Below are 144,179 nucleotides of genomic sequence, written 5' to 3'. Positions count from 1 at the left end.
CTGGACCAGAGGCAGCATGGATTCATCAGGGGAAGATCCTGTCAGACAAATCTGATTGACTTTTTCGACTGGGTAACTAGGGAGTTGGATCAAAGAAGAGTGCTCGACGTCATCTACTTGGATTTCAGCAAGGCTTTTGATACGGTCCCACACAGGAGGCTGGTGAATAAAATTAGAAGCTTAGGAGTGCGTGCCAAGGTGGTGGCCTGGATTGCAAACTGGTTGATGGACAGAAGACAATGTGTGATGATAAATGGAAATTACTCTGAAGAGAGACTGGTATTAAGCGGAGTGCCACAAGGATTGGTGTTGGGACCGGTCCTGTTCAATATCTATGTGAGCGACATAGCGGACGGCATAGAAGGTAAGGTTTGTCTGTTTGCGGATGACACTAAGATCTGCAACAGAGTGGACACGCCGGAAGGAGTGGAGAGAATGAGATGGGATTTAAAGAAGTTGGAAGACTGGTTGAAGATATGGCAGCTGAGATTCAATGCCAAGAAGTGCAGTGTCATGCATATGGGATGTGGAAATCCGGAAGAACTGTATTCGATGGGGGTGAAGGGCTGATGTGCAAGGAGCAGGAGAGAGACCTTGGGGTGATAGTGTCTAACGATCTGAAGTCGGCAAAACAATGTGACAAGGTGATAGCTAAAGCCAGAAGAATGCTGAGCTGCATAGAGAGAGGAATATCGAGTAAGAAAAGGGAAGTAATTATCCCCTTGTACAGGTCCTTGGTGAGGCCTCACCTGGAGTAGTGTGTTCAGTTCTGGAGACCGTATCTCCGAAGAGAGAGAGACAGGATGGAGGCGGTCCAGAGAAGGCTGACCAAAAAGGTGGATAGTTTTCATCGAATGACTTATGAGGAGAATTGAAGAATCTAAATATGTACACCCTGGAGGAAAGGAGGAGCAGAGGTGATATGATACAGACTTTCAGATATTTGAAAGGTTTTAATGATCCAAAGATAACGACAAACCTTTTCCGTTGGAACAAAATCAGCAGAACCAGGGGTCACGATTTAAAACTCCAGGGAGGAAGACTCAGAACCAATGTCAGGAAGTATTTCTTCACGGAGAGGGTGGTGGATGCCTGCAATGACCTTCCGGAGGAAGTGGTAAGACCAAAACTGTAAAGGACTTCAAAGGGGCATGGGATAAACACTGTGGATCCATAAAGTCTAGAGGATGTGAATGAAGAGTGGGTGGCTCACGGGAACAATGGCTACTACCTGGTGATAATACCCTTATTCAATAAACATACACACGGTTAATACGACTCCAACATTGCTCTAAGCTTCAGCGGCAATGAGGAAATGTGGAAAAAAGGATTTGCATTCACAAAAAAGCGGGGAGTAGCTTGCTTGTTACAGTGGTTACTACCCCAAACCAAATAAGCCTGATACTTCACTTTCAATGCATATAAAGCATAGGTCTCTGTTTCAATGGCAAGAGAGAAAGACTGACACTGCACTTTCAAAGCATATCCAGCATAGCTCTCTGCTTCAACGGCAGGGGAGAAAGTCTGACACTTCACGCATATCCAGCATAGCTCTCTGCTTCAACGGCAGGGGAGCAAGACTGATACTTCACTTTCATTGCATAGCCAGCATGGCTCTCTGCTTCAACGGCAGGGGGGAATGAAGAAATGTGGATCTATATTCAGGCAACAGCCAACAAGGACCGAATTACATAGTCTGGATAAACAGAAACACATGGGTGTAGCTTGCTTATTGCGGTGGTTAATACCCCTAACTAATTAAGCTTAGATGCAGTTCTAACATTGCTCTCTACATTAATGGTGGGGGTGGAAGGGAAATAGAATAAAAAAGGTTACTAAGAGCCAAGAGTAACAGATAAGTATGAGAGGAAAAAGAAAAGTGTGAAAGCTTGCTGGGCAGACTGGATGGGCCGTTTGGTCTTCTTCTGCCATAATTTCTATGTTTCTATGTTTCTATCCTATGGATAATTCAGTGGCATTAATTACAGCGTTTCAAATGCCCGCATACTCAAGTAAAGTGCATTTGCATGTGTAAAATTTTTATTTATTTATGTATTTATTTATTTTAAAACTTTTCTATACCGTCGTTTAGTAGTATACCATCACAACGGTTTACAGATAGGCACATAAATAAGTCTGGTTAGGATTATAAATTAGCTAGTAGGTGCCAATAAAGTTTCGGTTACATGATTCAAATAACATACGCTATTTGGATTGTGGATTGGAAGTTCCATTTATATGAATAATAGGATATCCATATGAGAATACTGTACTCTTAAATTAATCTTTAGGTATGAGAAAAAATAATAAAGGAGGGATAACTGCTATTTGTTGACTTTTAACAGTGTGCTGGAGTTCTCTTTCTTGTCCGCTAGAATTCCTTACTCTCCACTCTCATTGTGAAAAGCTTTTTTGAAGAGCCATGTTTTTAAGCTTTTTTTAAAGAGTTTTAGATCTTTCATTAGTCTTTTTTCGAGTGGTAGTGTGTTCCATAATATTGGACCGGGTAGGGATAGTGCTCTCTCTCTTACTTGCGTCAGTTTTGCTGTCTTTACAGAGGCATGTAAATGCATTTTAAAATCATGCTTATTGGGCACATATACAAAAAAGAACAGCAGATTACTGGGTTCATGGCTATGGTGAAAAATGAAAAGCAACAGATGAAAGACATTATGGGGAAACCTGCTTTCACTTCAAATCCAAGGACAAGGGAAACATTTTTGTGTAGTGTTTCAAAAGTAGAGTCTGTCCCCTTCTGTGCCTGTCGTCCATGCTGTGTCTGCCCTACTGTCAGGGCGATGCCTGCCGTGAGGTTCTGAACAGTGCAGTTGCAGTCCTGGTTACCTTAGATTTATAATTGTGGAAACAGCTAAGCAGTAATGGGGAGATAGTATTCAAAATAAACATCTTATAAATAAAATTCATTGAAAAGCAGGACAAGAAAATGCTCATATTCATTTTGTTTTAAACATTCAAATGATCATATTAACAAGGAACCTGTAGATTTGCAACACTTTTTATTGCTGATTATTGCTTTTTATTGCTGATTAAATGGATATTAGTATTATTTATTTATTTATTTTTAGTGTGCTCTGATCAACGCTTTCCTCCTTACAGTCCCAGGAATGCAAACCTCTGCAACTGAGAATGTAAAGGAAAGAAAGTCTTGTACGGAAATGAGAAGGCAAAGAAGTCTTCCCCTACTGGGGTTGGTCTGTATCTATATCATAGGTCATTGTATAAGAGGATGTCTGAGGGAATAATTGCACAATTTTTTTTTCTGTTGACTTAATTTGATAAGCCGCCAACTTGTGGACTTAACGCAAGTAAGGTCAATCAATCTGCAGTATTTTTTTCAATGTTTTAATTTTATGACGTTGAATTGTTCCTTAACATGCACATTTATGGAGAGAAATGAACAATAAAGAGGTCACTTTGGTACTTACTTTGAATGAAGTCTTGAAATTTCCAGGATTTGAATATTAAAGAATATAAAATTTGACTATTCAGTCTCTGGCTTCATAAACCTGGAAGAAGAAGGATTTGATGTGCGGGTACTGAATGGGTGGGAAGTCGTCTTGCAAAGAGTGAATCCTCTGCCACAGCCTTACCTCTGCCACGCCGCTCTCTTTGAACCCATGGTTTCAGCCAGAGACTGATGATCTCCTGCTCTTTTTTCAAGGGAACTCAGATGACTACCTCGTCTGTCCTGGTTTTATAGGGGTTTATATTTCTAGCAGGCTGGCAGTACCCAGAGAGACCACCCAGCAAGGCTTTAATCATTAGAGAATCTTAAAAGTTTGGAAGAAGTTCTATGCCCGATGGGATTAATTAATTCTGTAATTATACGCATAGGTTTCTATAGAATGTATTTTTGGTTGGTTGTTTCCATTACAATTCTTTCTGACAACAGGGAATACAATGGTTGATGATAAATTATTAGTTTGCTCTAACACAACGCTGGCATGGGACTTAGGGCTACACAAGGTTTTCAAAGGAAAATAAGGACATAAAGGAGATATCAAGAACACGATTTCTTAGCATTATATTAATAAAGAATGCAATTTAAATGCCATCTAAGCAGGATCATGACAAGATTTCTAGTTTTTCATGTGCTATGTATGTGTCCAGCAATACTGGTGACTGTAAAGATTTGTAGGGTGTGTTGGTATGAAAGAGTAACTTTGTGAGAGATTGTGCTTGAAGGGTACAAGAAAAAAAGTGAGGGTTCAAAATTTAGAACGTAACTGTAAAATGAGCGTGTGTCCATATGTGCACATATGTGAGCATGAGCCACATACGCATTAATTTTATATTATCCTCCAAGTGCACACATATTATATAAAATATGCCTAGCGGGCATAGGTGTGCTCCTAATTTGAAGCTTGTACATAAGGAACAGTTATTAACATATTTTCCTTATCAGCTTTTACTCGCTCAATTGAGCACATTTTATAACATGAGCACGTGAAGGAAATGACCAATTTTACCAGTTAGTCCACCTGTTTGCCCAGTCTGCTCCCCTGGTTCTTATACCTGAACTCCCCCCAGTTTACCCAGACTCCTCATGCAGCCAGTATTTCGCTATAAAGAGTTGTAATCAAAATTACGCCTGATAAATAGCAGAAGTAAATATGAGCAGTTAACAACTATACGCATGCTGAGTTTGGAGCGCTACTTGTGTGCATAAATATCGGCTACACCCCTAATTTGACCCTTTTTTTTCAAGCAAAGTTATTCGCTCACCAGTACTTGTGGGTGTATATGTGGGGTTTATAAAATAGCACCAGCATGGATAAAAGTTATTTACAAGCACATCTGATACTTTGTGCGTGCGCACATCTCTTAAAATTCACCTTTCAGATTTCAATAGTGAATATTTTGTTCAATGTATTTTGGCAGAAGGGTGCAGGTGTTTTCTTTAGAACAAAAATACGTGTGCACGAATGTGACCAAGGACCTTTGCCCAGTTCTTCTGGTGGACTTTTCAGGCCCATGTTTATGTTCATCCAAATTATTGGTAGAGAATTTATTGCTCCCTTCTCACAGAAAATTCATACCTTGGGGAAAAGATTAAATATTTGAAAATGTTTAACAATGCTGACTTTTCATAGGATTATTGCAGGGATAGGTGCAGAGAGGGCGATTGACGTTGCTTTAGCTTGCAGCTAACGTTTTCTATTTGAAAAATGCGTACTGGTGCACTTTGGTGCGTGTCCGTCATCGAGAACCCAGAAACACGGAGATTTTATGACTTGCATGCTCGCTCGGGCATAGAACTTCTTCCAAACTTTTAAGATTCTCTTAATGATTAAAGCCTTGCTGGGTGGTCTCTCTGGGTACTGCCAGCCTGCTGGAATATAAAACCAGGATGGAGGAGGTCATCAACTGAGTTCCCCTGAAAAAGGAGCAGGAGATTCTCAACCTGTGGCTGAATCCCATGGGTTCAAAGAGAACGGCGTGGCAGAGGTAAGGCTGCGGCAGAGGATTCACTCTTTGCAAGCCGCCTTCCTCACCCATTCAATACCTGCACATCAAATCCTTCTTCTTCCTGGTTTATGAAGCCAAAGACTGATTAGTCAAATTTTGTATTCTTTAATAACCAAACCCTGGAAATTTCAAGACTTCATTCACAGTAAGTACCAAAGTGTCCCCTTTATTGTCCTTTTCTCTCCATAAATGTCCATACTTATGCTCCCAATTTTAAGTAAGTGTTTGCCTAGCCATTTAAATCATGACTCTACCGCATAAGTCAGGGTATTTTACATCGGCAAGAGTCCACACCATTTCCAGTTTCACCAGTTCATGCAGTTAAGCGCTAGGTCCTCCAAACCCGCCCTAATTTGATAGTCTGCGCTCCACCCACTTACTCCAGATCCAAGCAGAAATGGTTAATTTATTTTTATTTTTAAGTTATGTCTCCTCCATAGCAGGAGTAAATTTACGGGACAAGGGACCTGGGTGCGCACCCTGGCAAGTAACTATTTATGCACACATCTCTTGGCCTCGCCCCAAAACTCTCATGCTGTGCTCAGACCATGCCCCTTTTTAAATCAAAATGAGATGTTGGTGCTGCGGGGAATACACGAGAATCTAGGTGGCGTTTAAAATTCAGTGGGTGATTGTGAGGCTGACTTGAGCTCACATCTCCCAGTTATTATGCACACCAGGCTTTTAAAATTCACCTTTATGCAATAGGAAGGTGCAGTCATTTCATATTATTTTAAATGAAATTCATGAAAAACAAACACAATTTTGTTTATTTTTCATTTTCGTTTGTTTTTATTTTGCCATCTTACACAAAAGCCCCTAAGCTTTCTTCCTGAAATTCTCTTAGGCCTCCAAAGAGCCATCCCTCTTCTTACCTTCAAGAAAAATGCCAGGAGAGAAGTGGGAGAAATCCATGGTTACTTTTGTCCAACCAGGGCAGTATTTAAGAATGGCACTAGGTGTCCTTAGGCTGCCACCTTTTTGAAATGGGGGTTGAGAAAATGTAAGCAGTTTTTCTAAATGTGAAGTAGAGGAATGGAAGTAGAAGAGCATCCAAAATGAGAGTTAGTGGTGAAGAAATATGTGTGTGAGTGTGTGTGTGTGTGTGTGTGAGTCTGTAGGTGCATGAGTGTGTGTGTGTATGTGCATGTGAGTGTGTGTTTATGTGCATGTGCGCATATGTCTGTGTATGTGTGATTATGCGAGTGTGTGTGTGTGTAGAGGACAGGCCTGGGGGGGGGGGGGGGATGTGGGTGGATAAGGAGACGTAGGATAGCTCAGTGTTGCATCTGTTGGTGCTAGTTGGCTGTACCCCGTTTGCCTCAGCTTGTTCACGGTTCCTCCCGCTTCCTTGGGGAAAATGGCTACCGCCGCATCTACTAGCCGACCTCTCCAGCGTCCCTGGAACAGCTATGGCGCCGCCTCCTGCCATGATCCTCCCAAGGGCCTACTAGGGTGCACACGCGCATGCCACACCCGCTTCCAGGTTCATGATACTTTTTTATTTTAAATCTATTTTCCACCTAACCAGCTATATTCCTTCAATATAACTATTATGTTTAAGGTTAATTGGTCACACAAGGCCAGACCTACTCTTAGGAACTTCTTTAGATAGCCAACTAAGGGCCTGATTTTGTAAGATTTTTTTCCCATTCTGTATCTATAAGAAAAATGTTTAGTAAATGTGACCCATAATTAGGTCCAAATAGCTGAGTTAGCCGGGTATTTAGATAACTCAACTTCACTTCAGAATGCTCAGTTTCCTATCCAGGTGAATTTTAGCTGGGTAAGTACCAGGGTCATACAAAACCTTCTATTCTATCAGATTTGTGGATTATCCAGCTAAATAGTTTTGAATATATGTTTATGATCGGTCACAATATTATTATTTTCTTGTGACACTTTGCACTATTTTATATTTTTATTTTTAACAGTTTTGAGCTGCTTCTAAGGCTGGAATATAGTAGTGACTAACTAAATATATAATTACATACTTTTAAGCAAGCTGGGAGTAGGAGTCCCAGGGAGATTCTTTCAGGTGTAGCATTGTACGCGAACTATAAAACATTTACCCAACCACTACAAGAAGGACTTTCAAAGTGAGCTGATGCACATAAATTCACTTTTTAAATTGTCAGTAAAATCTATATGTACAATGTACACACATTTTAGCACAATGCAGACAATTGTAAAAATTTACCCTAACATAGAGGAACCAAAAAAAAAAAAAGAACTGGATTTTAGAAACAGGTTTATATTTGCTGCTGCCTGCATGGTACCTTAAAACATTTACAATGAAAACAGCTACTAATGATCATACAACATGACATTTTTGAATACTGAAGTGTAAAAAAGTAAAAAGATAGTTACAAACATTGATCAGTAGCAGAGCTGCGTGAAGAGAGGAAGGATGGAAAGTTGGAACTTTAGCAGAGATGAGCACTAATTTGAATTGAATGTATAAAATGATTCATTTCAAATGAACTAAAATTGAGGGTGGGAGGGAACATTTTTGGCAGATAGTGTGCACTGTATGCCAAAAAATGAATTATAATGAAATACTGTATAAACTAAAACCCATAAAAACAAAAGGTAAAAAAAAGCCAACCTATAACATCAAGGAAAAACAAATGAACCAAACCCAAAATGTTTGACTGTATGCATCCATATAGTTCTTGAATAGGTAAATGTTATAGGTAGATATAAATTAGAGGGCATGACAAGAAAATAGACACATTCTATAGATAGGAACTTTAAATAATAAACAGACATTTTTTTATAATCTGTATAATAAATGTCTTATGACTTTTTTCACTGCATCCCTGAACTGCTTATTCCGAAAACTATAGATTACAGGATTCAGCAAAGGAGTCACAGCAGTGTAGATTATAGCCACAGCCTTATCTGTGTACAATTGGTGCTTCCCTGTGGGCCTGACGTACATGTACATAGCACCTCCAAGGAACATGAGCACCACAGTGAGATGTGAGGCACAAGTGGAAAAGGCTTTGAGACGCCCAGATGAGGAAGGAATTCTTATTGTGGCTTTTATAATGAAAAGATAAGAGATACAAGTAAAGGAGAAGGAAATGAGAATCATTATTGAGGTGACTACAGAACTGGTCACTTCTGTCAAAAAGTCCCTCACACAAGAAAGTTCCAGCAGTGGGCCTGTATCACATAGCAAATGATCAATCTCATTTCCACAGAAGGGAAGGCGTGACACTAATATTACAGGTACAAACGTCCAGAGGAAGCCAGTGACCCAGCAGAAAGTGGCAAGGTGACAGCATATTCTGCCGCTCATCAACAAATTATAGTGGAGGGGATGGCAGATGGCTAGATATCGATCATAACCCATGATGGTTAGAATAAAACCCTCAGTGGAGCCCAAAGAGAAGAAGAAAAAATACTGCAGGAAGCAGCCAATGAAGGAGATGTAGTTCCTTTGTGATAGAAAGCCAGACAGCATTTTCGGCACAGTAGCAGTTGTGTACCAGATTTCAGCAAAAGACAAGTTGCCCAGGAGAATGTACATGGGCCTGTGAAGGGAAGTGTTGGACCTCACCAGCAGGATGATTGTTAAATTCCCCACCAAAGAAAGAGTGTAGACCAGTAAGAAAAGTGGAAATAGAACAGCTTGTGCACCCTCATCGATGGATATTCCACGGAGAATAAAGAATTTCACTTCTGTATGGTTTCCTTCCCACATCAATCCAATATTTAACCTGAAAGCAGAAAAAAATAATAGATGGGAAGTTTGTACACTAATCCAACTGGGTACCTATTCTTACTTGATCATAATTTATTACAATGACATATTCTTGATATTCTATTGTTATTCCTTTTCTGGAATGAACAAGTATTTATAATATATAAAAGTGAAAACATGGGAATGTGAATCCTACAATGATAAGTTCACATGCACAAGGTCACACAGAGAGACCATGGAAGAAGAAGCAGGATTTGAACTGAATCTCATGGAAGTAAAGAGGGTTAATTTTTAAACTCAATGTGATTCTTGCTGGGACTTTATAATCATGAGTTTGCAAGAGATTTTTCAAAGAACCACCCCCCCTCCATAAAGTTTCTGTTGCACTTCCCGGCTACATTGGCTCTGCGGCCAGGCCCGCTCACCTGTCGCGACCATCTACTACCTCCTCCCTGACTCCCAGCTCCGCTCGCCACAGCTCCGACGAGTAACCCCGGACACTCCGCGGCCTACTCCCTCTCAGCTCTACTCGCGCCAGGGCTCGGCATCCGCCTCAGCATCGGCCCAGTCCCCTGGCACGTACGCGCGGAACTCTCGCTCATTTAAAGACCCTAGCCCGGGAAAACCCCGGGCGGTGCCCGATCCTGACGTCGCATAGACTTGATATTTATATACCAACCCATCCCCTAGATCGGGGCCTTGGCAATCGGGTCATACACTCTGGTCTTTCTAGTTTGTTTTCCTGAGTTCCAGTGTCTTGCTCCTGTTTCTCCTGTTCCAGTCTCTCTGTTCCAGCGTTTCCCATTCCAGAGTCTCCTTTGTCTCCAGTTCCAGCGTCTCTTGTGTCTCCCATTCCAGCATCTCCTGTGTCTCCAGTTCCATCGTCTCCTGCTCCTTCGTCTCTCCATCCCTGGTAGTACCCTTTGGACTGATCTCATGATTCTGACCTTTACCTGTTCCTGACTAGTCCTTGATTGCTGCCTGACCTGACTTTCGCCTGGAACTTCGACTACTCTTGCCTGCAGCCTGGAACCTGACCTCCTGCCTGACCTGATTAACCCCGGATTGACCTCTGTTACCGACCCTGCCTGCTCTAGCATCCTGCATTAAGACTCAGGACTTACTTCGCGCTATACACTCAAACACTCTATTCTGGTCTCCTGCGACCTCTGGACTTCCTTGTCTGAACACCGACCGCGCACCCTTGTTCATGGCAGGCACTACCTTGAACTTTCTCTTCAGGAGATCCTGCGCGACCCACCTAAGACCAGGCGGCCCGGGTAACCAAGGGCTCAACCTGAGGGAACCCCGGTTTGCTATTGGCGATGCTCCAGCTAGCCTCTGTCTCCTCCTGTGCTCCGCCTCCTGGTGGCAGGCACTCTCCGGGTCTGACCAGAGGGCCGTACCAATCCTGCACCAGGAAAAGGGTCCACTCCCAGCGCAACAGTTTCCCCATGAAAATTTTTGCGCACAAGGGTTTTTTGCTCTTGTTTCTACCAAGCAATTATGATAAAGTGGTTGAGGAGATTTCAAAATGTATACTTTATAATCCTCGCCCTCGGCAAGGACCCTTTTTGTCCTGGTAAACATATGCACATTTTTCATGGCAAATATACCTTTGTCTAGAGAGAGGATAGGTAAACATATTTTACCCGCATAAAAGATTTTTGAAAATTGCCTCCAGGAAGAGTTTACCAAGGTCAGAGTTGCATTATGCTTATCCCATAAATCATTAGTATATAAGCAAAGGAAGACTCACACTAACGTCACATGTACTTTCCTCACTGATGACCTAAGGATGGTGTCATTTTCTCAAAATTCAGTTCTAAGTGTTATGTTATGAGTAAAGTCAATAGTGGACCCTTGGGCCGGCTGAGGTGGACAGCGTCCACAGGAGTTAATAAGCCGGGAGGCGGCACTCAGCTGGAGCGGACTGATGGCGTCTTCACCCTGGAAACCCAAGACCCCCCCAGGAGGAGCCCGTAGGGGTCCGAGTCGCTGGGACTTAGGAGAATCGTGAATGAGTCCAAGGTCTGTGGCTGGCTGAAGACAAAGGAGAATTGTGAAGAAGACCAAGGTTCGAGGCTGGCAGAAGACAAAGGAGAATCGTGAAGAAGACCAAGGTTCGTGGCTGGCTGAAGACAAAGGAGAATCGTGAAGAAGACCAAGGTTCGTGGCTGGCTGAAAACAAGGAGAATCAGGAACCGGAGCTGGAGTCAGGATATGTAGACAGCAAGTAGAGCCCAGAGCTGGAGCCAAGGCACAGCAGGACCAAACAGAACCTGACCTGGAAGCAAGGCACGGCTGGGACAAGCTGGAACCGGAGCTGGAAGCAAGGCACGGCTGGAACAAGCAGGAACCAGGGCTGGAAGCAAGGCACGGCTGGAACAAGCTGGAACCGGAGCTGGAAGCAAGGCACGGCTGGAACAAGCAGGAACCAGGGCTGGAAGCAAGGCACGGCTGGAACAAGCAGGAACCAAGGCTGAAAGCAACGCTGGGAAGCAACTAAGCACACAGTAGAGTGACCTCGTTGCAAAGGCAAAGCAAGGAAGTCAGACGCTGGTTTAAATAGCCGGCCAGCGTCTGACGTCAGGAACGGGCGGTTCAGCACTTCCGGGTGCTGGACCTTTAAGAGCCCCCTGCTCGCGCGCGCGCGTTGCCTGGCAGTGGGAGGAGTCTGAGTCGTCCCTCAGCAGCGTCTCCACGTGGAGAGAGACGCTGCCATACGGCCCTGCAGGCCCCAGGAGCAACGGAACGCGGCGAGACCGGGAGAGGCAGCAGAAAGGTAAGGACCCGGTCGCTAGCCTAGCGACCGGGACCGCAACAGTACCCCCCCTTTTACGCCCCCTCTTCAGAGGACTAGGCCTGTCAGGATGGTCCAGATGATATTGCTGTAGGAGAGTCTTGTCCAAGATGTTGCGGGCAGGCTCCCACGTATTGTCTTCGTCTCCACAACCTTCCCAGGCCAGCAAATACTCCCAACGTCTGTTGGCGAAACGAGCATCCAGGACCTCTCGTACCTGAAACGTAGGATCCCCATCCGTGGTGGTAGAAGCGTCGTCCAGAGGCCTGGGGTGGAATCTGGAAAGAATTACTGGTTTTAAGAGAGAGACGTGAAAGACATCATGAATGTGTAAAGTGGTTGGGAGTCGTAGACGGTAAGAGACCAACCCTACTCTTTCTGCTACGCGGAAGGGACCACAGAACTTGGGAGAGAGTTTCTTGGAAGGTTGCCTCAAATGAATGTTCTTTGTACTAAGCCACACTCGATCGCCTGGGAGGAAGGTGAATGCAGGTTTTCGGTGTCGATCATAGTAGCGTTTAGCAGTGCGTGCGACCTTCTGAAGACGGTGTTGAGTTGAGGACCACAATTTACTCAATTGGTTCGCGGACAATTGAGCAGCGGGTGAGGAGGTTGGTACAGGTAGAGGTAACGGTGGTTTGAGCTGTTTACCGTACACAATTTGAAAAGGGGATTTCCCCGTCGCCGTATGTATCTGATTATTATAGGCGAATTCAGCCCAAGGCAAAAGCTCCACCCAATTATCTTGTTTGTGGTTAATGAACGCTCGTAGGAACAACTTTAAAGAACGATTCATGCGTTCAGTTTGCCCATTACTTTGCGGGTGAAAAGCGGAAGAGAAACTCAACTGGATCTTAAATTTTTTGCATAAGGCTTTCCAATACCTGGCTGTGAATTGAGGACCTCTGTCTGAAACAATGTCCTGAGGCAGACCATGAATACGGAATACATGGTGTGTGAACAGAGAAGCCAGTTCAGTGGCGGAAGGTAATTTGGGTAAAGGCACAAAGTGAGCCATTTTAGAGAAGCGGTCCACCGTGACCCATACCACAGTCTTGCCTTGCGAAGGCGGGAGTTCCACCATAAAGTCAGTGGCAATATGTGTCCAGGGTTCCGTGGGTATAGGTAACGGTTGTAGTAACCCTCTCGGGGGGCCATTAAGCGGTTTCTGCAGAGCGCAAGTGGGGCAAGAACTCACGTAAAGGGAAACATCACGTCGAAGACCTGGCCACCAATAGAAACGATTTATAAGATCCAAAGTTCTTAGTCTACCAGCGTGCCCCCCGGTCAAGGAGTCGTGGCCCCAAGACAGGACTTCCCTCCGAAGCCTTTTAGGAACCGTAGTCTTACTTGAGGAACAAATGGAAGTAGTAGTTAGTTGAACACAGGCAGGATCCAGGATGGTTCGTGGAGAGTCGTCCTCTTCCTCTGGCTGACAGGTACGAGATAGAGCATCGGCTCGAACGTTCTTTTCCGCTGGTCGAAACTTGAGGATGAAATTGAAACGACTGAAGAAGAGTGACCATCTTGCTTGCCGCGAGTTTAGTCGTTGAGCTCGGGCCAAGTACAATAAATTTTTGTGGTCAGTGTACACTGTCACCGGATGATTAGCCCCCTCCAGCCATTGCCTCCACTCCTCGAAGGCTAACTTAATGGCTAGGAGTTCCTTGTCTCCGATGCCATAGTTACATTCAGCAGGCGAAAACTTTTTAGAGAAGTAAGAACATGGCATCAATTTGCCCGAAGTATCGTGTTGACTGAGCACCGCTCCAACAGCCAGATTCGAGGCATCGACCTCCAAGATGAAGGGTCGTTGTGGATCTGGGTGTCGTAGGCAGGAAGCGGCTAGGAATGCTTGTTTTAAGTCTTCAAAGGCAGCCGAGGCGGTAGTGGACCAATCGTGAGCGTTAACCCCTTTGCGAGTAAGCGCCGTGAGAGGAGCTACCTTCTGGGAGTAATGTGGTATAAAATGCCTGTAAAAATTGGCGAATCCAAGGAATCGCTGTAGCGCCTTCAGGCCAGACGGGCGAGGCCAATTGACAATGGCCGCCACCTTCTCTGGGTCCATCTGGAAACCGGACGAGGAAACAATATATCCCAAGAACGGAAGCGACTCGCGCTCAAACTGACATTTTTCAAATTTAGCGTATAGATGATTGTCCCTTAGAGCCTGTAAGACTTGTTTGACGTGTTGGCGATGGGAAGAAAGATCTTGGGAATAGATCAGGACGTCATCAAGGTACACTATGACGAAGGAATGAAACATCTCCCGGAGTACCTCATTCATCAGATTCTGGAAGACAGCAGGGGCATTACATAAGCCGAAAGGCATTACTAAGTATTCGTAATGTCCATCTCGCGTGTTGAACGCTGTCTTCCACTCGTCACCGGGACGAATACGAACCAAATTGTATGCTCCACGTAAATCCAATTTTGTAAAGATCTTGGCCCCCTGAAGTCTATCGAGCAGTTCTGGGATCAGAGGCAAGGGATAGCGATCTTTCTTAGTGATGGAGTTCAGACCTCGATAGTCTATGCACGGCCGGAGGGAGCCATCTTTTTTGGACACAAAAAAGAATCCTGCTCCTGCAGGGGAGTGCGAAGGACGAATGAACCCTTTGGCAAGATTCTCCGTAATGTAGTCTGACATTGCATGGGTTTCTGGCAGAGAAAGAGGGTATACCCTACCCCGCGGAGGAGTGGAACCAGGTAGTAAATCAATGGCACAGTCGAAGGGCCGATGGCATGGAAGCAGTTCAGCCTTTTGTTTGGAGAACACGTCAGCGTAATTCTGGTACGGCAAAGGAAGGTCCAGGGCAGAGTGAGAGAGTAATATCTCCGGTCTAGGAACGGGATCCAGGCAATTCTGGAAACAGGAAGGACTCCATTGCGCAATTTGGAGAGAGTCCCAATGGATCACCGGAGCATGTTGTTGCAACCAAGGGAGTCCCAGGACCACAGGGTGCACCGATTTATCAAGTAGCAAAAAGGAGATTGTCTCAGTGTGAAGCACTCCCGTCCGTAAAGTGAGAGGCATCGTAGTTTCAGAAATGGATCCAGGTAGAGGGGTTCCCTGGATAGAGGTAACCCGTAATGGAGGTATCCGGCGCTTAGTAGGTAGTCCTAATTGGTGTACCAGTTCTCTCCAGATAAAGTTCCCTCCGGCTCCGGAATCAATGAAAGCTAGAGTCTGAAAGGAGCCACCTGGATACTCCAACGTTATAGGAACTGTACATTGAGGAGTAGCATTAACATAGCCTAGGGGAACCTCCTCATCTCTCCCTAGACTTGAGCTTTTCCCGGTCTCGCAGGACACTGACCCAGGAAATGACCCTTAGTGCCGCAGTATAAGCACAGGCCTTGAGTGCAGCGACGTGTCTTCTCCTCCTCGGTTAGGGGCGCCCGACCAAGCTGCATAGGTTCCTCAGAGGGGCTGTGGGAGGCTGATGATGTCTTGTGAGATAAAGTCAGAGACCTGGAGAAGGAGGGTGCCAAAGAGACAGGCCGACGAGGAACTCGACCCTCCTTAGCTCGTTGCTGCAATCGCCGGTCAATCCTCCCGGCCAAGTCTATCACCCCGTTCAGAGTGAAGGGCAGGTCGCGAGCCATCAGCTCGTCCTTGATACGGCCTGCAAGGCCTTCCAAGAAAATACCCCGCAAACAGTCATCCTGCCAGCCGAGTTCCATCGCCAGAGTACGAAATTCAATAGCGTACTCCGCCAGAGAACGGGATCCTTGTTGTAGCTGTAGAATTTCAGTGGTAGCGGTGGTAGCACGAGCTGGCTCGTCAAAAGTCTGTTTGAAGTGAGTCACGAAATCCTGTAAATTGTGCAGCATGGCGTCCTGTTTCTCCCACATGGGAGAGGCCCATAGCATAGCTCTCCCATCGAGCAGAGACAAAATATATGCTACCTTGACGGCATCAGACGGGAACTGCCCTGGTAGCAAAGTGAAGCGGATGAAACACTGATTCAAAAACGCCCTGCACGATCTGGCATCCCCGGAGTATCGAGTAGGCGCTGGAAGCTGAGTCTGCGCGGGAGCTAGAACCGCCGGTGGAGGCGGGGGTTGTGCCACCGGAGGAGGATTGGCGTCCAAGCGACTGGCTAGGCGATCCACCGTAGCAGCCAAGACCTCCAGACATTGCTGTTGCTGCTGGATTCTTTGGGCCATGCCAGGGATGGCCTGCATAGGAGCGGAGTCCGCCGAGTCCATGGCCTTTGCAAACTGTTATGTTATGAGTAAAGTCAATAGTGGACCCTTGGGCCGGCTGAGGTGGACAGCGTCCACAGGAGTTAATAAGCCGGGAGGCGGCACTCAGCTGGAGCGGACTGATGGCGTCTTCACCCTGGAAACCCAAGACCCCCCCAGGAGGAGCCCGTAGGGGTCCGAGTCGCTGGGACTTAGGAGAATCGTGAATGAGTCCAAGGTCTGTGGCTGGCTGAAGACAAAGGAGAATTGTGAAGAAGACCAAGGTTCGAGGCTGGCAGAAGACAAAGGAGAATCGTGAAGAAGACCAAGGTTCGTGGCTGGTTGAAGACAAAGGAGAATCGTGAAGAAGACCAAGGTTCGTGGCTGGCTGAAGACAAAGGAGAATCGTGAAGAAGACCAAGGTTCGTGGCTGGCTGAAGACAAGGAGAATCAGGAACCGGAGCTGGAGTCAGGATATGTAGACAGCAAGTAGAGCCCAGAGCTGGAGCCAAGGCACAGCAGGACCAAACAGAACCTGACCTGGAAGCAAGGCACGGCTGGGACAAGCTGGAACCGGAGCTGGAAGCAAGGCACGGCTGGAACAAGCAGGAACCAGGGCTGGAAGCAAGGCACGGCTGGAACAAGCTGGAACCGGAGCTGGAAGCAAGGCACGGCTGGAACAAGCAGGAACCAGGGCTGGAAGCAAGGCACGGCTGGAACAAGCAGGAACCAAGGCTGAAAGCAACGCTGGGAAGCAACTAAGCACACAGTAGAGTGACCTCGTTGCAAAGGCAAAGCAAGGAAGTCAGACGCTGGTTTAAATAGCCGGCCAGCGTCTGACGTCAGGAACGGGGCGGTTCAGCACTTCCGGGTGCTGGACCTTTAAGAGCCCCCTGCTCGCGCGCGCGCATTGCCTGGCAGTGGGAGGAGTCTGAGTCGTCCCTCGGCAGCGTCTCCACGTGGAGAGAGACGCTGCCATGCGGCCCTGCAGGCCCCAGGAGCAACGGAACGCGGCGAGACCGGGAGAGGCAGCAGAAAGGTAAGGACCCGGTCGCTAGCCTAGCGACCGGGACCGCAACACTAAGTGATAAATTCCCCAGCAATGTTGCGAGGTATTTTACTTCAAACAAAATCACTTTAGAACATTAAAATGTTTTATGGTACCTCTGTCTCCATTTTAACCCTATATATTATACAGATGATTGCTGATAGCTTTGATGCAGCAGTAATAACATGCAAATTGATCCAATCAGAGTCTTTCCTCCGACTGAGCTTCTATACTTTCCAGTCTCATTACCTAAGGAAATATTGGATGTTCCATGAAAAATAATGACATTTCCAGGCGAAAATTCTAGAAGTCACTATAAAGAACTGTGAATATGCACATCAATCATGATTTTGAAACAGCAGCACCAAGGTGTCAAAACCTATGTTTTGTTTTGTTTTTAGCTAGACATTTTAACGACAGATTGAATTAAAGTTGTGGATATGGATTTTGGTGAAACTTGTATCAGAGCACATGGTGAAGGATTGATATTCCTGCAAACCATTCGCATTGCTTGAAAATCTCCCCAGCACAGTACACATCCAGCACGCACTGCTACAGAGCAGATCTTCATCAATGTTCCTTGCAGTTGCCACTCTCATGCATGTTAACCAGGAATACTGTATAGGTGGACAGCTGCATTTATTTATTTAGACATTTTATAGACTGTCATTCCATATCACGATCACAACAGTTTACAAAAATAACATTCATATTAGCTCCTTATCAGAAGCCCCATACAGGTGTCCCCATGATATACTTAAACAGGAATTACTGCACTCACAGCTGGAGAATGTTTATTTATCAGAAGCTCATGCAGTCATCACACTGAAACCCATAAAGCATCAATACAGTTTAGGCAGCTAAACAGTTGATCATCATATTGATACATGTAAGGCATAGAAACAGCATTGAAAACTGATGATCAGATCTAAAGCATTATCCTGTGCAGGCATCACACTTATACTTTTAACAGGTGGATTTTCAAAGGATTACATATGTAAAAGTAACATGTTATCACAGCAATTTTAAAAAGCTATTTACTCACGCAAAGTGCACGTGCATGAATATATCCTATGGACAATTTGGTGGCATAAATTACAGCAAGTTTCAAATGCCCACTTACTCAAGTGCCCACTTACTCATTTGCAATTGTAAAATCCAATTCTAGGCATGCAAATGCATTTTAAAACCATGCCCATTGTGCACATATACAAAAAAGAACAGCAGTTTACTGGGTTCACGGCTATGGTGAAAAATGAAAAGCAACAGATGAAAGACATTATGGGGAAACCTGCTTTCACATCAGATCCAAGGACAAAGGAAACATTTTTTTGTAGTGTTTCAAAAGTAGAGTCTGTCCCCTTCTGTGCCTGTCGTCCGTGCTGTGTCTGCCCTGCTGTCAGTGCGATGCCTGCCGTGAGATTCTGAACAGTGCAGTGGCAGTCCTAGGTTACCTTAGATTTATAATTGTGGAAACAGCTCAGGAGTAATGGGGAGATAGTATTCAAAATAAACATCTTATAAATAAAATTCATTGAAAAGCAGGACAAGAAAATGCTCATATTCATTTTGTTTTAAACATTCAAATGATCATGTTAACAAGGAACCTGTAGATTTACAACACTTTTTATTGCTGATTACATGGATTCTTTTATTTTATTATTATTATTATTATTATTATTTAGCACACTATGATTAACACTTTCCTCCTTACAGTCCCAGGAATGCAAACCTCTGCATCTGAGAATGTAAAGGAAAGAAAGTCTTGTAGGGAAATGAGAAGTCAAAGAAGTCTTCCCCTACCTGGGTTGGTCTCTATCTATATCATAGGTCATTGTTGAATTGTTCCTTAACATGGACATTTATGGAGAGAAATGAACAATAAAGGGGTCACTTTGGTACTTACTGTGAATGAAATCTTGAAATTTCCAGGATTTGGTTATTAAAGATTACAAAATTTGACTATTCAGTCTCTGGCTTCATAAACCAGGAAGAAGAAGGATTTGATGTGCAGGTATTGAATGGGTGGGAAGGCGGCTTGCAAAATCTGAATCCTCTATCACAGCCTTACCTCTACCACGCCACTCTCTTTGAACCCATGGTTTCAGCCACAGGTTGAGAATCTCCTGCTCTTTTTTCAGGGGAACTCAGATGATGACCTCCTCCATCCTGGTTTTATAGAGGTTTATATTTCTAGCAGGCTGGCAGTACCCGGAGAGACCACCCAGCAAGGCTTTAATCATTAGAGAATCTTAAAAGTTTGGAAGAAATTCTATGCCCGATGGGATTAATTAATTCTGTAATTATATGCATAGGTTTCTATAGAATGTATGTTTGGGTGGTTCTTTCCATTACAATTCTTTCTGACAACAGGGAATACAATGATTGATGATAAATTATAAGTTTGCTCTAACCCAATACTGGCATGGGACTTAGGGCTACACAAGGTTTTCAAAGGAAAATAAAGACATATAGGAGATATCAAGAACAACATTTCTTAGCATTATATTAATAAAGAATGCAATTTAAATGCCATCTAAGCAGGATCATATCAAGATTTGTAGTTTTTCATGTGCTATGTATGTGTCCAGCAATACTTGTGACTGTAAAGATTCGTAGGGTGTGTTGGTATGAAAGAGTAACTTTGTGAGAGATTGTGCTTGAAGGGTACAAGAAAAAAAGTGAGGATTCAAAATTTAGAACGTGGGCCAAGATGGCAGCATGAGCAGTCGCGAGGAAAGCTGTCCTGTTTGTTCTCGCCTTATTTGAGATACCTGCAAAAAGAAAGGGCAAACTGTGGGGTTTTCCCCTCGAACCTGCCGTGCCTGATGTCCAAAAGCGGATTACTGACTTCACGACTGCAATGGTGGTTAAAACGGGGGATGAACTCCCCGCTTCAGTGCTTGGAGAGGGAGCTCCAACACTGCAAGGGGAAATCACTCTCAGTCCCCCCGGATTGCCAACCTCCACTGGAGCCCACTACCTGGGTGAACCTCCAGCACGAAGCGCACAATGATGACATCATCCACCCGACGGGGAGGGGGACGCCGAGATGGAGCAGAACGCTGCCCTCGAGACTTTCCTTCAGCTTGCTGGGAGCAGCAGCTTTGACGGGGTTGGAAGACCTGGAGCCTTCTTTGTCTCCTGTGGATCTGACTGAGGAAGGAAAGAGGATAATCGAGGTTCAGACTGTGGAGAGCCCAAGGTCATTGTTTGATCGGGAAAGGGATGAGTTTCAAATCCCCCCTAAACCAGCTATATTGACTTTGGATCAATTATGGGACCTGATGGCCAGCATTGGTCAGTTTGTTAAACATTCTGAGAGCAAATACAAGGAAGTTGAAGCAGAAGTACAGTCCTTGAGTCTTAAGGTGGATGGACAATTTAAAGAATTTGGAAAAAGGCTGTCCGAAGTGGAGCAAAATACAGCACAAGCCCAGTTGGTCAATATTAAATTGTTTAAAGATATTGGATACCAGTCAAAGGGACTGGAATCTTTGGAAAATTTTACTATACATCTGAACTTTAGATTCGTAAACTTTCCACATGCTTTGGGGGAAGATACCGAAAGCACATTAAAGAAGATTTTCCTCGAAAATTTAAAAATTGAAGAATCCAAGTTGCCTATAGTATATAAAGCCTATTTCCTGACCAAATTTGATAGGAAAATCAGAGGGAATCAATTGGGAGTGTTAGATAACCTCACACAGTTTATAGAGAGTTCTGCAATAGAGATACTGGACAGGGGAACACTTTTGGTTTCCTTTGTAGTAGAAAGAGATATCAGTAATGTGATGAAGGCTTATTTTCAAAATTCAACAGAAAATTTCTATGGCCAATTGGTTAAGATTTTTCCAGATTTTGCCAGGCCCACCCAGTTAAAAAGAAAGGAATTTATTAATTTAAGATCATAAGTAGTAGCTTTAGGCTACTCATTTTTATTAAGATACCCTTGTAGGTGTCTTATTCAAGGTAAAGGGGAAAGCTTTGCATTTACAGCAGTAGAACAACTGAAATCTTTCTTGAATGCAAGGAATGTGGTTACTGTTTCAGGACAGGTTTCCCTAGGAAATCATTAAAGTAAAATACCACCATAATCGGTAAGCCAGTTATTCTTTTGGTGAGTTGTTGTTGTTGTTTTTTTTTGTTTTTTTTTCATTCTTTATTTATAAATTTTCCATAATACATCATAGAAATTAAACAAGTCATTACATGGTTTACAAAGTGTATAATCACCAAGGATATAACTTATAACTAAGAAAAACTTCAATTATGTAAATTCAAGTAGCACTATGCTGTAGGGATGTGAATCGTGTCCTCGATCGTCTTAACGATCGATTTCGGCTGGGAGGGGGAGGGAATCGTATTGTTGCCGTTTGGGGGGGTAAAATATCGTGAAAAATCGTTAAAAATCGAAAAATCGAAAAACCGGCACATTAAAACCCCCTAAAACCCACCCCCGACCCTTTAAATTAAATCCCCCACCCTCCCGAACCCCCCCCCAAATAACTTAAATAACCTGCGGGTCCAGCGGCGGTCCGGAATGGCAGCGGTCCGGAACGGGCTCCTGCTCTGAATCTTGTCGTCTTCAGCCGGCGCCATTTTCCAAAATGGCGCCGAAAAATGGCGGCGGCCATAGACGAAAAAGATTGGACGGCAGGAGGTCCTTCCGGACCCCCGCTGGACTTTTGGCAAGTCTCGTGGGGGTCAGGAGGCCCCCCACAAGCTGGCCAAAAGTTCCTGGAGGTCCAGCGGGGGTCAGGGAGCGATTTCCCGCCGCGAATCGTTTTCGTACGGAAAATGGCGCCGGCAGGAGATCGACTGCAGGAGGTCGTTCAGCGAGGCGCCGGAACCCTCGCTGAACGACCTCCTGCAGTCGATCTCCTGCCGGCGCCATTTTCCGTACGAAAACGATTCGCGGCGGGAAATCGCTCCCTGACCCCCGCTGGACCTCCAGGAACTTTTGGCCAGCTTGTGGGGGGCCTCCTGACCCCCACGAGACTTGCCAAAAGTCCAGCGGGGGTCCGGAAGGACCTCCTGCCGTCCAATCTTTTTCGTCTATGGCCGCCGCCATTTTTCGGCGCCATTTTGGAAAATGGCGCCGGCTGAAGACGACAAGATTCAGAGCAGGAGCCCGTTCTGGACCGCTGCCGTTCCGGACCGCCGCTGGACCCGCAGGTTATTTAAGTTATTTGGGGGGGGGTTCGGGAGGGTGGGGGATTTAATTTAAAGGGTCGGGGGTGGGTTTTAGGGGGTTTTAGTGTGCCGGCTCATGATTCTAACGATTTATAACGATAAATCGTTAGAATCTGTATTGTATTGTGTTCCATAACGGTTTAAGACGATATTAAAATTATCGGACGATAATTTTAATCGTCCTAAAACGATTCACATCCCTACTATGCTGTATTTCCAGGAATTAATAAACATTTTTTAGACAAATATTGAGCTGTACAGAGTCAAAGACATGGGAGAGTAATTTTTAAGGAAAACTTAAATTTAAAGAATAAACATTGCATAACTCACAATTGAATTTCCTTATTTCTTCCCTAATCGTTTGGATCCATAGGGGATGATATAGTTGGTAATTGTACCTCCAGAAATTTTTGAAACTGATCTATTTGAAAAAAGGTAAAATTTTGATCTCCTCTCTTTATCTGACATTTACATGGATATCGAAGAAGAAATGAAAAACCTAAGGATAGGACTTTCTGCCTCATTGCAAGGAATTCCTTTCTCCTTAATCTAGTTATGGATGCTAAATCAGGAAAAAATTTCAATGGTTGGCCATAAAACTGTACTGGAAGTTTCTGAAAATATCTACGCATCACTTTATTAACATCTAATTGTGTTATAAACGATACCACTAAGGTGTTTCTATTCATAACATCATTAGTAGAATCTTCTAGAAAACTAGTTAAGTTTGCAGGAACATTTTGAGGCATAGCACCTTTCCTTTCCAAAACATAACAGGTATTTATAGATGGAAAATCAGTGTCATTAAACATTAAAACTTCTTTCAGAAGTCTTTTTAGAGTTACAAAAGGAATTTCACCTGCTATTGTGGGAAAATTTAGTATTCTGATGTTTAAATGTCTAATCCTGTTTTCAATTATCTCTAATCGTTTTGAACAATATAGTTGATCTTTTGCTACTAATGCACTTATTTTCTGACAAGACTTTATGGCTTTATCATTTTCTTTTACCTTTGTTCCTATAGCTGTAATTACTTGCTGTGTATTATTTATCTGGAGTTGGAAATTTGAGGATACGTTGTCTATCTTTGTTTCAAGTCTATTTATGGAGGCGCTTAAACCTGATACAACATCCCAAATGGATTCCAAAGTTACCTTCTCTGGTCTAATAGCTCCAACTGATAGTTGATTTAAATGATCTGGAGTTCTCTGTACCTCCTCCTGCTCAGTTTCCTGAGCAGGTGGTTCTCCGGAACCTATGGGTGCTGTTACTATCTCTACAGAGAATTTCTCTCCAGATACAGACTCAGAAAGTGCACCAACTGATCTACACTCTCCTCCACCTTCCTGTGGGGATTGTTGGATCAGTTTCCCTCCTGAGCCTCGTTGTGCTGGTGGTAAACAAGCATTAGGGCTCAAAGAAGCCTCTTCCAGGGAGGGAACCCGTACCTCTCCACCAGTTCCTCCAATGGAATCACTGGCTGCTTCCTCTTCCAATTGTGTAAGAAAACGGTCTATATCCAGTTGGGTTAATGCGGGTAAGGGTTCCATAGGAAAAACCCTTATTTTCCCCTTTCGTTTGGGTGGCATACTTAAAGGAAATATCTTTTAACTGTAATATTCCGGATCCTTAATGTTATGCTGTTTTAAACTCTGATCCAGAGAGCAATAACTACTGGGAAATAGTTGCACATATAATTATTTTAGGATAAAGATAAGTTTACTTTAATTTCCTGCCACTCCTCGCTGCTCTGAGCGAAGCCGAGCAAAGCCGCGCGCGCCGGCGGCGGTGCGCCGCAGGGGAGCGTGCTCTTAACGCTCCTCTGGCCCCTCCCTCCGACGTCGGGTATGGCGCTCAGGTCTCACCAGGCAGGAAACAATCCAATCAATGGCAACAAAGTTCTTTCAGGGTAAAACGCTGAATTTCTCTGGGTGCTCTGGAGCTCACCGTAGGAGAGCCTGCTCTTAACGCTCCTCTGGCCCCTCCCTCCGACGTCGGGTACGGCGCTCAGGTCTCACCAGGCAGGAAACAATCCAATCAATGGCAACAAAGTTCTTTCAGGGTAAAACGCTGAATTTCTCTGGGTGCTCTGGAGCTCACCGTAGGAGAGCCTGCTCTTAACGCTCCTCTGGCCCCTCCCTCCGACGTCGGGTACGGCGCTCAGGTCTCACCAGGCAGGAAACAATCCAATCAATGGCAACAAAGTTCTTTCAGGGTAAAACGCTGAATTTCTCTGGGTGCTCTGGAGCTCACCGTAGGAGAGCCTGCTCTTAACGCTCCTCTGGCCCCTCCCTCCGACGTCGGGTACGGCGCTCAGGTCTCACCAGGCAGGAAACAATCCAATCAATGGCAACAAAGTTCTTTCAGGGTAAAACGCTGAATTTCTCTGGGTGCTCTGGAGCTCACCGTAGGAGAGCCTGCTCTTAACGCTCCTCTGGCCCCTCCCTCCGACGTCGGGTACGGCGCTCAGGTCTCACCAGGCAGGAAACAATCCAATCAATGGCAACAAAGTTCTTTCAGGGTAAAACGCTGAATTTCTCTGGATGCTCTCTTGGTGAGTTGTTGTTATTATACTCCCATTTAATATTATGCCCTTTTTTTTCTTTATTTCTTCATTGAAAAGCATAAATATTGATTAGCCTATGTGATTATTTATAAAGATGCAATATTTCATATGTTTTTTCTCTTTCCCGTAAAGTATGATTTCTGAATACTTTTTGAAAAAAATTAATAAATTGTGAATTATAAAAAAAAATATGAACATTACTATAAAATGAGCATGTGTCCATAAATGCACATATGTAAGCATGAGCTCACATACGCATAAATTTTATATTGTCCTCCAAGTGCAAACACATTATATAAAATATGCCTAGCGCGTATAGGTTTGCTTCTAATTTGAAGCCTATACATGAGGAAAGGTTATTAACATATTTTCCTTAGGAGTTGTCAGCTTTTACTCACACAAATGAGCACATTTTATAACATGCACACATGAAGGAAATTACCAGTTTTACCAGTTAGTCCACCTATTTGCCCAGTCTGCCCCTCTGGTTCTTAAGCCTGAACTCCCCCCAGTTTACCCAGACTCCTCATGCAGTCAGTATTTCATTATAAAGAATTTTATTCAAAATAACATATGCTAAATAGCAGAAGTAAATATGCGCAGCTAACAACTAGGGGCCGGATTTTAAATGCCCTGCGCGCATAAATCCGGCCAGATTTACGCGCACAGGGCACTCGCGCGCCGGCACGCCTAATTTGCATAGGCCGCCGGCGTGCGCTCAACCCCGGGACATGCGTAAGTCCTGGTGCTTTGTAAAAGGGGCGGGGAGGGGGCATGTCCGGGGGCATGTCCAGGGGTCAGGGGGCGGTTCAGGGCGGGACCGGGGGCGTGGTGCCGGCCTGGGGGCATGGTCGAGGCCTCCGGGCCAGCCCCTGGGTTGGGTGATGGCGCGCAGCAGGCGTAAATTTGCCAAGAAAGGTAGGGGGGGTTTAGATAGGGCCAGGGGGGTGGGTTAGGTAGGGGAAGGGAGGGGAAGGTGCGGGGGGGTGGAAAGAAAGTTCCCTCCGAGGCCGCTCCGATTTTGGAGCGGCCTCGGAGGGAACAGGCAGCGCGCGCCGGGCTCGGCGCGCACAAGTTGCACAAATGTGCACCCCCTTGCATGCGCCGACCCTGGATTTTATAAGATACGCGCGGCTACGGAGCTGTGTCTTATAAGATACGGCTACGCGCATAGGGGCGGATTTTAAAAGGAGCGCGAATAGCCTACTTTTGTTTGCGCTCCAGGCGCAAACAAAAGTACGCTGGATTTTAGTAGATACGCGCGGAGCCGCGTGTATCCACTAAAATCCTGGATCGGCGCGCGCAAGGCTATGGATTTTGTATAGCCGGTGCGCGCCGAGCCGCGCAGCCTACCCCCGTTCCCTCCGAGGCCGCTCCGAAATCGAAGCGGCCTCGGAGGGAACTTTCCTTTGCCCTCCCCTCACCTTCCCCTCCCTTCCCCTACCTAACCCACCCGCCCGGCCCTGTCTAAACCCCCCCTTACCTTTGTCGGGGGATTTACGCCTCCCGGAGGGAGGCGTAAATCCCCGCGCGTCAGCGGGCCTCCTGCGCGCCGGGACGTGACCTGGGGGCGGGTCCGGAGGGAGCGGCCACGCCCCCGGGCCACCCCGGGCTGTAGCCACGCCCCCGGGCCCGCCCCCGGAACGCTCCCGACACGCCCCGAAAACGCCGCGCGGTTCGGGCCCGCCCCCGACACGCCCCCGACATGCCCCCTCCGAACACCCCGGGACTTACGCGAGTCCCGGGGCTCTGCGCGCGCCAGTAGGCCTATGTAAAATAGGCTTACCGGCGCGCAGGGCCCTGCTCGCGTAAATCCGCCCAGTTTTGGGCGGATTTACGCGAGCAGGGCTCTGAAAATCCGCCCCATATCTTATAAAATCCAGCGTACTTTTATAAAATCTACCCGTATATGCATACTGAGTTTGGAGCGCTACTTGTGTTCATAAGTATCGGCCACACCCCTAATTTGACCCTTTTTTTAAGCAAAGTTCTTCTCTCACTAATACTTGTGTGTGTTTATGTGGGGTTTATAAAATAGCACCAGCATAGATAAAAGTTATTTGCACGCACATCTGATACTTTGTGTGCGTGCACATCTCTTTTATAATTCACCTTTTAGATTTCAATAATGAATATTTTGTTCAATGTATTTTGGCAGAAGGGTGCAGGTGTTTTTCTTTAGGAAAAAAATACGTGTGCATGAATGTAACTAAGGATCTTTCCCAGTTTGTCTATGTAGACTTTTCAGACCACAGGCCCATGCTTTTTTATGTTCGTGCAAATTATTGGTAGAGAATTGTTTCTCCCTTCTCACAGAAAATTCATACCTTGGGGAAAAGATTAAATATTTGAAAATGTTTTTCATAGGATTATTGCAAGGATAGGTGCAGAGAGGGGGACTGGCCCTGCTTTTAGCTTGCAACTCACTTTTTCTATTTGAAAAATGCGCGTGGGTGCACTTTGGAGAGTGTGCGTCAGCAAGCACCCAGAAACACTGCAATTTTATAACTTGCATGCACGCTCGGGCACAGAGCTCCTTCCAAACTTTTAAGATTTTCTAATGATTAAAGCCTTGCTGGGTGGTCTCTCTGGGTACTGCCAGCCTGCTAGCAATATAAACCTCTATAAAACCAGGATTTAGGAGGCCATCATCTGAGTTCCCCTGAAAAAGGAGCCTGTGGCTGAAACCATGGATTCAAAGAGAGCGGCGTGGCAGAGGTAAGGCTGTGGACCCAAAAAACAGAAAGGAAGGCGGTCTAACAAAGCCATGAGGGATGTGAAAAAAGAGATAGATTCAGAGGTCCTTGTTACTTGTTTATTAATAAATCAGTTGCCCAGTTTATTAATAAATCAGTTGCCCAGTAGATGCTCAACTCTAGGTCCGAGTTTCACCTATATGAGGGCTGCTTCAGGAGCTGTTCAAGCATAACATTTATTAATTAACAAGATGCACGTTGAGTATCCAGTGCCTTCCAGCAGAAAACAGGTGTCATGAGATGTGGAGGTAGGAGCTCCTTTGAATAGAAGTTGTCTGCATCAGGTTCTAATCATTCATTTCTGTCTCCCAAAAGCTCCACAAGGCTCTCAGCCAAATCCCTGCATCATCATGCCCATACTTATAATCTCTAAAAGGCCCAGATGCCAATGGAGATCTGGTTGCCAGAACATAGGTTTCTCCTGAGAACTTGTCTTGAATAGACCCTGAAGCAGCTCTCATATGGGTGAAATTCAGACTTAGTCGGGCATCTACCAGGCAACTGATTTAAAAATAAACAAGAGGTAAGGCTGTGGCAGATGATCCAGATTTTGCAAAATGCCTTCCCACCATTCAGTATCTGCATGACAAATCCTTCTTCCTGGTTTATGAAACCAAAGAGTGAATAATCAAATTCTTTATTCTTTAATAACCAAATGCTGGAAATTTCAAGACTTCATTCACAGTAAGTACCAAAGTGACCCCTTTATTGTTCTTTTCTCTCCGTAAATGTCCATGTTAAGGAGCAATGTTATAAAATACCCTGAGCACGCATAATTATGCACCCAGTTTTAAGTGAGTGTGTGCCATGTAAAATCATGATTCTACCGCATAAGTCAGGTTATTTTACATCGGCAAGAGTCCACGTCATTTCCAGTTTCACCAGTTCATGCAGTTAAGTGCTAGGTCCTCCAAACCCACCCTAATTTGATAATCTGTGCTCCACCCACTTACCCCAGATCCAAGCAGAAATGGTTAATTTATTTTTATTTTTAAGTTATGCCTCCTCCATAGCAGGAGTAAAGTTACGGGGCAAGGGACCTGGGTGCGCACCCTGGCAAGTAACTATTTATGCACACATCTCTTGGCCTCGCCCCAAAACTCTCATGCTGTGCTCAGACCATGCCCCTTTTTAAATCAAAATGAGATGTTGGTGCTGCGGGGAATACACGAGAATCTAGGTGGCGTTTAAAATTCAGTGGGCGATTGTGAGGCCGACTTGAGCTCACATCTCCCAATTTTGGTGCATGCCAGGCTTTTAAAATTCACCTTTATGCGTTAGGAATGTGCTTTCATTTCATATTATTTTAAATGAAATGAATGAAAAACAAACACAATTTTGTTTATTTTTCATTTTGGTTTGTTTTTATTTTGCTTTCTTTCATTCCCTGATATTCTCTTAAGCCCCAAAGACCCATCCCTCTTCTTATCTTCAAGAAAAAAGGCCAGAGAGAAGTGGGAATAATCCATAGTTACTTCTGTGCAACCAGGGCAGTATTTAAGAATGGCACTGGGTGACCTTAGGCCGCCAACTTTTGGAATGGGGGTTGGGAAAATTTAACCAGTTTTTGTAAATGTGAAGTAGAAGAGCATCCAAAATGAAAGTTAGTGGTGAAGAAATATGTGTGTGTGTGTGCATGTGTGTGAGAGTGTGTGTATGTGTGTGCGTGTATGTGTGTGTGTGTGTGCATGTGTGTGAGAGTGTGTGTATGTGTGTGCGTGTATGTGTGTGTGTGTGTGTGTGTGTGTGTGCGTGTATGTGTGTGAGAGTGTGTAGAGGATAGACCTGGGTGGGATATGGGTGGATAAGGGGAAGTAGGATTGCTCAGTTGGTGTAATGGAGGAATAACTGCTTTGGGATGGTGACAGTAGAAATTTGGGGGATGAGTTTACCATAGATGTGGCTTCCCCATTAAGTAAGATGCCTAGAACAGATTTGACTGGCCTATTGAATTTTATTAGGTTCACTGAATCAAAGGTCCATAGGATTGCTAGTTGATTAGGATTTATCCATTCTGGCTTGATTTTGTTTTTGGAAGGCAGGAATGAGCAGGACCGCTAAACAAGCAATGCACCTGATGGCTGGATTTGTAGGCTCTGGGTCATAGCAAGAAATGACTCTGCCCACAGGGAGGAGCCTTGTGGGGACTTGCCACGATAGGCTGACTCCCAGTGGTAATACACACAGAGGAAAGGAAGATTTTATTATACTGCAATGTAGAAGACTGCCCGAGGAGCGGGCCGTGAGCCTCCATTCAGAGGAGGGTATGTCCAGCTGTAATGTCTGTCCATATACCACAGCTCTCACAAGTTGCTCTCACAAGTTGAAATGGAAGCTAGATCTGGTTGTGGTCCGCAGAGCAGGGTAAGCCGAGATTCCACACAGATGATAGACCAGAGAGGTAGATCTGGTAGTGGTCCGCAGAGCGGGCCACACCAAGAATCCACCTGATAGATGGTGAGAGAACTAGAGACACAAGATGGATAGCAATGGTACTCAGTCTAATGTAGAGAAGGTAGTGGAAGCGAGAGTCCTCCCTGGAGCGGAGAACCGGAATGCAGCAAGGCCCCCGAGCAGAGGGTACCTAAGGCATTCGAGCCGGAACTGAGGCAACCCTGAAGGGTGAAGGCAGAGAGTGTAGCAAGACCCTCGAAGAGCGAGTACCTAGGATGTCCGAGGCAGGAACTCAGGAACAATGAGTCTGTACTGAAGCAAAATCAGCAGGAAGGAATCCTTGCTAACTCATGGAAAGGAAAGTGAAGAGAGGTTATATACACACTGGTGGTTGACGTCATGCGGAGGGGACGCCCCCGAGGTTGCCGCCATGAAGTGCATAAAGGAAGGGCGGGTGCGCTCGTATCCTAGGTAATCTCTGGCCCAAAATGGTGAATGCAATTGCCCACGCTGTCCCGGGGATGCCAGGGAAGTTGGTGTTCAGAAGCGGAGGCAGCCATCTTACCAAGAGTCGGTGGAACTGACAGAAGAGAGGTGAGCAACAGAGGGTGCAGCAGTCTGTGACCTATGGGCGCAACACCTGTATCAGCAGTCAGATGTACACTCATTTCTTGGATGATGGACTTTATTTACCTTCATGAATGAGTAAACTATTATTTTAAACCCTGTCCTGGTCCTAATTATTGCTGCATCTCACCTCATGGGAAGCACTAACAGTTACACTTCAAAGGTATACACTGGTGACCTTTTTCATTGTCTGGGCCACAAGCGAGAGCTTCCTCCCCAAAAAAGGAATCCCTCCAGGATTTGAGAGTCAGCACAGGATATGAAATGATAGCTGGAGCAGCCCCAAATATATGTTTGTTATGTACCCTGAAGAGAGTTACTGTTTTGAACCTGCCCGCGACGACCATGGGCAGGCCCCCTCCCTGCAGAGGCCAGATGGGCCGCTGGCACTGCTTCTTCCACAGCAGTCTGTGCTGCTGCTCTGAGCTGCTCCCCGGCCACCTTCTGCCCCATCGCAGCTGGGACCGCCGCTGTCGCTCCTGCTCTGCCCGGCTGATCTTCTTCACGGCGGGAGACACTTCTGCAGCTGCCGGGGTGCTCGAGCAGCAGAGAGGCCATCTCTGCCGCTGCCTGCTCTCGATCTTCTTTCTTCACGGCTGCAGCTGCTTCTGCAGCCTGCCTTACTCCTCTTCGGACCTTCCACGTGGCAGGGACACCACCAATGACCCTGCTCTCTCCTGGATTTCCCTAGGTGTGGGCATGCACCTCTCCTCAACATTTAAAGGGCCAGCGGCGGGAAAAAGTCATGCCAGCCTTGAAGATGATGTCATCAGCCAGCCTTGCTTCAGCCTTATAAAAGGGGCCCTTTGCTAGTCCATCTTTGCCTTCGCAAGGAGTTTATTTATTTATTTATTTATTTAGGTGTTTTGTATACCGTCATTCGGTTTCACCATCATTACGGTTTACATACGTCTGTTTACATAGATATGTGATTACTTACAGAGGTTGTTTGTACAATATTTACATCTAAATGTTCATAATGGGGTAGATTTTAAAAAAGTGCGCCTTCGCGTACTTTTGTTGGCGCATCAGGCGCCAACAAAAGTACGCTGGATTTTAGTAGATACGCGCGTAGCCGTGCGTATCCGCTAAAATCCTGGATCGGCGTGCGCAAGGCTGCCGATTTCGTGTAGCCGGCGCGCGCCGAGCCGCGCAGCCTACCTCCGTTCCCTCCGAGGCCGCTCCGAAATCGGAGCGGCCTCGGAGGGAATTCTCTTTCGCCCTCCCCTCCCCTTCCCCTCCTTTCCTCTACCTAACCCACCCCCCCGGCCCTGTCTAAACCCCCCCCCCCCCTACCTTTGTCGGGGGATTTACGCCTCCCGGAGGGAGAAGTAAATCCCCGCGCGCCAGCGGGCCGCTAGCGCGCCAAGACGCAAACCGGGGGCGGTTCCGGAGGGCGCGGCCACGCCCCCGGACCGCCCCGGGCCGATACCACGCCCCCGGGCCCGCCTCCGAAACTCCGCGCCCCCGCCCCCAAAACGCTGCGCCGATCGGCCCCCGCCCCCGACACGCCCCCGACACGCCCCCGACACGCCCCCCTCGAAAAACCCCAGGACTTACGCGAGTCCCGGGGCTCTGCGCGCGCCGGCAGGCCTATGGAACATAGGCGCACCGGCTCGCAAGGCCCTGCTCGCGTAAATCCGGGTGGATTTACGCGAGCAGGGCTTTTAAAATCCGCCCCAATTCATTTTGATAACAACTTATTACATATACCTAAGTCAAGAATCCATTGATGTGTTACTATCTGCAGGAGGGTTTCTTACATGCTGTTTTTTACTTGATTGTTGATTTTCATTTTTATTGCATTGTGTTGCGCTTTAGTGTTGTGAGCTGATTGAGTGATTCTGCATATGTTCTTGTGAATAGCCAGGTTTTTAATTCTTTTTTGAAAATTTTAATGCTTGGTTGTGTTCTTAATCTAGTTGGTAGTGAATTCCATAGTTTTGGGCTGGCGATGGATATGGCTCTCTCACTTGTTGTTTTTAGTCGCATGGTTCTTGCATAAGGGATTTTTAGAAGGCCTTTGTTCTTAGATCGTAAGTTTCATTTTAAATTATGCATTACAATGTTTTTGCTTAACCAGTTGCTTTGTTGTCCTATGATTATTTTATGCAGTGTTGTCATTACTTTGTATATTATTCAGTATTTTACAGGAAGCCAGTGTAAAGAGATTAGTATTGAAGTGATGTGCTCGTGCTTTTTTGCTCCAGTCAGAATTCTGGCAGCTGCGTTCTACAAAATTTGAAATGGTCGTATAGTGGAGATTGGTAGACCAAGAAGAAGGGTGTTGCAGTAGTCTAGGTTAGAGAAAATGAGTAGTTGTAGAACTGATCTGAAATGATCTTGTGCAAGGAAAGGTTTAAGACGTCTGCGTGTCAGTAATTTGTGGTATCCTTCTTTAATCCTGTTGGTTATTTGTGATTTGAATGAAAGTTCCTTGTCAATGATGATACCTAGGTTTCTTGTGTGGATGACTGATGTTATTACAGTTATTACAGTTAGACACTGCTGGATGTTCCTGTCCTTCACTCCAGGAATCTTCGCTGTTCCATCGCTTCTTCAAGGTCCTGTGTTCCTTGTTTTTCGTGGGAGTTCCTTGTCTTGTCCTGATGCCCATGATCCAGTCCAGATGTTCATCTTCTGTTCCTGATATCCATGGTCAGTCTTGATGTCTGTATTCCAGTTCCTGATGTCCATGTTCCAGTTCCAGAAATCCGTCTTCTATTCCTGATGTCCGTGATCCCGTCCAGATGTCCTGAGCCCCAGGTTCCTCGGTGCCACCCTTCCTGGTATGCCATGTCTTGGTCCGCAACCAGCCCCATGGGTGGGCTGAGTAGGGCGCCTCATGGTACAAGGCCTTCCTCACCGCCATAGTGCAAGCCTCCAGGACACTTCCGCCTGAAACCTTATCCCTGGTCTACGGAGTTCCTTGCACCTGTTCCATCCATGTTTTAGTCTCTGCATGTACCTGTGCTGTTCCAGCATGGTCCGCGACCAGCCACTGATGGCTGTGTATGGCAAGTCCCGATGCAGGCCTCTATAGCTTCTGGGACATTTTTCACTCCCTTGTTCCATGATCTCGTCTGGAGTCTGCTTCAAGTACAGTGTGGTCTGTGACAAGCCCCATGGGTAGGCTGTATAGGGTGTGCTGCGAGGCAGTGCTCACCCAGTACTTTGCCTGACTCCTGAACCCCTGCTTGAACCTCTAAATGATCCAAATACCTTGAATCCTTGTCAAGTCTTCAGAGCATCCATGAATCCTCGCCTAAGTCTTCGTCCAAATTATCTACATCTTTGCCTGATTCTTCGTCTAAGTTTCCTCGCCTGAGTCTTCGGCCATGTATTCACATCTTCGCCTGAGTCTTCATCTGAGTTTTCGTTCCTGTCCTCAGCCTCCATCTGGCATCATGTATTCATCGTTCCCAGGCGGGTCCGAAAGGGCTGTCGAGTAGTCGGAGGACCACTCTCGAGATCAGCATTGTGTTGCTGGATCTCATCGGTGCGTGCAGGTCCAGTGGAGGCCGAGCCCAGCCTTGTTCCTGCTCCGGATCCCATCATTGTCTTCAGTCCTGCCTTGCTCCTGTCCAGCCCATGCATGGGCATGCCTCACCTGTCTCGGCACATCTTCAGAGTTCCTCTGGGGTCGAGCCATGGTCCAAGGACACACAATCCCTTGGAAAGTGGAACTGCTCTCCTAGCGCTTCCTAACAGTTACAACTTCCTAAAAAGGGGGTTACACCAGTTTTCCCAGTTAGCTTACCAGTTTAATCAGTCATTCTCCATTGAGATTTTCTGGTTTTTCAGCTTGAATTTTCACCAATTCACTGAGATCTCACACCCAGTGAGTACTACACAATAAATAAATTTAATATTACTTACACAAGATAGTTAGCAGGTATAGAAATACACAAATGAATTGGAAATTGCACACATTTAAATGTCCTTTAAAATAGCAACTTACAAGTATAGCTGTCAGACCTCCTCGGAAACACACCTTGGCAGCCTCTTTTTTACCCGCATATATGTACATGCAAAAGTAAAACAACATGCACTTTTTTACTTTTATAAAATATGAAATATGTGAAGAGAGGCTACTTACAATTGTTTGTGCTAATTTTTGTGCAAGTAATATTTTGAAACTTAAACTTTTAAGTCAGCAAGCACTTCTCTTCCCTGACTATGCTGGCATGGCTGCTACACCTTTTCATTTTTTTGGCTGAATCAGCCTGGCTGCTAGTGCCAATTCTGAATCAGCAAGATGACTTTTGCATCTTTACCTCCATTGGGTATGTTTGGTGTCTGTCTCAGCAGCTACTGCCACTCTTCCTTCACTGGGTCAGCATGGCCACTCCCAGTACTGTGCTCTCAGGCTGGGGAAGGGACAAGGCTAAGTATAGGAGAAATAGCAGAAGGAAGTAGAACTGGAAGATAGAAATGGTGATAGATTAGAAGGTGGAAGCTGGGGTGATGGAGAGAAGATATAGAGGAATCAGGCTGCGGATTGGGGAGAAAGCACTTAGATCCTGGGGAAGAAGAGGATGAAGCGGTGAGGACAAATAAGAGAAGATAGTAGAAGTTGAAGGTTGAGAGAAGAAGCAACACTAGGAGGGAGAGAGAGGTTGTTGGACGGGAAAGGGTATGATAGGATAGGCAACAAAGAAGCAGACAGCAGAAAAGAACAGGGAAGAAAAAGAAATATAAAATTGGGGAGGCTGAAATGGGGAAGAAAATAATGAATAGATAAGAATAGAATTGAATCAGGCACACACACAGGAAAGGTTTAAAAACAATTTAATGTTTTAATGGAAAATATTTCAGCACTTTAAACAATTCAAACTGTATATAAAGAATGCAAATATAACCTTCAAATGCTGCAGAGGTTTGTGAGCCTTGCCACCAGCTCTACCAGGACAGCAGGGGTCCATGATTAAGGTTTGTAGTGTTAATGTGCAGAGTGAGCAGAAAAGAATGTCCATAATTTAGGCTGCTTGGAGCAGACGTAACATTGTGCATGGACAACTCTGTGCATAACCGGCCAATGAATTAATGATTTTCAAAATGGACTTATGCACATGTTCATTTTTTTTTTTTAATCCTCTGTAATGTCTCCTTGCACAATGTAAGGTGGGCAATTTACACGCAGACTTTACTGCTATACAGGGAGTAGTACAATTACTCTCATACAGAAGAACAAAAAAGGAAGTGAATTCAAAAAAACAGTAAAGTTTATATTTCAGCTGTCTAGAGAGAAACTTAAATCCTTCACGACAAAAAATAGTAATTATACCGCATGCAATTTATGAGAAGAGAAAGCTAAGGAAATAAAGTTATAAATATTGATAGAAATAAGAGCTACTAAAGATGTTAAAATGGGAGGATGGAAAGATGCAATTAAAGTTCTTGAATAGGAAGATGCTATAGGAAGACATGAAGTTGGGAGCATGAAAAGAAAAATAGGTCCTCTATAGACACAATCAAATTGTAGACAGTGAACTAGAAAATCCTTATATTCTGGGAGGTGAATATTCAAAGTTGGCCATTTAAGTAACGGTATATTAAGTGGCATGGTTATGTTGCTGAATATACACATTTATATTCATATTTATTCGCATAAGTTTACCTATTCTATGACAGGTCTAACTTAGCTGGCTAATTTATGCAACTAAGAACAAATATCAATACTTAGCCACATAAGTTATGCATCTTAGTCACTCTGCCCAATGCCCACCTACAACTTATGTGGTTAAAATGTAAGGGCCCGATTCATGAATGCTTTTCTTCCATTCTGTGTCTATCAGAAAAAAGCTTAGTGAATCAAGCCCTAATAGAGGTAAGTGATTTATGCAGCTAAGTGGTGCCATTGAACATAGGCACATATTCAGCGAGCTGCTACTTAGCCAGATAAGTCCCACGTATTCGTCTAAATAGCCGTGACCTCTTTGAAATTAAAGTTTCAAGACTTTTTTCACTGCCTCTATAAACTCTTTATTCCGTAAGCTGTAGATTACTGGATTCAGCAAAGGAGTCACAGAAGTATAGAGTACAGCCACTGCCTTATCCACATTCAATGGATGCTTCCCTGAGGGCCTGATGTACATATACATAGCAACTCCAAAGTACATGATCACCACAGTGAGATGGGAGGCACAGGTGGAAAAGGCTTTATAACGCCCAGGTGAAGAAGGGATTCTTATTATGGTCTGAATAATGAAAATGTAAGAGATGCAGATCAAGGAGAAGGTAATGAGGAGCCCTACTGCAGGGATTATAGAGATGGTTACTTCAGTCACAAAGTCCCTTAAGCAAGAAAGTTCTAATAGAGGTCCTGAATCACACAGGAAGTGATCAATTTTATTATCCCCACAGAAGGGTAACTGCACTATTACATTTATAGGCACCAAATTCAAGAGGAACCCATTGATCCAGCAGGATGCAGCAAGGCAGAAGCATACCCTGCTGCTCATTAACACATGGTAGCGGAGGGGGTGGCAGATGGCGAGATATCGATCATAACCCATGACGGTGATAAGGAAACACTCAGTTGAACCCAAGGAGAAGAAAAAATAATACTGCAAGAAGCAGCCAGCAAAGGAAATACAGTTATTTTGAGACAGAAAGCCAGACAGCATTTTCGGAATAATGCTAGTTGTATACCATATTTCAGCAAAAGACAAGTTGCCCAGGAAGATGTACATGGGCTTGTGAAGAGACGTGTTGAACCAAACCAACATGATGATCATTACGTTCCCAACTAAAGTAAGAGTGTAGATCAGTAAGAACAGCGTAAATAGAACAGCGTGTGCATCCCCATTGATGGAGAGAGTATGGAGAATAAATTCTTTTATTTTTGTCTGGTTTACTTCCCGCATCAGTCCAAAATGTAACCTGAAAGGAGAAAGAACAGATAAAGCACAAGAAAGGGAAGTTTTTTTGCTAATTCAATTAATAGTTTATTCCAAAGACTGTTTCCTGATATTCTGTTAAAGACTGTTTCCTGATATTCTGTTTTTAATATTTTTATTCCTTTTCTGGAAAGAACAAACATTTATTATTGATAAATTATAGCAAGGAAAAATGGTAACATTTCTATAGAAGAATCAGGATCAGAACTGTTCTACATGGATGTGAAGTATGGTAAATTTCACACTCTGTGTGGTCCTTCCTGGAACTTTGTACTTATGGGCCTGCAAGCGATAATTTTATGCAAAGTCTTAAATGATTGATGATATTCCTTACTGTCTTAACACATCTCCGAGAGTCTGCAGACCAAGTTGAAGTTTGACATCTGCTGGTTGCAGTCTTTTATACGTGCTATCAACAAAGGCAGTGAATCTTGCAGAGCATCAAGAATCAATTATTGCTAGAGATGTGCATTTGCTTTTCCCAAATTAGATGATTTCAACAAAATCGACTAATTTGGCATGGTTCAGGGACGACGAAAACACATAGTTCGTGTTAGCATGCACTAACATTTTAAAGTTAGTGCACACTAACTACGTTAGCTCACTCTAACGGGAGTTAGCATGCACTAACTCCCGTCAGGGCACGCTAAGATGAAAATCGGGAGCCCACAAAAAAAAAAAAAAAAGAACCCAAACCGTGGGAAAAACAAAATTTCCCGTGGAGGCTCGAAAATGAAGCCCAAACCGAAAAAACCCCCCAATGCTCATCTCTAATTATTGCAATAGTTGGACCCATTCTATGGGAATGCTTTGCCTGAGGACTTAAGAAAAAAGCAAGGTTTATTATCTTTCAGAAAGGAACTAAATTGTTTGGGAAGTGTTTGGGACCTAGCTACTAATCCAATTCAATCTAATGACTACGTGCAATAAAAAGTATTTTATTCTATTAGTTTTAGGTCTCCCTGCATAAGGTTTTCTGAGTATTCTTTTAATTATAATTATGTATGATTTTAGCTATAAATCACCAATATCATTGGATTATTGCAGCATATAAATGCAAATAAATAAATAAATATGTGAAAAATGCCCCTTATTTCCCTAGAGAAAGTTTTGCCACGTGGGTTCTGTACAACTGTTTCTACAAAGTACGCAGCGATAAAGTAGGCATAGAGATTTGCAAAAGAGATCTCTGCGTGTAGTTTACTATCCCCCCCTTCTGACCTTGTTCTTTTTTGCTGCTGGTAAACAAATGCACATTTTTCTCAGCAAACATAACATTTCCTCACAGAGAAAGATGAGAAACTTTGAAACACACTTTCTAAGTGCTTAATCTCTGTCCTGTTTACTTGTATAACATTTTTTAAAATTTGCCTCCAAGAAGGCTTTACCAAGATCATTCAGAACAGCGCTATCCTCACATCTTATATCATTTCCTGACCCAGAAGCTATGTTTATGGCAGCATCTTTCTGTCAAAATTCAGTTTTAAGTGATACATTTCCCTACAATATTAAATTATAACATTTTATGTGACATAGAATCCCTTTAGACCATTAAGGTGTTCTATACTGTCTCTTTTATAGTTTTAACCCTAATTATGGACTCTTGTTTATGGCTGTGATACAATAGTAATAACATGCAAATCAATCAAATCAGATTCTTTTCTCCTGCTGAGCTTCTGCACCTTCCATCCTCATTACATAAGAAAATGCTGAATGTTCCATGAAAAATACAGGAATTTACATGGGAAAATTCTAGAAATCATCATGAAAGAGTTGTACATACAGATATAAATAGAGATTAAGCAAAAGTAGCTATCAGGTGGCCAGTCCTAATTGGTTTCTATCAAGAGCTTTTAAGCACAGATACAATTAAAGTTGTGGATATGGATTTTGGTGAAACTTGCATCAGAGCACTTGATGAAGGACCAATGTTTCAGCAAACTGCCCACCTTGTTTGAAAATCACCCCAGGACAGCATGGACAGCTGTAGAATAGCTCTTCAGCATAAGCCCAATGCAGTTGTCTCCATGGTACACTTAAAACAGAAATTTCAGCATTTGAAGCTGGAGAATATTTCTTTACCAGAAACTCATGTAGTCCTCAAATTGTTACATATAAAGGAAGGAATACAACATGGACAGCTGACAAATAGATCTTCATCAGAACCCCGTGTAGGCATCATACTAATATACAGCAGCAGATGAATGAGCTCATGGCTATGCTGAAAAATACAAAGCAAAGGATCTAAGACAGGGTTAGATTTATCTTATGGGGAATCCAGCTGTCACTGAAACTCCATGGGTTGTTTAAAGAAGGTTAAAAATCCTGGATAAAATTTGAAATCCCGTGCTTCCACGAAGCAATGCACTAAGCAAACTTATCTGAGCTTTGAGATGTGTTGCAAAATCTAAAAAATAAATGAGGGAATAATTTTTATGTGTAGTGATTCAAAAGTAGAGAGTATCCTCCCTTTGTGCGTGCTCTCCATAGTTTGTCTGCTTTTCTGTCAGCTGATGACTGCTTTGGGGTTCTGAATAGTACAGCACCACCTATGGTTTTCTTACATTTATAAATGTGGAAGCAGCAGAGCAATGGTGAGGAGACATCTTTCTGTAAATACAGTGTTTTATAAAAATTAGAATACAGTTAAATCCTTTCATTTCAATTGCCAAATGCATCCTCTAAAGAGGGAAACTGCTGGCCCTGTAGATTTACAACACTTTTTATATCTGATTTTATTGTTTTTCTTCTTTCTTTTTTTGTTAAAATGCTATGATCTACGCTTTCCCCCTTATTGAGGGGAATGCTGAACTCCACATCTAGAAACTATAAAGTAAAGAAAGTTTTGTAGATAGATGAGAGGTTAAAGATGACTTTCCCATTTGATTTGGTCACTGATTATCTACTCCAGAGGTTATTGTATTTGGGGGTCTAAGGGGATCTCTGAGGTAATAATTGCACAATAAGAACATAAGAACATAAGAACATAAGAAATTGCCATGCTGGGTCAGAACAAGGGTCCATCAAGCCCAGCATCCTGTTTCCAACAGAGGCCAAACCAGGCCAGAAGAACCTGACAATTACCCAAACACTAAGAAGATCTAAATTAAGTCCCCCTCTTGTTGATTCCAGGGCAAGCTGCACCATGAAACAGTCATTTACGCATCTAAAACTTTTACCTCCCTTCTATGAGCTGATAATACATTCACCCAATCAATATTGGGGTAACTGAAATCCTACTCACACAAGGGAGTCAGCGGTTAACCACAACACATAATCAAATAACCAAAAATGTGGAACCCAAAAAACAGCACCCCGATCAATAGCCCACGAAGGTGCCAGCAAGCCCCGACGCCATGCGCCACCCTCAAGCAGACACCAACTGGTCCCATCCATCATCCACCCCCATCATCACCCTATTGACTTAACTTGATACCCCTACCAATTTGTATACCATTTGCCCGTTCTAGATGGCATACACCCCAAGGTTCTGAGATAACTCATACATGAAATTTCAGTCCTATTACAAGTAATTTGTAACCTATCATTGAAATTGTTGATTGTACCTGAAAACCTAGAAGGTGACCAATGTAACCCTAATATTTAAAAAGGGCTCCAGGGGAGATAGGGAAACTATAGATCAGTGAGCTTGACTTCGGTGCCGGGAAAAATCATGGAAACTGTTATAAAGAATAAAATCACAGAATATTTAGATAGACATGGTTTAATGGGACACAAACAGGACATCTTTTTTCACAAATCTGCCTCATTTTTTTAGAAGGGGAAATTAATAAACATGTGGATAAAGGTGAACCAGTAGATGTAGGGTACTTGGATTTTTCAGATTTTCAGTGTTTGACAAAGTCCTCCATAAGTGGTTTCTAAGAAGTCAAGGGAAAAGAGATAATGTCCTTTTGTGGATTACAAACTGGTTAAAAGACCAGGAAACAGAGAACAGGATTAAATGGTCAATTTTTTCAGTGAATTGAGGTAAACAGTGGAGTGCCTCAGGGATCTGTACTTGGACCGAAGCTTTATAATATATTTATAAATGATCTGGAAAAGGAAATGACAAATGAGGTGATGAAATTTACAGAAGGTACAAAATTATTCAGAGTAGTTAAATAACAAGAAGATAGTATTAAATTGCAGGAGGACCTTGCAAGCTGGAAGATTGGGCATCCAAATGGCAGAAGAAATTTAATGTGGAAAAGTGCAAGGTGATGTATTAAGGGAAAAATAACTCATGCTATAGTTGCATGATGTTAGATTCATGCTAGGAGTTACCACCCAGAAAAAAGATCTAGGCATCATAAAGGAGAATATATTAAATTGTTGGCTCAGTGTGCTGTGATGGTCAAAAAAGTAGAATATTAGGAATTAATTGAAAGGGAATGGTTAATAAAACATAGAATGTCATAATAACACTATCACTTCATGGTGAGACCACAGCTTGAATACTGTACGCAGTTCTGGTCACTGCATATCAAAAAAGATATAGCTGCACTAGAGAAGTAACAGAGAAAGGCGACACAAATAAAAAAGGGGATGGAACGGATGCCCTATGAGAAAAGGCTAAAGAGGTTACAGCTGTTCAGCTTGGAGAAGAGAAGGATGATGGGTGATATGTTAGAGGTCTATAAAATCATGAGAGGACTAGAATGGATAAATGTGAATCAGTTGTTTATACTTTCAGATAATACAAATACTAGGGGGCAATCCATGAGGTTAGCAATTAGGATATTAAAAACAAAATCGAACAAAATTGTTTTTCACTCAGCACCGAGCTTTGGAATTCATTGCCAGAGGATGTGATTAAGGCATTTAGTGGAGCTGGGTTGAAAAAAGGCTTGGATAATTTCCTAGAGAAGGAGTCCATCAGCTGCTGTTAGTCAAGATGATTTAGGAAACAGCCAATATTTATTACCGGCTTTAGTAGCATGGGATCTCTTTAATGTTTGGTACTTGTCACCTGGATTACCATTGTTGGAAACAGGATGCTGACCCAGTATGGAAATTTCTTACGTTCTTATGTTCTTGATAGAAGTAAGGTTGATCATTTTACAGTATTTTGGCATTTTGTTTTGGTACCATTGAATAGTTCCTTACCTTGGTAATTTTTTAGGAAAGAAAAGAATAAAAATGAGTCACTGTGCTACTTACGGTGAATGAGGTTTCAAACTCTTCAGGATTTCATTCTTGAAGAAAAATTTGATAATTCAATATTTGGCTTCATAAACCAGGCAGACGAATGATTTACTGTGCAGGTTAGGAACATGTGAGAAGTGAAGAGTGAATCCTTTGCCACAGCTTTACCTCTGCCACTCCAGTCTCTTTCAGTCCATGGTTTCAGCCAGAGGCTGAGAATCTCCCGCTATTTTTTAGAAGAACTGAATCGATGAATGTCTCCCTCATTCCATTTTTATATAGGCTTTTATTTGTAGCAGGCTGGCAGGCCCAGAGAGACCAAACAGGATGGTTTTAACCACTGGAGAATATCAAAAGTTTGCTAGAAGCTCTGTGCCTGGTGGATATAATTATTCTATCATTACCCACATAAATTATGTTTGGGTTCTTTCTATTAAAGTGTTTCTGACAACAGGGAATACAGTGGTTAAAGATAAATAATTAGTTTGTGTTAACACCAGGATGGCCTGGGATCTGGTCCTGCAGATGCTTTCCAAATAAATTAAAGAAATAGAGGAGATATCAGTTACACCAGTTTTTATTATTTTTATTAAGCAATAGGAGTCACAGATTACCATGTGCCATGTATGTGTCCAGCAGTACAGGTGATTGCAAAATGTTGTAGGGAGCATTAGCATGAAAGACTAAATCTGAGAGAGCTTGAGTTGGAAAGGCTCATGACAAGAAGTCAGGATACAAAATGTATGTTTGGACAATGAATATTTTGTTCAATCTATTTTGGCTCAAGGGTGCATCCCCCCCCCCCCCCCCCCCCCCCCCCCCCACACACACACACATAATAAAATATATGCATGAATGTCCCCCAAAGACTTTTCTCCAACTCTTCAGATGATAGGAGTGCATGACTTTATGTTCATGGAATTGTTTTACCCTTTGAGTTGTCACAGAGAATTCTCCCCTTGGGAACATGTTTAACTGAGCTGCCTTTTCACAGGATTATTGCAAGGCCCAAGTGGGGAGAGAGGAGTTGGCCTCTCTTTTAGCTTTGCCACTCACTTCTCTTCATGTACACATTAGGAATGTGCAGTCAGGTCATGTTATATTTCTAAACAAAATTGTGTTTATTATTCATTGTATGTTTTGCATTTATGGGCCCACCCAGCTCCTATTTTCAATATAATCTTGTGCCTTATTGTTAGAGTAGCGGTCTACAAACCAGGAAAACGAGGGCTCAAATCCCACTGCCTCTCCTTGTGATCTTGGGTAAGTCACTTTACGCTCCGTTGCCTTGGGTATAAACAGGGACAGTAACTTTCAAATCAGTGCATGGTCGCACATTTGTATGCATACACCGGCTCGTGTCCAGGGGCATGGCCATTCTATAACATATACATGCATAGGTGTGCATGTTAAAATAGCCTGGCTGGTCACACATGTGGACGCAATCTCACTTCTACCTCTGAAATCTGTGGATTTTAAAAGGGGAAAGCACCTACACCATCCTCAGTTTTAACAGTTCATTCTCCACCCCCTCCACCCTTCATTCCACCCAGTTAGTACCAATCCTTAAAACCCCACAGATATGCCTGGTTTTCATTAACTTTTAACTTATATGGCATCTATATTAGAAGGAAAGTTACAATCAGAGGATCCCAGCATGTACCTGTATGCATAAGTATTTATGAGGTAAATTCAAGTTAATGCCCATGCACTACCTAGACTACGCTCATACCCATGTCCCTTTTTTGGAACTTTTCATGTGTGCGTGCAGTGACAAATACACACATATCCAGGCAGCTTTTAAAATCCGCTCAGCATGCCCCAGCACAGTTTGGGCACATAGCTCCTATTTTCGGCACGTGCTGGGCTTTTAAAATTCACCTTAAAATTATTTATTTTGTTTTATTTTTGTGAATATTTTATTGTACTCCCCATACTAAGGAGGAGCCGGCAATAAATGTTTTTAAATAAAATAAATAAATATATTACTTTATGCAAATATACACTGTAATTGTTGCAGAATTATGTGAGCCTTGCCACGAACTCTACCACCAAGCTGCTCAGGGTAACGGGTTGCCATAATTAAAATTCATAGAGTAGCCAACGAAGCCATGAAGGATGTGGAACACACCATTTCATGTAATGAGATTCTCCATGTCGCTATCTTCACAATGAGTATTCTGCAGCAGAGCTGCAGAAATAGAAAAATGCAGAAATAGAGAAAAATGACCCATATTTCTTTTTACCAAAAATCCTGAAATCAGAATATAACTATTCACAGGTCCATTTTGTCTCCGGGAGTAAACTCTTAAAGTGGCAGAGTGACTTGACCAAGAAAATCTGACATGAAACCAAAACTTCCTCTCTTATGTAGTTTTATTGCAAAATGTATATCTCTAACAGTAAAACCTAAAATTCACTTTGCTCTCCCCATCCTACATAGGCAGCTTTTTATATACTTTTTATTTATCAATACACACATACATAGCCAATCAATACATTTTAATTTGATTACCCATTTCCTTGCATCATATTCTCATGGCTTCATCACCTCATAGAGCCAATCATGGATTGGGTTTATTCCTTCATCCAAATATATAATGATTAGTAATTAGTATGATGTAAGCTATAATGCATTCCTTTTCTCCATTTTAAATCTTATCCACCATTTAAGATCCAAGGACAAGATGTCCTTTTGTCCTTGATCTTAGATGGAGCATCATGTAGTGTTTTTCTCTCTTTCAAGTGGAAAACATGTTTATCTCCTATGAAATGGGGAACATTAGCCGTTTCATTTATGATTTCATCCCAGGTTCGGCCTTAAAATAATTCTTCAGACAGTTATTACTTAATCAATCATTTCTTAAACAGATCATTAGACAAATGCAAAAACAAATTGCTTAGCTCTGCTTTCTGTTTCACAGCATTACTTTTTACAGTACTGGCCTAGTAACGAAGATCCTAACCCACCCAGAGGGTCTTTTCTATTCTAATTCCACAGAGCCAAAGCAGCAAACATTGGTGAGGCAGTCAAATTTCTTAACTCTTCCCCGGTGCAAAGAGGCAAGATTGACCTGGATTTACTACAATCTGAGGGCTGGAGAAAGATAGGTTGGATGGATTAGGTTGGATGGATTAGATGGATCATTGAAAATATAGATACTGCAGTGCACCAAAATATAGATAGATGGATATGTATATACAGGTCTGTGTATGTACTGTATATGATAAAAATAGATGGACTTATGCTCTCAATAGGCATACATCAGACTCCCCAGCAGATCTCCTGCACTCGGGCCGTCAGCTGCCAGTAATCAAAATGGTGCCGATTGCCTTTGCCCTTACTTTGTCACAGGGGCTAATGGTGCCATTGGTCAGTCCCTGTCACATGGTAGGAGCACAAGATGGCGCTGGCCATCCATTGCTCCTACCATGTGACAGGGGCTGACCAATGGCACTGGTAGCCCCTGTGACATAGAAGGTCAAAGGCTATCGGTGCCATTTTGAATACCGGCAGCTAAGGGTGTGAGTGCTAGAGATGAGCTTCATTTTTTACTACTGGGCTGTTTTTTGAGTCGGACACTTCGGTGGTAAAGTTTGGTTTTCCTCGGTTAGTTTTTAAAAAACTAAATGAGGAAAACCAAAACAGGCCCAAAAAACAACGCGGGAAAACGAAGCTAAAAAAAAACCCCACCCCAAGCATTAAAACGTACTATAAAACATTAAATACAACCCCCCCCCCCCCACCACCACCATCCCGATCCCTCCAAGACTTACCAACATCCCTGGTGGTCCAGCGGGGTCCCGCGACTGATTTATCCCTCCATGCCCGGCGTGCCTGCCTTGCTCAAAATGGCGCCGATAGCCTCTGACCTATGTCACAGGGGCTACCGGCACCATTGGTCAGCCCCTGTCACATGCACGGATGGCCGGGGTGGGTTTTAGGGTTGTTTTGGTGTGCTGGTTTACCCGCCCTCCCCCGATAAAACGATTTTTTAACCAAAAAAACCATGACGATCAGATTCCTCCCCCCCTCAGCCAAAATCGATCGTTAAGACGATCGATCACACGATACACATCCCTAATGCCTCATACAAAGTGGAAGGCAAAGTTAAAGCCAGCCGTAAGTACCCCGACTACAGAGCAGGGACAGAGGACTGTGACTGATTGGATGAACTCCCCGCAGATGACGCCTGTTGAGGGGGTCGCTATAGGGGCAGAAATGGAGCAAGATCTGTCCCTATTGGCTGATAATATCTCTTTGAGTCCAGGAGCACTTGGCATTCCACTACCTCCTGGTAAGGAAGGGGTTATACCCCTTAGCCTTCCAGAAAACTCCCAGGACAAGTTAGGAAATTTGGAAGAAATCAGTGGAATAATACAGGGAAAGGAAGTATTGGACAAAATAACTTTGCCTCCAGCAATTATAGTACAAGAAGATGAAGGGAATAACCTAGCGACATCCTTAAGTGCCCCTAAGGAGACTATGAAAAAAACAAAAGGAAAAAATATTCAAGAAATAATAGTAAGGACTACATCTATAACGATGGATACTTTGTGGAATGTTTTGACAAAACTGGACTCTTCTATTAAAAACTTAACTAAAGCAGTAAATGAAACAAATAGAAAGTTAAAAATAATTCAGAAGCTTTGATTATTCAGCAAAAACAAATTAATATGGTTGAACAGCGCCTATTGCAGGTGGAAAAAATACAAGTTCAACAAATCAAAGCAGAAGATGAAATACAAAGGAAGATTGAAAATGAGAATTATTCACGTGTTTTAAATTTGAGAATTATTAATTTTCCTTTTATTCTTAAAACAATGCCTATAGAATTGTTCAGAATGTATGTCATAAAAATCTTGAATATTCCAGAACAAAGTATGCCTACAATTGTTAGAGCATTTTATATAAGTAATACAGTTAAGATGAAAGAACAGGCTCAAACTGTGAAGGATAATAAGGTAGGGGAAAATCATAGAATTAATGTTGAATGTTCAATAGATTTGTCAGATTTTTTAGAAAAATCACAAGATGAGATAGTGGTTGAAAAAACAGGTACTATGCTAGTAACATTTGCATTTATTTCTTATAGAGACATCATTTTAAAATATATTTTTTTCCGAAATAGGTTAATAACCTTTTATGGGAATAAAATTTGGATATATAGATAATATATATATATATATAAATAACTAACAGTGATGAGAAAGACAGAAAGAAAGAAAAAAAGGTGAAAGAATCCATCTGGAACTAAGAGGGGAGGGGCAGTTGTGATCCTTGATTGGGAGACCCGCCCCCCCCTCTGATGTCACTGAGGACTGTGACGGACATTAAACGGCGCCAGAACACCGGGTGCCTACGCACAGGGATGCCACACACCATCACCAGCGGGCTCCCTGAAATAACTAACAGTGATGAGAAAGACAGAAAGAAAGAAAAAAAGGTGAAAGAATCCATCTGGAACTGAGAGGGGAGGGGCAGTTGTGATCCTTGATTGGGAGACCCGCCCCCCCCCCCTCTGATGTCACTGAGGACTGTGACGGACATTAAACGGCGCCAGAACACCAGGCGTCGCGCGCTGAAGGGGCACTCCCCTTTGTGCATCCCTTCGTGCATCCCGTAGTGTTAGCCATTCCCCATGTTCTTTTATATCCCTTGTTAACAATCCCCATATTTAAATGTTTAATGTATTTGACAAAGGTAACGCATAAGTTCCTGAAAATTTTGTTTAAATGTAAACCGATGTGATATGTAAAATCGAACACCGGTATATAAAAGTAAATAAATAAATAAATAAATAAATAAATATCCGGATCTAGTTAAAATTACACAGACTAGGAGGAAGAAATTCCTTGAGTTAAGGCCAAAAGTAATTGAAAGGGGAGGTTAATTTATTCTCCGGTATCCTTATAAGTGTGAAATTAAATTAAATGGGCAAAACTATCAAGTCACTGAGCCAGAACATCTTAGAACACTTCTGGGAGATTGAAGGAATGTTAGAATAGAGTAGATAAGGGGAAGAACCTACTTTTCTTATTTTATGTTTTTCAAAAAAATGCTCATAAATTTTGATGCTTCTCTAAGTTTACTTCAAATACAGATGGATGTAAAGGAGGATAATTTACTTCTATAAGTATTCCCTATTTTCTTTCTTTTTGGATAATGCATTTATCTGTAATTTCTATATTGCAAGTTATTCTTGTATTATATGTTAAAATTATAAATAAAGAATTAAAAAAAATAAAGGTCCATTCAGTCTGCCCAGCAAGCTTCTTATGATAATATCTTGTGCCATGCAGCTTACCCCCATGGTTCTTTTAAGGGTAGTCTGTTTTGTTAAACCCATGCCTTATGATAAGGATAGTAATATTTATAATCAAATCCAATGCATAATTAAACTGGAATTCATTGCCAGAATATGTGTTAAAAGCAGTTAGTTTAGCTGGGTTTAAAAAAGGGCTAGAAAAGTTTCTGGAAGTAAAATCCATTATTGAGGTGGACTCAGGGAAATCCACTGCTTATCCCAGGGATAAGCAGCATGAAATGTGTCCAATGTCTTGGATCCTGCCAAATACTTTTGACCTTGATTGGCCACTGTTAGAAACAGGATACTGGACTTGATGGACTTTTGATCTGACCTGTAGGGCAAATCTTATATTCTTATAATGAGGAGAAGCCCACTTCTTAGCCATTCCAGTCACCCCAAGATTCCAGAACTGTGGTCCCTAAAACTAGGTCCTACCATCCTACTTACAGCATTGTTATCCATGAAAAGTGACAGTCTAATGCACTGGACTGGGCTCGTGACATTGGGTGGCTAGATATACATAGCTAGTTGATTCAGGATTAGGATTCCAAACTCTCTCTCACCCTGACAAAGGAAAAGGTGTCAGACATCTTCTGGTTGTGATTCTACTAGACATCAAACAGGGAGAAGTGGCATACCAACTCTCACAGGGCTGCTGACAAGCTCTGTGGGTCTCCTGACTGTTTTTGTCAAGGGCCTTGAGGATGAAGGCATGCTATCTGCTTCTTGGTCTCTATTCGCTTATCCAACCTGTAGAAAAGCATGAGCCATGATCATCTCCCAAATGATTTGAATGTGTGACCTGATGTAAGTCCCCCATTTCAAATACTCAGCTATGTCCCAGAGGGTGTGCTTCTTCTTCTTCTACAGGTCTTGATCCCTGAACACAGACTGGCAACTCGAAAGATCGAGAACTTCCCCCTCAAGCTGTTCAATCCCAGCATCGTGCCTCCTGCTCACGCCTCTGGCTTACTCTTGAGACAGAACTTTCCATGTCCCACCACTGACTCAATGAGAAGACGTCTGCCTTAAAGCCATGCCAATTATTCTAAAATTCCTGAACTGACATCACGAAGCCTAGGTCCTCCAGTATGGCATTATTAAAGTGCCAATAGGTTGCTCATAACTCTGCTGACTCCCTACTGTCATGGTCACAGCATTATGATCCATGAATGGTGCCAGTCTAATGGCACTAGACTGGGCTTGAGAAATTAGTTTATATCTAGCCATAAGTTTTATAACAGTTTCAAGCTCCTCCAGTGACTTGAGAATAACATCAATAAAGGATGGTTTTTAGCATAGGCACACTAAATGTAAACAGCTGTAGGGTTGAGCTCCGGAGGGTCCAGGTACTCAACTTCCTGAGAAGGGAAAGGTATGCTGTGAACTTTCTCCAAGAGACCCACTCTACTTTCACAGATGAGGTCAACTGGCTTCTGGAGTGATGTGGCAGTGTCTTCTTCAACCACCTCACTGCTAATCTTGTACACCAGTGATGCTGTTTGAAGAGACTTTTCAGCCTGAGATGCTCTATGAGGAGTCCGCCAGGAAGACAGCTGCAAATCAAGGTCGAGCTGAAGTGCAGAAAAAATAATTTACTTAACATGTACACTATGAGTGCAGGGCCCAGTAGGCAGCAGTTCTTCAACTGGATGTCTACCTATCTTGATAGCTTGGAGGTCAATGAGGCTATGGTGCTCGGGGGTAAATTTTAACTGCATCCTCGAGGCCATAACCAGAAACCTCCAGGAGCCAAATCAGAGCTCATCAGCTGTCAGTCAATTTGGGATTGGGACACCACACTCTCACCCTGACAAAGGTGAAGGTGTCAGACATCTCAGAGTGGTATTCTCACCAGATGTCAACCCGGGAGATGCAGCAGACCAACTCCCTCAGGGCAACTGATGAGCCATGTAACTTGACCTGCTATGGAGGAGGTGTAACTTAAAAAAATAAAAGAAATTATCCATTTCTTACAGGGTTTGGGGTAACTGGAAGGAGTGTAGACTATCAAACCAGTGAGGTTTGCAGGACCTAGCTCTTAACTGGGTGAACTGGTGGACAAATTGGTGAAAGTGGAAATCACGTGGTCACGCACCCAATATAAAATACCCTGATTTATGTGATCAAATCGCCTTTTACGTGTTTAGGCACTCAGTCACTTATAATTGGGCATATATGTGAGCATGCTCAGGGTATTTTAGAACATGCGTGTATAAGTGTATGCAACTTATAATATCGGCATGTATCTGGGCAGTCACAGACTCAGACACTGGTTGGAAAGAGAAGTATGTTGCAAGCTAAACGCAGGGCCAATCCCCTCTCCCCATCTACCCCTGCAATAACTTTTCAAATATTTAATCTTTTCCCCAAGGTATGAATTTTCTGTGAAGGGGGAGCAACAAATTCTCCACCGATATTTTTCATGAACATAAAGAAATATGGGCCTGTTGTCTGAAAAGTGCACAAGAAGGAGTGGGAAAAAGTCCTTGGTCAAATTCATGCACATCTATTTTTTTTCTGAAGAAAACACCTGAACCCTTCTGCCAAAATACATTGAACAAACTATTCACTATTGAAATCTAAAAGGTGAATTTTAAAATAGATGTGAATGCACAAAGTAGCAGATGTGCGTGCTAATAATGTTTATTCACATTAGTGCTATTTTATAAAGCCTGCTCTTACACACACAAGAATCGGTGAGCGAATAACTTTGTTTGAAAAAAAAAAGGGCCAGATTAGGGGAGGGCAACAGTAACAGTTTTATAACTTGCAAGCTGAATGCGTGTATGGCTGTTATCTGCGCATATTTACTAGAGATGTGGTTCGTTTATCACCAGAATTAGAAAAACCACAACGAACTTTCCTAATTCCTTGTGGTTTCGGAGACCCCGAAACCCGAAAAGAATTTTCCCCGAAAATTTCGTTTTCGGGTTTGCATGGGGAAAGTGACACTTTTTTTTTTTTAATTAAAAACCACCCCAAACATTTAAATAAACTATAATACAACACCCCCCCCCCCCCGATCCCGATCCCTCCCCAAGACTTACTAAGTACATCCCTGGTGGTCCAGCGCGGTCCCCGGGTTCCATTTGCCCTCCGTGCCCGTGGTAATTCAAGCCGTGCTGTTTAAAATGGTGCCGAATAGCCTCTGAACTACCATGTCACAGGGGCTACCGGCGCCATTGGTCAGCCCCTGTCACATGGCCATCAGCGCAATCTTGTGCTCCTGTCATGTGACTGGAGCTGACCAATGGCGCCGGTAGCCCCTGTAACATAGTATGGGCAAAGGCTATCGGCGCCATTTTGATTACTGGCAGCCGACAACGAAATCGCTTTCGGACCCCCACTGGACCCCCAGGGATTATTGGCAAGCCTTGGGGGGGTCAGGAGAGGGCTCTTGACCCCCCCAAGGCTTGCCAATAATCCCTGGGGGTCCAGTGGGGGTCCGAAAGCGATTTCATTGTCGGCTGCCAGTAATCAAAATGGCGCCGATAGCCTTTGCCCATACTATGTCACAGAGGCTTTCGGCGCCATTGGTCAGCTCCAGTCACATGACAGGAGCACAAGATGGCGCTGATGGCCATGTGACAGGGGCTGACCAATGGCGCCGGTAGCCCCTGTGACATGGTAGTTCAGAGGCTATTCGGCACAATTTTAAACAGCACGGCTTGAATTACCACGGGCACGGAGGGCAAATGGAACCCGGGGACCGTGCTGGACCACTAGGGATGTACTTAGTAAGTCTTGGGGAAGGATCGGGATGGGGGGGTAATTTGTATTTATGAAAAAACGGATTTTAAATGCTTGGGGTGGGTTTTTTTTAAGCTTTCCTTTGCCGTTTCGTTTTTTGGCCCGGTTTCCGGTTTCCTCGTTCCGTTTTTCAAAAAACGAAACGAGAAAACCCGAAATTTACCACGAGGTATCCGAGTCAAAAAACAACCCGGCAGAAAAAACCGAACCACATCTCTAATATTTACTAGGGATGTGCATTCGTTTGCAACGAAATAGGAAATAGAGACGATATTTCCTATTTCATTGTGTTTCGGGGTGGCAACGAAACAATAAGAAAACCCAAGAAATTTCATGAGGTTTTCTTATCGTATTTTGGGAGGTGAGAAAGGGTACATTAAAAAAAAAAAAAAAAAACAATCCACCCCAAACCTTCAAATTTAATTAATTGCAAAGATGGTGCCGGCCGTCCATTGCTCCTACCATGTGACAGGGGCCGACCAATGGCACCGGTAGCCCCTGTAACATAGTAAGGGCAGATGCTATCGGTGCCATTTTGAATACCGGCAGCCAACAGCCCAAGTGCAGGAGATTGCTCCAGGACCCCGCTGGACCACCAGGGACTTTTGTCAAGTCTTGGGGAGGGGGGCAGGAGAGCGGGGTTTATTCGTTAGTGATACGTTGTATTCGTGGGGGTTTGCCATATGTTTCGTGACCCCCACGAATACAACGAATACGGCATACACTTTGCGGATTGCCAATACGTTGCAAACGAATGCACACTCCTACCAGGTTATGCTTTATCAGTCTGTTTGCATTTGCCCATGAGGAAGGGAGTGATCCTTCTGAAACATTGCAATGCTGGGTTGATTAAGAAGGTTATTTTGTAAAATCTGGGACATTTCATCATACACACATTAATACTTTCTTTTGAAAATTTATGTTTGACACGTGTCACTTATCCTGGTGCAAAAATTAGCATGCAGAAAAGTTTATTTTATTAACACAAAATTGGTCAAAAAATATCTTTATATTGTATTTGCAGATCAAAAATTCTTAAAAAATAAGCAAAAGGTATAGATATATCTATGTTCAAGTCATGAATAACTGATGAGCACATTTTATTACATGTGTGCATGAAGGAAATTACCAATTTTACCAGTTAGCCCATCACTTGAAGTTAATTAAATTTAAATGATTGGGATGAAACCAATGAATGGATCGGGGCCCCCGAGAACAGATGCATTGGATTTGGGTCCTAACGAATACAAATACCGAATGGGACAAATCCGTCCCTGCTGCACATCCCTATAACCGATATATGTCATGGAGAAATGAATGAGATTCCAAGCAGCAGTACTATAATTTAAAAAAACGCTGCAAGTGCACGAGAAGTATTCTTTTAATTTCAGAGAAATCTAAATGCTGCCAGCAGAGCAGAAGCATACCTATGTCCAAATCATGAATGACAAAGTTGAGCTTATAAAGCATTGCATCCCTTAGTGTGCTTATACCTGTGCTTTATGATGGTCATTCATGTTCTTTGATATATATGAGCCTTTGATACACATCTATATTTTCAAAGTGAGATCATTATTGGAGTTTGTGTAATTCTTACACTTTGGGGTTTTACAGTGTTGAGTAAAATTAGAAACATGCATGCGCGCTAGGCATATTTTATATAATGTGTGCACACTTGTGGGGAGAGTATAAAATTAATGCATATGTGAGCTTATACTCACATACGTGTACATATGGGCACAATGCTCATTTTAAAGTTACCATCTAAATTTTGAATCCTTTTTGTCTTGTACCTTTGAAAAACAAACTTTCACAAAGTTACTCTTTCATAGCAACATATCCCACAAATCTTTACAGTCACCAATATTGCTGGCCACATACATAGAACATGAAAATCTACAAATCTTGTTATGATCCTGCTTAGATGGGATGTGTGAATTATGTTACTTATTAATATAATGAGAAGAAATGATTATATTGATATCTACTCTATCTCTTCATTTTTTTTAAATCCTTCTGCAGTCCTAAGTCCCATGCCAGCATTCTGTTTAAGCAAACTAATAATTTATGATCAACCACTGTATTCCCTGATGTCGGAAACAATTGTAATGGAAAGAGCCACCCAAACATACATTCTATAGAAACCTGTGCATGTAATTGCAGAATAACTAATTACCTCTACAAGGCACTGAAATTCCTCCAAGTTTTAAGATTCTTCCATGATTAAAGCCTTGATGTTTGGGCTCTCTGGGTACTGCCAGCCTGATAAAAAAAAAAATCTCTATAAAATCAGGAGGAAGGAGGCCATCATCATCTGTGTTCCCCTAATAAAGGAGCAGGAGATTCTCAACCTGTGGCTGAAACCAGGGACTCAAGAGAGCGGCGTTGGAGAGGTAAAGCTGCAGCAGAGGATTTACTCATTGCAAGCTGACTTCCCACCCATTCCAAACCTGCACATCAAATCCTTCTTCTGTCTGGTTTTGAAAACAAAGATTGAGCAATCAAATTCTTCATTCTTTATCAAATTCTGGAGGTTTTAAGACTTCATTCACAGTAAGTCACACAGTTACCCTTTACTATTATTTTTTCCCCATAAATGTACATATATGGATCAATTCAATGGCATCAAATCAAAACATTGAAAGAAATACTGCAAAATGAGTGACCTTACTTGCATTAAAATCTACAAATTGGCGGGATATCAAGTTAAATCAACTAAAAAAACATTGCCCAATTATTCCCTCAGACACCCTCTTATACAATGATCTGCAATGTAGACAGAGAAAAACCCAGGTGGGGGAAGCTATTTTTGCCTTCTCATCTCTCTACAAGTCTTTCTTTCCTTTACATTCCGAGATGGAGATGTTTGCATTCCCGGGACTGTAAGGAGTGAAAGCGTTGATCAGAGCGTGCTACAAAAAAATGTAAAAAATGAAATAAAATAATCCATTAAATTAGCAATAAAAAGTGTTATAAATCTACAGGCTCCTTATTAAGATGATCATTTGGATATTAAAAAAATACAAGAGCATTTTCTTGTCCTGCTTTTCAGTGAATTTTTTTATACCCTGTTTATTTTGAATACTATCTCCCCATTACTGCTGAGCTGCTTCCACAATTATAAATCTAAGGTAACCGGGACTGCCACTGCACTGTTCAGAACCTCACGGCAGGCATTGCACTGACAGCAGGGCAGACACAGCACGGACAACAGGCACAGAAGGGGACAGACTCTACTTTTGAAACACTACGCAAAAATGTTTCCCTTCTCCTTGGATTTGAAGTGAAAGCAGGTTTCCCCATAATGTCAATTTTACCATGTCTTGAATCTGTTGCCTTATGTTTTTCACCATAGCTGTTATCCCAGTGATCTAATGCATACTGGACCAGATTTAAAAATGCATTTACATGCCTAATATTGGGTTCTGCACATGTAAATGCACTTTACTTGAGTAAGTAGTCATTTGAAAGTTGTTACAATATATACCATTCAATTGTCCACAGGATTTATTCATGCAGGTTCACTTTGTGGGAATAAATGGCTTTTTAAAATTGCTATGATAGCATGTTACTCCTTTGAAAATTCAACTTTCAATATATGTATGATGAAGATCTGATCATCAGATTTCCATGATGTACTCATGCCTTACTAGGGATGTGCATTCGTTTGCAATGTATTGGCAATCCACAACGTATTCGTCCCTATCCATTCTATTCATGGGTTCAAGAAATGGATTGTGATCCCCCACGAATACAAACATATCATACGTTTCATTCTTTTGGCTCACAGTGATTTGATTTCTTAGCGGCCATTTGAGATAGGAGAAGGCCATGGGGAGAGTATCCATAGCAAAAACCAGCCTTTTCCTGTGAGTCATAAGTGACCTCACTGCCCTGTCACAGAGTGGTCAGACAGGTTGGCAAGGAGACCAGAATGCAACCTATCAGAGCTAAACATTTCTCTAATGTGGCCAATCGCTACTCTCACTCAGTGCTCTGCGGTGCTATTCCTGATGACGCAGCACTATGTATACAGTAAGCACGTGGCGTGCCACACACTTTCTTGGCAGGGGTGGTGTGGGGAGGTGGCTGAACATCTCAAATCTGTATTCAATTGCTAGCTACTGTGACAGAATTTTCCATTGGAAAAGATATTTGTTCGATTTGGCTGCAGTGCTGCCGCTAGCTAGCCATACTATTTTTTGACCGCACTTTGTTTTATTGGTCTGGTACAGCAGTGCTCTTTTAAGCCAAGAAGGCAAGGCACTGCCTGCTCGTGGGGATCTGTGGGCAGTTTTCCAGACACACCTATATTGGTACAGCAGTGCTCTTTTAAGCCAAGGAGGCACAGCCTCTTGGGGGTCTGTAGGCAGTTTTCCAGACTCAACTATAGGTACAGCAGTGCTCTTTTAAGCCAAATCTCTAGTAGGCCTCTTTTGTAGTTACCAGTTTGTTGTGTGCACACACATTACATTAGTGCACATCAAGGCACTGTGCCAGTGGGCAGGCAGTTTAGCAGACTCACCTATATTGGAATAACGGTGGTCTGTGAAGCCAAATTCCCAGTGGGCCTCTTTTGGAAATAATTCTTCTAATTGAAATCCCTAGTAGGAAGTGACATTAAATCCATAATGTCAGGGAAAGCGAGATGTGATTGGGTGATTGGTACTGGGAGAGGAGTCACCTCAAAAGAGAGTGCCAGTCCCCCTTTAAAGTTAAAAAGGGACCTGTTCCAATCTAAAATCTCTGGAGGGCCATGCAGTTCCATCTGTAAAAAAATGAAATCTAAAGATGATGCATCACCACCACCTGTTTCTGACCCTGTAGTTTTGGAGGTGAGGGAAGTGGAGGCTGAGTCATGCCAGACAAAATGGCGACACCCAAAAGCAGCAGTGCGACAGCAGTCTCGACTTAGCATTGACAATGTAGTGCAGGCACTGTTTGCTTCTGATTCCGATGAAGAATCATCTTGTGTGGGATTCTCATCAGAAATGGAAGAAGTAATAGCTGACGAGGTTAAGGAGGATGCGTTAGTCCTGTCTTAGTCTCCACTTCAGTGCTGCAGGGGGGAGATGAAACTGATGATGTCAAGGAGGAAGAGCAGTCAGTGTAGTCACAGAGTGTGACTGATGCCCCTGGCATTGCTTCTCAGGGTGCACCCACTACTTCAGCTCCAGTGCCAGCATCCACCCCGAAGGGATCATGAAATACATCTGCGATCTGGAGTCACTTTAAAGTGACGGAGGACCTGCGTTTTGCTCGGTGTAATTACTGTGGCAGAGCTATTAGCAGAGGCAAGCAAATGGGATATTAGGGATGTGAATCGTGTCCTCGATCGTCTTAACGATCGATTTTGGCTGGGAGGGGGAGGGAATCGTATTGTTGCCGTTTGGGGGGGTAAAATATCGTGAAAAATCGTGAAAAATCGTGAAAAATCTAAAAATCTAAAAATCGCAAAACCGGCACATTAAAACCCCCTAAAACCCACCCCCGACCCTTTAAATTAAATCCCCCACCCTCCCGAACCCCCCCCAAATGAGTTAAATAACCTGCGGGTCCAGCGGCGGTCCGGAACGGCAGCGGTCCGGAACGGGCTCCTGCTCCTGAATCTTGTTGTCTTCAGCCGGCGCCATTTTCCAAAATGGCGCTGAAAAATGGCGGCGGCCATAGACGAACACGATTGGACGGCAGGAGGTCCTTCCGGACCCCCGCTGGACTTTTGGCAAGTCTCGTGGGGGTCAGGAGGCCCCCCACAAGCTGGCCAAAAGTTCCTGGAGGTCCAGCGGGGGTCAGGGAGCGATTTCCCGCCGCGAATCGTTTTCGTACGGAAAATGGCGCCGGCAGGAGATCGACTGCAGGAGGTCGTTCAGCGAGGGTTCCGGCGCCTCGCTGAACAACCTCCTGCAGTCGATCTCCTGCCGGCGCCATTTTCCGTACGAAAACGATTTGCGGCGGGAAATCGCTCCCTGACCCCCGCTGGACCTCCAGGAACTTTTGGCCAGCTTGTGGGGGGCCTCCTGACCCCCCCGAGACTTGCCAAAAGTCCAGCGGGGGTCCGGAAGGACCTCCTGCCGTCCAATCGTGTTCGTCTATGGCCGCCGCCATTTTTCGGCGCCATTTTGGAAAATGGCGCCGGCTGAAGACAACAAGATTCAGGAGCAGGAGCCCGTTCCGGACCGCTGCCGTTCCGGACCGCCGCTGGACCCGCAGGTTATTTAAGTCATTTGGGGGGGGGTTCGGGAGGGTGGGGGATTTAATTTAAAGGGTCGGGGGTGGGTTTTAGGGGGTTTTAGTGTGCCGGCTCACGATTCTAACGATTTATAACGATAAATCGTTAGAATCTCTATTGTATTGTGTTCCATAACGGTTTAAGACGATATTAAAATTATCGGACGATAATTTTAATCGTCCTAAAACGATTCACATCCCTATGGGATATCTATCTAATTTTGGCATGACACATCATATGAAGAGGCAACACCCAACAACAGTACTGCCATCTGGTGATGGTAGCAGTACCAGTTAGGGGACCCCTTTTTCCAGGCAGCATAAAGTAGTTGAAAAGGAGCAGAGTCACCTCACGCCCTCAGCCCCTTCTAGCAGTCAGGTGGCAGTCCAGCAACCCCCTGACATGTGGCACAAGCGACAACCCACCATGGAGAAATGGGATGGAGTGTGGTAACACTATCCCGGGGTAGGAGGCAGGCAGCCTCAAAAGTTGTAACCAGGAGCATTGGGGAAATGATTGCCCTTGTTGACCAGCCCTTGCAGATAGTAGAGAATGTGGGTTTCAAGCATTTTCTGAAGGTTGTACTTCCAAATTACAAAGTCCCCTCCAGAACCACATTTAGCATCCCCAGCCTGTACAAGCAGTGTCACAGTCACATCCAAGCGCTTCTAGCTAAGGCAGAGGGGAGGAGTGCATTTCACCTGTGATATCTGGACTGCCATGAATGCCGCACACTCTTACCTCTCCCTGACAGCACACTGGTGGAACCTGGCTGAGACAGGGGCAGGCAGCAGCTCTATTAGTGAACAAGTATCAGTGTGAAGGTGGGCTTTACTGCACACCCACCTGACGGACCAGGCCCATACTGCCACCAATATTCTAGCATGCATCAGACAGATGCTGGAGGGCTGGAAACTACACCAGCGAGACAGGAATTCTAAGGCAGGGTTCTTTGCTACAGATAATGGTGCAAACATGGTAAAGGCTAGGGATGTGCAGAAGGTATGGATTCGTATTCATTGGGACCCAAATCCATTGCATCCATTCTCGGGGGAACCCGATCCATTCATTAGTTACATATTTATTTTATTTATTTATTTTATATACCGTTATTCGGTAGAGCCATCATAACGGTTTACAAATCTGCAATTATCATCCAACATATGCAATTATCTTACAATCAAATGGAGTTTACATAGTAGTTGGGAACAGTAGGGTTTTGTGAACAATCAACATATTTTCTTAGTCGTTGAATAACAGAATATTGCGGAGAACATTTTCAAAGAACTTAACGGATCAAGGGAGTGAGCAGAGAGGGGTAGAAAAGGAGGGTACATCAGGAGAGCATGAAGGAGGAGGATTATGCTTGCGAGTTCTGTTGAGCGCTGGGATGATCAGATGTCAGATAGTTAGAATAGAGTTTGCGGAATAAAAATGTTTTTAGGTCTTTTTTAAATGTTTTTTGGATGTGCTGGGTCCTCAGTTCTATGGGTAGAATGTTCCAAGTTTTGGGGGAAGCAATGGAAAATGTTCTTTCTCCCGTAGTTGAAAGATGAGCGTCTCTTAAGGTGGGGATGTTTAGGAATCCTGTGTTGTTGGAGCGTAGGTTTCTTTGTGGGTTTTGGGGGGTAATGTTTAAGCCTTTTAGTCCATGAAGATCATCATTTAAGATTTTATGAATGATGGTCATAGATTTGTAGGTAATTCGTGCAGAAATAGGAAGCCAGTGAAGAGAGGTTAAAATGGGTGTAATGTGTTCGTTTCTTTTTTTTCCGGTAAGGATTCTGGCAGCTGAGTTCTGCAGTATTTGGAGTGGTTTGAGGGATGATGAAGGGATTCCAATAAGTAATGAGTTGCAGTAATCGAAGGTGGAGAAAATAAGCAGTTGGAGGACGGTTCTGAAGTCAGAAGGGTTGAGAAATGGCTTTATGTGTCTTAGGGTTAGTAGCTTGTGGTATCCTTCTTTCGTTTTATTTACAATGTGGGGTTTGAAAGAGAGTTCAGCATCGATGGTAACTCCAAGGTTCCTGGTATGGGTGGTAGGGATTATAGTTGTCATTTGTTTATCTAGGATTGTCAGGGGTGGCGGAGTTAGATTGGGTTTTTTATCCATGAGTATGATTTCAGTTTTGTCAAAGTTGATTATGAGTTTCAGGGAGTTTAGTAAGTGCTTGATTGAGATAAGTAGATCTGATGTTTTTTTGTATGCGTCTTCAATTGAGTTTTGAATGGGAATTAGAAGCTGAATGTCATCAGCGTAGAGGAAATGTGAGATTCCATGATCTTTTAGTAGTTGGCAGATGGGTAGGAGGTAAATGTTGAAGAGGGTAGCGGATAAGGCTGAACCTTATGGAACTCCAGTTTTGAGGTCAATCATTTTTGATGATATGTATTTGTTTCCCAAAAGAACCCTCATCCCAACCCTATAAATTTAATTAACTACAACCCCCCACCCTCCTGACTCCCCTCCCCCCCAAGATGGATCCGGCCGTCCATTGCTCCTACCATGTGACAGGGGCCGACCAATTGCACCGGAACCCCTTGTGACATAGTAAGTGCAAAGGCTATCGGTGCCATTTTGAATACTGGCAGCCAATAGCCTGAGTGCAGGAGATCACTCCAGGACCCCAGCTGGACCACCAGGGACTTTTGGAAAGTCTTGGGGGGTTAGGAGGGTGGGGGTTTATTTGTTAGTGATACGTTGTATTCGTGGGGATTCACCATACGTTTTGTGACCCCCCCCCCCAAATACAACAAATATGGCATATACATTTCGGATTGCCAATACATTGCAACAAATGCACACCCCTAGTAAAGGCAATAACTGACGGGTGCTTTCAGAACATCCAGTCCGTATGCACACACTCTGCACCTGGTAGTGAAGTCAGATCTGGGGTTGGAGTCCAAGCACGAAAAGAATGAATACCTGCAGGACTTTATACACAAGTGCAGGGACATAGCAGGGCACTTCCACAGAAATGTGAAGGCGGGGCAGGTTCTCCGACAAAAGCAGACTGATTTGGACATGCCTCACAAGCGTCTCATTCAAGACATTGCCACCTGGTGGAATTCCACCTTTATGATGCTGGAGAGGTTACTGGAGCTGCAGATACCCCTTTATAAACTTTCTGGTTCAATGGACATAGGTGTGCAGAATCCCCTAGGGCATCATGACTGGTTAGTCATGAGTCAGCTGGTAATAATCCTGCAGCCCTTAAAGGATGTCACGGAGGAGCTGAGTTCCAGAAGTGCCACCTTGGCTGACATCATCCCTATAGTTTATTGCCTGGATGAAAATTTGGAGGGGTTTAAACAGGAAGAGGGAATGACAGCTGAGGTGCTGCATTGTCTGAAAGTTTTGCAGCAGCAGATGAAAGAGAGATTAAGGCCTTTAACAGAACAGAACACATACATGCTTGCCACAGTCTGTGATCCCTATATGAGAGGGAAACTTGCCCTACAGTCCAATTGTCTCTCATTTGTGAAGGACCTGCTGTTAGCAAAAGTCAGTGATCAGGAGCGCCATAAGCAGAGACAGATTAGGCTTGAGGCAGAGGTGGAAACAGCGGCGGGCACTTCAGAGAGTTATGCTAACCCAAGCATGAACAGCACTCTGTCAGCAACAGCTAGTAACTCCTCCTCCTCCACTTCAGTACACCAAAGGCATGTTGCCCATAAAGATTCATCTTTTGTGCTACAGGCTAGAGAGAAAGCAGCTGGCATGAGTGACTCTCAGCCTACCCAAGCAAAGGAGACACCAGCACAGTTGTCAGTGACATGGTATCTCTCAGAGCCTACAGAGAACATGCAGACAGATCTGCTGGCATCTTGGGCACACAAGTCCACTGTCTGGCCACACCTAGCCAATGTGGATCAGCGATATCTGTCATGTCCACCAACCAGTATGCTCAGTGAACATATATTTTTAATGACAGGGGATATCATGAGCCCTGACTGCTCAAGGCTGGCACCAGCCTTTGCTTGGGTTTACAAATTTTCCCTGTGAATGGCAAGATGAATAAAACGCTGTGCCTGTCCGTCTACTTTCAAGGTTGTATGTCCCTACAAGGGCATGACCTCAAACGCTGTGCCTGTCCGTCCACTGTCTAGGCCGTACGTCCCTACAAGGGCTTGACCTCAAATGCTGTGCCTGTCCGTCCACTGTCCAGGCTGTATGTCCCTACAAGGGCCTGACCTGAAATGCTGTGCCTGTCTGAGTTTAGTTCTGGTATTTCTAATTTACCCAAGAGAACTCTTGCCTAACAAATCTGCTTCATTTTTTGAAATGGGTTAATAAACATGTGGATAAAGGTGAACTGCTAGATGTAGTGTATTTGGATTTTCAGAAGGCATTTGACAAAGTCCCTCATGAGAGGCTTCTACGAAAACTAAAAGGTCATGGGATAGGAGGCGATGTCCTTTCGTGGAATACAAACTGGTTAAAAGACAGGAAATAGAGAGTAGGATTAAATGGTCAGTTTTTTCATTGGAAGAGGGTAAACAGTGGAGTGCCTCAGGGATCTGTACTTGGACTGGCGCTTTTCAATATATATATAAATGATCTGGAAAGGAATACGATGAGTGAGGTTATCAAATTTGAGGATGATACAAAATTATTCAGAGTAGTTAAATCACAAGCAGAATGTGATACATTACAGGAGGACTTTGCAAGACTGGAAGACTGGGCATCCAAATGGCAGATGAAATTTAATGTGGACAAATGCAAGGTGTTACATATAGGGAAAGATAACCCTTGCTGTAGTTACACGATGTTAGGTTCCATATTAGGGGTAACCACCCAAGAAAAAGATGTAGGCATCATAGTGGATAATACTTTAAAATCGTCGGCTCAGTGTGCTGCAGCAGTCAAAAAAGCAAACAGAATGTTAGGAATGATTAGGAAGGGAATGGTTAATAGAACGGAAAATGTCATAATGCCTCTATATCGCTCCATGGTGAGACCGCACCTTGAATACTGTGTACAATTCTGGTCGCCACATCTCAAAAAAAGATATATTTGTGATGGAGAAAGTACAGAGAAGGACAACCAATATGATAAAGGGGATGGAACAGCTCCCCTATGAGAAAAGGCTGAAGAGGTTAGGGCTGTTCAGCTTGGAGAACAGACAGCTGAGGGGGGATATGATGAGGTCTTTAAGATCATGAGAGGTCTTGAATGAATAGATGTGACTCAGTTATTTACCCTTTCGAATAATAGAAGGACTAGGGGGCATTCCATGAAGTTAGCAAGTAGTACATTTAAGACTAATCAGAGAAAATTCTTTTTCACTCAATGCACAATAAAGCTCTGGAATTTGTTGCCAGAGGATGTGGTTAGTGCAGTTAGTGTAGCTGGGTTCAAAAAAGGTTTGGATAAGTTCTTGGAGGAGAAGTCCATTAATGGCTATTAATCAAGTTTACTTAGGGAATAGCCACTGCTATTAATTGCATCAGTAGCATGGGATCTTCTTAGTGTCTGGGTAATTGCCAGGTTCTTGTGGCTTGGTTTGGCCTCTGTTGGAAACAGGATGCTGGGCTTTATGGACCATTGGTCTGACCCACCATGGCAATTTCTTATGTTCTTATGTTCTTATAGCTTCATGTATTTGTGCATCACTTCTTTCCAGAATATTCTTTTCCTGTTTTTCAACATTTGGAATGGAAGAACATAAAAAGCTGACTTCAGATGTTTGGAGCTTGCATATTTCATATGGTCAATAGTTCTCCTTACCTTCATAATATGGGCCATGTTCCTAAAATCTTTCTTAGGTGCCAATAGTAATGTTTCTAGTACTGTAGAAAACTGGTGGTTGTTGTACTCTAGTTCATCATCTGTCTTCCCATAGTTTACAGAGGCACTGTATAAACAACAAAGTCAACATAGGTTGATATTGTAGCTTTGGACTTAAGTAGCGGTTTTCTTATTTTTGAGAGCTCTTCATGTAACTTTGTCATCAGCTGAAGTGCATAAGTACATTTATAGCTTCTGGGTATTCACAAAAAATCTCCAGCTCAGTTCTTGCTTCACAAATGGCAGTCTCTATTGCTCTAAAAGCATCCTCTGTTGAATTATCTTTCAGAAATGAAAAAGATGGCATTTTCTTCTGGCAGTGAACCGGTTCAAGAAGAAGTTACAGATCACACCACATCATACCTGCACAAGGGAAGTCCTTTAATGCTGTGCCTGTCCATCTAGGCCTTATGTCCCTACGTGGGCTTGACCTCTATCCTTGAATGCTGTGCCTGTGTGTCTAGGATTTATGTGCCTATGTGGGCTTGACCTCTATCCTCGAATGCTGTGCCTGTCTGTCCAGACTTTATGTACCTATATGGGCTTGACCTCTATCCTCGAATGCTGTGCCTGTCTGTCCAGACTTTATGTACCTATATGGGCTTGACCTCTATCCTCGAATGCTGTGCCTGTCCATCCAGACTTTATATCCCTACGTGGGCTTGACCTCTAATGCTGTGCCTGTCCATCCAGGCTTTATGTCTCTACAAGGGTTTGACCTCTAATGCTGTGCCTGTCCGTCCAGGCCTTATGTCCCTCTGTGGGCTTGACCTCTATCCTTGATTGCTGTGCCTGACTATCCAGACCTTATGTCCCTATGTGGGCTTGATCTCTAATGCTTTGCCTGTCCATCCATACTTTACAAGGGTTTGACCTCAAATGCTGTGCTTGTCCATCCAGGCCTTATATCCCTATGTGGGCTTGACCTCTATCCTCAAATGCTGTGCCTGTCTGTCCAGGAGTTTTGTACCTAAAAGTTTGACCTCTAATGCTGTGCCTGTCTGTCCAGTCCTTATGTCCCAACGTGGGCTTGACCTCTATCCTTGAATGTTGTGCCTGTCCATCCAGGCCTTATGTCCCTACGTAGGCTTGACCTCAAATGCTGTTCCTGTCCATCGAGGATTTATGTCCCTACGTGGGCTTGACATCTATCCTTGAATGCTGTGCCTGTCTATCCAGGCTTTATGTCTTAACCTCTTATGCTGTGCCTGTCCGTCCAGGATTTACATATCTACAAGGGTTTCACCTTGTCCGTCCAGGCCATATGTCCCTATGTGGGCTAGACCTCTATCCTTGATTGCTGTGCCTGTCTATCCAGGTCATGTCCCTACGTGGGCTTGACCTTTAATGCTGTGCCTTACTGTCAAGGCTTTATGTCTCTACAAGGGTTTGACCTTGAGTGCTGTGCCTGTCCATCCAGGCCTTATGTCCCTACGTGGGCTTGACCTCTAATGCTTTGCCTGTCTATCCAGGCTTTACATCTCTACAAGGATTTGACCTCAAATACTGTGTCTGTCCAACCAGGATTTATGTCCCTACATGGGTTTGACCTCTATCCTCGAATGCTGTGCCTGTCTGTCCAGGCCTTATGTCCCTACTTGGGCTTGACCTCTATTCTCAAATGCTGTTCCTGTCCGTCTAGGCCTTATGTCCCTACGTGGACTTGACCTCTAATGCTGTGTCTGGGCATCCAGATTTTACGTCTCTACAAGGGTTTGACCTCGAATGCTGTGCCAGTTTGTCCAGGCCTTATGTCCCTACGTGGGCTTGAGTCCTATCCTCGAATGCTGTGCCTGTCCATCCAGGATTTATGTCCCTAAAAGGGTTTCACCTCTAATGATGTGCCTGTATGTCCAGGCCTTATGTCCCTACATAGGCTTGACCTCTATCCTCGAAAGTTGTGCCTTTCTATCCAGGCCTTATGTCCCTATGTGGGCTTAACCTCGAATGCTGTTCCTGTCCATCCAGGATTTACATCTCTACAAAGGTTTGACGTTGAATGCTGTGCCTGTCCAAACAGGCCTTATATCCCTACGTAGGCTTGACCTCTATCCTCGAATGCTGTGCCTGTCCATCCAGGCCTTATGTCGCTACGTGGGCTTGACCTCTATCTTTGAATGCTGTACCTGTCCACCCACGCCTTATGTTCCACCGTGGGCTTGACCTCGAATGCTGTGCCTGTCCATCCCGGCTTTACGTATCTACAAGGGTTTGACCTCTAATGCTGTGCCTGTTCATCCAGGCTTTATGTCCCTACGTGGGCTTGACCTCTATCCTAGAATGCTGTGCCTGTCCATCCAGGCTTTGTGTCTCTACAAGGGTTTGACCTCTAATGCTGTGCCTGTCCGTCCAGGATTTATGTACCTACGTGGGCTTGACTTTTATCCTCAAATGCTGTGCCTATCCATCCAGGCCTTATGTCCCTATGTGGGCTTGACCTCGAATGCTGTGCCTGTCTATCCAGGATTTACATCTCTACAAGGGTTTGACCTCTAATGCTGTGTCTGTCCAGCCAGGCTTTATGTCCCTATGTAGGCTTGGCCTCTATTCTTGAATGCTGTGCCTGTCCATCCAGGATTTATGTCCCTAAAAAGGTTTGACCTCTAATGCTGTGCCTGTCCACCCAGGCTTTACATCTCTACAAGGGTTTGACCTCGTATGCTGTGCCTATCCATCCAGGTCTTATGTCCCTAAGTGGACTTGACCTCTATCCTTGAATGCTGGGCCTGTCCATCCAGGCTTTTTTGTCCCTAAAAGGGCTTGACCTCGAATGCTGTGCCTGTCCATCCAGGCCTTACGTCCCTAAAAGGGCTTGACCTCTAACAATGTGCCTGACCATCATGGAGCCCTTTCCTGCTCAAAGGAAAGGGATCTCTCCCCGGGGTATCCGACCAGCCTATCTCTTAGTACCCATTGACCCATGTTGAACCAGACCACTGTTCACATGGAAACCTCCTTTATGTCAACTCGCCACATGTTGAAGGCTCATTCTCCACTCTAGTGGCGAATCCATTCTAGGTAGTCCTTTCCTGTACAAAGGAAAGGGAACTCTCTCCGGGGCCAGCCTGTCTTGCCTCTATTAAAACCACAGGGACCTGACTACCTCAACTCTGCCAGCCTGCCTTGCCCCTATCAAAACCACAGGGACAAGACTACTTCCACTCTGCCAGCCTTTCTTGCACCTATCAGCTTTCTGCCACTCTGCCTTGCTGCCATACACCAGTCGAGTCACTCCTCTCCTTGTGGTGTTCTTGCCACTATCATGGTTCCTCAGTGTGTTGGTGCTAGTCTATCTGCTTGCCATGGTGTGTTTTTTGACACTGTTGCTGCAGCTTTGTGCCTCTGTTAAAGCACTCTTGCCACTCCTGATACCCCTTTGCCCCTTTAAAGTGCCTTAGGCTATTCATGCTACTTTGGTGCCACGTTGCCACAGTCTAAGTACCTTGGGGCTCTTTTCTCGTTCTGATGATAGCTCCCCAGAAGTTTCATCAGAATTGATAAGAAAACTCCAATTCTGCAGCCAAAAATAGGCTGCAAATACTTCCCCCATTGAGTTTAATGGGAAATCGGAAAACGAATAAAATGTATCAACGAATAGGGTTTTCCCCCTATGAAACGATTGCAATGGATACGGGTCCCGGTGAAATGAATACCAAATAGCAATGGATTTTTTCCTTTTGCACATCCCTAGAATCCTATACCTTCCATCCCTGATGGAAATGAAATATCGCCTACCGAAGGTACAAAAGAAAGATAAATTATAGTTAGTGCTCTATTAAGAAACTATAAACCAACATTACTGGTCTCACTAGGGGATGCAATTATTAACTTTTGGGTGGAAGGTACACTATATGTTTTGGTGAATTGTGAGCCATTGCATCATCCTGTCAGTTTTGGAACACTGAACTGGTAATCATTTGATAACTATTCCCCAGAAAAACAAATTTGGTATGCAGTGTTACAAAATCTGAAGTTAGGCATGTCTATACACCAAATGTTTTCTCTCTCATTCCTTTAAAGTAGCTGATTTGAGATTTCCAAATGATTTGCAGCCCTGCTGACTGCAGTGATTCCACATCCTTAGCGGTCATCCAACAAGGCAATATCTGTACTCTATGAAGGAGGGCACACCTGCCAAAAAGTGATAAAGGCAATTTACCATGTTTTAAACTGGTCTCTAATCTGATCTATAATATTGATGATATTTAATTGCTATAATTTAGCTAGTTCATGTGGAATTTGTAACCCTAGATATTTTAAATGAGATGCCCAGTTTAATTTTTTTAATAACAATATCAATTTCACATACAGATATGGATACATTAAGAAGATCAATATGTGCATTGTCTAGCTTAGGTGATTTCAGCCCAGCAAGGAAGTTTACATGGTAGAGACATCATCCCTGCCGTGACCCAAATATAATGCAGTGTAATACTCAATAAAAACTTTACGTATGTCACTTGTTTTCCTGTACTCCATTTTGGTTTAGTGCTTTTTATTAATCAAACTAAAAACATACTAGCCTTGTTGCCATATTGAAAAACTGATTGTGGAGGATGTTTGTTATTAACACTTGAAAGCTTGTCATCCTATTAAAGCTCCATCAGTTCCTGCAAACCAGGCATAAGAATGAGACTTGGAAATGGATAAAAGAGTTATGTTAGGACAGCACAAAATAAACAAACAGTTGCATATGGAAATTTCAAGTCCCTTCCCCAAAAATCTTACAGTATAATTGATGGTAGAAGTGAGAGAAGATTCACATAGAAGGGGGGATGCAAAGCTGAGGAGGGGCAGTGTGTGACAGTGTGTGACAGATGCAAAGAGGGAGCAGGGGTAATGTGGCAGGGGAGGGAGCAGGGGTAATGTGGCAGGGGAGGGAGAATCTCAATGAGGAAAGAGAGAGAAGTAGATCTAAAGGTGAGGGACAGAGAGGGAGAAGACAAGCACTACATTGTGCTCTATGCACAGGAGACTGTGGAGGCTGAGACAGAGGCTGGGACAGTGGAGTGCAGGGCTATTGACTCAGAGAGAGATTGGGAGACAATGGACAGACTCAAGAATGGAGGAGGCAGAGCCAAGTCTTTGGACCTGGAAATACTTTCAAGCAGTGGTGTCCAAGGCTTGTAAGCATTGCTGTGCAAGAGACAGAGATCCACTTATAGGCGGTTCCCCTTATTGAAGATGAAGGTGCCCCAAAACCTATGTATGTTCAGTGCTGTTTAGCTGCATAAATGGGACTTATGCAGCTAAGTATTGGCCACTGAATCTATATTCAACAGCCATCACTTAACCATATACGTCCCTTATATGGCTAAAAGATACATGCCCAAGAAGTAGGAGTGTATTGGTTGGATTTGTGGTGGTGCGAGTTAGCTGTATAACTTATGCGGCTAACCACCAATATTCTGACTTAACTACATAAGTATCCGTTTAAGTTTAGATGCCCTATAGAGTAGGGTATAATTCTACCCTATAGAATAGGGTAGAATTATCTGGCTAGCATGTATATATATATATGTCTTTATTCAGTGGCTTCACCATGCTGATGAATACATCGTAACTTGGCCGGATACATTCTATCCGGATAAGTTACTTACATGGCCAACTTTGAAAATCTACCCAGAAGATATCTAGGGAATGGGTAAGTTATTTTTAAGTCTTGGCTTATTCAGAAAGGATCAGATTGATTCTGATATTGGAGAAGCATAAGCAGTGTTTTGTTAATATTCATAAGATAGAATTAGACACACTTTTCTGCAGCCAACTGTCAGCCTTTCTGTGTGTTTGAATTATTATTTAGAATTCACAGTTTTGTTTTTTAATGTTATTCCTGTGATTCCTGGGGTACTGATTATTTTGCTTGAAAGTTGCATTGTGCACTGTACTGGAATGTAGCATCTCTAAAGAGAATACCTGAATAACACATATGCAGAGTCTGCACCTTTATTAGGCTTTACAATAGTTGCCCTCTCTTCCCACATCTGGCAGCTGAGAAAGATTTCTCTCTCCTTCTCCAGGACATTCCACCTCTTTTTATGCATTTTCAATCACACCTCAGCCAGCGATGTCCTCTCTAGGTCATGGGTGTGAGGCAGATCCATTAATCAGATAAATCCTTTCACCTTATACAGCACCTAACAAACAGACCGATACAGTACAGTGCACTTTTCTGTGCACCCTCCGACTTAATATCATGGCAATATTAAGTCGGAGGCCCCAAAAGTAAAAAAAAAAGTAAAAAGTAAAAAAAAAAATTAAAAATCGGCCCGCGGCCCGCAGGTCGGAAGATAGATGCTCAATTATGCCGGCGTCTGTTTTCTGAACCCATGGCTGTCAGCGGGTTTGAGAACTGACGCTGGCAAAATTGAGAGTCGGCTGTCAAACCCGCTGACAGCCGCTGCTCCTGTCAAAAAGGAGGCGCTAGGGACACGCTATGGACACGCTAGGGATGCGCTAGTGTCCCTAGTGTCTCCTTTAACCGTGGGCCCTAATTTGCATAGGCCTCCCTCCTGAATCACGCGCCCAGGAGAGTGGTCTGTGCGTGCGCCGGGAGAGTGGGCACTCACCAGCTCTCCCGTGCGTTTTTCTGAATCGGCCTGAAAATGGGCCAATTCTGTAAAGTGTACTTGGCTGTGCTCAGTCTTCAACACACATTTGGATGTGTGTTTTTGAGGGGCATCTATTACCTCTTATACTGTAAGGGGTTTAGCGCCTCAAAAACGTGCAGCCAAGCCCCCTGAAAACAAATAGCTCTCATCACATGCAAATGCATGTTCATGAGGCTATGAGTTAGTCACCGAGCATTCTGTAAGTATAATGTGTGGACAATCTGCACATTTTACAGTCATAAATTAATGCCTGCCCAACGACAGGTGTTAATTTATGAGCAGCCAAACAAAGTGTACAAAAAAGCAGAAAATACACTCAATTTTAATTGTGTCCATTTTCCTAACAGATCACCGTTAGCTGGTTCGGAAAATAGATGCTCGTAAAATTGATCGTTGAATTCCTGAACCCGGTGACCGAGCCACGTCTCCTGGGCCAAGGAGGTGCTAGGGGTGCACAATCGCCCCTAGTGCCTCCTTTTAGTGCGACTCCTCATTTAAATATAGGATTGCGCATCCAGGAAAGGTGGCTGGGCGTGCATCGGGAGAGCGGGCGCTCAACATGGAGTGCCCGTTCTCCCATGATCTTTTCTGTATCGGGCTTCCCCATTCCTGAGAAATCTTTTACCATATCTGCCACACCTTCAACTTCATGCTATAAGTCCTTCTAGTTCATCAGACTTATTTCAGTGTTTTCCATTTGCATAAAGAATTTAATGGAATGTGTTCTCATGCAATTCATTGGCTGTGCTCCTCCCTGCTGTTGTCTTAATTTCCAATTCCTGTTTTTGGATAAAACATATATGTCTCCTCCATCCATTGCCATAGCAGTCATTCCTCAGTCAATGGCTTTTAAAACCGATTCCTCCAAACTTGCACTGCTGGTTCATTCTAATGTTCCTTCCTCTGTCCTTTCTCAGGGGAGTATAAAGAATGTCTTCCCAAGATCCTTGTTATCCATGTAAGAAATGAGGAAAACCCCAAATATCGGCAGTGTGACGAAGGCTGAACTTCATGGACTGATGTCGCCTTTTAACTCAGGTAACTGTGTGTCCCATGCAGCATCTCATAGCTTCCTCCTTGTGAGCATCCAAGGAGCTTATTTCTAATGATGCCACTTTATCCAGTAATTTCCCTTGTTTATTACAGAATACATAGAAGAAGAAAATCTCACCACACTGACAGAATTCATCATTCTGGGATTTCCTGAATTCCCAGATCTACAAGTTCCCCTTTTCCTTCTGTTCTTACTGATTTACCTGATCATCCTGATGGGGAACCTCACTATTATAGCCCTGACATGCCTGGACCCTCGTCTGCACACCCCCATGTACTTTTTCCTCTGTAACTTGTCCTTCCTTGATATCTCTTCGACCTCAGTCACACTACCCAAACTGCTGGATATCTTCTTAAGGAAGAATCACCAAATTTCTGCAGTTAGATGTTTTGCACAGGTGTATTTTTTCATGGTTTCAATATGTGTAGAATTTTTTCTGCTTACGGTCATGGCTTACGACCGCTATGTCGCAATATGTCACCCTCTGCGCTATGCTGTGATAATAATGACTCAGAGACTCTGTTTGCTGATGGTTTCAGCCTTATGGCTTTTTGGGATTCTGATTAGCATTACATACATTGCCTTCCTACTGCATTTCTCTTATTGTGGTTCCCATGAAATTAACCATTTCTTCTGTGATATCTCAGCATTGCTAAAACTCTCCTGCACCAGCACCTCAGGCATTGAATTAGTAACTTACATTTTTGGAGGTCTTATAGAATTGCCCAGCATTATCTCAACCTTTGTGTCTTATGTCTACATCATCTCCACCATCCTAAGGATCCGTTCCACGGAGGGGAGACGCAAAGCCTTCTCCACCTGCTCCTCCCACCTCACAGTTGTTATTCTGTTCTATGGGACTATGCTCTGTTCATATATGAGACCAACATCCACACAATCCCTCACTCAAAACAAACTCTCTGCTGTATTGTTTAATGCTTTAATCCCTATGTTCAACCCCATTATTTATAGCCTAAAAAACCAAGAGGTAAAAAAAGCCCTGAGAAATCTTGCTACTAGGATATTAATTTTTAGAGATTGGAAGAACATTTTCTCCAACCGTGGCTGCAAAACCTTATGGCAGACAAAGAGATAATGTGAAATGCACCTTGCATATAAAGGACATCTCCTTTTTAAGTGAGTGACTGTAGTTCCTTATTTAATCCCCTGACAGGGTATATAAAATAATGCACTCAGTCATCCTTTCCATGTGTCACGTCCTCAATCTATCAATCTCTAACAGTGCATTCAAACCTGCTGTGATCATATCTCTTTTTAAAAACCCTCAGAGGTCTCTTCCTGTCCTGCCAACTATTGTCCATTCTCTTTGTGTTACTCACTGTAGAGTCGGCCTATTGCTGTGTTTCCTCATGGGACCCCTCCCCATGGGAGGAGTCATCAATAGGGATGTGAATCGTGTGATCGATCATCTTAACGATCAATTTTGGCTGAGGGGGGGGGGGAAATCTGATCGTCATTGTTTTTTTGGTTAAAAAATTGTTTTATCGGGGGAGGGGGAGGGCGGGAAAACCGGCACACTAAAACAACCCTAAAACCCATCCCGACCCTTTAAAACAAATGCCCTACCCTCCCAAACCCCCCAAAATGTTTTAAATTACCTGGGGTCCAGTGGGAGGGGGGGTCCCGGTGCGATCTCCCGCTCTCTGGCCACGGCTGCGTTAAGAGAAATGGCGCCGGTGGCCCTTTGCCCTTATCATATGACAGGGCAAAGGTAGCGCCGGCGCCATTTTGGTTCCTGGCATCCGACGTCACGAGCGCAGGAGATCGCTCCCGGACCCCCGCTGGACCCCCAGGGACTTTTGGCCAGCTTGGGGGGCCTCCTGACCCCCACAAGACTTGCCAAAAGTCCAGCGGGGGTCCGGGAGCGACCTCCTGCATGTGGGCCGTATTGCCAATATTCAAAATGGCGCTGGCGTTACCTTTGCCCTGTCACATGGTAAGGGCAAAGGGCCACCGGCGCCATTTCTTTTAAAGCAGCCGTGGTCCGAGAGTGGGAGATCGCGCCGGGACCCCCCCACTGGACCCCAGGTAATTTAAAACATTTTGGGTGGGTTCAGGAGGGTGGAGGATTTGTTTTAAAGGGTCGGGGTGGGTTTTAGGGTTGTTTTGGTGTGCCAGTTTTCCCGCCCTCCCCCCTCCCCTGATTTACGATTTTTTGACGATAAATCGGGGGACTTGCTATTGTATTGCGGCTCTAACGATTTTTGACGATTTAAAATATATCTGACGATTGTTTAAAATCGTCAAAAAACGATTCACATCCCTATGAGGCATTAATATTTAATGGCAAAAAAGAGCTACAAACAGGGGTGGCTGAAGTTTCCCTACTTTTTTTCCAATAATGCTTCCCTAATAAAGGATAAAGAGAGTTCCAGGTAAATAAAACTTTTATTGCCTACCTGAAATTGAAAGCAAAATATAGTTCAAATATCCCCACAATCACAAATGGTCCCAGATGGACCCAGTCGGAGTAATTAGTGCATTTTTATGTGCAACTATTTGATTTTTTTATTTACTTTTAGTTGTTTACTTTATTTTATTTGATTAGGTAACCCGCTTTGATTAATTATGTAATTGCTAAAACGGTATAGAAATAATTTAAATAAATAAATATCTCCCCTCAGCTGTCTCTTCTCCAAAGTGAAGATCCCCAACATCTTTTGCCTTTCCTCAAAGGAAAATTGTTCTAAATCCTTTATCATTTTGGACGCCCTTCTCTGATCCTTTCCAAATTCCACTATGTCTTTTTTGAGAAGTGGTGACCAGAACTGCACTCATTACTTTAGTGGCTGGATGTCGGGAAGGTCCTGTGCCAGGAATATGCCACTGATAAGAACAAGAGACGCGATGCTGGGATCAAGCATCTATATGCTCAGGGACCAAGATCTATATACATTAAGAAGAAGTGCAAGAATTGGAATCGGGGGGGGGGGGGGGGTGTGTGTGCTTACATCAGGTCACATATCCTAATCCTTCAGAAAATGGATCATGGCTCACACTTTTTCAATGGGTTGAAAAGAAGAAGGGGCCAAAAGGTAGGGGATTGCACGACCGGGGTGGGGGCGTGACGCGGGGGGGAGGGGGGCGCAAGGGTCGCCTAGGGCACACAGTACCCTTGCAGCAGCCCTGGGTACAAACAGGGACAGTAACTTTCAAATCAGTGCATGGTCGCACATTTGCATGCATACATCAGCTCGTGCCCAGGGGCATGGCCATTCTATAACATATGCACTCCTATGTGTGCATGTTAAAATAGCCTGGCTGTTCACACATTTGCAAGCAATCCCACTTCTACCTCAGAAATCGGCAGATTTTAAAAGGGGCAAGCGCCTATGCCATCCTCAGTTTGACCAGTTCATCCCCAGTTCACCCAGTTAAGAGAGAGATGAGAGATCCTCCACACCCCCCCCCCCACACCCCAGTTTGATAGCCTTCATTCCACCCAGTTAGTACCAATCCTTTAAACCTCACAGATATGCCTGGTTTTCATTAAATGTTAACTTATATGGCATCTATAGCAGAAGGAAACTTACACATAAGAGGGTACCGGCATGTACCTGTACGCATAAGTATTTACGCGGTAAATTCAAGTTAAAATCTAGGAATGCCCATGCACTGCCTAGACTATGCTCATGCCCACGTCCCTTTTTTGGAACTTTTCATGTGTGCGTGCAGTGACAAGTACGCACATATCCAGGCGGCTTTTAATATCCGCTCAGCATACCCCAGCTCAGCTCGTGCACGTACCTCCCATTTTCAGCACGTGCTGGGCTTTTAAAATTCACCTTAAAATTATGTATTTAGTTTTATTTTTGTGAATATTTTATTGTACTCCCCATACTATGGAGGAACAGGCAATAAATGCTTTTAAATAAAATAAATATATTACTTTATGCAAATATACACTGGAATTGTTGCAGAATTATGTGACCCTTCCCACAAACTCTACCACCAAGCTGCTGCAGGGTAACGGGTTGCCATAATTCAAATTCATAGAGTAGCCAATGAAGCCGTGAAGGATGTGGAACACACCATTTCATGTAATGAGATTCTCCATGTCGCTATCTTCACGACAAGTGTTCTGCAGCACAGCTGCAGAAATAGAAAACTGCAGAAATAGAGAAAAATAACCCATATTTCTTTTTTCCAAAAATCCTGACATCAGAATATAACTATTCACAGGTCCATTTTGTCTCCGGGAGCAAACTCTTACAGTGGCAGAGTGACTTGACCAAGAAAATCTGACATGAAACCAAAACTTCCTCTCTTATGTAGTTTTATTGCAAAAAGTATATCTCTAACAGTAAAACCTAAAATTCACTTTGCTCTCCCCATCCTACATAGGCAGCTTTTTTATACTTTTTGTTTTTTCATTACACACATACATAGCCAATCAATACATTTTAATTTGATTACCCATTTCATTGCATCATATTCTCATGGCATCATCACCTCATAGAGCCAATCATGGATTGGGTTTATTCCTTCATCCAAATATATACTGATTAGTAATTAGTATGATGTAAGCTATAATGCAATCCTTTTCTCCATCTTATATCTTAACCACCGTTTAAGATCCAAGGATAAGATGTCCTTTTGTCCTTGATCTTAGATGGAGCATCATGTAGTGTTTTTCTCTCTTTCAAGTAGAAAACATGTTTATCTCCTATGACAATGGCCATAAATCCTCCGAATGAGCTACTGGAGAGGGTACTAATCCCACTGCTGGAAGCTTTCTCCTCCGTTTCAGAGGGACCCATGTCTAACGCCTTCAGCTTCCACACCTAGGGAAACCATGAGTCCCTAGCAACTAATTATACTTTCTAAGGGTAGTGAAGGACCAATTAAAATGCAGCTGAAGATATAGCAACAATGAAAACACTGACTGGACTCATAGTAGCAGCCTACTGTGATCACTGCTGAAGAAAGGCATTGGCACATGCACTGGACGATTAGGCTTGCAAGGGAGAGATAGTGATATTTGTATTCCTTTGTGTGGAAGGCAGTGAGACAGGGCATCCAGGTTCATTATACTTTTTATTTAAAATCTATTTTCCACTTAACCAGCTATTTTCCTTCAATATAACCATTAAGTTTCAGGTTAATTGGTCACACAAGGCCAGACCTACTCTTAGGAACTTCTTTAGATAGCCAACTAAGGGTCTGATTTTGTAAGGGTTTTCTCCCATTCTGTATCTATAAGAAAAATGTTTAGTAAATGTGGCCCTTAATTAGGTCCAAATAGCTGAGTTAGCCAGGTATTTAGATAACTCAACTTCACTTCGGAATGCTCAGTTTCCTATCCAGGTGAATTTTAGTTGGGTAAGTACCAGGGTCATACAAAATCTACTATTCAATCAGATAATTTGTGGATTATTTTTAAGCAAGCTGGGAGTAGGCGTTTCAGGGAGATTCTTTCACCATTGCACGCGGACTATAAACATTTACCCAACCACTAAAAGAAGGACTTTCAAAGTGAGCTGATGCTCATAAATTCACTTTGAAAATTCTCAGTAAAATCTACATGTACAATGTACACACACGTTAGCACAATGCAGAGGATTGTAAAAAGTTACCCTCACATAGAGGAACAAAAAAAAAAGACCTGAATTTTAGAAAAGGTTTATATTTGCAGCTGCCTGCACGGTTCCTTAAAACATTTACAATGAAAACAGGTACTAATGATCATACAACATGAAAGTTTTGAACACCGAAGTGTAAAAAAGAAAAAAGATAGTTACAAACATTGATCAGTAGCAGAACTACGTGAGGAAAGGAGGATGGGAAGTTGGAACCTTAGAAGGGATGAACATTAATTTGAAATGAATGTGTAAAATGTGAAGAAGGAGCCCATTTCTGGTTCATTTCAAATGAATCAAAATTGAGAGGGGGAAAAACAGTTTTGGCAGAAAGTGTGCACTATATGCCAAAAAATGAATTAAAATTAAATGCTGTATAAACTAAAACCCATAAAAACAAAAGGTGAAAAAAAAAACCCTTTAACATCAAGGAAAAACAAATGAACCAAACACAAAATGTTTGGCTGTAAGAATCCATATAGTTCTTCAAAAGATAAATGTTATAGGTAGATATAAATTAGAGGGCATGACAAGTAAATAGACACATTCTATAAATAGGTACTTTAATTATAAACATAAAGAGGTAGATTTTAAAAACATACGTGCGCGAGTACTTTTGTTCGCGCACCAGGTGCGAACAAAAGTATGCTGGATTTTATAAGATACGCGCGTAGCCGCGTGTATCTTATAAAATCCAGGGTCGGCGCGCGCAAGGGGGTGCACATTTGTGCAACTTGCATGCGCCGAGCCCTGTGTGCGCTGCCCGTTCCCTCTGAGGCCGCTCCGAAATTGGAGCGCCCTCGGAGGGAACTTCTTTCTACCCCCCCGCACCTTCCCTTCCCTTCCCCTAACTAACCCACCCCACGGACTTATCTAGACCCCCCCTACCTTTATCGGAGAAGTTACTACTGCCTCCGGGCAGTAGAAACTTAAGCGTGCCGGCGCGGCAGGCCCCGACACAGGCCGACATGCCCCCAATCCCTGACTGCGCCCCTGGCCACGCCCCCGACCACCCCTTTTTGCAAGTCCCGGGACTTACGCACGTCCCGGGGCTTGCGCACACTGCGGAGCCTATGCAAAATAGGCTCGGAGTGTGCAGGGGGGTTTGTGGTAGGTTTTCTGGGGCTATGCGCGTATCTTACGCGCATACTCCTTTGAAAATCTACCCCAGATGTTTTATATTTTGTATAATAAACGTCTGATGACTTTTTTCACTGCATCCATGAACTGCTTATTCCGAAAACTGTAGATTACAGGATTCAGCAAAGGAGTCACAGCAGTGTAGATTAGAGCCACTGCCTTATCTGTGTACAATGGGTGCTCCCCTGTGGGCCTGACGTACATGTACATAGCACCTCCAAGGAACATGAGCACCACAGTGAGATGTGAGGCACAAGTGGAAAAGGCTTTGAGACGCCCAGATGAGGAAGGGATTCTTACTGTGGTTTTTATAATGAAAAGATAAGAGATACATGTGAAGCACAACGAAATGAGAATCACCACTGATGTGACTACGGAACTGGTCACTTCTGTCAAAAAGTCCCTCACACAAGAAAGTTCCAGCAGTGGGCCCGTATCACATAGCAAATGATCAATCTCATTGCCACAGAAGGGAAGGCGTGACACTAAAATTACAGGTACAAACGTCCAGAGGAAGCCAGTGACCCAGCAAAAAGTGGCAAGGCGGCAGCATATTCTGCCGCTCATCAACAAATTATAGCGGAGGGGATGGCAGATGGCTAGATATCGATCATAACCCATGATGGTTAGAATAAAACCCTCAGTGGAGCCCAAAAAGAAGAAAAAAAAATACTGCAGGAAGCAGCCAATGAAGGAGATGTAGTTCCTTTGTGATAGAAAGCCAGACAGCATTTTCGGCACAGTAGCAGTTGTGTACCAGATTTCAGCAAAAGATAAGTTGCCCAGGAGAATGTACATGGGCTTGTGAAGGGAAGTGTTGGACCTCACCAGCAGGATGATTGTTAAATTCCCCACCAAAGTAAGAGTGTAGACCAGTAAGAAAAGTGGAAATAGAACAGCCTGTGTACCCTCACCGATGGATATTCCATGGAGAATAAAGTATTTCACTTCTGTGTGGTTTCCTTCCCACATCAACCCAATATTTAACCTGAAAGCAGAAAAAAATGATAGGTGGGAAGTTTGTACTCTAATCCAACTGGGTACCTATTCTTACTTGATCATAATTTATTCCAGTGACATATTCTTGATATTCTATTGTTATTTCTTTTCTGGAATGAGCAAGAATATATTATCTATAAAAGTGAAAGCATGGAAATGTGAATTCCAAGATGATAAAGTCACATGCATACGGTCAAACAGAGAGTCCATGGAAGAAGAAGCAGGATTTGAACTGAATCACATGGTACTAAAGGGGGTTAATTTTCCAACTCTATGCGGTTCTTGCCGGGACTTTATAATCTTGGGCTTGCAAAGACATTTTTCAAATAAACACCCCCCTCTATAATGTTTTCTTGTGAAAATTCTTGGCACAAGGGTTCCTTGCTATGGCTTCTGCAAAGCACATGTCGTTTCCCTTTTTGTCCTGATAAACATATGCACATTCTTCATGGCAAACACCTTTACTTGCATAAACTGTTTTTGAGAATTGCTTCCAAGAATACTTTTTCACGGTGACATTGAGTCATGCCGTGCTCATCCCATATATCATTAGTTTAAAGAAAAGACTCGCACTAATGCCACACATACTTTCCTCACTGATGACCCACGACCTAAGGACGGTGTCCCTTTGTCAAAATTCAGTTTTAAGTGATAAATTCCCCAACATTATTGTGAGCTAATATTTTACTTGAAACAAAATAACTTTAGAACAGTAAAACATTTTTAAGCTGCCTTTCCCCATTGTATCCCTATTTTAACCTTATGCCTATTTCCAGCTTTGATACAGCAGTATTAACATGCAAATTGATCCAATCAGATTCTTTCCTCCTACTGAGCTTCTATACTTTCCAACGTCATTACCTAAGAAAATATTGGATGTCCCATGAAAAATACTGTAATTTTCAGGGGAAAATTCTAGAAGTCACTACAAAAGAGATGTGAATAACTGAATATGGACATCAGCCATGATTTAGAAATAGCAGTTCTAAGGTATCCAAAAATATGTTTATTAATCAATGTTTTAATGACAGATTGAAGTTCTGGATAGGGATTTTGGAGAAATTTGCATCATAGCACATGACAAAGGATATCCCTGCAAATCAATCACATTGCTTGAAAATCACCTCAAAAGAGCACAAATATAGCACAGACAGCTGCAGAACAGATCTTCATCAATGTTCCTTGCAGTTGCTACCCTGATTCCTGTAAAGCAGGAATACTGCAAGGTTGGACATCTGTAGAACAGCTCTTCATCAGAAGCCCCATATAGGTGTCACCATGATATACAGTACATAAAGCAGGAATTACAGCACTCACAGCTAAAGAATGTTTCTTAAACAAGAAGCTGATGTAGTCATCACTCTGATACACATAAAGCTTGAATACAGAATGGGCAGCTAAAACGTTGATCATCAAAGCCCCATGCAAGTATCATACTGATACATGTAAGGCATGAGTACAACATGGAAAATGATGATCAGATCTTCATCATACATATATTAAAAGTTGAATTTTCAAAGGAGTAACATGCTATCATAGCAATTTTAAAAAGCCATTTATTCCAACAAAGCGCATGTGCATGAATAAATCCTATGGACAATTCAATGGTATATATTGTAACAACTTTCAAATGACCACTTACTTAAATAAAGTGCATTTACATGTGCAGAACCCATTATTAGGCATGCAAATGTATTTTTAAATCTGGTCCATTATGCACATATGCAATAAAGAGCATCAGATCACTGGGATAACAGCTATGGTGAAAAACAAAAGGCAACAGATTCAATACATGGTAAAATTGATATTATGGGGAATCCTGCTTTCGCTTCAGATCCAAGGGACAAAAGAAACATTTTTGTGTAGTGTTTCAAAAGTAGAGTCTGTCCCTTTCTGTGCCTGTTGTCCGTGCTGTGTCTGCCCTGCTGTCAGTGCGATGCCTGCCGAGAGGTTCTGAACAGTGCAGCGGCAGTTCTGGTTACCTTAGATTTATAATTGTGGAAGCAGCTCAGCAGTAATGGGGGGGGTAGCATTCAAAATAAACAGGGTATTAAAAAATGAATTGAAAATCAGGACAAGAAAATGCTCTTGTATATTTTTTAACATCCAAATCATCTTAATAAGGAGCCTGTAGATTTATAACACTTTTTATTGCTGATTTAATGGATTATTTTATTTCTTTTTTACATTTTTTTGGAGCATGCTCTGGTTCAACGCTTTCCTCCTTACAAACCTCTCCATCTGGGAACTGTAAAGGAAAGAAAGACTTGCAGAGAGTCTTCCTCTCCTGGTTTGGTCTCTGTCTACATTGTGTAAGAGGGTGTCTGAGGGAATTTTATTGCAAGTGTAGATTTTATTGAAAGTAAGGTCACTCATTTTGCAGTATTTCTTTAAATTTTTTGATTTGATGCCATTGAATTGTTCCTTAACATGGACATTTATGGGGAAAAAAAGAATAATAAAGGGGAACTACACTACTTACTGTGAATGAAGTCTTGAAATCTCCAGGATTTGATTGTAAGAATGAAGAATTTGATTGCTCAATATTTGGTTTCATAAACCAGACAGAAGAAGGATTTGATGTGCAGGTTTGGAATGGGTGGGAAGTCAGCTTGCAAAGAGTAAATCCTCTGCTGCAGCCTTACCTCTGCCACGTCGCTCTCTTTGAGTCCCTGGTTTCAGCCACACTCTAAGAATATCCTGCTCCTTTTTTAGGGGAACACAGGTGATGATGGCCTCCTTCCTCCTGATTTTATAGAGATTTTTATTTTTAGCAAGCTGGCAGTACCCAGAGAGACAAAAGATCTAGGCTTTAATCATGGAAGAATCTTAAAACTTGGAGGAATTTCAGTGCCTTGTAGAGGTAATTAGTTATTCTGCAATTACATGCACAGGTTTCTATAGAATGTATGTTTGGGTGGTTCTTTCCATTACAATTGTTTCCGACATCAGGGAATACAGTGGTTGATGATAAATTATTAGTTTGCTTTAACAGAATGCTGGCATGGGACTTAGGGATGCACAAGGGTTTAAAAATATAAAGAGATAGAGTAGATATCAATATAACCATTTATTCTTATTATATTATTTATTTATTTATTTATTTATTTATTTACTTATTTATTGTTTTTTATATACCGCCGCTCATCAGAGATATCATGTCGGTGTACAGAGAACAGGAACATACGCCGGGGCATTATACATTTAACATAAAGATAATATATGAAGTCTTATACATAAAACAAGTAAACATAATTAATGCACTATATATCAATTAAACACAACCTATAAAGGTGAAGAATTAAACATAACTTAAATGAAAAATATAGGGAGCCTAGGAACACTAAAAATATAATTTGAAAAGGAGAAGTGAAAAAAAATGGAGTTGTAACTTAGAGATGGCAAATGGAGGAAGTGAAGATGATACCACATAGTAGTGGTTAAATAAAGGTGTCTTAAAGGTACAGGGTAGTTATAAGGAGCAAGACAGAATTGGTGCCTAAAGAAGAGGTATTAGGTGAAAAGAAGTAGGGTAGATGTAGGGTGTAGAAACACATATAGGTATCATGTATAGGCTTGAGTGAATAACCATGTCTTGAGTTTTTGCTTGAATATCTTAGGAGACAACTCAAGACATAGTTCTGTGGGCATAGTGTTCCATAACATGGGGCCAGATAAGGAAAAAGCTCGGGCTTTGGTAGATGCATGGTTAAATAGTTTGGGCGAGGGGGTCTGTAAGGTGGTGAGGTATGGATTTCTAGTTGGTCTGTTAGATGTCTGAAATTGTAATGAGTTATTAAACCATTTCATTTCGGGATTGTGGAGGGCTTTATGAATGAGTGATAGTGTCTTGTATTGTATGCGAGATTGAATAGGGAGCCAATGTAACCCTTTCAAAACAGGGGTAATATGTTCCTTTGAGGTAGTATTGGTAAGGATACGAGCTGCAGTATTTTGCAGGATTTGTAGAGGGCGGATGGAATTTTTGGGTAGGCCTAATAGAAGTGAATTACAATAGTCAATTTTGGAAAATATCATAGCTTGTAGAACTGTGCGGAAATCAGAAAGGTGAAGTAAAGGTTTCAGTTTTTTTGAGTGTATGTATCTTGAAAAAACACTCTTTGAATATTGCGTTAATAAATTTTTTGAGTGTCATTTGATCGTCAAGTATGACTCCTAGGTCTCGGACTTGGTGGGAGAATTGCATGTGTGGAAAAGTTATGAATGTTGTAGGAGAGATATGTAGGGGTGTAGGAGAAGATTCATCATGAGTTCCATTTTTGTAGAATTAAGGGCAAGTTGTAAGGTATTTAAGAAGTTGTTGATTAAAGCGAGAGTGGTATCCCAAATTTCAAGGGCTTTAGGTATTGAGTCAGATATCGGAATGAGGATTTGTACATCATCAGCGTACAAAAAGTATGGAAGCTTAAGGTTGGAGAGGAGATGGCAGAGAGGTAATAGATAAATGTTAAATAGAGTAGATGATAGTGAGGAGCCTTGAGGGACTCCTTGCATCAGGGGAATTTCCTTAGATACGTGGTTGCCAATTTTGACTTTGTAATTTCGGTTGGAAAGGTAAGAGCTAAACCAATTGTGGGCAGTACCAGTTATTCCGATCTCGCGAAGTCGTTGGAGGAGTATCTGGTGGCTAACGGTATCAAATGCAGCTGAAATATCCAGGATTGCTAAAAGATGATTGTCCTTTATCTAGGCTTTTGATAAGGTAATCAGAAAGTGATAGGTGGAGGGTTTCTGTGCTATGTAATTTGCGAAAGCCATATAGGGAAAGAGAGAGGATCTGGTGTTCATCTAAATAGTCACTGTTGGCGATTAATGTTTTTTTCTAGGATTTTAGCAATAAATGGGAGATTAGAGATTGAGCGGTAATTGGCGAGGTCTAATGGGTCAAGCTTAGGTTTTTTTAGGGTAGGTTTAAGGATAGCATGTTTCAATGGGTTGGGAACATGTCCAGAATCAATGGATGCATTAATAATGTTAGAGATAGGACTGGCTATTAGATCAGGGACAGTGAGGAGGAGTTTTGTGGGGATAGTATCAGAGGGGTGGGAAGAGGGTCTGGCTTTTTTGAGTAGGGATTCAATTTCAGTTGCTGTGGTGCGTTCAAACACTGAGATTTGTGGCAGAGTTGTTTGTATGCCAAGGGTAACTGATTTGTATGCCAAGGGTAACTGATTTGTATGACAAGGGTAACTGATATTAATAAGTAACATAATTCACACATCCCATCTAAGCAGGATCATAACAAGATTTGTAGGTTTTCATGTTCTATGTATGTGGCCAGCAATATTGGTGACTGTAAAGATTTGTGGGGGTATGTTGCTTTAAAAGAGTAACTTTGTGAAAGTTTGTTTTTCAAAGGTGCAAGACAAAAATGATTCAACATTTAGACGGTAACTTTAAAATGAGCATTGTGCCCATATGTACATGTATGTGAGCATAAGCTCACATATGCATTAATTTGATATTGCCCCCACAAGTGTGCACACATTATATAAAATATGCCTAGCGTGTGCATGTTTCTAATTTTACTCAACACTGTAAAACCCCAAAGTGTAAGAATTACACAAACACCAATAATGATCTCACTTTGAAAATATAGATGTGTCACCAAAGACTCATATATATCAAAGAACATGAATGACCATCATAAAGCATAGGTATAAGCACACTAAGGGATGCAATGCTTTATAACCTCAACTTTGTGCTGGAAGTTTTAATTATCAGTCATTCATGCTTGTTATAAGGAAGTTCCTGCCTGCACTTCCTTGCCTTGGCAATCGAGTCGGCTTATGCTAGATTGTCTCCGTGATTGTACTTGTTCCTGTCTTGTTCCAAGTCTCATTCCAGGATCCTTCTGTTCCAGTTCTGTTCCTGCCTGGTTCCTGCTTCCTAGTTCCAGCGTCCTCCTATTTCTGTTCTTCTGTTCATCTTCCCAGGTAGTATCTCCGGACTGTCTCTCTGGTACTGACCTTGGTTTGCTACATGACCTGCCTGCCTGCTGCCTGCTTCCTAACTCCAGTCTGCTACTCGACCTGCCTGCCTGCTGCCTGCCTCCTGACACACGTCTGCTACTCGAACTGCCTGCTTCCTGACTCCAGCCTGCTACTCGACTCATCTGTCTGCTGCCTGCCTCCTGACCCCAGCCTGATACTTGAGTCGTCTGTCTGCTGCCTGCCATCTGACCTCAGCTCACCTGTGACCTTGTCTGACCTCTGGTACCTGACCTCTGCTTTGTTGATCATTCCTCGGACTGACTCCTGGACTCTGACCTTTGCCTGCTTGACCTCGTCTCCAGATTCTGGCTCTGTTCTTAGCCTTGTCATCACCTACACTCTTCTGATCCTCCTTGTTCCACATGACCTCCAGTCTCGATCCTGACCGTGCTCCCCTTCTGTCTGTGGGCACGCCAGACTTCCACTTTCCCAGGAGACCCTGTGAGGCCCACATAAGTCCAAGCGGCCCGGGTCCCGACGGGCCACTCCCAGGGGGACCTCGGGCTTCCAGTGGTGAAGCTCTTGCTAGCCTCTGTCTCCTTCCGTGCTCTGCCCCCTAGGGGCAGTTGCCTCCTGGTCCCTACCAGGAGGCATATCTCCACTGCCATAGGACAAGGGTCCACCCCCGAGCACAACAGGTTGCCAAGGCCATGGATTCGGCAGAGTCTCCCGCCTGCAGGGCCCTACCAGGTTTGGCCACCACATCATCAAGCTTTGGAAATGCTGGTCTCTTCGATGGAAGAACTTTGTTCCCAGCTACAAGATACAGCTTGTGGCCAATCCTGTGGGCCTCTCGGGCACCATGCTTCCCAAAACATCTTTGGCCCTTCTTGCACCTCCTCGATATAATGGGGACCCACGCTCCTGTTGTGGGTTCCTTAATCAGTGCTTTAGGCAGTTTGCACTGCAACCCTCGCTATTTTTGAAAAAAATCACTAAGGTGACCTTCATTCTGTCTCGTTTGGAAGGCCCTTGTGTGGGCCTCTCCTTTATGGGAACGTTCAGATCCCATTCTTTCTAAGTTAACTGACTTCATCGCTCTTTTTAAGTAGACCTTCGGAGACTCAGGCCACCAGGCGGTTGCCAGCCATAGTTTACTCCACCTCTGTCAAGGGGCAAGAACCCACTTCGAGTATATAGTGGAGTTTCGAACTCTAGCCACAGAGCTTGGGTGGCAAGAAGATTGTCTGCAAGCCATCTTCCTAGATGGACTCTCATGTCCTCTGAAAAATGAGCTCTCTGTCCGTGAGACCCCCACATCTCTAGAGGACCTGATTTCCCTGGCCGGGAGGATTGATCATCGTCTCCGGCAAAGACGCCTAGAAGTAAAGGCTGCACTCTCTCCTATAGCATGCCCCACAAGAGCCTCCAATCCTCCGGTGAAGAATTCTGCACCACCAACTTCCTCCGTGGTGGAACCTAATGAGATGAATTGTGGGCATTTGTCTCTAACCAAACAGCTATGTCAGTGGAAGGAAGGTCTTTGCCTTTACTTTGGCACTTCTGGACATCGTCTGCAGTCCTACCTGGTGCAACCGGGAAACTGCAACGCTTGAGCCCGGCGGGGGTCCTGAGCTTGGGCGCAACTGTTACTGGCCCTCAACTTTTGCTTCCTGTCTCCCTGGGCGTCAAGGCCCACACCTTCACTACCACTGCTCTTGTTGATACCGGAGCTAGTGGCAGCTTCATTATGGACGACATTGTCAAGCTCTTGAACATTCCTCTCAAGCCATTGGAGGTGAGTCTCCACATTGTCTTCATTCAGGGGATCATCTTCCAGGACTTATTACTCATTGGACAGTGGCTGTTGGTCTTACCATGGGTACCCTCCACGAGGAAGAGATGTCTTTCTACAACATGAAGCGATCAACACAGCCGATTATCCTGGGTCTGCCTTGGCTCCAGGCTCATGAACCCCAGTTCAACTGGCAAACTCTGCAATTGGTACAATGGGGCTCCAAATGCCAGAAGACTTGTTTGCATTCCATATCTCCAGTAGTTCCTGTTCTGAAGTCTGTTACTTTACCTGGTTTGCCTCTGCAGTATTCTGACTTCAATGATGTCTTCTTGAAGCAGAAAGCAGATACCTTGCCTCCGCTATGCAAGTTCAACTGTCCTCTTGAACTCCTGCCGGGCAATATGCCTCCCAAAAGCAGAACTTATCCGTTGCCTCAACCTGAGACCCAGGCTATGTCGGAATATATTTAGGAGAACCTAGAGAAAGGTTTCATCCATCCGTCTGACTCCCCTGCTGGTGCAGGGTTCTTCTTCGTCAAGAAGAAGGATGACTGTCTACGTCAATGTATTGATTACAGAGGGCTCAATGCCATAACCCACAAAGATCGATACCCGTTGCCCCTCATTAGTGAACTGTTCGATCGCCTTGAAGGGGCATGGATCTTCTCAAAGCTACCCTGGAGGTTCTGGATTTAATCTTTCTACCTAAGAGCATAAATTTGGCTTCCAGAACCGCTCTCCCACATTTTCCTATGTCGTTGGTGCCTGCATGTACCAGGACAGCCAGCTCCTCCCCAGCACTGTCTAAAATCCTATCTAGGTGACGCATGAGGTCTGCCACCTTCGCACCAGGTAGGCATGTTACCAGGCGATCCTCACGCCCACCAGCCACCCAGCTATCTACATTCCTAATAATCAAATCACCAACTATGACGGCCGACCTAACCCTTCCCTCCTGGGTAGTAGGCCTTGGGGAGATGTCCTCGGCACGAAAGGACAGTGCATCATCTGGAGAGCAGGTCCTTGCTACAGAATCCTTTCCTGCTACAACAGGTTGATGCTCTCCAATCATGAGACCTTCTTCCTCCAAGGCAGCACCAGGGCTGCCAGTCTGAAGTTGGGACTTGGCTACTATGTCCCTGAAGGTCTCATCTATACACCTCTCTGCCTCAGCTCCTCCAGGTCTGCCACTCTAGCCTCCAAAGATCGGATTTGTTCTCTGAGAGCCAGGAGCTCTTTGCATCGCATGCACATGTACAACTTCTTACCGGTGGGTAAAAAATCATACATGTGACACTCGATGCAAAAGACTGGGAATCCCCCCTCTTGCTGCTGGACTGCTGCCTTCATCTCAATTTTGATCAGTTCCTAGTTAAGTTTTAGGTTGCTATGGGAGTAGGAATGTGTCTAATTAACGTCCTTTAAATGTATTAGTGAATTCACTATATGTCTGATAGTGGCCTACAGGGTCTGATCAAACTCTCAATAAAGTTTTTGTTGTTGTTGTTGTTGTTTTTTTTTTTTGTGAAAGTGGCACCTGCCTATAAACTAAAGGATGAGCTAGGGGTGGGTGGGCAAGCAGTGGGAGGGTTGGGAAATACAGTCAGTTATGATTAACAAAGAATGGTACCTATTCAAATCAAACACACAACCTTAACACTTCCTTTGTAATATATAATGTGCTTCTAAGGTAAATTAGTGCAAAACAATCCCTTTGGAGATTTACACTTTAGTTAGTTTTCCTGAGTGACTCACTGCTGTTCTGATTAACAAAGAATGGTACCTATTCAAATTAAACACACAACCTTAACACTTAGTTAGTCAGCCAGAGTGACTCACTCTCTCTTGATTAACAAATGTTGGTACCTATTCAAACCGTATCACACTACCTCAACACCTTTCCAAGGTGAGTAACTGAACTGAACTTTTCAACCTTTTTACTTAGGTATACACTGCTCCTAGCTTATTTCTAGCTTCTGGCTACTCTTTTTTTTTAGGGGGGTGTTGAGATTTTTTTTAAATATAAGCACTCAGTTCTCCTTACTAGCTACCTTACAGACTTTTAAAAATAAACACACTACCTACTGCTTACTACCTGCCTTCAGATTTTTAAAAATAAACACACTACCTACTGCTTACTAGCTGCCTTACATACTTTTCAACATAAACGCACTACCTTCTGCTTACTAACTGCCTTATTGACTGACTATTTAAAAATACAAACAGTCTAACTTGTTTATTCACTGCCTTAATGATTATTAAAAGCATAAACACACAAACACACTAAAGAATATTCCCAAATAGTTAACTTTGCCCCAATACTTTTAAAGAAGACAATGTCCCAAGCAAAAACTTACTGATTTCCTTCAGCCACCAGCAAGGTGATCCTCTCCTCTCAGTGCTCCCACTGGAATGTGAGTTACTGAGCTCTTCCCTTGCAATTCATCATGTGCTTCTAAGTTAAATTAGTGCAAAACAATTCCTTTGGAGATTTACACTTCAGTTAGTTTTTCTGAGTGACTCGCAGCTGTTCCCATTAACAAAGAATGGTACCTATTCAAATCAAACACACAACCTTAACACTTCCCTTGTAATATATAATGTGCTTCTAAGGTAAATTAGTGCAAAACAATCCCTTTGGAGATTTACACTTCAGTTAGTTTTCCTGAGTGACTCACTGCTGTTCTGATTAACAAAGAATGGTACCTATTCAAATCAAACACACAACCTTAACACTTAGTCAGCCAGAGTGACTCACTGCTCTTTTGATTAACAAATGTTGGTACCTATTCAAACCAAATCACACTACCTCAACACCTTTCCAAGGTGAGTAACTGAACTGAACTTTTCAACCTTTTTACTTAGGTATACACTGCCCCTAGCTTATTTCTAGCTGCTGGCTACTTTTTTTTTTTTTTTTGGGGGGGGGGGGGCGGGGGTTGTGATTTTTTTTAATACAAACACTCAGTTCTGCTTACTAGCTGCCTTACAGACTTTTAAAAATAAACACACTACCTACTGCTTACTAGTTGCCTTATTGACTGACTATTTAAAAATACAGTCTAACTTGTTTATTCACTGCCTTAATGATTATTAAAAGCACAAACACACAAACACACTAAAGAATATTCCCAAATAGTTAACTTTGCCCCAATACTTTTAAAAAAGACAATGTCCAAAGCAAAAACGTACTGATTCATTTCAGCCACCAGCAAGGTGATCCTCTCCTCTCAGTGCTCCCACTGGAATGTCTCCCACTGGAAAGGGGCCAACAGCCAGGTATGGACACCCAAAGCACTTGTCGCCTTCCAGACTATCAAGGAAGTGTTCTGCTCCGGTCCCTGCTTGCAGCACCTGGACCCCACACATCCCTTCGTCGTGGAGGTTGACGCCTCAGCAATTGGTGCAGGAGTCATCCCTAGCCAGTTTTCCCCCAAGGGTAAACTGATTCCCTGCTCTTTCTATTCATACAAGTTTTCCCCCACAGAACAGTGTTACAGCGTTGGTGACCATGAACTCCTCGCAGTTAAGTTGGCACTCCAAGAGTAAGGCCTGGACTGACAGGCAAAGCAGTCGAGGTCAAACACTTGTAGGAACACAAGGCCTGGATGAACAGGCACAGCAATCAAGGTCAAACACTTGTAGGAACACAAGGCCTGGACTGACAGGCAAAGCAGTCGAGGTCAAACACTTGTAGGAACACAAGGCCTGGATGAACAGGCACAGCAATCGAGGTCAAACACTTGTAGGAACACAAGGCCTGGACTGACAGGCAAAGCAGTCGAGGTCAAACACTTGTAGAAGCACAAGGCCTGGATGAGCAGGCACAGCAATCGAGGTCAAACACTTGTAGGAACACAAGGCCTGGATGAACAGGCACAACAATCGAGGTCAAACACTTGTAGGAGCACAAGGCCCGGACTGACAGGCAAAGCAGTCGAGGTCAAACACTTGTAGGAACACAAGGCCTGGATGAACAGGCACAGCAATCGAGGTCAAACACTTGTAGGAACACAAGGCCTGGACAGTTTACGGTCAGGCACAGCGTTTCATGTCAGGTACATGTGCCGCAGTGCTTATATTATCTGGAGCATAGGAGGCAATTGGAGCTGCTCCAAGGCTTTGAATTGCTTTTATTCATCTTGCCATTCACAGGGAACATTTGGAAACCCAAGCAAAGGCAGGTTTACTTTCAAAAACACTAGCATTTCCATCAACTCTGGTGCCAGCCTTGAGCGGTGAGGGCTCATGATATCCCCTGTCATTGAAAAGACACATTCACTGGGCACACTGGTTGGTGGACATGACAGATATCACTGAGCCACTTTGGCTAGGTGTGGCCAGACAGTGGACTTGTGTGCCCAATATGCCAGTGGATCTGTCTGCATTTTCTCTATCGGCTCTGAGAGATACCGTGTCACTGACAGCTGTGCTGCTGTCTCCTGTGCTTGGGCGGGCTTAGAGTCACTCAATCCATCTGCTTTCTCTCTCGCCCGTTGCACAACTGATGAATCTTTATGGGCAACATGCCTTGGGCATTCTGACGTGGAGGAGGAAGTACTATCTGTCGCTGACACAGTGCTGCTCCTGCTTGGGCTAGCAGCACAACTCTCTGACGTGCCTGCTGTTTCCACTTCTGCTTCAAGCCTAATCTGTCTCCGCCTATGGCGCTCCTGTTCACGGACCTTTGCTAGCAGCAGCTCCTTCACAAATGACAGACAATTGGACTGGAGGGCGAGTTTACCTTTCACACGGGGATCACAGACAGAGGCGAGCATGTATGTGCGGTCGTCTGTTAAAGGCCTTAATCTGTCTTTCACTTGCTGCTGCAAAACGTCCAGACACTGCAGCACCTCAGCAGTCATTCCCTCTTCCTGTTTAAAGGCCTCCAAATGTTCATCCAGGAAATTAACTGTAGGGATGATGGAACTCAGCTCGTCCGTGACATCCTTGAAGGGCTGCAGGATTTTTACCAGCTGACTCATGACTAACTAATCATGATGCCCTAGGGGATTCTGCACACCTATATCCATTGTACCAGAAAGTTCATGAAGGGGTGTCTGCATCTCCAGTAACCTCTCCAGCATCATAAAGGTGGAATTCCACTGAGTGGCAATGTCTTGAATGAGACACTTGTGAGGCATATCCAAATCAGTCTGCTTTTGTCGGAGAACCTGCCCCGCCTTGACACTTCTGTGGAAGTGTGCTGCTATGTTCCTGCAGTTCTGTATTAACCTATAAAGGTATTCATTCTCTTTGTCATTGGACTCCAAGCCCAGAGATGACTTCACTACCAGGTGCAGAGTGTGTGCAAAACATCGGATGTTCTTAAACCGCCCATCGGTTATTGCTTTAACCATGTTTGCACCATTGTCTGTGACAAAGAACCCTGCCTGCGTTTTCCTGTCTCGCTGGTGTAGTTGACAGCCCTCCAGCATCTGTCTGATGCATGCTAAAATATTGGCTGCGGTATGGGCCTGGTCCGTCAGGTGGGTGTGCAGTAAAGCCCACCTCCACCCTGATACTTCTTCAGTAATAGAGCTGCTGGCTGCCCCTGCCTCAGCCATGTCCCACCAGTGTGCTGTCAGAGAGAGAAGAGTGTGCAGCATTCATGGTGGTCCAGATATCGCAGGTGAAATGCACTCTTCCGTCTGCCTTAGCTAGCAGTGCTTGCATGCGACTGCGACACAGCTTGTACAGGCTGGGGATGACCTTTCTACTAAATGTGGTTCTGCATGGGATTTTGTAATTTGGAAGTACGACCTTCAAAAAACGCTTGAAACCCACATTCTGCACTAGCTGCAAGGGCTGGTCATCAAGGGCAATCATTTCCCAAATGGTCCTGGTTACAACTTTTGAGGCTCCCTGCCTCCTACCCCGGGATAGCATTACTGCACTCCACCCCATTTCCTCCATGGTGGATTGTCACTTCTGCCACATGTCAGGGGGTTGCTGGTCTGCAGCCTGACTGCAAGAAGGGGATGAGGGCGTGGGCTGACTCTGCTGCTTTCCTACCACTGCACACTGGTTGGAAGGGTCCCCCGACTGGAACTGACACCATCCCCAGATGGCAGTAATCTTGTTGGGTGGTGCCTCTTCATATGATGGTTCATGCCAAAGTTAGATGTCCCATTTGCTTGCCTCTGCTAATATCCCTGGCAGAGTAATTACACTGAGCATAACGCGGGTCTTCCGTCACTTTAAAGTGTTTCCAGATCGGAGATGTCTTTCGTGATCCTCTCCTCTCTAACACCTTGGGGGTGGATGTTGGCACTGGAGTTGAGGTAGTGGGTGCACCCTGAGAAGCAATGCCAGAGGGGGCATCAGTCACCCTCTGTGCCTGTACTGACTGCTCCTCCTCCTCCTCGTTATCACTGTCATCTCTCCCCTGCTGCACATTTCTGGAGGCTAACTGATTCTACCGAAGATTCGTCAGCTATTACTTCTTCCATTTCTGATGAGAATCCCACACAAGAAGATTCTTCATCTGAATCAGAAGCAAACAGTGACTGCGCTACCTTATCAACGCTAAGTGTTAGTCGAGACTTCTGTCCCCCTGCTGCTTTTGGGTGTCTACATTTTGTCTGGCATGACTCTGCCTCCCCTTCCCTCACCTCCAAAACTACAGGGCCAGAAACAAGTGGTGGCGATGGCGATGTATCATGGTCAGATTTCATTTTTTTTGGCATTGAACTGCCATCCCCTACAAAGAGTTTAGATTGTGACAGTTGCCTTTTTAGCTGTACTGGTGGTGTTGCACTAGTGTCTTTTGAGGTGCCTCCTCTGCCAGTCCCAATCACTCAATTACATCTCTCTTTCCCTGACATTATGGATTAAATGTGACTGAGTAGTAACACTGCCCACTGTCACGGTGCCTGGCTGTGCACTAATGTGTGTGACATGCACACAGAAGCTGCTTGCTTGCAAGCACAAAAGAGACAGTCTCCCTGGGCACTTGCCTGCACAGACCCACCCAATAGTTAGGATCAGTCGGGGTGGGTTTTAGCGTTGTTTTGGTGTGCCGGTTTTCCCGCCCTCCCCAGATAAAATGATTTTTTAACCTAAAAAACTAAGACGATCAGATTCCCCCCCCCGTCAGCCAAAATAGATCGTTAAGACGATCGATCACATGATTCACATCCCTACTGCCTAGACCAGCGGTTCTCAACCGGTTCGTCGCGACACACTAGTGTGTCGCCAAGCACCAGCAGGTGTGTCGCGTGGCTCCCGGTCCCTCCCGCTGCTCCTCCTTCCCTGCTGCCGTTGCCGCCGGGCTATCAGCACGTTCAAGCCCAGCGGGAACGGCAGCGGTGCAAAAAAAAAAAAAGCTGTGGCATCCGCGGCTGGCCTTTCTTCTTCCCGCGCCTGCATCCCCCCCCCCCCCGGACCCGGAACAGGAAGTGGTGCGCGGGAAGAAGAAAGGCCGTGCTGCAAGAGAACCCACGCCTCGCGCGCCATCACGGCACACATGGGGAAGCGCTGCTGCGGCCGTATGGCCAACCGGTCTTCCTGTTCGGGGGGGGTGGGGGAGCGGAAGCGCCGCGTGCAGCTTCTGCTTCCTCCCCCCAATGCAGGAAGATCAGCTGCCACCCGTTCTCCTGCTATCTTCGGGCGTTGGGCCGTATGGTCCGTCGATCTTCCTGCTTGGGGTGGGGGAGCGGAAGCGTCGTGCACAGCTTCCGCTTTCTCCCCCAAAGCAGGAAGATCAGCTGCCTCTCCTGCTGCCACCGGCCTCCTGCTATCTTCGGGCGTCGGGCCGTATGGTCCGCCGATCTTCCTGCTTGGGGGGGGGGGAGGAAGCGGACGTTGTGCGCTGCGCTCCCCCCCCCCCCCCCCCGACAGGAAGTTCGGACGCCCGAAGATAGCAGGAGTCCGGTGGCAGCAGGAGAGGCAGCTGATCTTCCTGCTCTGGGGGAGAAAGCGGAAGGGAAAGGAGAGAGCAGCATGAGCCTCCCGCGATCGATGGAATTCTTCCTTCTTGTCTTGCGGGGGCTGGAGGAGCAGCTACCGTTTGTGCTGGGGGGGGGGGAGAGGAAGTGAGTGACAGAAAGAGAGAGAAGCAGCCAGCCAGCCTGTGTGTAAGTGAGAGAATGTGTGTGATTGAGAGCCTGTGTGTAAGTGAGAGAATGTATTTGATCGAGAGTATGTGTGTGATTGAGAGAAACTGGTCAGAGAGCTGATGTATGTGTATATGTGAGAGACAATGAAAGTGACTGCTCAAGGAGATGACTGATGTGTATGTGAGAGTGTGAGACAGTCAGGGATGTGTGTGTGTGAGAGAGAGAGAGAGAGAGAGATAAAGCATGGAAGTGAGAAATCTGGGTATGTGAGAAAGCATGGGAGTAAGAAGCCTGGTGTTGTGGGGGTGTATGTGAAAGAAAGCATGGGAGTGAGAAGCCTGATTATGTGAGAGAGAGCATGGGAGTGGGAAGCCTGTGTGTGTGCATGTATATGAGAGAGACTGGTTGGTAAGGTGACAGTGTGACTGGTGTGTATGTGAATGTGAGAGAGAGAATGTGATTCAGGGAATGAGAAGCCTGTGCACGTGGAGAGCGAGCATGGAAATGAGAGAGAGACTGTGTGTGTGTGTGTGTGTGTAACAGAGAAAGTGATTATGGGAATGAGAAGCCTGTGCATGTGAAGAGAGTGAGCATGGGAGTGAGAACCTGGGTGTGTGTGAGACACAGCATGGGAGGGAGAAGCCTGTGTATCTGAAAGAGAACATGAGAGTGGGAAGCCTATGTGTGTGTGTATATGCATGAGAGAGATCAGGTGACTGGTGTGTGTTTGCGTGTATGTGAGAGAGAGAAAGAAAGTGATTATGGGAATAAGAAGCCTGTACATGTGAAGAGTGAGCATGGGAGTGAGAAAGCTGGGAGTGTGTGAGATACAGCATGGGAGTGAGAAGCCTGTATATCTGAAAGAGAACATGGAAGTGGGAAGCCTGTGTGTGTGTGTGTGTATGCATGAGAGAGATCAGGTGACCGGTGTGTGTGAGAGAGAGAGAGAGAGAGAAAGTGATTATGGGAATGAGAAGCCTGTGCAGGTGAAGAGTGGGCATGGGAGTGAGAAACCTGTGTGTGTGTGAGACACAGCATGGGAGTGAGAAGCCTGTATATCTGAAAGAGAACATGAGAGTGGGAAGCCTATGTGTGTGTGTGTATATGCATGAGAGAGATCAGGTGACTGGTGTGTGTTTGCGTGTATGTGAGAGAGAGAAAAAGTGATTATGGGAATAAGAAGCCTGTACATGTGAAGAGTGAGCATGGGAGTGAGAAAGCTGGGAGTGTGTGAGATACAGCATGGGAGTGAGAAGCCTGTATATCTGAAAGAGAACATGGGAGTGGGAAGCCTGTGTGTGTATGCATGAGAGAGATCAGGTGACTGGTGTATGTGTATGTGGGAGAGAAAGAAAGTGATTATGGGAATGAGAAGCCTGTGCATGTGGAGAGAACAAGCATGGGAGTGAGAGACTGGTGAGTGTATGTGAGAAAGAGAAAGTGATTATGAGAGTGAGAAGCCCATATATGTAAGTGGAACACGGGAGTGGGAAGCCTGTGTGTGTGTGTATGGCATGAGAGAAACTGTTCAGGAAGGTGACTGGTGTGTTTGTCAAAGACTGGGAGATGATTGGTGTGTGAGAGACAGAAACTGGTCATGGGGGCATGACTGGTATGGTGTGTGTGTGTGTGTGAGAGACATGGGCCCTAAGGAAGAGGACCATGAGTATAGAGCTTAGCCACTACTGCTGCTTCTGGTGTGTGCTACAGCCTGCATGGAAGAGGAGTAGGAAAGCTGCTGGAGGGGGTAAGTAAAGGTGGCTTTTTAAGTTTATTTTTCTTGATTGACTGCTATTTTAATTATTTAATATTATGTGATGTGTCTGCTTTTTTTGAAATATTTTATTGGTGTTTGGATAATTTTTAATAGTTTTTATGAGTTTTTAATTGTTGGATGTTATTCTGTTCATAGTTGTTGTGAAACATTTATTCTGCTTATTAGTATAGTTTTACAATTATTTCTGTGTGGGGATCTATAGCTGCTTGCTAGTTCTGTTTTCCTAATAAGAGGTGTATTGGTTTTTAGGGCCTGATTTAATATTTGTAGTGTTGCCTTTTCATAGATAGGGTTGCTCCTGTTTGAGTGTATTCCATAATACAGGTGTAACTGTGTGTGGATTAGTTTATGTGCATTACTACAGATCCTGGGAGTATGTTAGGTCGGTTCTGTGTTTGTTACAGAGATATTTTACTAGCATGTAAGTGTTTTATCAGTCTTATTTGTTGCGTTTTCTCAAGAGGACATGCATTGGTGGTAAACTGCTGTCTTTTCATAAGTAGGGCTATTGAGCCTGAAAGTAGAAGGAGTTTGAGTTGCTGTTACTGAGATGACACCAGAACCAGAATATCTTTTTTGTAGAGTGAGTTGAACGGGGAATGTCATAATTCTGCTTTACATCCATTATTGTGGATCAGGGGGGTTCCCGTGGATGCAAACTGTACATTTACATCTAGCCCTGTGACGATCATGGGTCAGTGTGTCACGCATGTGAGAACCATCTGTCAGGTGTGTCCCGACAGAAAAAAGGTTGAGAACCACTGGCCTAGACTACGCTCATACCCATGTCCCTTTTTAGAAACTTTTCATGTGTGCATGCAGTGACAAATACGCACATATCCAGACAGCTTTTAAAATCCGCTCAGCTTGCCCCAGCACAGTTTGGGCACGTAGCTACTATTTTCGGCACGTCCTGGGCTTTTAAAATTCACCTTAAAATTATTTCTTTTGTTTTATTTTTGTAAATGTTTTATTGCACTCCCCATACTAAGGAGGAGCAGGCAATAAATGCTTTTAAATAAAATAAATAAATATATTACTTTATGCAAATATACCCTGGAATTGTTGCAGAATTGTGACCCTTGCCACGAACTCTACCACCAAGCTGCTGTAAGGTAACAGGTTGCCATTATTAAAATTCATAGAGTAGCCAACGAGGCCGCGAAGCATGTGGAACACAGTATTTCATGTTAATGAGATTCTCCATGTCTCTACCTTCACAATGAGTATTCTGCAACACAGCTGCAGAAATAGAAAAAGGCAGAAATAGAGAAAATGTCCCATATTTCTTTTTTCCAAAAATCCCGATATCAGAATATTTATTTATTTATTTGATGAGTTTTATATACCGTTATTCGGTTGAGCCATCATATATAACTATAATGTATATATAATATAACTATTCACAGGTCCACTTTGTCTCTGGGAGCAAATTCTTAAAGTGGCAGAGTGACTTGACTAAGAAAATCTGACATGAAACCAAAACTTCCTCTCTTATGTAGTTCTATTGTTACGCTCGCCGCCCATGGCAACCCCGCGTTGTGGCCCTCGTACCTAGCTGCGCAGCCTGCAGCACCCAGCTCTTCCTCACGGGCGGCAGTGGGCCGCTGGTCACGAACTCGGGTGTCCACCAGAGCCTCCGGCCTTGCATTGCGTCCCGGCGTCTCCAGCTGGGATGCCTCCATTCACGCAAATATACTGGGGAAACTGAGGGGAGTTCAGGCTGAAGAACCAGAGGGGCAGACTGGGCGAACTGGTGGACTAACTGGTAAAATTGGTCATTTCCTTCATGCGCACATGTTATAAAATGTGCTCATCAGTCATTCATAATTTGGACATAGATATGTCTATACCTTTTTTCTTATTTTTTAAGATTTTTTGAGCTGCAAATAAAACATCAAGATATTATTTGTATAAATAAAATAAACTTTTCTGCATGCTAATTTTTGCACCAGGATAAGGAACACATATCAAACATAAACTTTCAAAAGAAAAAAAAAATCAGTGTGTATATGATGAAATGTCCCAGATGTTACAAAATAATCTTCTTTCCCAGATGTTGCAAAATGACCTTCTTAATCAACCCAACATTGCAAAGCTTCAGAAGGATCATTCCTCCCTTCCTCAGGGGCAAATGCAAACACACTGATAAGGCATAACCCGGTATCTGTCATGGAGAAATGAATGAGATTCCAAGCAGCAGTAGGGGTGTGCATTCGTTTTGAACTTATATGTAAAACGCTACTTTTTTTTTTTTTTTAACTTAAAAAAGTGATGAGGCGAAAACGATCGGATTTCCAACTTATTCAACATAGCTATGTTGAATACGTTGGAAATCGCGATCGTTGATCCTAAATACAAATTTAAACCCCTCACCCTCCTTAATCCCCCCCAAGACTTACCATAACTCCCTGGTGGTCCAGCGGGGAGTCAGGAAGCCATTCCTCTATTCCTTTGCGAGGACCACGTGACGTCCGCGTCACGTCAGAGTGACGCGACCGTCACGTGGTCCACCGCGGTTCCGCTCCCGGACCCCTCGTTGGGCACAAAAGTTCCGTTTGTGTCCAACGAGGGGTCCGGGAGTGGAACCGCGGTGGACCACGTGACGGCCGCGTCACTCCGACGTGACGCGGACGTCACGTGCTCCTCGCAAAGGAATAGAGGAATGGCTTCCTGACTCCCCGCTGGACCACCAGGGAATTTTGGTAAGTCTTGGGGGGGGATTAAGGAGGGTGAGGGGTTTAAATTTTTATTTAGGGAACCGGTGCACGTATGGACATAGACTCAACTTATGGAATTCTCCATATGTCCATATTGACCGAAACTGACCCCCCTTTTCGACTTATGGACTTATGAACATAAACTTTTTGTCTGCACATCTCTAAGCAGCCGTAATATAATTGAAAAAAACACTGCAAGTGCATGAGAAGTATTCTTTTAATTTCAGAGAAATCTAAATGCTGCCAGTAGAGCAGAAGCATACCTACGTCCAAATCATGAATGACTGATGTTTAAAACTTCCAGCACAAAGTTGAGCTTATAAAGCATTGCATCCCTTAGTGTGCTTATACCTGTGCTTTATGATGGTCATTCATGTTCTTTGATATATATGAGCCTTTGATACACATCTATATTTTCAAAGTGAGATCATTATTGGAGTTTGTGTAATTCTTACACTTTGGGGTTTTACAGTGTTGAGTAAAATTAGAAACATGCACGCGCTAGGCATATTTTATATAATGTGTGCACACTTGTGGGGAGAATATAAAATGAATGGATATGTGAGCTTATACTCACATACGTGTACATATGGGCACAATGCTCATTTTAAAGTTACCATCTAAATTTTGAATCCTTTTTGTCTTGTACCTTTGAAAAACAAACTTTCACAAAGTTGTTCTTTCATAACAACATTCCCCATGTAGAACATGAAAATCTACAAATCTTGTTATGATCCTGCTTAGATGGGATGTGTGAATTATGTTATTTATTAATATAATAAGAAGAAATGGTTAAATTGATATCGCCTCTATCTCTTTATTTTATTTTAAAACCTTGTGCAGCCCTAAGTCCCATGCCAGAGTTGTGTTAAAGCAAACTAATAATTTATCATCAACCACTGTATTCCCTGATGACGGAAACAATTGTAATGGAAACAACCACCCAAACATACATTCTATAGAAACCTGTGCATATATTTACAGAATTAATTAATTACCCCTACAAGGCACAGAAATTCCTCCAAGTTTTAAGATTCTTCCATGATTAAAGCCTTGATATTTGGTCTCTCTGGGACTTTTAAAAATACAAATCTCTATAAAATCAGGAGGAAGGAGGCCATCGTCACCTGTGTTCTCCTGAAAAAAGAGCAGGAGATTCTAAACCTGTGGCTGAAACCATGGACTCAAAGAGAGCGGCGTGGCAGCGGTAAGGCTGTGACAGAGGATTCACTCTTTGCAAGCCGCCTTCCCACCCATTCCAAATCTGCACATCAAATCCTTCTTCTGTCTGGTTTATGAAACCAAAGATTGAGCAATCAAATTCTTCATTCTTATAATCAAATCCTGGAGATTTCAAGACTTCATTCACAGTAAGTAGCATAGTTAACCCTTTATTATTCTTTTTTTCCCCATAAATATGCATGTTAAGGAACAATTCAATGACATCAAATCAAAACATTGAAAGCAATGCTGCAAAATGAGTGACCTTACTTGCAATAAAATCTACACTTGCAATAATATTCCCTCAGACACCCTCTTATACAATGTAGACAGAGACCAAACCAGGTGAGGGAAGCTCTCTTTGCTTTCTCATCTCTCTACAAGTCTTGCTTTCCTTTACAGTTCCCAGACGGAGAGATTTGTAAGGAGGAAAGCGTTGATCAGAGTTTGCTACAAAAAAATGTATAAAAGAAATAAAATAATCCATTAAATCAGCAATAAAAAGTGTTAAAAATCTACAAGCTCCTTCTTAAGATTATAATTTGTCTAGTTAAAAAAAGAGCATTTTCTTGTCCTGATTTTTATGAATTTTATTTATATGATGTTTATTTTGAAAACTATTTCCCCATTACTGTTTAGCTGTTTCCACATTTATAAATTTAAGGTAACGGGGACTTCCCGTGCACTGTTCAGAACCTCACGGCAGGCATTGCACTGACAGACACAGCATGGACAACAGGCACAAAAAGGGACAGACTTTACTTTTGAAAGACTACACAAAAATGTTTCTTTTATCCCTTGGATCTGAAGCAAAAGCAGGATTCCCCATAATATCAATTTTACCATGTCTTGAATCTGTTGCCTTTTGTTTTTCAGGGACCCAACACGAATGCTGGAATAGAGTGATACAGTCCCAACACTTTAATTAGGTGTATAAATGCTTAGTTTCTTTTATTCAAAAATTGGCAACTCCATTGTTATAATGCACAGTCTTTCATGCACACGGGGTCCCCCGACACGGACCCGTGTTTCGCCAGCGGCTGCGTCGGGAGGGATGCCCACAATTTTTAACAGGAAATTCTTTAAAACGGAGTTCCTAAGTTCCTTCCATGCCAGGAATTTAGGAACTCCGTTTTAAAGAATTTCCTGTTAAAAATTGTGGTCATCCCTCCCGACGCAGCCGCTGGCGAAACACGGGTCCGTGTCGGGGGACCCCGTGTGCATGAAAGACTGTGCATTATAACAATGGAGTTGCCAATTTTTGAATAAAAGAAACTAAGCATTTATACACCTAATTAAAGTGTTGGGACTGTATCACTCTCTTCCAGCATTCGTGTTGGGTCTCTACAAAACCAGTTTGAATGCTGGCCGCAGCTCGGTTGCTTGTGGTTTGTTCTGCCTTTTGTTTTTCACCATAGCTGTGAACACAGTGATCTAATGCTCTTTATTGCATATGTGCATAATGGACAAGATTTAAAAATGCTTTTGCATGACTAATATTGGGTTCTGCACATGTAAATGCACTTTACTTAAGTAAGTGGTCATTTGAAAGTTGTTACAGTATATACCATTGAAATGTCCATAGGATTTATTCATGCACGTTCACTTTGTGGGAATAAATGGCTTTTTAAAATTGCTATGATAGCATGTTACTCCTTTGAAAATTCAACTTTTAATATATGTATGATGAAGATCTGATCATCATTTTCCATGCTGTACTCATGTCTTACATGTATCAGTATGATACTTGCATGGGGCTTTGATGATCATCTTTTTAGCTGCCCATTCTGTATTCAAGCTTTATGTGTATCAGAGTGATGACTACATCAGCTTCTTGATTAAGAAACATTCTTTAGCTGTGAGTGCTGTAATTCCTGCTTTATGTACTGTATATCACGATGACACCTATATGGGGCTTCTGATGAAGAGCTGTTCTACAGATGTCCAACCTTGCAGTATTCCTGCTGTACAGGTATCAGGGTAGCAAATGCAAGGAACATTGATGAAGATCTGTTCTGCAACTGTCTGTGCTATATTTGTGCTCTTCTGGGGTGATTTTCAAGCAATGTTATTGATTTGCAGGAATATCCTTTGTAATGTGCTATGATGTAAGTTTCTCCAAAATCCATATCAACAACTTTAATCTGTCATTAAAACTTATTGATTAATAAACATATTTTGGATACCTTAGAGCTGCTGTTTCTAAATCATGGCTGATGTCCATATTCACATCTCTTTTGTAGTGACTTCTAGAATTTTCCCCTGGAAATTACAGTATTTTTCATGGAACATCCAATATTTTTTTAGGTAATGAGGCTGGACAGTATAGAAGCTCAGTAGGAGGAAATAATCTGATTGGATCAATTTGCATGTTAATACTGCTGCATCAAAGCTGGAAACAAGCATAGGGTTAAAATAGGGAAAAATGGAGAAAGGCAGCTTAAAACTTTTTAATGTTCTAAAGTTATTTTGTTTCAAGTAAAATATTAGCTCGCAATAATGCTGGGGAATTTATCACTTAAAACTGAATTTTGACGAGACACAGTCCTTAGGTCGTGGGTCATCAGTGAGGAAAGTATGTGTGGCATTAATGTGAGTCTTTTCTGTACTTAAACTAATGATATATGGGATGAGCACGGCATTGGCTCAATGTCACCGTGAAAAAGTATTCTTGGAAGCAAGTCTCAAAAACCGTTTATGCAAGTAAAGGTGTTTGCCATGAAGAATGTGCATATGTTTATCAGGACAAAAAGGGAAACGACATGTGCTTTGCAGAAGCCATAGCAAGGAACCCTTGTGCCAAGAATTTTCACAAGAAAACTTTATAGAGGTGGGTGTTTATTTGCAAAATGTCTTTGCAAGCCCAAGATTATAAAGTCCCGGCAAGAACCGCATAGAGTTGGAAAATTAACCCCCTTTAGTACCATGTGATTCAGTTCAAATCCTGCTTCTTCTTCCATGGACTCTTTGTGTGACCTTATGCATGTGACTTTATCATCTTGGAATTCACATTTCCATGCTTTCACTTTTATAGATAATATATTCTTGCTCATTCCAGAAAATAAATAACAATGGAATATCAAGAATATGTCACTGGAATAAATTATGATCAAGTAAGGTAAAACCCAGTTGGATTAGTGAACAAACTTCCCACCCTATTATTTTTTTCTACTTTCAGGTTAAATATTGATTTGATGTGGAAAGAAAATTATACAGAAGTGAAATACTTTATTCTCCATGGAATATCCATCGGTAAGGGTGCACAAGCTGTTCTATTTCCACTTTTCTTACTGTTCTACACTCTTTCTTTGGTGGGGAATTTAACAATCATCCTGCTGGTGAGGTCAAACGCTTCCCTTCACAGGCCCATGTACATTCTCCTGGGCAACTTATCTTTTGCTGAAATCTGGTACACAACTGCTACTGTGCCGAAAATGCTGTCTGGCTTTGTATCGCAAAGGAACTACATCTCCTTCATTGGCTGCTTCCTGCAGTATTTTTTTTTCTTCTGTTTGGGTTCCACTGAGGGTTTTATTCTCACCATCATGGGTTATGATCGATATCTAGCCATCTGCCATCCCCTCCGCTATAATTTGTTGATGAGCGGCAGAATATGCTGCCGCCTTGCCACTTTCTGCTGGGTCACTGGCTTCCTCTGGACGTTTGTACCTGTAATTTTAGTGTCACGCCTTCCCTTCTGTGGAAATGAGATTGATCATTTGCTATGTGATACGGGCCCACTGCTGGAACTTACTTGTGTGAGGGACTTTTTGACAGAAGTGACCAGTTCTGTAGTCACCTCAGTGGTGATTCTCATTCCCTTGTGCTTTACTTGTATCTCTTACCTTTTCATTATAAAAACCACAGTAAGAATCCCTTCCACATCTGGGCGTCTGAAAGCCTTTTCCACTTGTGCCTCACATCTCACTGTGGTGCTCATGTTCCTTGGAGGTGCTATGTACATGTACGTCAGGCCGTCAGGAAAGCACCCATTGTACACAGATAAGGCAGTGGCTATAATCTACACTGCTGTGACTCCTTTGCTGAATCCTGTAATCTACAGTTTTCGGAATAAGCAGTTCATGGATGCAGTGAAAAAAGTCATAAGACGTTTATTATACAGAATATAAAATATTTATGTTTATATTTAAAGTACCTATTTATTAGGGATGTGCAGAGCAAAATTTTATGTTCATATTTTTTATGTCCGAAAGGGGGTCCCACTTGCGGCCAATATGGACATAAAAAAAATCCAATGAGTTGGGTATATGTACATATGTGCAAAAAAAAAATTTAAACCTCCTCACCCTCCTTAATCCCCCCCCCAGACTTACCACAACTCCCTGGTGATGAGCGAGGAGTGAGGACGTCATTTCTGCAATCCTTGGCGAGAAGCATGTGACGTCGGTGGCACGTCGAGTGACGCGGCGTCACGTGATTCCCGGCTCGTTCGCGCCGGACGGCTCGTTCGGCCCAAAAAGAACTTTTGGCCAGCTTGGGGGGGCCTCCTGACCCCCTCAAGCTGACCAAAAGTTCTTTTTGGGCCGAACGAGCCGTCCGGCGCGAACTTGCCGGGAATCACGTGACGTCGCTTCTGAGTGACGCGGCGCCACGTGATTCCCGGCTCGTTCGCGCCGGACGGCTCGTTCGGCCCAAAAAGAACTTTTGGCCAGCTTGGGGGGGCCTCCTGACCCCCTCAAGCTGGCCAAAAGTTCTTTTTGGGCCGAACGAGCCGTCCGGCGCGAACGAGCCGGGAATCACGTGACGCCGGCGTCACTCGACGTGCCGCCGATGTCACATGCTTCTCGCCAAGGATTGCAGAAATGGCGTCCTCACTCCTCGCTCCATCACCAGGGAGTTGTGGTAAGTCGGGGGGGGGGATTAAGGAGGGTGAGGGGGTTTATATTTTTATTTTGGCTCAGCAATCGCGATTTCCAACATATCGAACATATCTATGTTCGATATGTGGGAAATCCGATCGTTTATGTCGAATCAATTTTTAAGTAAAAAAAAAATATGAGTTGCGTTTTACTAATGCGGTCAATCCGAATGCACACCCCTACTATTTATAGAATGTGTCTACTTTCTTGTCATGCCCTCTAATTTATATCTACCTATAACATTTATCTATTCAAGAACTATATGGATGCTTACAACCAAACATTTTGAGTTTGGTTCATTTGTTTTTCCTTGATGTTAAAGGGTTTTTTTTTTCACCTTTTGTTTTTATGGGTTTTAGTTTATACAGTATTTCATTTTAATTCATTTTTTGGAATATAGAGCACACTATCTGCCAAAACTGTTCCCCCCCCCAATTTTGGTTCATTGAAATGAACCAAAAATGGGCTTGTTCTTCCCATTTTACACATTCATTTCAAATTAATGCTCATCCCTGCTAAAGTTCCAACTTTCCATCCTCCTCTCCTCATGTAGCTCTGCTACTGATCAATGTTTGTAACTATCTTTTTTCTTTTTTACACTTCAGTGTTCAAAACTTTCCTGTTGTATGATCATTACTAACTGTTTTCATTGTAAATGTTTTAAGATACTGTGCAGGCAGCTGCAAATATAAACCTGTTTCTAAAATTCAGTTCTTTTTTTTTTGTTCCTCTATATGAGGGTAATTTTTTTACAATCTTCTGCATTGTGCTAAAGTGTGTGTACATTGTACATGTAGATTTTACTGAGAATTTTCAAAGTGAATTTATGTGCATCAGCTCACTTTGAAAGTCCTTCTTTTAGTGGTTGGGTAAATGTTTTATAGTCCGCGTGCAATGCTACACCTGAAAGACTCTCCCTGAAACGCCTACTTCCAGCTTGCTTAAAAGTATGTAATTATGTATTTAATCAGTCATTACTATATTCCAGCCTTACAAACAGCTCAAAACTGTCAAAAATAAACATATAAAATAGTACAAAGAGTAACAAGAAAATAATAATATTGTGACCGATCATAAACATTAGGGATGTGAATCGTTTTTTGACGATTTAAAAAATTGTCCAGAGGATAGGGACAGATGAATCTCTGTTGAGCTGGATTTAGGATTGGCAGCACTCAGGTAGTGTAGCAAGCAATGTGGAACTCTGGACTTGGGAAAAGTCAGAAGCATAGAAGTCCATAGCTAGGGGCAGGGCGCATAGAATGCAGGCATGTTCAGGCGAAGCAATGATCAAGGCACGGAGAATGCAATCGTGTTCAGGCGAAGCACAGGTCGGGCTCGGAGAAGGCAGGCGTAGTCGGTGAAAGATGTCGAGCTTGGAGAAGGCAGGTGTAGTCGGGAAAGCAGAGGTTGGCTTGGCAAGCGTAGTCGGATGAAGCAGAGGCCAGGCTTGGAGAAGGCAGGCATAGTCGGGCGAAGCAGAGGTCGAGCCAGGTGGTCGATCAGCACACAAAGACAAGACAAACACTGTAACCAGGAACTGAAGACACAGGAACAGGATCAGGAACACGAGAAGGCAACGAGCACTTGGAAACCAGGAATAGGCTAACCAAGGAGACCTGTTGCAAAGGCAAAGCTTCTGTGGAACACTGGAGTATACATACTATGCAGGGTATGACGTCATCATCCAGGGTCCGTGGCCCGGTTCCCGCCGTGGGCCCTTTAAAAGCATCAAGGTGGTGCGCGTGCATGCCTAGGCTGAGGTGCGGTGTTACTGAAGGCGTCTCTTCGCGGCCATCCAGTTCTCCTACCATGTGACAGGGGCCAGCCAATGGCATGGATACCCTGTCACATGCTAAGGGCAAAAGGCCATTGGCACCATTTTGTTTACCGGCAGCCGACGGCCCGAGAGAAAGAGAATGCTCCCGGGACCCCCACTGGACCACCAGGTACTTAAAAATTTGGGGAGGGGGGTTGGAGGGGTCCGGAGGGTGGGGGGATACTAAATAACCAATTTTAAAGGGTTGGGCTATGTTTTTATAAGTCCCCTTTCTTCCCACCCACCCCCGTAACTATACAAGAACCCACAAAATTAATCATTGGGTTTCCTATCACTATTGGGGATCCCCGATATCTGACAAGATATCTGACAAGATATCCGACAAGATATCGGGGATATCTGACAAGATATCTGACAAGATATCGGGGATATCTGACAAGATATCTGACAAGATATCTGACAAGATTGACAAGATTGACAAGATTGACAAGATTGTCCGATATTTTCAATCGCCGATATTTTCAATCGCCAGATAAACGATTCACATCCCTAATGGCTACAAGGCAGACTACTGCTCCTTGGATCAGTAGTGGGACATGGGAAAGGTCTGTCTCAAGAGTAAGCCGGAGGCGCGAGTAGGAGGCACAGTGCTGGGATTGAACAGCTTGAGTAGGAATTACTTGATCTTGTGAAGTGCCTGCTTGTGTTCAGGGACCAAGGTCTTTAGAAGAAGAAGAAGAAGCACACCCTCGGGGACATAGTTAAGCATCTGAAATGGGGGACTTAAGAACATAAGAACATAAGAAATTGCCATGCTGGGACAGACCAAGGGTCCATCAAGCCCAGCATCCTGTTTCCAACAGAGGCCAAAAACCAGGCCACAAGAACCTGGTAATTACCCAAACACTAAGAAGAACCCATGCTACTGATGCAATTAATAGCAGTGGCTATTCCCTAAGTATAATTGATTAATAGCCATTAATGGACTTCTCCTCCAAGAACTTATCCAAACCTTTTTTGAACCCAGCTACACTAACTGCACTAACTACCTTCTCTGGCAACAAATTCCAGAGCTTTATTGTGCATTGAGTGAAAAAGAATTTTCTCCGATTAGTCTTAAATGCGTTACTTGCTAACTTCATGGAATGCCCCCTAGTCCTTCTATTATTCGAAAGTGTAAATAACTGAGTCACATCTACTCGTTCAAGACCTCTCATGATCTTAAAGACCTCTATCATATCCCCCCTCAGCCGTCTCTTCTCCAAGCTGAACAGCCCTAACCTCTTCAGCCTTTCCTCATAGGGGAGCTGTTCCATCCCCTTTATCATTTTACTATATCATTTTACTATATCATTTTACTATATCATTTTACTATATCTTTTTTGAGATGCGGCGACCAGAATTGTACACAGTATTCAAGGTGCGGTCTCACCATGGAGCGATACAGAGGCATTATGACATTTTCCGTTCTATTAACCATTTCCTTCCTAATAATTCCTAACATTCTATTTGCTTTTTTGACTGCTGCAGCACACTGAGCCGACGATTTTAAAGTATTATCCACTATGATGCCTAGATCTTTTTCCTGGGTGGTAGCTCCTAACATGGAACCTAACATCGTGTAACTACAGCAAGGGTTATTTTTCCCTATGTGCATCACCTTGCACTTGTCCACATTAAATTTCATCTGCCATTTGGATGCCCAATCTTCCAGTCTTGCAAGGTCCTCCTGTAATGTATCACAGTCTGCCTGTGATTTAACTACTCTGAATAATTTTGTATCATCCGCAAATTTGATAACCTCACTCGTCGTATTCCTTTCCAGATCATTTATATATATATTGAAAAGCACCGGTCCCAATACAGATCCCTGAGGTACTCCACTGTTTACCCTTTTCCACTGAGAATATTGACCATTTAATCCTACTCTCTGTTTCCTGTCTTTTAACCAGTTTGTAATCCACGAAAGGACATCGCCTCCTATCCCATGACTTTTTAGTTTTCGTAGAAGCCTCTCATGAGGGACTTTGTCAAACGCCTTCTGAAAATCCAAATACACTACATCTACCAGTTCACCTTTATCCACATGTTTATTAACCCTTTCAAAAAAATGAAGCAGATTTGTTAGGCAAGACATCCCTTGGGTAAATCCATGTTGACTGTGTCCCATTAAATCATGTCTTTCTATATGCTCTACAATTTTGATCTTGAGAATAGTTTCCACTATTTTTCCCGGCACTGAAGTCAGGCTCACTGGTCTATAATTACCTGGATCGCCCCTGGAGCCTTTTTTAAATATTGGGGTTACATTGGCCACCCTCCAGTCTTCAGGTACAATGGATAATTTTAATGATAGGTTACAAATTTTAACTAATAGATCAGAAATTTCATTTTTTAGTTCCTTCAGAACCCTAGGATGCATACCATCCGGTCCAGGTGATTTGCTACTCTTTAGTTTGTCAATCTGGCCTACTACATCTTCCAGGTTCACAGTGATTTTGTTCAGTTCGTCTGAGTCATCACCCCTGAAAACCATCTCCGGAACATCAGGTTATACATTCAAATCATTTTGGAGATGTTCATGGCTCATGCTTTCTCAAGTACAATCACAGGTTGAAGAAGAGAATAGAGGCCAAGAAGCAGATAGCATGCCTTCATCCTCAAGGCCCTTGACAAAAACAATCAAGAGACCTATAGGCTTGTCGGCAGCCCTGGGAGAGTTGGTATGCCGCTTCTCCCCAGTTGATGTCTGGTGGAATCACTACCTGAAGATGTCTGACACCTTCTCCTTTGTCAGAGTGAGAGAGGGTTTTGATTCCTAATCCTGAATCAACTAGCTCTGTATATCTAGTCACCCAATGTCACGAGCCTGGTCCAATGCATTAGACTGACATCTTTCAAGGATCACAATGCTGTGATCATGAAGGTAGGACTGCAGTCAATGAAGCCCAGAGCCAATTATTGGCACTTTAATAACTCCTTAAAGAAGGACCTAGTCTTCGTGACAACAGTTCTGGAATCTTGGGATGACTGGCATGGCCAAGATGCCTCATTATAAGAATATAAGTTTTGCCTTACAGATAAGACCAAAAGTCCATCAAGTCCAGTATCCTGTTCTAAGAGTGGCCAATCAAGGTCATAAGGACTTGGCAGGATCCAAGATGTTGGACAGATTTCATGCTGGTTATCCCTTGGAGAAGCATTGGATTTCCCTGAGTCCACCTCAATAATGGTTTATGAATTTTACTTCCAGAAACATTTCTAGCCCTTTTTTATATCCAGCTAAACTAACTGTTTTTACCACATATTCTCATAATGAATTCCAGAGTTTAATTATGCATTGGATGTGATTATAAATATTACTATCCTTATTATAAGGCATTGGGGCAACCAAAGAGATTACCCTTAAAAGAACCATGGGGGTAACCTGCATGGCACAGCATATTCTATCATAAGAAGCTTGCTGGACAGACTGGATGGACCATTTGGTCCTTTTCTGCCATCGTCATTATGTTACTATTAGTAAAAATATATTTCTCCTATTTGTCTTAAATGTATCACCTAGTAACTTTATTAAATGTCCCCGTCTTCAAACGTTTTGAAAGAGTAAACAACCAAATCATATTTACCCATTCCAGTTCACTCATTATTTTATAGACCTCTATCATATCTCCCCTCACCTGTCTCTTCTCCAAACTGAAGATCCCCAACTTCTTTTGCCTTTCCTCATAGGGAAATTGTTCTAAATCCTTTATCATTTTGGTCGCCCTTCTCTGTACCTTTCCAAATTTCACTATGTCTTTTTTGAGAAGTGGTGACCAGAACTGCACTTAATACTTAAGTGGCTGGATGTCGGGAAGGTCCTGTGCCAGGAATATGCCACTGGTGAGAACAAGAGGCGCGATGCTGGGATCAAGCATCTTGAGGGGGAATTGTTTGTGCTCAGGGACCAAGATCTATACAGCTTATACATTATGAAGAAGCACAAGCATTTGAACCGGGGGGGGGGGGGGGGGGGGGTGCTTACATCAGGTCACATATCCTAATCCTTCAGAAAATGGATCATGGTTCACACGTTTTCAATGAGTTGAAAAGAAAGCAGTAAGATTGCTGTCTGTGGATGGTTTTCTCCTCATCAATCCGGAGAATATTTAATCCAGAGCTAGGTAATTCTACTTGACTCTCTTCTCTCTGGATCCCACTGACATGAATGCCTACAGGATTTTATGGAAGGGGTTTCCCATGGTCAGTCAGGGTATCCGGAAATGAACAGACAGATATCTCAGTCTGGCCAAGCTCTTTGTAGCCTTAGGACTGATGCCCTACATTGTGTCTGGGCAGGTGTAATGTTGTGTGTGGTCAACTCCTCACATAATTTGCCAGTTAAGGAATGATTTTCAATCTGGACTTGTGCACATAAGTTCAATTTGAAAGTCCTCAGAAATGTCTCCGTTTGTAATATCCACGCTGACTTTACTGCTGTGAACGGAGTAATACAATTAGCCTCGCTTGTATAGGAAATAAAAAAGCAACTGAAGCTGTCTAGAGAGTTCATTAAATCCTTTACAATAAAAAATGTTACTTAGTGATTATATAAAATGCAATTTTTGAATACTGAAAGTTAAGAAAACACAGTTACAAATATTGATAGAAATCAGAGATCAAGGAATGAAGGAATGGAAAGATGGAACTATAGTTCCTGAATAGGAAGATGCTATAGGTAGATGTAAAGTAGAGCGTGTGAAAAGAAAAATAGGTCCTTTAAAGACACATTCTAGAAATATAGATAGCTATAGAATATATTCTACATAATTAACTTTTCATGGCTTTTTTCACTGCCTCCATGAACTTCTTATTCTGTAGCCTGAAGATTGCAGGATTTAGCAAAGGAGTCACAATAGTGTAGAGTACAGTCACTAACGTATCCTCATTCAGTGGATGCCTCACTGAGGGACTGATGTACAAGTACATAACACCCCAAAGAACATGATCACCACAGTGAGATAAGAGGCACAGGTGGGAAAAGGCTTTATGATGCCCAGATGAGGAAGAGATTCTTCATGTGGTTTGTATAATGAAAAGGTAAGAGATGCAGGTAAAGGAGACTGTAATAATGAGGCCTAATGCGTGGATTACAGAGACGGTTACTTCCTTCACAAAGTTCCTCAGGCAGGAAAGTTCCAGTAGAGGCCCCGTATCACACATGAAATGATCGATTTCATTTCTTCTACAGAAGGGGAACTGTGATATTAAAGTTACAGGCACCAAAGTGCAAAGGAACCCATTGACCCAGCAGGATGCAGCAAGGCAGAAGCATATTCTGCTGCTCATTAACACATGGTAACGGAGGGGCTGGCAGATGGCGAGATATTGATCATAACCCATGACAGTGATAAGGAAACACTCAGTTGAACCCAAGGAGAAGAAGAAATAATATTGCAGGAAACATTGAGTAAAATAAATGTAGAAAGCCAAACAGCATTTTCGGCATAATGCTAGTTGTGTAGCAGATTTCAGCAAAAGATAAGTTGCCCAGGAAGATGTACATGGGCTTGTGAAGGGACATGTTGAACCAAACCAACATGATCATCGTTACATTCCCAACTAAAGTAAGAGTGTAGCTCAGTAAGAACAGTGTAAATAGAACAGCGTGTGTACCCCATTGATGGAGAGTGTATGAAGAATAAATTCTTTCACATAGATAGCTGCAGATCACATCTTCATCATCCTGATGCATGTAAACCAGGATTGCTGCACAGACACCTGTAGAATAGCTTTTAATTGGAAGCCCCATGCTGGCGTCCCAGTGATACACATAAAATAGGAATTACAGCACTCACAGGCAACTGGAGAATGTTTTCTTCATCCAAAGCTGAAGCAGGCTTCACTCTGATACATGTAAAGCATGATCACAGCATGGACTTCTAATGATCAGATCTTTCTCAGGACTCTTTGCAGGCCGAACACTGATGCATACAGTATAAAGCATGAATACAGCATGGCTGGCTGTCATCAGAATCCCATACTAATATCAGAGCAGCAGATGACTAGGCTCTTGGACGTGGTAGAAAATATAAATCAACAGACGGAAGACATGGTTATTATTATATTGTCAAGTTATTTGTTGCAATGTAAACCGAAGTGATTAGTAACTATGTTACCAGAACGTCGGTATATAAAACTGTCAAATAAAATAAATAAATAAATGGTTAGATTTATATTATTGGGAATCCAGCTCTCCCTGCAGCTCCAAGGGTTCCCGGTACAGATTACAAAATGTTAAAAATCCCACCTGAAGCCCCTTAGCATTTAACACATTTTCTATGCCTTTGAATAAAGTTGCAAAAGTCGAAAAATGAACAAGGGAAACATTTTTCTGTAGTGTTTCAAAAGCAGAGCCCATCTCCTTCTGTGTGTGCTGTCTGCTGCGCTCTGTACGTTCTTCTGTCAGTGCGATGCCTGCCTTGGGGTTCTGAACAGTGCAGCAGCACCCCAAGTTTCCTTAGATTTATGATCATGGAAATGACTAAGCTATGGTGGGAGTCAGCTTTCAGTAAACTGTAAATATCTTATACAGTGGAAACCAAGCAAGAAAATTGCTCATATTCCTTTCATTTTAATGGCCAAATGAACCATCTTGCTGGACCTACAGCTTTGCAACACTTTTTACAACTGAGATTAATGGAATATTTCTTTTTTAGTTTGCTTTGATTTATGTTTTCCCCCTTACAGTCATGGGAATGCTGAGCTCTGCGTCCACCAACTGGAAAGGAAAGAAAGTCTTGTAGGATGATGAGAGGGCGAAGATGACCCTCCACCCCCACCCAGGTTTGATCAGTGGTTCTGGACACTAAAGATCGCTATATAAAGGGGTCTTTCTCAAGTACAATCACTTTTTATTAGAATTAACTTGATATCCCTGCCAGTTGCTGGAGTTTAATGCAGGTAAGATCTAGCCTTTTGCAGTATTTCTTTGAGTGTTTTTTTTTTTTTTTGGTGCCACTGAATTGACCTTTATCTTGCTAATTTATGGGAAAAAAATATTGATAATAACAATAAAGATGCTAATTTATTGTGAATGAAGGTCCTGAAGTCTCCTGGACCTGATTATGGGAGAATGAAGAATTTGATTCTTCACGCGCTGGCTTCATAAACCAGGAAGATGGAAAGATTTGATGTGCAAGATAGGAACGTGCGGGAGGGCGGCTTGCAAAGAGTGAATCCTCTGCCGCGGCTTTACCTCTGCCACACTGAGTCCATGATTTTGGCCCCAGTGGAAGACTCTTTAGGGGAACTCAAATCTTGATGGCCTCCTCCATCCTGGGTTTATAAAAGTTTATGTTTCTAGCAGGCCTGGCAGTACAGAGAGTGACCAAACGGCAAGGCTTTAATTACTGAAGAATCTTAAGAGTTTGGAGGAAGTTCTATGCCCAGAAGAGGTAATTAATTATTAGGTAAATACATGCACATAATAATAAAGAATGTATGTTTGTGTGGTCACTCGATTACAGCTTTTTCTGACATCAGGAACTAGAATGGTTGAATATAAATAATTAGTTTGTGCTAACACAATCCTGACATGGCTTGTAGCAAAATTTAAAGTCCTTTTATGTGTTGCCCTTTCAAGCAAATAGCCTGCCAGATAATTTTCATGCAAATTCTTTGTGTCAGAATTATTTTTCTTTTTCAAGAGGTCACAGAAAATAAATCCATACTTTCGGGGAAAATGTTTAAGTGAACTTAGTATTATTGTAGGAAGTGGCCTCACAGCTTTTTCATGTCATTTTTCATTATGGACCCATTCAGCTGCTACTATAAATAAAAGTGATGTGCCACCTGATTACATAAAAATCACCCCCCCCCCCAGGTTTTCTTCTAACCCCTCCCAATCCTTCTAATTGTCCTAGAGCCCTACCCCAGTTTATCTTCAATGATAGGGGGTCCAAAGAGGGGGCAGGAGCAAATCTTGTATTGCTTCTGTCCTGACAGTGTAATATTTTTAAATGGCATTGTTGACCCAAGTATTACGTCCATACTTCAAAATGGTGGTAGCCTTAGGTCAGTCAGCATCATTTTAAAGTACTTCACAGATGGAGAGCCTGAGAGGCTTTTTTAGTAATCAGTCAATGTAGAGTGTGATTTTAGTGTGTCCTCCCAATTTAAGGGTAGAATTTAAATGGTCTGCACACGTAAATCCTAGCATTTACGCACGTGGCCGGGCCTTGTGCGCGCCGGGCAAATTTTCAAAGAGGCCTGACCATGCACATAAATGTTTGTTTGCGAATAAGTCCCTGCCCTCTTCGAAGGGGTGGGCTGGGGAGCAGGGAGGGGCGGAAGCGGGCCAGGACAGTGCCATTGATCGCTGTCCCAAAGACCCGGCTGCCGGTGAGCGCAACTTACTTCAGCTCGGGAGCTGAAGTAAGTTGTTAAACAAATTAAAAATAAGGTAGGGTTTAGAGGGTGGGGAGGAGAGGAGAAGGGGAAGGGAGGTTAGGTTAGGGGGTAGTGAACTGGAGAAGGCCGGAATGCATCGCCACACGGAAATTGCAGAAGTCCCCCGACCTTGCACGCAGCGCCCGCACATACGCGCGTGGATTATAAAACCTGGCACACATGTGCACACGGCCCACAGATTTTCTACTATGTGCGCACGCAAGCACACATGGACGTGCCAGGTCAGCATGGAAAATCCACCCCTAAGTGTCTGTTATTTAAAACTAGTGTGTGCTACTGTAAAATAATGCACAATGAATCTAAAAAACCCATCAATACTAAATGAACACCCCCCATCAATGATAAGGGGGAAAAATGCACATCTGTTGAATATAATCCATTTTAAATACAGATTTGGGGCTGTGGTTTTATTTGTAACTTAGACCAACTTGAAATACTCAAGACTAGTATTCGGATGTATGATTTTATTTTTTTCCATTTTGTTTATATGAGAAAAACAGTTTAGTACATTTGGCCCTAAGTAAAAACCAGATGATTTCATTTGAAAAATTAGCTATATCTCAACCCTTTCTCCCACTTTGCCTCTCCTGAACAACTCAGAGAAGACATGAATACAGTGAAACCTGCCCATGTGGTCTCTTTCAGCTTTTTCTCTTCCAATTAGGGTTCAAACATTCTTCTCCAGGCTTCTGGATATATCTTCTGTCTTGCTTCGAAAAATAGAATTTACTCCAAGAGCTACAGAGCTGTATATCAGTGAAAATCCAAGCATGATTTCTTTTTTTTTTTTAGCCTTTATAGATAGGTTTTAATCCCAAGGATTATGAGAACATATCTTATATGCTATAAAATGCACAGTTCAATGTGGAATTTCAGCCATGTACTTTCTCCAGGTTCAAATTATCTAGAAAGAGAATGAGAATTGGTCTATAAAAGGGTGAAGAGGCGCTGGCAGAACTCACGTATGTCCTGAAGTAGCAGTTGCCGCTGAATGCTGAGCACTTGAGTCAGCAAGCACTTCTCTTCCCTGGCCACTGGCCCTTTTCTTTGTTTACTGAGTTGGCCTGGCTGCTAATTTATTTATTTATTTATTTATTTAGTACTTTTTAATATACCGACGTTCAGGACAAAAAGTCTTAGCACGCCGGTTTACATCAAACATAACCTGGGAAAGTTACATATAACAAGGCAAGTAAACAAGAGAAATTAATAAATAGATGTATACATATATAAATAAACAGATTACAAATAACAGGAGGAGTAACCAGAAAAATTCCAGAATCTAGACAGAAGTTAGTTAGAACTTGGCTCCTAACTTAAGGGAGGGGAAGGGAGGGGGGAGGGGAAAAATAAGGGGGGAATGCCTGGGGGAAATGGGATGCCAGAATTCTGAATACAGGGAACATTAAATCGTAAAAGTAGCTTAATGAAAGGCTGATCACAGCATGTTGGTGAACTGATGAGGATGATGATGGTCGGTGTTAGTGCCACATCCGATTAAGGAAAGGCTCGTCTGAAAAGCCAAGTCTTCAGATTCTTTCTAAATGTACTCGAGCATTGTTCCGGTCGTAATTCTGATGGTAATGAGTTCCTCTTATTAATGCCTCTCTTCTTTTGCTGAACCAGCATGATGGTTCGCGCCTCTTTACCTCCGCGCCTGGCAGCTGTCTCTGCTCTCCCTTGGGCTTGCCATCGCAGTGGCCTCTGCTGCCCTTGCTTCTTTGGGTCAGCTTGCCCGGGAGCCAGTACTCCACTCCCAGGCTAGGGAAGGGTCACGGCTGGTTGTAGGAGGAAGATCAGTAAGGGGTAGAACCAGAAGAGTGAAAGGATGGTGATAGATTGGAAGGTACAGACAGGGGAGAAGGAGCGATGGACAGAGGATATAAAGGAGCGAGGCTTTGGACTAGGGAGAAAGATGCTAGGGATAAGAGAAAGGAAGGGTAAATAGGAGGAAGGAAGAAAAGGGAATAGTAGATTTGTAGTGACAAGAGAAAGATTAGGCAACATGGGAAGGGAGAAATACAGGTCGTTGTGAGAGAAATGGTATAAACAGGAGAGAACCGAAAGGAGCAGACAGCAGAAAAAAAACAGGGAGCAAGAAGAAATAAAAGTATGGAAATTGAAATGGGGAAAGAAAGAATGAAAAGAGAAGAATAGAACTGAATCAGACATACACAAACTATTTCAGTCTCCCATTAGGGATGTGAATCGTGTCCTCGATCGTCTTAACGATCGATTTCGGCTGGGAGGGGAGGGAATCGTATTGTTGCCGTTTGGGGGGGTAAAATATCGTGAAAAATCGTGAAAAAATCGAAAAATCGAAAAATCGCAAAACCGGCACATTAAAACCCCCTAAAACCCACCCCCGACCCTTTAAATTAAATCCCCCACCCTCCCGAACCCCCCCCCAAATGACTTAAATAACCTGCGGGTCCAGCGGCGGTCCGGAACGGCAGCGGTCCGGAACGGGCTCCTGCTCCTGAATCTTGTTGTCTTCAGCCGGCGCCATTTTCCAAAATGGCGCCGAAAAATGGCGGCGGCCATAGACGAACACGATTGGACGGCAGGAGGTCCTTCCGGACCCCCGCTGGACTTTTGGCAAGTCTCGTGGGGGTCAGGAGGCCCCCCACAAGCTGGCCAAAAGTTCCTGGAGGTCCAGCGAGGGTCAGGGAGCGATTTCCCGCCGCGAATCGTTTTCGTACGGAAAATGGCGCCGGCAGGAGATCGACTGCAGGAGGTCGTTCAGCGAGGGTTCCGGCGCCTCGCTGAACAACCTCCTGCAGTCGATCTCCTGCCGGCGCCATTTTCCATACGAAAACGATTCGCGGCGGGAAATCGCTCCCTGACCCCCGCTGGACCTCCAGGAACTTTTGGCCAGCTTGTGGGGGGCCTCCTGACCCCCACGAGACTTGCCAAAAGTCCAGCGGGGGTCCGGAAGGACCTCCTGCCGTCCAATCGTGTTCGTCTATGGCCGCCGCCATTTTTCGGCGCCATTTTGGAAAATGGCGCCGGCTGAAGACAACAAGATTCAGGAGCAGGAGCCCGTTCCGGACCGCTGCCGTTCCGGACCGCCGCTGGACCCGCAGGTTATTTAAGTCATTTGGGGGGGGTTCGGGAGGGTGGGGGATTTAATTTAAAGGGTCGGGGGTGGGTTTTAGGGGGTTTTAGTGTGCCGGCTCACGATTCTAATGATTTATAACGATAAATCGTTAGAATCTCTATTGTATTGTGTTCCATAACGGTTTAAGACGATATTAAAATTATCGGACGATAATTTTAATCATCCTAAAACGATTCACATCCCTATCTCCCATTCCCTCTTAGTGTCAGAAATCACAGAGCACACTCCCCCTAGAATTCATCTCTTCACACGCATCCATAACAACATAGCCAGAAAACCTTTGGTAAGAGAATAATTACACATATCCCACAGTAGAGTTTAAGTGACAATATTGGACCAGTGTAAGAGAACATATCTCTTGAGGCATATGGCTAGGGTTTAGCACCCCGGCCACATATGCATGAGAAAAATGTGTATGCATTGAAGAAGCAATAGATATGAACATTTACATAATGTACTTTTGTTATAGATATCCTGATCGAGTGGTTGCCAGTACAGGTTTGAAAAGCATTGCACTAAAGGTGTATGCTATAAACTGACAGAAGAGACAATTCTCACATGCTCTGTGCATTAATGGATTACCATGATCTTTTTCACCGCGTCAAGGACCTCCTTGTTCCTTAAAGCGTAGATAACCGGATTCAGTAGAGGAGTCACTACAGTGTAGAACACAGCCACCACCTTATCAAAGCTGAACGGGTGTTTTCCTGGTGGTCTAATATACATATACATAACACACCCAAAGAAAATAGTCACCACAATGAGGTGAGAGGCACAGGTGGAAAAGGCCTTAAGACGTCCAGATGAGGAAGGGATTTTTACAATGGTTTGTATAATGAAAGTGTAAGAGATTAAGGTAAAGGAGAAGGTAAGGAGAAGCATTAGGGCAATGTATACAGAAATGGCCATCTCCGTCTTATAGTACCTCACACAAGAAAGTTCCAGCAGTGGTCCTGGATCACACAAGAAATGATTAATCTCATTTGGGCCACAGAAAGGCAGCTGTGATACTAGTGTTATGGGAAATAATGACCAGAAGAGGCTAATAATCCAGCAAGAAGCGGCTAGGCAGGAGCATTTTCTGCTGCTCATTAAAACGTGGTAGCGGAGAGGATGACATATGGCCAGATATCGATCATAACCCATAACAGTGAGAAGGAAACATTCAGTCGTACCCAAGCAGAAGAAGAAATAAAATTGCAGGAAGCAGCCATTGAAAGAAATATAGTTAATTCTAGAAAGCAAACCAGAAAGCATTTTTGGGACAGTGCTGGTTGTGTACCAGATTTCGACGAAAGACAGATTACCAAGGAAAATGTACATCGGTTTGTGTAGGCGAGGTTCAGACCAGACTAACATAATGATTATCATGTTTCCAACTAAGGTGAGGGTGTAGATACCTAAAAACAGAGCAAATAGAGGAACCTGAGCATCCTGGTGAACAGAGAGTCCATAAAGAATAAAGACGTTCACTTCCGTCTGGTTTCTTCCCCACATCCTTCCAACATGTAATCTGGAAGGGACAAGAATAGTTGAAACATACTGAAGATAAAGGATGTTTATCTACTAATTCAATTTTTCATTCCTTGTGAATTGAATCATAATTCATTCTAATGTCATATTGTTATATTCTCATTATATAGGAGACAGACATATCCTAGGTAAATGGTCACAAAATAACAATTAGCTAATAAGATTTAGTGTATGCAAGTGTAGGGAAAAAGCATCTGGCCAGATGGAAGGGGTCTAAATTCACAACTATTATCAATGAGAAGAATATGGTATTTTGTAAAGACAAATATTATGTTGATTAAAAGATTAATGGTGGTACTTTTAGCGATATCTTAAAATATGCACAGGATATAATGAAGTGATTATTCATTCTTCAGCATTGTACACCAGTTTGATGTGATGGATCGGATCAGGAAATTGGGAGGGTAGCCAACGAATGAACAATCCTCCATCTTTTTTTTTTCTTTCCAATATCATTTTTTATTAAGGCTTAGGGAAGTGGTACAGAACCGAAGCAAAAGAAAGCATTAAGCTTATGAATCAGAAAGAACTGTACATTGTAAATGAGCACAGCTGTGCCTGAATATTCAAACAGAATCACATTCCACTATCACCTTGCCAGTTTTATAGTTATACTTCAGTATAATTACAAACTAACTTACACCCTTAAATTGAGCTCAACCATCCATCCTACACTCACACACATTCACACTCACGTACAAACCTCTCCCCCCACCTCTTGTTGTATGATCAGACATTTTCTGCACATTACCATTGACTGTTTCTGGAGGTATTACAGGGTGAAAATACATAAAATAAAACAAAATTGAATGCACATAACTTAAAAAACATATATTCATGCTGGAAGCAGTGGTGCAGCCTTCTCTCTGCTTTAAGCTTGTGGGTTTTACAGGCAGAATGAGATTCTTTCCCCTCCTTTTACAGTCACAGTAGGGAGCTCAGATATTGTCATTGTTTTTACAGAAAATAAATTTATTTTTGCTGTTGATATCTCAATTATGGTCCTTATTCAAAGAGGGCATTAATATATTTGTAGACATGTTGGAAGCACAGAACATTTGGAACATAAGGCCAATTAAACCCAGCTGTGACTATCAAAATGTCATTCCTGGTGCAATGCCGTACAACCCCATATGACCTGAGGATTTCCCCTCACTTTGCGAATATGGCTTTAATGAAATCTGCTATAGTATTATTCTCCACCAAATCCACTGGAGAAGCCATGCCAAGTATTCACCAATCTTTCTGTCCCCTTGGAGTCTCAGACCTTTTGCTCTATAGCATTCTTTCCTGTGAAAATGTTTTCCTGCTTATAGATTATTTGAATATCTCCATCATATCTCCTCTTTTTCCCCCTCTCCCAAACCTATTTAGGTTCTAAATCTCATGTCATGTGGCTTTTGTCACAGGCTATAAGCCACACTGGTCTACATGGTTTTCAATGCACAGCCTTTAGAAATGGACACATAATTGTATGTATGGTCTCACCAACAACCTGTGCAGAGACATTATCATCTCCTTTTAATGAACTGTTTGTGCATCTTCGTATGTGTCCTAGCATATCTCTGGCCTTATCATATTGTTTTGCTGTCTTGAAATCAATAGACACAAAAATGCTCTTTACTCCTGGTTGATGCATATCAGCACTTAACCCTTCATCTTGTGAAAATGTATTTATTGATTTATAATCATAGTTATGCCAAGAACAGAACATTCAGTAACCATACAGAAACACAACCAAATTCACATATATGTGACAGTTCTGCTTGGAATTCTTTTTTTTTGTGTGTGTGTGGAAATGTATTTATCTTGTACCACTATCTTGGATTTCTGCACTCCAGATGCATGAATCTGCACATATTTTTGCATTGAATCTTAACTGCCAAGCTCTCAAACTCTCCTCAAGCTTTCTTAGATCATGTCTTATTCTGTCTACTCACTCAGAGGGTCCACTCTCTTGCAGATCTTAATCTGATCTGCAATTAAAAAAAAAAGGCCAACTTTTCCTCTCTACAATATCATAAGAAATGCCGTGTTGGGTCAGAGCAAGATCCATCGAGCCCAGCATCCTGTCTCCGACAGTGGCCAATCCAGGTTGTAAATAAATGGCAGATCCCCCAAAATAAATCTATTTCTTGTTACTGACTGCCAGGGATAGCAATGGCTTTCCCAAATCTATCTTGCTAATAATGTTTTATGGATTTTTTTTTCAGTAACTTGTCCAAACCTAATTTAAATCCCGCTGTGTTGCCTTAACCATAGCCTCTGACAACGGTTTATACAGCTTGATTGTACACTACGTGAAAAAGTTCTTTCTACAATTAGTTTTTTTTTTTTTTTAACTCTGTGGGTTTTCGTTCCATGGCGTGTCCGCTTGTTTTAATATTATTTGAAAGGGCAATTAACCGTCCATTATTTACTCATTCCACCCCCACTCATGCTTTTATAAACTTCTATCCTGTCCCCTCTCCGGCATCCGTTTGCCAAAATTTAGAGCTTGAACTTTTCCCTCCAGCCTGTCCGATATGTAAAACTGAACCTTCCCCAGGACAGATCCCTGACGTAGCCCCCCCATCACTCTTCTTTCCTCAGAGTGAATTCCATTGTCTTTTCTCCTCTTCCCGCTGTTATCTGTTCACGCAACCACTTTCTAATCCAGTTCCCGACCTGAGGGGAGAACCCAGCCTCAGTCTGCGCCTTTAATTTATGAGCTTTCTACGCATAAAAATACCAAAAGCTTTGCTGAAGTCCATGTCTACCACATCCAGTGCAAATTCTCCGGACAAATGTATGAAATAAATGCAAGGGATAGAACAACACATAGAGCAGCAATACGAATTAGTGGTGAAATAACGGCTGAACCTTTGTAATAGGATCAGACTATAAGGGTACATCATAACTGATACTGAAACATCACTTATTTTATTTATTTATATGCAGTTTCTATATACCGACATTTGTTTAGTAACCTCAGATCGGTTCACAATTAACAGAAACATTGAAGCTGTGCCAACTAGAACGAACATGTGCAACAGTGCTTTACAATAAACATTCAATATTAGTTCAATAAACTTCAATATTAGTTTAATCATAGTCCCTTCAAGTTTATTAAAATATGTCTTCATACTACTGTGTTTTGTTTTTGTATTTTTGTAATTTGTTTATTTTACTGTGTGAGCATATTGCCTAATGTACTGGTTTTATGTAACATACTAGTTTCTAGTATTTATGTTTTTATGGAATCTGTCTATAAGCAATTTTAAATAAATACATAAAACTAGTTCATTTTTAGTGTGTTTAAATGCATGCAAAACATGTATGAAGTTCAAAGTAAATTCAATGCACTTCCCTCAGAAATTTGCAGAAGAGAACATCACTGTCATCCAAATGAAACGCTAGGCATATACTTCATGTAATGCGTTTCAACAGAAAATGCTTTTGAGAGAAGTGAAACTGTACTGGTATCTAAGACCATTCTATGTAAGAGCCTGCGTACCCTGTGTTAATTCTACTATTTAAATAAACTTGGTTTGGAACCCGGAAGTCACTGAATAAAATTACTGCACAGCTTGTTGATTTTACTAGGGGGGGGGGGGGGAGGGCAGATGTATCCTAGGCAAATGGGCACAAAAGTAGCAAAATATTTATTTAAATATATTTAAATGTGGGCAATAAATAGATTTAAATGTGGGCAATTAAATAGATTTAATGTGGGCAGGTATAGGTAGGACAAAGGATCGGGCTAAATGGAAGAGATCTAAATTACAGCTATGAATGAGAAGAACATGGCATTTTGTAAAGACAAAAAGAAGGAGTCATGGTGCTACTTACAGTTAGTGAGGTCTTAAATTATCATGGGGATAATATAGTATTTGACTGTGCATGCCTCAACACCTTTAGCCTGGTTGATGAAAGACTGGATGCTTGGATAAGACAATTTTGGATGGTGGCAAGTCGACGGACAGTCTTCTTCTGATGCTGATGGTGGGTGCATGGAGGAGTTGTCTTCTCTTTGCTTTGAGCCCAAGACTTTTCCCTCCCTCCTTACACAGACACTGAGCTGTCAAGTGCTCCTATAGTGGGGCTTTGCTTATGTCTCACAAGGAGTTTGTGAACAGAAGTTTTCAATCACCAGAGAATCCCCAGGCTTAATTCAGTAATTATGCATAGAGTTTATGGAACTTCTAATTAGGTCTATTTCTGGGCACATGGAATACAGTGGAACTAGGTAAATAATTATCAGTTTGAGTTGACAGAATATGGACAGTTTGAGTTGACAGAATATGTATTCCGAAATGTCTCGAATCCAAAATAATGCTCATCAAGAGATAATGGGGAATAATTAGGAATTCTGTGGTACTTTGCATACAATTTTACTTAAAGCACATAGGCTTATGTTTTTTTGGTTTTTTGTTTTTTTTTTTAATATTACACGTCTTATATAGTTTCCTTTTAAAAACTAAAATAAGTTCTCAACTCTTTCTGTGTTCATATGAATAGTCACTTTTGTTTTTTTCTCTTTTCCTTTTTAGAATCCACATCAATGTATTCTCACATTTTGAAGTTTTCATTTGTCATTCCTGTCTTTCTTCCAATTTCTTTCTTTTCTCTCTTGCTGCAGTCTCTCTCTTGGTTTTCCAAAAGTACCACTTATTTTCTTTCCTTTTTCCTCCCTCCAGTCTCCCCTCCCCCTTTTCCAGCCATCTCCTCCAATTTCTTTTTCCTTCCACTTTTTCCACCTTGTCTCTCCACCTATTTCAACTGCCTCTTCCTTTCTCCACTTCCTCTCCACCTTCCTCTTCCTTACCCACTCAGTTCCCAACACCTTTTCTTCTTTCTCTCTCTTCCCCACCCCTCCCCTCCAGTCTTCTTTCCTGCTTCCTCTTCTCCCCCTTTTTTTTTTTCATCTTCACTAGTTATGTTAAGGCAAAAGGAGCTAGAGCAATGGTTTCATTGTCTGGCCAATACAGTAAGGAGCGTGGGAGAATGGACACTCCATGTTGAGTGCCTGCTCTTCCAACACGCACCCAGGAGATGTGGCTGGGTGCTATATTTAAATGAGGGGGTCACGCTAAAAAGGGGGAACTAGGGACAATAGCGCATCCTTAGTGCTCCCTTAGCAGCGGAAACCCAGGAGAGGTGGCTGTCTGTGAATTCAGAAAACCGACACTCAATTTTACAAGCATCAGTTTTCCTAACCCGCTGACAGCCATGAGTTAGGAAAACAGACACTGGTAAAATTGAGCATCCATTTTCCTACCCTGACCAGCTGGCACATTTTTTATTATTTTTATTTTTAACCTTTTTGGTTTCTCCGACTTAATATTGCTAGGATATTAAGATGGAGGATGTACAGAAAAAGTGCACTTTTTTTTGGGCTGCTCAAAAATTATTAATGCCTGCCCTTGGGCAGGTGCTAATTTCTGAGCGTAAAATGTGTGGATTGGCCACACATTTTTTTTTCTGTAACCTGGGCGAATGACTTATAGCCTCATCAACATGCATTTGCTTGTGATGAGTGCTATTAATTTCCGGGCGGGGGGGGGGGGGGGTTGGCCGTGCATTTTTGACACACTAAACTCCTTACTGTATAAGGGGTAGTGAACGCGTATTGAAAACACGCATCTAACCACCTGTTAAACAGTGCTCTCAGCTGAGTGCACTCTACTGTATCGGCCTGTGTGTGAACACTTGAGCCAAAGTATTCTAACAGCACCATCTAGTGGTATAGGGCAGGCTTCTCAGGCATGTTTTGGGTCAATCTCAAACAGCTATAAAACTGGGTCATATGCTACTTCACAGAGTGAACAGCGTACATTGTGAATGCTTTATTAAAGGGATCCTGCATTTTTTTCCATTTATCCTGTAAAGCTAGGCATGGAATTTACCATTACTTAAGTGAAGAAGGCAGTTTAATGGATATTTATAGGCACTTTAGCAGATAAATTATATTAAGGTTGAGGTAATGACAGGAGTAAAGTAGAGTCTATTCTTTTATACTGATTGGTATGCATTATGATGATGATGTGTTTGTAATACATTTTGTTCATTGGTTATTAGGGTATGAAATGTAATAAATCAATGATAGTATTTTTGTAATAAATATATATCATGTTTACAAATGGAGGAAGTGCAATAAATTAATAAACAACAATTTATAAAATACATAATGTATGTGCAAAAAATAAAAAAGCAAAACATATTGTATAGTGTGGGTTGAAATTAGAGGGGTAAAGTCACAAGGTTATGGTTTTTCATGATTCCCATTGTGATGTATGATTGTTAGTATAATTAGGGGATCCAATACTTTCTCTCGTGGACTGTATGTGTCTGAATCATTTCTATCATTGATTTTATATACCTTCTTTCAAAATAGAAAACATATCAAAGTCTATAGCTGATACAAAGGAAGAACACAAACTCAATCCTTTCCTTTGTATCAGCTATAGACTTTGATATGTATAGGTATAGGTATATAAAATCAATGATAGAAATGATTCAGACACATACAGTCCACGAGAGAAAGTATTGGATCCCCTAATTATACTAACAATCATACATCACAATGGGAATCATGAAAAACCATAACCTTGTGACTTTACCCCTCTAATTTCAACCCACACTATATAATATGTTTTGCTTTTTTATTTTTTGCACATACATTATGTATTTTATAAATTGTTGTTTATTAATTTATTGCACTTCCTCCATTTGTAAACATGATATATATTTATTACAAAAATACTATCATTGATTTATTACATTTCATACCCTAATAACCAATGAACAAAATGTATTACAAACACATCATCATCATAATGCATACCAATCTGGAGTGGATTTGTCAATATGATCATCACATTACAATTTAACACATATTTTTATTTAAAACACTGGACATGTACTAACCCATTACCCCATATATACTATCCACATTCACACTTCATACATTCATAAAAAACTTAATCCTATAAAATCTAAAGATGTTCATATATCTTCTTCAAATGCCAAAGAGTTCTGACCCTTTCTTCAATGATATTCACCCCTGTTTTTAACGATGTTCACTCCTTCTTAGCGATGTTGTTTTCCCCTTCTTTAGCGATATTCACCCCAACAAGGTGCCTTGTTTCACCCGTTCAGGGCTTCATCAGGGGAAATCTATAACCACCTCCTGAATATCTCGGTATTAACCCCACTCATAAGCGAACTCTTGATTAAACAGTCCCCAAAACATGTCCATATCATTCACTTACTAGCTTTCCCAATATCCACTCACATGAAGTGACCCCAGTGCATTAAACGAGTCATACACTGCCAGACATCACCACACCTATTGAGGTACTATTAGACAATTCTTATAGATCAAAACTGTTCACTAATTTTATTCAAAAACAGTGACCACAAGGAAGGGAATGCCTCTACATCATCTTAATTCCAGTTTACCAACCGCTGATATTTCCGCCTCCAATATATCTCACATATATGTAATAAATCAGATAGCATTTTTGTAATAAATATATATCATGTTTACAAATTGAAGAAGTGCAATAAATTAATAAACACTTTATAAAATACCTAATGTGTGTGCAAAAAAATTAAAAAATACATATTGTATAGTGTGGGTTGAAATTAGAGGGGTAAAGTCTAGGGGTGTGCATTCGTTTTGAACGCATATGTAAAACGCAACGTTTTGGTTTTTTTTAACTTAAAAAAGTGATGAGGCGAAAACGATCGGATTTCCAACTTATTCAACATAGCTATGTTGAATACGTTGGAAATCGCGATTGTTGATCCTAAATAAAAATTTAAACCCCTCACCCTCCTTAATCCCCCCCCCCCCAAGACTTACCAAAACTCCCTGGTGGTCCAGCGGAGAGACAGGACGCCATTTCTGTATTCCTTTCCGAGGAGCACGTGACGTCGGCGTCACGTCGGAGTGACGGGTCCTGACCCCCCCCAAGCTGGCCAAAAGTTCCGGTTGTGTCCAACGAGGGTCCCGGAGCGAACGCGCGGGGAATCACGTGACGTCCGCGTCACTCCGACGTGACGCCGACGTCACGTGCTCCTCGCAAAGGAATACAGAAATGGCGTCCTGACTCTCCGCTGGACCACCAGGGAGTTTTGGTAAGTCTTGGGGGGGGGATTAAGGAGGGTGAGGGGTTTAAATTTTTATTTAGGGAATCGGTGCACGTATGGACATATACTCAACTTATGGAATTCTACATATGTCCATATTGACCGAAATTGACCCCCCCTTTCGACTTATGGACTTATGAACATAAACTTTTTGTCTGCACATCCCTAGTAAAGTCACAAGGTTATGGTATTTCATGATTCCCATTGTGATGTATTTGTCAGACACATCCAAGACATTCTTTTAAAACAATTGTATATTTTAAAGAAAAACATTCCCGTAGTTTAAAAAATGTAAATTCTATATAAATGTATGCAAATGCAGCATTGATTTGCCACAGAAATTTGCAACCCTTTCCACAGGATCTATCTCTGAACTGCTGCAGGATAATGGGGACTATGATTAATATTATAACATAGATCAGGACCCCTAGTCTCTTGCAATTCCACATCCTTGGGAAGGGCTGCAAAATACATTTGCCATAGAATTCTCTGTTCTTTGTGGAAACCTACGGATGAGCAGGGGCTTGGCCAAAGAGGAAGCAGGAACTATAGCTACAACTTAAAGCCCTCTACTCATCCCATGCCGACTACTGAGTGATCCTCTTCACCCTCTGGTCTGGAGGAAGATAGTAGAGGTGCGGTATCTTGGGCCCATGTCCTTTGCTATTTGTGAGGCTTCAGTGAGGTAGTTTGAATAAGCACAGGACATTGTATAGTGCTGCATGATTCAAACAATGGCACTCCAGTCCCCAGCAGCAGAGGAGAAAGACATGGCCTGAGGTGCTGCACCACCACCGTCCTCCTCCTCCTAATGCCAAACCCAGATCAAAAGCTTGAGGGGGATTAGGATGGGAAGGGGAAAGATTTTTCAAGATGTGTTCAGAGTATAAATGAAAGCATCAGAGAGCGTTTGGGGTGAGAATAAGTGAAACTGTCTCCGTCTGCGCCATCACACTCTGTGTTCTGCAAAAGAGGCCTGAACCTCATGCATCAAACATGGACGAGGCAATCAAGTCTCTTCTTTTCCTCAGCACAAGGAGGCAATGCTGGCCTGGATTTAATGACCATAAATTCACTTGAAAGTTAGTAAATTGGATGTGAATTATACAGTATTTTTTTTTTTACAGGAAACAATCCAATCCCTTCTTTCATGTTTTTTGCTTATAAGAATTAGCAAAATTGTACTTTTTTTAATCATTTCTGAGAATATATTCATGGGTTCTCTCTGGTAATTGACAACTACATTTTTCTTTTCTTTTGTAAGAGCAGTGTCCCCTCGTTCCTTTGAGTTTCTAGGTCAGTTGGAACCAAGGATGGGATCTGTTTAAATGAGCCCTCATTCAAATCTATCTTTCTTTTATACCGCGTCCCAACTGACTTTATTCCAGCCTTTTGCAGCAATAGTCCTTGTTCAGGCACCATGTACCAGGGCGTCTTTCGGAACCCTGTCACCATGGGCCCTGAATACTGCCAGAAGGTGGCGCCATTGCCCCATGAATATGACTCCCTCTTCCCCATGGGCTATGAACACTGTCTCTGCAACATGTCCAGTCCTAAGCCCCTCCACTTTGCAGTATGTATAACTGTCAATGATCCACCAGTCTGAACCAGACAAATATTTTTCAGTGATGCAAACAAAAAATTGTACCAACCCTGAATATGGGGAGAGTTGAGCATCGCTTTTATGGTATAAAAAAAGAGAAGAGGTTGACCTTTGAATAAGAACAGAAATAATATATCCATATAACAGGCAAATTGATACTTATTGCTGATTAGACAGTATTGTCACCTTTAAAACACTACAACAAATGTTCTTTGGTGACCGAATAGAGGAAAAATGTGAATTATATAAAACCGTAAGCTAGATAAAATATAGTTAGATGGATTGATCCATAAATAGAAAAGTCACATGGAGGTCAATATTGAAAGCCTTTGTGCATGTCACTTTTTGAGTTACCCACACAAAAACAGAGCTTTCAATATTTGTCCTCTCTCTGCTGAATGCATAAAGATTATGCACACAAAATGTATCTGGACCAAGAAGGGCATCAACAGAGGCCTTGCAAAGACGGGGATACATTTTTGCCAGTCAGCACACTAATGCTCTGTATACAAGATTGGCCAGAAAAACTGCAGCCCTAACTTTGGGGGTTATTTATCAAATTGCGGTAAGGCGTTTTCGCATGCGTTAAGGGATTATCGCATGCGAAAAGCCCCGTTAACGCATGCGATAGGCCCTTACCGCATGCGAAAACGTGTTTAACGCCTGCGATCACACTATATCGTATGGCACAATGCAAATTTGGAAACTAGGAGGAGTTAGGGGCGGGGAATGGGCTGGGTTAGCCTGTCTGCAAAAAGCTATCACACAGACTTACAGCTGCTGTGACCATGCAGTAAGGTTTTATTGCCTTTTGTGATGTCTCCTACAAGGCCTATTTTAGGTGAATTGAAGCTGAGAGAGAGAGAGAGAGAGAGACTAGCCATAGTATCCTCTCCCTAGATAGGTATTTGTATTCCTATGATAGGCCCACCTAGTCACTCGAGGTGAGGTTTAGGTATTAGTGTAGGTGGTTAGGGGCCACATTGACATTCAACATGAGATATATGAACAGAACAGTGGTCTCTTGTGAAGATTTGATGGCCTTCGGAGTGAGGAAACTCACTCCAAGATGAGATTTGGGCAATGATCTCTCCACCTAGCTTGATGTTACGCAGATAGAGAGTCCATCAAGCTAGGTTGAGAGAACATTGCACAAATCTCATCTTGGAGTGAGTTTCCTCACTCCGAAGGCCATCAAATCTTCACAAGAGACCACTGTTCTGTTCGTACGTCTCACGTTGAATGTCAAAGTGGCCCCTAACCCCCTACACTAATACCTAAACCTCACCTCGAGTGACTAGGTGGGCCTATCATAGGGATACAAATACCTATCTAGGGAGAGGACACTATGGCTAGTGTCTCTCTCTCTCTCTCTCAAAATATGGGTCCCCAGTGGTTGAATGCAGGAAATACAACAGGTCTGGTACCTATTGCAAAGTTTGATAAAGTTATCGCAATTTGCACTAACTTAGCTTTTCACATAGTTAATTAGCGCAAATTGTGATAAACTGAATATTTGCATAAACCACGCCCCTTTTGCTATCAAATGCAATACTTACTGCATTTTGATAAATCCAGGCCTTTATCTGAGAATATTCAGTGGGAGACTGGGGTGCATAAAATGGGAAGAATATCTAGAAAAAGTTGCATATGATAAATTTGCTGTTTATCAGATCTCTGAATATGGACCTTAGAATAGATAATACAAACAAGGAGACAGAAAGTTGGATGGTTGGGTATATGAATATAAATGTTTTATCTAGGTATATACCTTACAAAAATGAACAGATTCTGTAAGTAGGCATACATTCTCGATAATTATAGTTTGATGATAATGATTGATATATGAATGTATGAAAACATGGATGGATCAAACGAAAATAGATTTGTAGAGTAGGCCTTCCCAACCTCCACAGCCATTAAAATTTTAGGATGTTCGCCATGAATATGCATGAGATACATTTGCATGCATTAAAGACCTGAAATATAAGCAAATGTATCTCATGCATATTCATGATAAATACTATCCTGAAAATCTCACTGGCTGTGGGGTCAGGAGGACAGATTTGAGAAGCCCAGCACCAAAGATATCTACTGTAGATAGACAGAACAGAAAATTCTCACAAGCTGTGTGTTAAGGAATTAGCATTATTTTCTTCACCACCTGCAAGACCTCCTTGTTCCTTAAAGTGTAGATTACCGGATTCAGCAGAGGGGTCACAACAGTGTAGAACACAGCTACTATCTTATCCATGTAGAGCGGATGGTTTCCTGGTGGCCTAATATACATATATATAACACACCCAAAGAAAATAGTCACCACAATGAGGTGTGAGGCACAGGTGGAAAAGGCCTTGAGACGCCCAGATAAGGAAGGTATTTTTACAATGGTTTGTATAATGAAAGTGTAAGAGATGAAGGTGAAGGAGAAGGTAACAAGAAGCATTAGGGCAATGCATACAGAAATGACCATCTCCGTTGCATAGTACCTCACGCAAGAAAGTTCCAGTAAAGGTCCCGGATCACACAGAAAGTGATTAATCTCATTTGGGCCACAGAATGGCATCTGGGAAACTAATATTATGGGCAACAAAGGCCAGATGAACCCAAAAGTCCAGCAAGAGGCAGCAAGGCAGGAGCATATTCTACTACTCATTAACACGTTGTAGCGGAGAGGATGACAGATGGCCAGATATCGATCATAACCCATGATGGTGAGGAGGAAACACTCAGTTGTACCAAAGCAGAAAAAGAAATAAAATTGAAAGAAACATCCATTGAAAGAAATATAATTAATTTTAGAGAGCAAGCCAGAAAGCATTTTTGGGACAGTGCTGGTTGTGTACCAGATTTCAACAAAAGACAGATTGCCGAGAAAAATGTACATGGGCTTGTGCAGACGAGGTTCAGACCACACCAACATGATGATTATCATGTTCCCAACTAAGGTGAGGGTGTAGATACCTAAGAACAGTGCAAATAGAGGAACCTGAACATCCTGGTGGATGGAGAGCCCATGAAGAATAAACACTTTTACTTCTGTGTGGTTTCTTCCTCGCATCCTACTGACATATAACCTGGAAGGAACAAGAATAGCAGAAGTATCAACAATGGATATCCATTTACAAATGCAATTTTTCGTTCTTAGCAAATAACTTATTCTAATGCCATTCCTTATATTTTGCTGCCATTGCTTTCATAGAAAGAACAATATTTGTGTTATTGATGATTATAGGTCTTAGTAAAAAAGGACTACTCTATAGAAACAGAGAAACATAGAATGAGCTGTTGTAATGCAAAAGTATGCAAAGCAGATCATTAATTAAACTACCAGCTTGTAAAAACATTTTTGCATAATGTTTGTTGTAAAAAGGTTAACTACACTTCAAGTAGGTATATCTCAGTTATGTATAATTATCTTTTTTGCTGGCTGACCAATAACTAATTTTCATGCATAATATTTCTACGGGGTTCTTTTGCATTGGATATTAGTGGTATATAAGAAAAGCTAAATAAATAAATAAATTTAGAACATAAGAACATGCCATACTGGGTCAGACCAAGGGTCCATCAAGCCCAGTATCCTGTTTCCAACAGTGGTCAATCCAATTCACAATTACTTGGGAAGTATCCAAACATTAGATAGATCACAAGCTAATATTGCTTATTAATTACCATCATAGCAGATTTTGGATTTATCCTCTAGGAACTTTTCCAAACCCTTTTTATACCCAGTTACACTAACTGCTGTAACCACATCCTCTGGCAATGAATTCCAGAACATAACTATGTGCTGAGTGAAAAATAATTTTCTTCAATTTGTTTTAAATGAACTACTTGCTAACTTCATGGAGTACTCCCTGGTCCTTCTATTATCTAAGAGAGTAAACAACTGATTTACATTAACTTGTTCAAGTCTTTTCATGATTTTCTAGATGTATCATACCCCCCCCCCCCCCCCCCCACCAGTCATCTTTTCTCCAAACTGAACAGCCCTAACTTCTTTAACCTTTCCTCATAGGGCAGCTGTTCCATGCCCCTTATCTTTTTGGTCACCCTTCTCTGCACTTTCCCCACTGCAGCTATATCTTTTTTGAGATGCAGTGACCAGAACTGCACACAGTATTCAAGGTGCGATACAGAGGCATTATGACATCCTCCGTTTTATTTTTCATTTACTTCTTAATAATTCCTAACATTCTGTTTGCGTTTTTGGATTGCCACAGCATCCTGAGCTGATGATTTCATCCATAGAAAAATTGCATGGTAAGATAGAAATACCGTACGGGAAATCCTATGGTAGGTATCACTTCATTGATTGAACGGTTCCATCTCTCTGAGATCACCTTAATGTCTTAGGATGTACCCCATCTGGCCTCATAATTTTGACCGCTTTTATTTGTACCAATTTCATGCAACTATTCTGTTCTGGAAATGGTGTGGCTTTTACACCACTACTATACATACCCCTTCCAACCCTACAGTCCTTCGCCAGCCCCTTCTTCAGTGAACACTGGTGAACACATCTTTGTTTTGCATCTCTGCATTGTCCCTGTTCCTTTCCATACATGTTACTTTATTCTCCAATTCTGATATCACCTCTGCACTTCCTCATTTTGCTGATGATACCTTGCTTTACGACCTTAGCTATTTTTTCTTCCACTCATACCCTTGCTGTCCTATCTTCCTTGCTGGGCAACAAAATGGATTAGATGCCAAAGACTGTCCGATTAAAAACTTTAATTGAATGGAGATGTATTCTTTATATGGTCAGCCCGACTCAGCCCGAGTTTCGCCCCCACATTGGGGCTGCCTCAGGGGGCTAAAACATACAAATAACAAATATAGCTAAACAGTACAGGAGGACATACAAAATGAAATCATTGAAATCATAATTACATATAAAATGGTAACATATAGAATAAAAGACACTTTAAGATCACTTACAACTAGAGTGATAAATGGCATTACAAAGCAAAGAGAAAGGAAAATCAATGACAGTATATGATTTTACATGTATGTAGTAAGTCTTTAATGTGTATGAGTGGATGTCATCACATTAATTTTCTGATGGTCTGTAAAAGTGTGTATGAAAAATAAAAAATAAAAGAATGTAATTACAAATTATGTCAATAAAAAGCAATAAAATACTCCTCCTCAAGGAAACTTTAATACTTGAACCCGGATTAAAAATGGTTAGAAACGAGTGAGCGACTCTCGTGGCTGAGCTGTCAGTCTAAACATGACATGCAGTTGTCAACAATAATTGACAAATCACAACCGTTCTAAAAAGTTAATTTTAACCAAGCTTATTTTAGCAACGATGCTGGAACTCAGCACTATTTATTTATTTATTTTTATTTAACAGCTTTTAATATACCGGTGTTCGTGCGAGCACATCACGCCGGTTTACAATAAACTTGAGAAAGGAGGAAATTACAAAAAACAGGGGGTGGGAGATGGAGCAGGAGCGAAAAGGGGGGGGGGGGGGGGAGAGAGAGGGGGGAGAAGGTAAAGGAGGAAAGATAGCAGCTGAGAAGGTAGAACACTAGCGCCAAAACCCGTTTGCTTATTGCGGTGCTGCTAGTTTGCATCAAGTCGGAACAACTTTGAAAATATTTTCAGTTTGTTTCATTTGTTTTGATAGTCTTTGCACATAAAATATAATTTATGCTCATAAAATTCAATTTTATGTGCTTGTTTCACTTACATAAACTCAAATTTTATGTGCATAAAAATATATGCACCTAAACTACTGAAACAAATTTAAACAAATACAAGCACCTAGTTGCCATCTTTTTGATCAGGCAGGTCAAAATGGATAATACCACAGGAGATGATATCATAATCAAAATTAGAATAGAGCATTTATCAAAAATGTTATAGTCTCCCCTCCTTAATTTTGGCATTAATCATTAGAATGTGTTTAGAACTGTGTCAGCAACATCAAGAATAGGAACATTAACCCAACAGACATAGTCCTACCTGCTTAACCTCTGCAGCTCCATCTTCTTTGCTTGAAAAAAAAAATACTGCAGGCTCCTGAGAAAACACTAGATTTTATCAGAATTAATACTGGAAGTCACCATGGAAGGCTGAATGGTTGTACACAGGAAATTAACATAGATTTAGGAATAGCAGCATCTGCATATTCAATCTTAATTGTCTCCCCCGTCTAAAAAAATAAGATAAGTGCTTATATTGGACATGCAAAAAAGGTTGAAGCTTGTGAACAATGGTATCCTACTAATTGTCAAGGATTCAAACCTAGTTAGTGAAATGAAACCGTAATGAGACTGGAGCAATTGCTAATTCTATTCTACCGCTTTGTGTATGTATGTTTGCTTTGTTTATCTTCAAGATAGCTTAGCCACAGTTTTGATATGGAAAATATGATTATTATTATTTTTTTTTATATCGGATGTTTTAAATGCGGGACCCGATACAGGACTGGTTTTCCCATTCCTGAAGATGAGTTTGAGTATTTGCTTGTTCACAAGTAACATTGCTGAAAAGAAAGAACCAGAAAGGCAAAATGCCTGGAATTACAAGAAGCAAATTAGCACAGGGCTCTGTGACCTTAGATAGTCCCAAGTTCATCAAAATAAATCATTATCATAATATTGAAAAGTTTTGTAGGTGATACAAAAGTATAACACATTATAAATTCACTAGGGATGTGCAGTGGTTTTTTTCATTTCAATTTTAGTACACACTCATTTTGAGTTACTGCATACTAATGGGAGTAAGTGCACACTAATGCGTGTTAGTGAATGCTATCTCAAAATTAGTGCGCACAAAAAAAAAAGCAAAGAAAAAATAGTGGGTAAAAAACTAAACAATTTTTTTGGGGATGCACGTCCCTAAAATCAACTATAGAGCTTGCTGATATTACTAGGGGGACAAATGAACACAGAAGTGGCAATCAAGATTTCATGTGGGGGGTATAGGACAAATGATCTGGCCAGGTGAAAGCTGTCTAAATCCAAAGCTATTATGTACGAGAAGAACAAGGATATAAGATTCGGTACTACTTACTGATTGTGTGGACCTTACAATTTGCAAGATATAATGAAGCATTTGGCCATTCATTCATCAGCACCAGAATCCAGGCTGATGAAGGATTCGATGGACTGTGTCAGGAGATCTGATCCAGTCCATCAAATCAATGGGCAGTCCTCCTGCTCCTCCTTTGCTTTGCTGATGCTGGAAGCCTGGGGTGCCCCCTTGTCTCTGTGGTGTCCCTGGCAGAATCAGGTATTCCCCCCCCCTGCTTTCACAGGCACTAAAAGCTGGATGCTCCTTTATACAGGACTGAGCTTCCAGCTCCCTGGCAGCCCTCTCTGGTGAGAGATGGAAAAAGAAAGCCTTGATCCCCGGAGAATCGTCAGGGTTCACAGAGGGCGTTGCTGGCTCACTCGGTGGAATTTGTTAGTTCAGTAATTAACTATAAAGAAATGATCTTCTAATTAGGACGTGTGCTAAGCACGTGGAACATAGTGTTCCTAGGCAAATAGCTACCGGTTTGGGTTGAGACAGTACTGACAGTCAGCAAAAGATCTTCAACTACGAAAAACGTTCACTGAGAGACAACTGGTAATATTTGCCAGCTCTGTGGCAAATTTGCCTACAGTTGTAATTATTTGATACTCAAATGAAAAGCAAGTGTTTACTGAAAAATCTTCCACCTTTCAAATTGTTTCTTTTCAAATATAAAATATTTTTTCTTGTCCTTGTTGTGCGCATCTGAATACTTTTATTTTATATTTCCTTTCTTTGATGTAATTCAATGCATTTTCTTTTTCTCTTTTCTTTCAGCCTCATTCCTGGGTTTACTTTTCTCTTCGTCTGACTTTCCTCTTCTCTCGCAAGTAGCCTCTTCCTCTCTCTTCCCAAAGTTGGCCCCTCCTCCCTTCCCCTACTCTATTCTCTTTTCCCTCCAGTCTCCTCACTCTTCTTTTAGTCCTCCCCTTCAATTTATTCCTGTCCTTTTTGCTTCATTCTCTTCACCTGCTCCTCCAGTCTCCTTACACCCTTTTTCTCCTTTCCTGTCAGTCTCAGTTTCTAAGCTCACTGCTTTCTTTTTTTTTTTTTAAAGACATCAACTCTTCCTTTCCATTAGTGATGTTAATGCAAATGGGAGTTACCAAGTGAGCTTCTTTTTTCCCTGTAGACTAGCATGGTGTTTACTTCCCAAATAATACTGCTCTACTTTGAAAAAATGTTTTCTGCTGACCTAATTATTTTTGCTGATTTTTTTTTTTCAATTTTATTTTTAATGAAATTTCACATTTTTAAACAAATATATGATAACATATCATTATGCCAAGTATATTATTCCAAGTACAATTTCCTTATTATCACTTTAAAAGAAATCAACAGGTAATAAAGTCATGAGAGCAAAGGAATTTCAAACACAAAATCAGGAGCATATTTAAGGAAAAAAAAACTTAAAAGGAATATACCTGATGTTATTTATCCCACCATATATCTCTTTCCCCCCTATTACACAGCTTCCTTAGGGTGTGTGTGCAGATATGTTCGCAGTTGTTCAGGATTAGTAAAAATGAATCTATTATTCAAATGCTTTATTAAACACCTACAGGGATACCTTAATTGGAATTGTGCCCCCCTTGATAATACTTCAGATCTCATTTCTATAAACCTTTTCTGTCTTAATTGGGTGGAGCGTGCAATATCCGGAAATATCCTTATAGCTTGCCCATAAAAAATTGATTTTTGATGTTTAAAGTGCAATTTTAACACTGCATCTCTATCTATTTGTGACACAAATTGAACTAACAATATGGCCGTAGTGCTAATTTTAGACTCAAAGGATTTTTCCAGGAATTCAGTTAAATTTAATTCCTCTTGTATTTCTCCATTATTTGCATTACCCCCTCCCTCTGTTTGTGGTAAATAATACAATTTACTTAACTTAGGAAAGTTTACCTCTGAGTATTTTAAGATGTTTTTCAAATAACTATGGAATAAATCCAAGGGTGTAATCAGATTTATTTATTTATTTATTTTTAGATTTTTATATACCGGTGTTCCTATATGAAATAAAGATCACATTGGTTTACATTGAAACAGAACAATGTTGTTCTTCATTAATTAATTAATTAATCAGATGACTTTTTGGGAAGTTCAATAATCTAAGATTATATTTTTTCAACTGATTTTCTAGCATCTCAATTTTATTTTCATGATCTTCTTCTGATTTAATTAGGTTTACCTGAATCTTTTGAATTTCCCCGATATTTTTATCCATTGTATTAACACATTTCTCCAATTGATCTACCTCAATGGAAACTAAGATCACTTCGCTGGGTAATGCAGAAGGAAAAGGAGGGCTATTACAACAGATTGGGGAAAGTGATGTCCAACTATGTTCTGATAGTAGTGAAAAGGTTTCTCTTATTGTTCCAAAAAAGTTCTCGATGGAGGAATTAGGGTCCATGATGATTAAAATGCAAATATCTATTAATAAACTAGTAAACACAGTACAGGACGCTTTGAAACAAAATAATCAAGTACAAGATTTTTGCTGATTTTACCCAAATGAAAGGTGCTGATTCCAAATATGAAGTCAAAAATATGCAATATGTCAAATTTTTTCACAAATGAGAAATGTTTGATTAAAGATTATAAAGTCAAATATCAAGGGTAATAAGTTCTGAAGAAGCAATGGCACGTAATATATTTGGTTTTCAACACATGTCCTGCACACTTTATGTGGTGCCGAAGGTTCGTCCCAGTCACCCAGTTTAACCCTGAAATATGCACGATAAGCTTTTTGTACAAAGTCAGATATATTTGTCAATTGTTTGGGTGTTGTAAAGCAACCACAAATGTAACAGAATATATCAGGATTATTCTAGCACCGTCCATGAACTATTCGAGTGTTGGATGACATATCCAACAAAAACAGGTTTAACAGAGTTAAATTTGCTGTGACTTCTAAGCCTCTTGGAACGACTGAATGGTGCCATCGGTTTTCACGCTGCTTATATAGCCATAAGATGCCGGTGTCAGCAGTTTTAAACTGTTTAATAAGCAGTCTTCCTATTGGTTATACTGGTTGCATATTCAGCATGTCTTCCTGTGCATTAATTATCATTTTTGTGTATTCAGCATATTTAAATAATAATGTTACATTATTGCTATAAGAGTTTCTGAGTAGGCAGCGTTTTGTGGAAAAACCGGACGTGACTGGAGGAAACGGATGTGATTTTTGGATTCAGCACACTAAAATACATAAAGATCACATATTATCTTGTAGTCAGCAAAACTGATGTAGACCAGTGTTAATGAATTACAAAGAGTTAGAAAGGCATGTTTATAGATATTTTTAGGAATTTTGCAGGTACATGATAACATTATGGTGCCTATTCAAAAAAACATGCTAAAAAGATTTTGGTGTGAGCATGCAAAAAAAATGTAATGTGCACACAAAAACTCTACTAACATGATATGCGTGTAACATTTTGGCCACCCTGGTGAGAAGGAAATGATGGCATATATACACTACTCAAAACTCACATCCATCTGATCATGAGGGAATACGTACCTAAAAATTATTGTGGGAATCAGTATCAGAATAGAGGTGCTCTTTTCAATGCAATCGCCAAGCTCTTGCCCCGCAATGGGCTACAACTAGCATCATAAACGAGCACTAACTCCTCGCCATTTACTTCTTCCCATACCTAACTACAGGTCAATACAGTAAGGCCACGGTAGAAACAGTGCGGCAGTGTCAGGCGCACCCTTCCTCCCCGCACGCACAGTTCTCTTGACTTAGCGCCTGACACTCTCTTCTAATTGCATGCAAATGCATGCCGCGGCTTTAAAGCGTTAGGGAAGGGTTATGCCCGCGTAACCCATTTTACTGTATAGGCGCTTAATACAGCGCCTATACAGTAACCTGGATACGCTGGTACCTGTCATTTCAAATGTCATTTCAAATGACATTTGAAATGACATTTGAAATGACAGGCACCAGGAAGTGTAAAAAAAAAAAAAAAACCAAAAATATGTAAAAACCTGAGGGGCGGATTTTAAGAGCCCTGCTCACGTAAATCCGCCCGGATTTACGCGAGCAGGGCCCTGCGCGCCGTTGCGCCTATTTTACATAGGCCTACCGGCGCGCACAGAGCCCCAGGACTCGCGTAAGTCCCGGGGTTCTCCGAGGGGGGGCGTGTCGGGGGTGGTCCCGGTCGTCGCGGCGTTTTCGGGGCGTGTCGGCAGTGTTTTGGGGGCGGGTATGGGGGCGTGGCTACGGCCCGGGGCGGTCCGGGGGCGTGGCCGCGCCCTCCGTACCTGCCCCCAGGTCGCGGCCCGGCACGCAAGAGGCCCGCTGGCGCGCGGGGATTTACGCCTCCCTCCGGGAGGCGTAAATCCCCCGACAAAGGTAAGGTGGGGGCTTAGACAGGGCCGGGTGGGTGGGTTAGGTAGGGGAAGGGAGGGGAAGGTGAGGGGAGGGCAAAAGGAAGTTCCCTCCGAGGCCGCTCCGATTTCGGAGCGGCCTCAGAGGGAACGGGGGTAGGCTGCGCGGCTCGGCGCGCGCCGGCTATGCAAAATCGATAGCCTTGCGCGCGCCGATCCAGGTTTTTAGCAGATATGCGTGGCTCCGCGCGTATCTACTAAAATCCAGCGTACTTTTGTTTGCGCCTGGAGCGCAAACAAAAGTAGGCCTATTCGCGGAGTATGAAAATCCGCCCCTGAGTGTTATAAAAAAAAAATTTTTAAATACCTGTCACTTTCATGCGGTCATCCAGGCAGCGGCGTGGGTCCAGGCGGCCGGCGGGCGGCGGCGGGAGCCGGGTGTTCGATCGAGGCCGCGGGCGGGTAGGCGCGAGTTCGATTGGGTGGGCGCAGCAGCGGGATCCGGGGGGTGGGTGGGCGCATGTTCAAACGAGGCCGGGTCGCACAGGCGCGCATTAATTCAGGCGGAGGGAGCCGGCGGCGAAAGCGGCCTCCGGCAACCCCCACCGGCAGTGAATTAATGCGCGCTTGTGCGACCCGGCCGGGTGGCCGTGCATTCATCCAGGCAGAGGGAAGCGTGGGCCGTTTTCGCCACCGGTTCCCTCTGCCTGGATGAATGGCCGTGCGATTTCAGCGCTGAAGGCAGTCACATGCCATGACGTGACGTCACGGCATGTGACTGCCTTCAGCGCTGAAATCGCACGGCCATTCCTTCACTGCCGGTGGCCGTGCATTCATCCAGGCAGAGGGAACCGTGGGCCGTTTTCGCCACCGGTTCCCTCTGCCTGGATGAATGGCCGTGTGATTTTGGCGCTCATGGCATGAGCGCCAAAATCGCACGGGCATCCATTCCGGCGGGGGCCGTGCGTTCATCCAGGCAGAGAGAGCCGGAGGTCGTTTCGCCGTCGGCTCCCTCTGCCTGGATGGATGCCCGTGCGAAATCGGGAGGAAGGGAGAAGGGACTGCCGTAGCAGGCCTGAGCCTTGCTACTTTTTCGTTTTTTTTTTGCTTCGGGGACCGGACGGGCTGCAGGAGACCGGACTGGGGCTACACCGGAGACCGGACGGGCTGGACCGGAGACCGGACGGGACCAGGGCGGGTAAGCAATGTTTTTTACACTACACTACACTACCTCCTACTAGGGGGAGGCGGTAAACTAACACGTTAAGGCCACGGCAAAACAGTGGGTTACTGAGGAGATAGTATCAGCGCCCGTTACAGTATCGGAGGGGAATAGCTAATTCCTTCATTATACAGCTTTTTCGTTCATTTACATGCTGGGTGCGGAAAGGGTTATGAGTCTATTTTAGGAAGCGCTAAGGACGCGTGAAACTG

The 144,179-nt window shown here is 42.9% G+C and overlaps 6 protein-coding genes across 6 annotated transcripts; 1 reads left to right on the top strand and 5 right to left on the bottom strand.

Moving 5' to 3' along the window:
• Positions 1-8,266: 8,266 nt before the first annotated feature.
• Positions 8,267-9,202, bottom strand: LOC115077528 (olfactory receptor 11G2-like). The gene has a single exon (XM_029579821.1). It carries the CDS (start codon positions 9,200-9,202, stop codon positions 8,267-8,269), a length of 936 nt encoding a protein of 311 aa, XP_029435681.1.
• Positions 9,203-36,728: 27,526 nt separating this feature from the next.
• LOC115077527 (olfactory receptor 1020-like) lies at positions 36,729-64,875 on the bottom strand. The gene is made up of 3 exons (XM_029579820.1): positions 64,858-64,875; positions 50,498-50,718; positions 36,729-37,668 (listed from the first exon to the last, which is right to left on the bottom strand). The coding sequence occupies exons 1-3, from the start codon at positions 64,873-64,875 to the stop codon at positions 36,729-36,731; spliced, it is 1,179 nt and encodes a 392-aa protein (XP_029435680.1).
• A 14,483-nt stretch (positions 64,876-79,358) lies between these two features.
• LOC115077526 (olfactory receptor 6S1-like) lies at positions 79,359-99,594 on the bottom strand. Its single transcript, XM_029579819.1, has 2 exons — positions 99,464-99,594; positions 79,359-80,310 (listed from the first exon to the last, which is right to left on the bottom strand). The coding sequence occupies exons 1-2, from the start codon at positions 99,592-99,594 to the stop codon at positions 79,359-79,361; spliced, it is 1,083 nt and encodes a 360-aa protein (XP_029435679.1).
• Positions 99,595-105,044: 5,450 nt separating this feature from the next.
• Positions 105,045-105,980, top strand: LOC115077525 (olfactory receptor 11H6-like). Its single transcript, XM_029579817.1, has one exon. It carries the CDS (start codon positions 105,045-105,047, stop codon positions 105,978-105,980), a length of 936 nt encoding a protein of 311 aa, XP_029435677.1.
• Positions 105,981-120,655: 14,675 nt separating this feature from the next.
• Positions 120,656-121,582, bottom strand: LOC115077524 (olfactory receptor 11G2-like). The gene has a single exon (XM_029579816.1). The coding sequence runs from the start codon at positions 121,580-121,582 to the stop codon at positions 120,656-120,658; it is 927 nt and encodes a 308-aa protein (XP_029435676.1).
• An 11,909-nt stretch (positions 121,583-133,491) lies between these two features.
• LOC115077523 (olfactory receptor 11G2-like) lies at positions 133,492-134,418 on the bottom strand. The gene has a single exon (XM_029579815.1). It carries the CDS (start codon positions 134,416-134,418, stop codon positions 133,492-133,494), a length of 927 nt encoding a protein of 308 aa, XP_029435675.1.
• Between the last annotated feature and the right edge of the window lie 9,761 nt (positions 134,419-144,179).

The sequence above is a fragment of the Rhinatrema bivittatum genome, chromosome 16, assembly GCF_901001135.1.
Source record: "Rhinatrema bivittatum chromosome 16, aRhiBiv1.1, whole genome shotgun sequence".
Taxonomy (NCBI): domain Eukaryota; kingdom Metazoa; phylum Chordata; class Amphibia; order Gymnophiona; family Rhinatrematidae; genus Rhinatrema; species Rhinatrema bivittatum.
This window is presented reverse-complemented; position numbering and strand designations above follow the sequence as displayed.

Excerpts from the sequence above, each read along its gene's own strand:
- LOC115077528 (XM_029579821.1), bottom strand. The coding sequence starts at position 9,202 with ATGTGGGAAGGAAACCATACAGAAGTGAAATTCTTTATTCTCCGTGGA.
- LOC115077527 (XM_029579820.1), bottom strand. Across the intron at positions 37,669-50,497 it reads TTCCCTTCTCAGGAAGTTGA|GTTACATTTTGGACTGATGC; the intron begins GTACCTGGACCC and ends TTCTCCTTTCAG.
- LOC115077526 (XM_029579819.1), bottom strand. The coding sequence starts at position 99,594 with ATGGAGGCATCCCAGCTGGAGACGCCGGGACGCAATGCAAGGCCGGAG. Across the intron at positions 80,311-99,463 it reads GCTGCAGGCTGCGCAGCTAG|GTTAAATATTGGGTTGATGT; the intron begins GTACGAGGGCCA and ends TTCTGCTTTCAG.
- LOC115077525 (XM_029579817.1), top strand. The coding sequence starts at position 105,045 with ATGTGGAAAGAAAATTATACAGAAGTGAAATACTTTATTCTCCATGGA.
- LOC115077524 (XM_029579816.1), bottom strand. The coding sequence starts at position 121,582 with ATGTGGGGAAGAAACCAGACGGAAGTGAACGTCTTTATTCTTTATGGA.
- LOC115077523 (XM_029579815.1), bottom strand. The coding sequence starts at position 134,418 with ATGCGAGGAAGAAACCACACAGAAGTAAAAGTGTTTATTCTTCATGGG.